Source organism: Vigna umbellata, chromosome 2, assembly GCF_029865625.1.
Source record: "Vigna umbellata cultivar VRB3 chromosome 2, Vumbellata_1.0, whole genome shotgun sequence".
NCBI lineage: Eukaryota > Viridiplantae > Streptophyta > Magnoliopsida > Fabales > Fabaceae > Vigna > Vigna umbellata.
Window position 1 is genome coordinate 48582973 of NC_142166.1, and position 112698 is coordinate 48695670.

Consider the following 112698-nt stretch of genomic DNA (forward strand, 5'->3'; position numbering starts at 1 on the left):
TGTTTGCCATGCGTATCAACTGCTGACGAAAGGTGGTCTGAAAGAAGAAAATATTGTGGTATTTATGTATGATGACATTGCTTTCAATGAAGAGAACCCACGGCCTGGAGTCATTATTAACAGCCCTCATGGAAATGATGTTTACAAGGGAGTCCCGAAGGTATGTTATCTTACTTTGGTATCCCATATCCTGTTCCCAATTTTAGTTTTAAAGATTCCTAACAAGGACCTTGTTGTGGCAGGATTACGTTGGTGAAGATGTCACTGTTAACAATTTTTTTGCTGCTATACTTGGAAATAAATCAGCTCTTACCGGTGGTAGCGGGAAGGTTGTCAATAGTGGTCCCAATGATCATATATTTATATACTATTCTGATCATGGCGGTCCAGGAGTGTTAGGTTGGTAGTTTTGAACCTTTCATGGAAGCTTTATTATGAAAATCATGGACTGTTTACGTTTTAATTTGAGCCTTTTTGTATTGCGACTTATTAATGGAAAATGTGTTTCCTGTGTTTTTTTGCTGGGTTGATTATATGGCGTTGCTTGATTTTGAATTGAATGTAACAGTCAAAGGAAAGTTTAGCACACCTATAATACCTCCCTTGCCAAAGTCTCTATAGCTGTCAAGCTAAGCACACTAAACTGAAAACTTTGAACTCTTAAATGTTGGTTTTTGTTATATGTAATATTTCAAAATTCATACCAGTTTTGTGGATATTTTCCGATTCTTAAGATTGTCTCAAGTGCTTAATTTGAATTTTTTTTAAAGAGGAGAAGTAGTATGATGCAGCATCGAGGAACAGTGCAACATGTTTGTGGGTTGATTTCAGTAAGACATATACACTCATCGTACATCTATACTAAACAATTTATCATGTCTGATGCAACTTTTTCCCCTTTTTCAAACAACAATAGCATTTCAAAATGTTCTGATTAAGTTCCACTTTCTGTTTTTTTCTTTGTTTATTTTTTCTTCCTTGTTTGGGTAACTTGAAGGGTAAAAATGAAACCAGAGGAAGCTGCATTCCGCGCCTGAAAAAAAAAGGCAAAAAAAAGAACTGGTTGGAAGTGTGAAGTGGAGTATATGGTCTTCAGTGTCAATGTCCTGTTATCCATTTTTGTCCGTGATCATTTTATTACATACTATTGTTTATTGGTCTTGATTCTTCTATTATCATTTTGTTTTGTGATTCTTCTTTACACATCGAAGTGTTTCTTCACGCTAAATACCTTCCCATTTCTATTTCTTATATGGTATTTTTCCTTGGGGGCGGGGTACTGGGGATGGATTTCAGGGATGCCTACTAGTCCATACATGTATGCCTCCGATCTGATTGAAGTCTTAAAGAAAAAACATGCTTCTGGAACGTATAAAAGCCTAGTAAGTTGCTACTAGTTATGTTTTACTTAATATTTGTATTAATCTTCATCTGGCTATTTACTTACTAATTCTTAGTATTTATGATTTATGCAATGTTGCTGCAGGTATTTTATCTAGAGGCATGTGAATCTGGGAGTATCTTTGAAGGTCTTCTTCCTGAAGGTCTGAATATCTATGCAACAACAGCAGCTAATGCAGAAGAAAGCAGTTGGGGAACATATTGTCCCGGGGAGTATCCTAGTCCCCCCCCTGAATATGAAACCTGCCTGGGTGACCTGTACAGTGTTGCTTGGATGGAAGACAGGTATGACTAGTGTTATTCATTTCTCCAAATCTTAAATGATTATTAAAATATATGGGATGCAATACCTTTTACGCGGGAAATTTCCAAGACCTTGTTGAAGGCCTATGACTGCTGTGATATAGACATGCTACTGCATATGTGTATTTGCCTCTTATTTTGTACTCTATCAAACCTTTTTTATATGAAAGAAGTTTTGTTCCATGTCCCTTGATAACTTTTTTTTCTTTCTGGAAGATTATGTTTTCTAATAACTAATGTTGTAAGGTCTTTTATTGACTGGTCTTTTTCCCTCCACCTTTTTGAACAGTGACATTCACAATTTGCGAACAGAAACTTTACATCAACAATTTGAATTGGTAAGATCCCGTTTCTTACTTAGTTCTGTCATGTAATCAACTTATACAAGCTGAAAGTTATTTGATACCTTTGTTGTTTGAATATATGACATGATTTGTCTAAAAAAATTTGATGGGTCGAAGAAGCTAGTAGATATGTTTCAGTTGTCTGACAGCTATGCTCACAGGTGAAACAAAGGACCATGAATGGAAATTCAGCCTATGGTTCCCACGTGATGCAGTATGGTGACGTAGGGCTTAGCAAGAACAATCTCTCCTTATATTTGGGTACAAATCCTGCTAATGATAATTTTCCTTTTCTGGAGAAAAACTCGTTGGTGCCACCTTCAAAAGCAGTCAACCAACGTGATGCAGATCTTGTCCATTTCTGGGATAAGGTATCATATGTTTGAAAACAAGTTTATTGTTATATATTTTGTTAGATAATTGCTTAACCATATCTTCATGATTTTTCCCCCAAAATTTAAATTTGAAGGGTTTTGTGAATCAGCACTATTATGTTCACTACCGTCTACCACGTAAACAGTATTTGATGACAGAATTAACCACAATAGAATTTCGTAGAAAGAGCTTGAAGGAGATAAAAGATCACACAAGGAAGATGAAGTATTAGCGAACTTCAACTTATATCCACAATAAAATTAACCATGAAAACATAAATTACAACTTGAAATTTTTTTCTTAGTGAACTCACTCTTTCGGTTAACAGTTTGTAACAACATTAACTAACTGACAGTAACATGTTGCAAATGATGACACAAGGTCCCTATTTATAGATAAAGTCAACCTAACTAACATTACCACCCACGCCTGGTCACAAGCATCAGCACACGACACTCACATCTGGTCACCAGTATAAGATTCTTCAGTCTTAGCAAACATCACAGAGTACTAGACATGCTATTAAGACTGGATGTTGTTAGACAATATAGGAATCTTTGAACAGATTTTATTGAGTCAATCCTCACACAGGGGTATACATATATTCATACTTGGCAGATATCATTAAATGGAGTTGTGATCCCATTTATTTCACTCCACATTCATTCATGTTCCAAACAATTGAGTGACATCCCATTCGTGATTGAAGCTGCCAAGCTTTAGACTAGTACTGGTTATTATTAGGCCAATGGCTATTAGCCCTTTCCTTGTACCAACTGTGCCATAGGAGTGGATATATTGATTTCCACCAACAAATATGTAGATGCACCAGAACTTTAACTAGCTAGATGAGAAATCTTTGAACTTGCTTTCTTGGATAAAATATGGAAAAATTATGTTAGACGAGTGAGTGGCTAGTAGTTTTCATTCCTTGAAATTTTGGTAATTTGGCTCTAATGATAAAACTACAAGAAAAGAAGATGGGAGAGGGAGGGGGTATATCTCTGATGTCATTTCCTATGGTAAGCCTTTATTTTTTCTAATTAAATTCTATCTTCTTTACTTCCTTTCTGTTTTTCCAGTTCCGCAAAGCTCCTTTGGGTTCTTCTAGGAAATCTGTAGCTCAGAAACAAATTCTAGAAGCAATGTCTCACAGAATGCATATAGACGACAGCGTGACACTTATTGGAAAGCTGTTATTTGGCATTGAAGAGGGTCCAGAACTGCTTAGCAGTGTTAGACCTGCTGGGCAACCACTTGTTGATGACTGGGACTGCCTTAAAACACTGGTACCGTTCCCTTGATTAACTTTGTTGAGTTTGCTTGTATTAGATTTTTCTAATAACATGCACCTTTATTCTGTAGCCATTGATTTGGCAAAAAAAAGGCATCAACGATGGGTGGTCCACCCCACCTACAATAACAAGTACAAAATCTAGGGGCAGGGGTTATCCAATTTAAGAAGTGTGCATGCTAGAATCCATCTATGATTGAATCATTGCTTTTCTGTTTGGTATTAATTATCCAGTTCACATAGTAACAGTATGAGATGGCAGCAGGGCATCCGGCAGTGTTTTGCCTTGGAATAATTGATGTTGAATTGGAACTATAAAGTATAAATCATCATTTGTTTGTTGATTGAACTAAAGTTTTGGGTTTCTGACAAAGCTGTGCCTTAATCTACTGTTGATTCAGGTTAGGACTTTTGAGACACATTGTGGATCCCTGTCTCAGTATGGGATGAAACATATGAGGTCCTTTGCAAACCTCTGCAATGCTGGAATACGGAAAGAGCAAATGGCCGAGGCCTCAGCACAAGCATGTGTCAGTATTCCTGCAACTCCCTGGAGCTCTCTGAGAAGCGGTTTCAGTGCATAATTCATACAATGTGCCCCATTGGAAACCAAGTATAATGGTTGTAGCCTTATGCTTTATCATTGCATCATGTACTGTCCTTTGGTCATGATTTCTTATTCCAACACTGTAAATACACATTGGATGCTGGGGAACCCTCTTCTTTACATTGTAATTGGGGGCAAAATAGATGCTGTAACCAAGCCATTTTACTTTTACTTTAGCAGAAACAGTGGAACCATAAGGACCCTTGCAACTTCTTCTAATGACAGTGCACGTTATCCTGTTTGTTAACCCATCCTTCATTTTTATTCTATGGCAGTAACTAGTAACCCTATCCTGATCGGTCTTAACATAATATATTTGGTAAATTATTAAAAAAAAAATCAAAAGATATAATAAAGTAACGCTCAAAGTTACCAGATTGAAGTATGAATCAGATTTATTTTTCTTTTCTATGATTTACGTAACTGCGGCGAGCTTTCTCAGTCACAATGACAATGAAATCAAATGAGCTGTTATCATTTGCCACTGGTAGCTAGCACATGGTTTGGTGTAACTAATCCTTGCTAAATATTAATTTAAGGCACAAAGATGGAGTGAATAAAGTGAGGGAAAGAAAGGAAAAAAATGTGTATATATATCACACATTTACTGGTTTTGTATTGTCCTAATATAAAATTTTATATAATCAATTAATTAAAAACTAATCGTTTAGAAACAGGGTTTTAATATAAAAAATAAATAATTATAAAATATGTGATTAAATTTATAAAATAAAGATTGTAAAAAATATATATAAATATAAATAAAATAAGAGGTATAAGTGTTAATTTTAACACAAAAATAAGCAAATGTCTACTGTAAATTTAGAAGAAAATGAATAAGATAAGTGACTTGTGTGTCACTTTATATTAAAATCTTTAATTTTTTCATAATTTCTGATTCAATTTTAACCAATATGTATTTCTAAAACTATACTACATGTAAATGTCTTTAAAAACTAAATAAAGTATGATTGCTATTTTATTAAAAACTCAACCAGCTCTGCATTTTGTTTCAAATTTATAGGATTAAATATAATTTAGCATTAACGTAAGAGAATATAAATATAATTTATTCTTATTTTAAATGTAAAATTAAATATTTAAGATAAAATAGCATGATATTCAAATAAAATATATATAATGAGACAATTTGATAACTTATAGAGTAATAAGTTAGTATCCATTATTATGTATGTAGTATAATACCTATTTTGGTCCTAATTTTGGTTGGAAATGTTCGAAATGGTGTCAAATTTTTTTTGCTGTTTAATGTTGTTCTAAAGAATGTAATTTGTGTTCAATTTGGTCAGTTTTGCAAACGTCGTTTAAATCGTTAATCGCCAGATGTTCAGATGTGCAATTATAGAATGAAATGTCATGTATTGACTTACATGAAGTCCTTTGTGACATTGTGAGTTGGATTTATTATTTTTGAAAATCATTTTGTGCCATTCTGAGTTGGATTAACCAATAAGTTGTTGTCACGTCACTACCTTTGACACATCATCATCTTCTCCATAGAAACCCTAGTTCCCTAACCTAGCCAATGTCATCGTCAGCCACGTTGTGCCGCCACCATGAAACTGTGTCGTCACTAGACGACCACCAAACCCCAGCATCGGACCACCACCCATCATCCTCACCAGCATCGCCGTCGGTAGCTACCACCGTCACCAATACAGAACGCGAACGCCAAAGTCGCGAGTCCTCCATCATTATCTTCAGCGTCTTCCTCGACTTGCATCTCCACCATGAAACCCTTAGCAGGCTGTCATTCTCCACCACCATCAAACTCACCTTCAGCCGTGAGATCCTCCACTAGATAGCGATTTCATCTTCTCCATCCACAATCACCGAACCTGCAATCAGAAAAACAACAAACCCAACAACCACCGCGTATCCTTCAATGACGCACAAACTCAGAACGCAAAAACGTGAACCAAAATCGCGTGTTCTGCATCAGTCTTCTCCACTCGCGCGCACTGTCTCCATTCACCCCCTACAAATCATTCCCAGAAATCATATTGAAATGGTCATTCTTGCAAGCACCATCGCGCCGCCATGAGCCGCTGCGAATAAAAGGGGCAAGATCCTATTTTTGTTTCTTCTCGCTGCGCATAAGCAAGCTTTCCCTTACACCTCCTTTGCATCAGAAACCCTGCAATCACAAGCACATATCTGCAACAGAAAAACTCTTTCTTCGTCTCTGATCGCGCAACACCAAGGAAGAAGAGCAACAAATGACTCCACAAAGGACTCCTCGTAAAAGAAATAGAATTTCAAAAATAATAAATCCAAACATGACCTTTCACTCTGTAATTGCATATCTGGACATATGCTCGTTAACGATTTAAACAACCTTTGTAAAAAAAATCAAATTGAACACAAATTACATTATTTAGAACTACATTAAACACAAAAAATTTGAAACTATTTCTAACGTTACCATTTGGTACCAAAATAGATATTATACCTTACTTTTTCACCGTTTTGTTCAAAGGTTACATTTTAGTACTTTTTTTCGATTAATTTATATAGACATTTTATTTTGTAATACTTTACCTAAGATTTTAGGTTGTTGAACAAAACCTCATTTAAATCTCAGTCCACTGTGACCATGTGAAACACCATTAATGGAAGAGATCAACAACTCTGAAATTGTGGGTGAGAGATTCACCATCTTCATCATCATTTTTTGTTCCCACCTTGTGTTCTTCAGTTCTACGCCCATCACAAACGCTTTTCCGATCCTTTCTCATTGTCACCCTGCTCTCCGTGGCCGCCACCAGGTCCTCCGATTACTCGATTACTCTCCGTAGCTTCCAGGTTCTTCCAAGCATATGGTGGCACCATGAAACCGATGATGGTAATATGTGGGTCCTTTTAATTGCGGGCTCCATTGGCTGCAGTAATCACAGGTATGTACTCATTCAACTTCTCACCCTTCTTTTATATATTTTGCCGTGAAAGTGAAGAAACACATATATTACCATTGCAAAACATACATATATATATATATATATATATATATATATATATATATATATATATATATATATATATATATATATATATATATATATATATATATATATATATAATGTGTGTGTTGAATTAAAGTACATATCATGCCCAATTTAGTTTGAAAAATAAATTATAACGTGCAAGAGAATAATTTAGTTTTCTTCAGTTATTATAGTATTTTTTTTAATTGATACTTGATTCAATACAAAAATTTTTAGTATATCATTAATTACACAATATATGAAATGACTATCTTTCATATACTTAGATGAGTGAATTAATATTTTTTTTTCTAGTATTTCCCATCTTTTTTCCTTTACCTTTTCAATCAATTCAATTATTATTTTTAAAAAAAAGTTCTCACTATTTATTTTCTCTCAATCTCAATTTTTATTCAAACAAAGCGTTGGACACTGGATTCGAAAGGCAAACTTGTTAACGGTGACCTGTGACCTTGAGTTTTGATATTTTAAAGTAAGTAATCATGGTATAAAAGCCTATAACAAGTGATCATTTGTAGAGTGAATTGTGTATGCACTCAAAGTATGGTAACTATCTTAAAATCATACTATCTCTGATTGGTTGATGATGTAAATTTGTTTAAGACAATGGGTAGAAATTATATTCCTTTTGTTTTTAATTCCATGTGCCATTTCAATGCTCCGTAGATTCCTAATATGGACCTTGTTGTGGTAGGATTGCACTGCTGAAGATGTTAGTGTTAACAAATTTTTGTCTGCTGTATTTGGAAATAAGTCAGCTCTTTGGAGTGTCAGCGGGAGGGTTATGGACAGTGGTCCCAATGATCAAATACTTATATTGTATTCTGGTCATCACCGTCCAGGAGTGCTAGGTTGGTAGTTTTAATCCTTTCATTGAAACTTTGTTATGAAAATCATAGATTTTATATGTTTTACAGCATAGTGTATTTTTTTTGTGGGTTGATTATGTGTGTTTTTGCTTGATGTTGAATAGAATGTATGTTACATTATGCAATGGTTATTGGAAATTTTAGCAACAACTATAATACAGTTTTATGATTTAAGGACGTAGAAAATTGTTTAATATAAAACTTAAAAATAAAAAAAAAGTTAAGTATTCAAACTCATCATTTATTTATAAATATTTATCTCTACCTTTTATCTAGATTTCTCATTTTCTTTTATCAGAATACACCATAGGAATTCCAATGGAGAAGAGAGTAAGTCTGTCCAATAAGAATTTTTTTTGAGTAAGTTCTTACCCCTTTTGTTGAGTTAGTTTTGGGAATTTTTGCATGCATGGAGATTAGGAAATCTTGCATGTTGACGTGTGTAGGGCAAAGATGAATTTATGTTAATTCAGGATAGGATATGTTTTGATCATTGATTATAGTATTCTGTCTACGTGTTTAACTTTTCCTTGAGAATAGTGGAATTTGGAAGCTTAAGCTTGAGCCAACAAGCCTTAATAGGTAAGGTTCAATTTTTTATATTACCCTACAGTAGATGATTTGAAGTTGGAAGTGACTTCGTCACTATTTTTTTTTTCTTTTTTGGTTTATGTAGGCTTTGTGAATATGCTTGATTGGTGTATATTTAGTGATTTGTGTTAGGTTGAGTAGTGAAAAGTCAAAATAAAATAAATCAACTGAGTCACATTCGTTCATGTTGATTTTATTTCAGAACCAAATATATCATGTTAGACATGAGAAATGAAGAGAAAAACTCATTCTAAACCATTCTGAACTTGGTATGTTTTGTTGATTTTCTGAATTATACATAGTCGTTGGGCAAGCCATTTCTTGTTGAACGAAATTCAATTAACGTCATATGGCCTAAACATTTACCCATCATATTGTTATACTATACAATTGATCATTTCAGATGCAGCATTTTTTTTTTCAGAGAACAATAGCATTTTAAAACGTTCTGATTAATATCTGCTTTCTGTTTATTTGATTGTTTCCTCTTCTTTACGTGGGTAACTTGAAGGGTAAACAAAGAAACCAGGGGAAGCGACGTCTCCCGCCTGAAAAAAAAAAGGAAAAGAAAAAAGGAGTGAGGAAGAGTGAAGTAGAGAGCGTCGGTATCACTATCCACATTTTAGTGCATACTACTGGTTATTGGTGATTCTTCTAGAGCCATTTGTTTTTTTACACGACAATGTTTCTTCACACCAAATATTTGCCCTTCTCAAGCATGCCTCTGAACTTCTAAAAGCCTAGTAAGTTACTAGTCGTTATGATTTGCGTCCTGTTTGTGCAATCTTCGCACTATCTATTCTATCTATTTACTTGTTAATTCTTAGTTTTATGAGTTATGCAATGAACCTGGGAGTATTTTTGAAAGTCTTCTTCCGGAATGTCTGATAATCTATGCAAAAACATCTCCAAAAGCAGAAGACAGCTGGGTATTGTCTTGGGGTACATTGTAGTCCTTCTCTCCCTGAAGATGAAACCTATATGGGTGACCAGTACAGTGTTGCTTGGATGGAAGACAGGTACGATTACGAGTGTATCAAATAAGCATATTAACATGCATTATTTTCACTGAAAACCTTAAATGATTATGAAAGTATATTGGGGATATAAATAAGATATATTAGATGCAATACTTTTACCCAGGCAATTTCCATGACCTCGATGAATTCCCATGAATGCTATGAGATGAACGGGCTACTATAAAACTGCATTTTCCTATTATTTTGTGTTTTACCAAGCCATTTTTTATATATAAAAGAAATTGTTTGATGCCCTTAATGACTTTTTTTCTAATGAGTGATGTTGTAAGGTCTTTTATGGACCGGTCTTTTTCCTTCTACACTCTTCAACTTTTGGTAAGATCACGTTTCAAACTAAATTTGATTTCCTATAAACCAATATAAACTGAATGCTATTTGATACCTGTGTTGCTTAAATACATGAGAAAAGGTGTCTGTTTGATTGAGTTTCTGAACTGATATTTGATGGGTTCAAGGAGGTAGTGGATATGTTTCAATTGTGTGAGATGTCTTCTTAATGCTATGCCCAGAGGTCAAAGAAAGGACTATGAATGGAAATTCAGACTATGGTTCCCACGCGTGCAGTATGGTTCCCACTCTTCTTATATTTGAGTACAAATCCTGCCAATGATACTTTCCTGGAGTAAAACTCACAGGGACCACCTTCAAAAACAGTCGACCAACGTGATGAAGATCTCATCCATTCCTGAGATAAGGTATCATACGGTTGAAGAATAGTTTTTTTATTATTTATTTGACAAAATTTAAATTTGAAGGGGTATATTCATAGTTGGGAGATATTAATAGATTTCATTCCACATTCGTTTCATGTACCAAACAATTCAGTGACATCCTATTTTTTATTGAAGCTGCCAAGGTTTAGTTGGGGAAGGGCTAATAGCCCATTCCTAATACCAAATGTGCCATAAGAGGTATATATACGTTTTCCTATAACCACCAGAACTTAACTATTGAGATAAGAAATCTCTGAAAACATTATAATAAACCTTGTTGATTTGATAAATACGGAAAAATTGTGTGAATCCCATGGCTTTGTCTAAACATGGGTCTGTGGCTGGTAGTTTCGTTTCTTGAAATGTTGGTAACTTGGCCTTAATGCTAAAACTACAAGAAAAAATTAGGAGGGGAGGGGTATCTCTGGTTTTATTTTCTACTGCAAACCTTTGATTTTGCTAATTATATTACATCTTCTTGACCTCCTCTTCACTGCTTTCCCAGTTCCACAAAGCTGTTGTGGGTTCTTGTAGGAAAATTGCTGCTCAGAAACAAATCCTGGAAGTAAGGTCTCGCAGAAACATAAACTTTTCCAGAAGCTCTCGTTTAGCATTGAAAGGGATCCAGAACTGCTTAGAACTACGATACCTGTTGGGCAACCACTTATTGATGACCGGGACTGCCTTAAAAACATTTGTACCGTTTCCCTTGATTCAATTTGTTTAGTTTGACTGTATTAGACCCTTTCTAATATGCACCTTCTTATTAGCCATTGATTTGGCCAAAAAGAGCATCAACTATAGATGGTCCACCTACAATAATAAGTAAAAAATCTAGGTGCACGGATGAATTTAAGAGTGTGCATGCTAGAATCCGTCTATGATTGAATCATTGCTTTTCTGTATGTTATTAATTATCCAGTTCACATAGTTACGGTATGAGATGGCAGCAGGGCCTCCACCATTGTATCCCCTTCCAATAAATCAACATTTTGTTTATTGATTGAACAAACATTACCATATAAGGTTGTGCCACCATGAATGCTGAAGATGAGAAAGATCCACTGCAGTAAAACAAAAGAGAAAGTAGTACAAAACGATGTGGAGAAGAGTGAAAGAGAAGAAACAAAGATAAGTGAGATGAGATGAAAGGAGACGAGAAACGAAACTGATATTATTGATTCGTAAAAGTCTTAAAAAGTAAAAGAGGGAAAGTTAAATATATATATATATATATATATATATATATATATATATATATATATATATATATATATATATATATATATATATATATATATAGGCATAAAAACAAACTGTTGGAGTGCGCTAAGCACAAACACGCTGAAGCGAAAAGTAAATAAAAACAGAGTTTATCAGCCCTCTTCTGGGTATATATGTTTTTCATTCCCAAGTTGAAATGTAAGTATTTGAAGGTTTGAGGAGGTACCGACTTACTGAAAACATCAACTGCTTGATCAGTAGATGAGATAGGAAGAAATTTGAGAAGACTACAAGTGATTTTCTCTCAAACAAAATGACAATTATCAATATGCTTTGTTTGCTCATAAAAGACAAGGTTTGAAGCAATTTGGACAGCAGAATTGTTGTCACAGGACAAGAGAGTCGGTTGAAAAAAATAATGCCAAGATATTGAAGAAGAAAAGTAATCCGTTGGATTTAGGAGGTAGTGGAAGTTAGAGTTTGGTATTATGTTTTTGAGGAGCTATGTGATAATTTGTGGCTTTTTAGATTTCTAGGAGACGAGGGAGTTGTCAAAGGAGACGAGGGAGTTGCCATGAAGGAAGACGTTATTAACATGTAATTGCTTGAAAATCCAATTGTTGGATGCAACAAGAACAAGAAGGAGGCGCAGGGTTATAAGTTTGGCAACAGAAATAAAAGTATCAAAGAAATCTAACCTTATAATCGAAACTAAATTATGATACGAAATTGACTTTCAGATTAATTCAACCTTATAAAAATTGTTTGTAAGAGGTGGTTTGCACTCATTCATGTACTATAAATTAGTCTTATTTTTAGTTCATGATGTTTGCACCTTACTCATGTACATTTCATGTATAAGACTAGACATTAATGAGTGATTCAATAACGATTTGATAGCAAGCAGAATAACATGTCCAACAAACACATTTTTTTTCTAAGGTTTTAATCTGATTTCGATATCATCTTACAAAAAACTTGTGTCGTTATGAATGTTGAAGATGAGAAAAATACACTGTAGTAAAACAAAAAAGAAAGTGGTACAAAACAATAGGAATAAGAGTGAAAGAGAAGAAAAGATAAGTGAGATAAGAGAATAGGAGACGAGAAACAAAACTGATATTATTGAAGAGAAAACCATATGTATAGGAATAAAAACATATTGTTGAAGTGCACTGATAAGTGTGAAAAAATATTCGTTATTCATGCTTATTAATACTTTGTTGTAATTATTATGAGTTATGTGTTTTTGTCATAAAAAAATGTAATAGTTGTTATAAAAGTTGTGTTAGATCATTGTACAAAAAAATTGATGCAATATGGAAGAATCTGTCATATTGTTCTCGCTAAGCCACTTATGATTTGTTCAACGAGCAGAGTGACTCACTCAAAAAGTGGGATCAGTTAACATAGAAACAATTGAAATTTTGCTCAGCACATGCACATTTGCTCGCTCAGTGAATAGTGTAATTCTGGGAGTGGTTATTTAGTCGAGAAAAAAATAAATGAGTTCAGTTCTGGTTAGAAAAAGAGGAAGAAACTTAGGGAAATTGGCAGAGGCTACTTGAAGGCATCAATATATTGTTCTTTCATGAAATTTCGTCAAACTTGTATGTTCTAGATGATTAGGAGTAGCTAATTTCACTTTTAATTGAAATTGAATGTAATGAACTCATTTTGATGTAAAATTCATATGCAATATATCTTTGTTCATATGCTCTTTCTTGAATTTACTGTCATTGTATGAAAATATAATGTTATCTGAACGTCTGTGCTTACTAAAAAGTAACTTTGAATATGAACATAGATAAAATACCTAAGTGATTTGGGATCTAGGATAGACCCGATAACTTTGTCATTCTAAGCATCTGACTTGATGCGAATTATATGTTAATTTAACTAAGGAATTAACATTTTGATGTATAAATTTAGAACTAGTTATTAAAGGATTATGACTAGTATATCTTGATGTGAATGTTTGAATGAAATAATGTTATGTTATATAAAATTTTATCGTCATATTATTCATGAAACTTAATTATAATGAAGTTTCATCTTAAATTTCAGTCATAATCTCTAAAATTATTGTTATTACAATCAATTTCCATAATTATAAATTCAATTATTATTTTATTTATGTTGAATTTGATGAACAGACAATATTAGATAAACAAATATAAATATAAATTCTTTGAGAAAAGGATATTTGAAACTTTCCTTTATTACTTGGAAAGATTTTGTACCTCTCCTAAAAATTATCATGCAAACAGGCCCAAGCGAAAACAGAGTTTATCAACAAAAGCTTTTGATTTCTGACAAAGCTGTGAGTTAATTTAGTGTTGATTCGGGTTAGGAGGTTTAAGACACATTGTGAATTCCTGTCTTGGTATGGGATGAAACATACGGGGTCCTTTGCCATCAACTGAAATACTGAAATACGGAAAGAGCAAATGGCTGAGGTCTCTGGAGTTCTCTGCACAGCAGTTTCAGTGCATAATTCATAGCAAGACCTCCATTGAAGATTAAATATAATCGTTGTTAACCTTATGCTATATCATTGTGTCATCTACTACACTTTGGTCATTATTTCTTAAACCAACTCTCTATTTTTGTGTATAATAGATGTTTAACCACATGTACCCATGTGTGTAATATGGTGAAACTAGTAATTCTATTCTGACAATTCAAAATAGAATAGAATATGTTTGATAAAATAAAGTTTAAATTATATAATCATTATAATGTAAATTAACACACAAAAGTCAAATGTAGATATCAATTAATACAGGGTAGCCACTAAAGGGTAATTTTATATTTTGAAAGTATAGTAACATTGGAAAGAAATTTTGAACCCTAAAAAAATATTAAACATCTTTAAAATTGCAAAATAATTTTTGGTCAATATATTTTATTTAAGAAATATGAAAGATTTAAGTTTTAATTTGAATGTTATACAAAAAGTTGATTTATGAAATTACTGGAAATTAAAATGAGAGTTGGAATTACACATAGATGGACAGCCAGGATTTGGTCAATACCTAGTTCCTAGATTGAAGTATGAATCAGATTTATCTCTCTTTTTATGATTCACGAAACAGCTGACATTCACAGACAAAACTGTCAAGAAACCAAATTCGTAGTTACTACTTGCCACGTTGTTGGAGATAACTGGAGTTGTGGTTCGGTGAATTATAAACATCCGGTTAACTAACCTAACCTTGGTTAAATATCAATTCAGGGCGCGGGAATGAAATGAACTTAAGTGGGCGAAATATGTTTTATTATGAATTTAATAATTATGTACTGTTAAAGAGTAAAATTTTAAAATATCAAATAATTTTTGCAAAAAAGTTCAATACATTTAACGCAAGAAATATCCAGCACTCTTTTTAAAATATTTGTATATGATAATTGGTGATAAATGAAAATATAAAATGCTGAAGTTATTTAAAATGTATGAAAATATAAAATTAATATTTAAAAAAGCATGATTAGATAAAAAGGATTAACATTGAAATAATAATTGGAATTTGGAATGTGAGGAGTGTAGAGATTCCGTTAACGTGGTGTGAAAGCATTAACGGCGTAAGGGTATGAGGGAGCGGCTTAAGGGATGTGTAAGGGTAAACCGTGAATGGTTAGAGGGAGAAAAGAGGAAAGCCGTGAGATTGTTGATCTACGGTGTGGTGCAAAGGAGTGTCTGTGTGTGTACTACAAGATGTATGTATATAACACAAACAGGTCCTTCTATGGAAACACCAACCCACACACACACACCCATTTTCGTTCTATCACAACATCAACCTGCTTCCTCTTCAACCCTTTTTTTTTCTTCTCTTCTCTTCCTTCACCTCTCACGCTTCCCCTCCAATTTACAACACTAATTCACATAGCCCAAACTTTCATCTTCAGGATCTGACTTTTTCAAACATACAATGGGGTTAGCCATTTAGACAGCATCAATATCTATCTCTTCTTCTTTTCTTCCTCCTTTTGCCCACCCACGACAACCAAACTTGTATTTATCTCCAATCCTTTTTTCTTTCTCCCAATTTTGTTGGCTCATTTATGTTTTCAGATGCATGTTCCAAGAGTGTTTTCATGAGTTTGTCCGAATTCCGTTTTAAATTTTCAACTGAAATCTGTTCTGGAGATTTCCTTTGATCATTGCGATTAATAAGTTGCAGAAGATTTCCAGTTTTGAAGGTTGGGAAATAAGACCCAAGTTTTGTTTTTGTCTTATTTCGTTCTTCTATTCTTTCCTTTGGTGTCTGTGCTAAGTTATTCCTGATTTTTTTTTGAGCCTCCGCAGATACATTTTTCGTGAGAAAAAAAGGGTTTTGAAGCTTTGAACTTTCTGCTTGCCTGTAATTAGAGAGACGATCGTTTCTTGCTTGGGTGTAAAGACTGAGTTTATATCCATCGTCGCTGATAGAAGCTTTGAAATGTCATTATTACTTGAATTTTCAACATAGATTTACATTTTCCATAGCTTCAGAACTGAAATCCCGGCACTTTTCCTTCAGCCGTACGAAGTTCTGGCCGGACCCGATTTAGGTGAGAGAAACTAATGTACTTAATCAAAATTATAACTGAATAAATTGATTCTGATCGCAACCTTGCACCGCAACAGTTAATTCAGTTTTGATGTTCGTATGTTTTTGCTATTGTTCTCTGATTTCTCTCTTCTTCATAATTTCCTGCAGGAAAACGAAAAATCCCCTTGGTTTCGTCGGAAGGAATTGATTCATGTTCTAGTTAGTGGTAATTTTGTAAGGTAAACATCCAGTTTTTCTGGATCTCTTTGGCCTAACTCGTGTTTTTGGTGCTCTTCGTAATCTCAACCGCTCACAATACAATCCTAGTGTGGCTTTTGAAGAGACGAGGCATTGAGCAGAACCGCCCAAGACCAGTTGAATTTAATCGATTGATGTCTCGTTTTCACATTATCCTAGCTGTCATGTGGAAATACTGAATTTGAACCTCTTTTTTCCTTGTGCACGGAACATTTCCACTGTCTTCCGGTTCCTCTTCCTCTTGTTATTGTCATCGTCCATTTTTGTCTTGACCCAGATATAGAAGATGCTCACAGTGCACAATTTTTTTGTTGTTGTTCATGGACCATTCGATGCACAAATCCTGTTAAACAGTGTAGTAACCTCAGTTATGTGAACGAGAGAGACGCTGTCTGTGTTTGTGAAGGAACACAAATCCAATTTCAATTTCAATTTAAAAATGTAGCAATTTGAAGGACTAACTCTTAATTTTAATTATTTTTATCGTAGCTAGTAGTTAAATTAACCTAGTATGGTGATGATGATGGCAGGGAAAGGTTGAAGAAATGGAGAAAGATTCAAGTATTCGAAGCAATAACACGGTGTCTGGTGCTAGAGATAAAAGCGGAGGGGAAGGGTCGTTGCTGTTGAGGGCGAGTTCCGATGGCGCTAGACAGGGAACGACGTCGGATTTGGTGTTGCAGTGGGGGAATCGGAAGCGGTTAAGGTGCATGAAGGTGCAGGTTAAGGACGATTCTTCAGGCCCGGTTCAGAGGACAACGGTTCGGGTGGATCGCCGGGTCGTTAGAACCGATAAGGATTCTTTAAATAAGCCCACCTTCGGTGTCAATAATAACACCCTTGGAGTTGGACACACTCATAATAATAACAACAATCATCATCATAATCAGAGTAACGGGTATCCAAATCTCCGTCAACGTCCTTCTTCTCCGCAGCAACGAATTCTCAGGTAACCCAATTTGTCATTCACTTTGTTACTTTATCTTTCCCCATAAATATGATTTAATCTTTATTTTTTTTAAAAAAATATGATTGAGCGAGACTGAAATAAGATCTGAGAATAGGTCAATTTGACAAAATTCGGGATTTTATACCGAAAAGAGGGAAAACTCAAGATTTGTGTGTTGTGATTCATAAAGTTAAAAATCGTTGCTTAAAATTACATATCTTGATAATTGTTTTTATTTTGCTTTTCTCTGGTTGAGTGTGTATCCATCCATACTTATCTTGAGGGCAAGGATGGTGTTGGTGGCGCAGTGGCGCGTGGGCCAGTGTTTTGTTTTGATCTGTTTTATTTTGTTGATTAAATAAAAGAAATAAGCTAGGGTTTGTGGTGGTGTACGTGTACTGTGAAGGTGTTTTTAGCGAAAGATATGTGTATAGTTTGAAAGGAAGCAGCACATGGATACGAGTGAAATAAATACCTATCTGAGGAACTGGTTAGAAGGGAACTGGAAACAAAAGTGGCAGAGAAAAAGCAGAGCGTGGGCATGGGAATGAGTTGAAAGTGTAGTGAGGAGTAGTGGGGGCAGAGAGTGGTTTTGAAATTGTTTAGTGGGATGTCTGCCACGAAATTTCGTTGGGCCGGCTATATGCGATGATGTGCAACTTGTAAATCACATTTCTCACCCAAAGAATCTTAAGCTTCAAATATTACCGTAAATAAGTTTAAAATTAAAAATTTGGGCCACTACTAAAATTATTATTATATTTTAATTCATCTCGGCTGAATACACAAAGGCTTATATTCTGTCGACTCTCCAATTGGTCAGGTCCTTGCAGTCTCATCCAAATTAAACAATGAAGAGGAACTCACGGTGAGTAAGTGCGTGAGATCCCCTTCTTTACTTCCGTCAAATTTTGTTTCCAGAAGCTAACCTCACTTTCTCTGATGTCTGCCTCACAACTAGATGATAGGGTATATTAATAATATCTGGTTCTGAATTTGGATTAACGCCATGATATTTAGGCACACAATAAAACAACACATATAGTTGGAGCGGATTCTTGCGTAATCGGTTTGAAACTTGGGGAATCCTTCGGGCATTGCTTTATTGATTTGGATGTTTCGTTTTTTAATCAAAATAGTTTGTGTCTGTTTCTTTACATTTTAACTTGGAATCATTGGTAGCGTCGGGCGAGTCTTATAATGAAAATCAGGTTAATAATCCAAGCCTTGCTGCTTTGCTTCTGACGTCTGACAGGGGGTTTGAGATTTCTTGGGAGGTTTAGGTTGGTGTGGTTGATTCTTTGCCTTTGACATTTTCTTTTCTAGATCTTGTTTCTATATTTTGATGAGTTTTCCATGGAAAAACCTAGAAGATCAGGGGATATTTATTTTGACTCTGTCAAATCTCAGGCCGGTATTTTATTTACTGTGAGATTTAATTCCGAGTTTCGTTACTGTTTACTACTGTTATGGAAATTATATAAAAAAGAAAAAAAAATGTTGAATTCTTGTCATAGAAAGAAAAGTAATGAAGGAGGATTGTGCGTTGTAGAAGATAGGATTAGGATTGGGATTAGATTAGAGGAGAGGGGGATTTGCAGGTTCTGGATCTACATGTAGGAGGCGGAAGCAGGAGTTGATTATTCACATGGAACCATGGAACGGAGGGTTTCCTTCCACGTGTTAACGAAACGTCCTTTTCCATTTTGGCCGTCGGATCGAAGGGACCAGGTCGCAGATCCGTCCCGTCTCCTTCATCATTCCACCACGTAGCAATCTTCATCTTGCCCAATAATAAAGCTCTCTAAATCCAACGGCTCCAAAGAAGCCGTGGAACCAGCTGTGCCCGTTATAGGGAATCACACACACTTTCTCTCTTAGGCTAGGCCCCTCGAGGCTCGACTCAAATATCCAATTCTCTTCCCTTCAACCAAAATAAATTAACTACCCAACTCTCCTTCAAACCAAAATACAAATACAAAGCCCCGCAACGAGCCAAAAACCACGCCTTTTTCTACGCTAAAAAATCTGTCTACATAGATTCCAGCCTCTCCCACCCTTGGATCTAGATCAATCACCCAAGGTTAATTTCGTAAACTCACCACTCCCTGGTTACTTTTCATACATAATATAATATAATAATATATACATATATGTTTATTAACTCTAAAATAACCTCTGAAATGCATCTTCGTTTGCCCTATTTATTATGTCGTGTTATGTGATGTGATTCACGTTCTTACGATTAAGAAAGACACATAGGATAATTACATGTGTGCTGTGGTTGCGTTTTAAATTTTTGGGTTGTAATTTAGGAACTCAGAAGGTTCAAGTGCCATGAGAGGAGGACAAAGCAACGGGGGCGTTAGGGGAATTGCCTCACCGGACAGGGGTGCGCACGATAAGAGGGGGACCCATAACAACCACCTTAATGACAACAACAAGTCCGCAGCCTCATCGGATACTGCGCACGATAGCAAGAAGGGAGGGTCGCCCTCTGGCAGCGGAGACGCGGCTCCGCCTGTGTGGCCCCCGAAGTTCGTGATTGCCTTGACCAACAAGGAGAAGGAAGAAGATTTTCTCGCCATTAAGGGCTCAAAGCTGCCTCAGAGACCCAAGAAGAGAGCTAAATTCATTCAGCGCACCCTTAATGTAAGCCTCACTTCCCCTTTTCTGCTTTTTCATTATTTTCTTCAACTTAATTATTATTGGTATTCATCACATCAACATGATCTTTTCTTGATGTCCAATATCTTAAATCATAGCAGCTCCCATCAATTTATTTTCTTGTAGTAATACAATGACAATAGTAAAAACAAATCTCAATGAAATTCATAATTTGGATGAAGTACTCTCTGACAGAGGTTCTCTGACTTTGTTTTGGTACTCACTCAACAAGAAAAAGGTGTTCTAATTATTTTGCTTAGTAAGGGCATAATAACAATATTAGAATGGGTGTGAAAACCAACTAAATCATATTTTAATTTTTTAAAAGCATATTATTATTAGTTTAAAGCTTAGCCCATCAGAAAATTTGACTAATAATTTTTAATAAGATTATCATTTTTTTTATTAAAAAGTTGAATTCTGGGACAGATTTATTTGTAGCATATTCTAATTTTAGTAGTTGATTTGTGGTGGTATTCTTTTAGGTGAGTGCCTTTTTTTTTTCCTTTGGTATTTTGCTTTTCCCTTTTCCTGAAAAAGCTATACACGGTTGGCAGCTGTGGAGTGCATTACACGCGTCAAAGGGAGCTTGGCTCATACCGAATAGTTAGTCACCAAAATAATTAAGTAGTCTAACATCACCACCATCTGTACGTGGTCATCACTATTTTTACGTGAAACATTTATTTTTTAATTTATTAAAATAATAATATTTAATCATATTTGTTTATTTGTTTTATTACTTATTTTCCATTATTACTTATTGGAAGTGTTCGCACAGATAAAGATTAGTCTACTCCTTCACATGGTCACCGATGAATCCTGAGAGCTGAATAAGCTTTTAATAAATTATAGTAAAATAATAATTCCAGAACTGGGAAGTGAATATTTTCTTGAATTTGATGCCTACACCTACCAATTAGTATAATAATCTGTGTGCAGCAGTACTTCAATTAAAAAAAATCTGTTTTCTTTTTTGTCCTAGGTGGCCCAAATATGTGGTTTCTTAAACCTGGTATTGAAAATCCTGTTATTTTTAATAAAGGGTGAAACTGTGATCTTGATCATAAAACTGGTATTGAAAATCAATAGTAAAACTGTGGTTTTAATGTTATTATTATTGATAATATTCTGTCACTTGATATTTATCTATTCAGTGCTACCTTAAATGGGTTCTGGTCCAGAAATAACAAATAATGAATTAAGTAAAAGAAATAATAAATAAATAAAAAGAGACTATCACACCTGTCTAGTGGAGTTTGGATTTATATATTAGAAAGTGGGAGCGACCATACTGGATTTCATCTTCTGTGTAATGAGTGGTGTCAGTTGCAGTGGACGTACCTGATTGAATATGAATAGTCATTAGACAGACTTATCAACAAAAGACCAAAACTCCTACTAACTAGCCGACAAATTTAGAAACTGGTTGACCTCTTCTTAGCTGGATGGAATACCAGAAGAAATTCTTGTATGCTCTCATCTAGCCAAAATATTACACTCATGGTATAGAAATAGTTCAAAGAAATAAATATATATCCGTGTAATAATATGTTACATCTATATCATTTTCATTTTTGTTTTAGAATTTCTTCTTTATAGCTTGTAAGCCATTTTTATTGCTAGGCTTTTGAATAATGAAAATGCGTGACACATTTTTCTGGTTGAGAAGAGAATTAAAAAAATTACAGTTAGCTTTTTCTAATGTTGCTTTTAGGTTTAAGTTTATGTTTTGGTCTATATAAGGTTTCATCTTCTTTTACATTTATAATATTATAATTTCATGTGCATTCAAATATTTTCTTTTATGCTCTTCTTTTCTTATCCTTGCATCTTTATAAACTTTGATGAAGTAAAGATGAAAATGTTTTTATTTATTTGTTTATTGGGTTCTTTTCTGTCTTATTAAGGTGTTATGTATTGAAACTCTGAATAAGTGCATGTTTGATTTGTGTTTGAATATTGTTTGGTTTTTTTGACAGCTCGTTAGTCCTGGTGCATGGTTGTGCGATCTTACCTTGGAACGATATGAGGTTAGGGAGAAGAAAATATCCAAAAAGGTAAATGGAATGGGAAAAAAGAGGAAGATCCCATTTCTGTAATTATGAGAAGACGATATTTTTGTGGCACATAAATAAAGAAATATAATTTATTTTGATGCAGAGACCAAGAGGTTTGAAAGCAATGGGAAACATGGAGTCTGACTCTGAGTAGAGAGAAAAGTTAATGAGACTATGAATGTTGAGAAGTGAAGATGCTAAGCTTTATGTTTGGTAAGGATGTAGGAAATGCATGGATTTTGTAAAGCATGGCATAACATCAAAGCTGGATGCCAACTCATCGAAATCAAAATATTAAATATTTTAGCTTTGCGCTCCTTGCCTTCGTTACCTTTCTTTCCTAGTCTGGAAAACTGCTTCGAAATTGCAAATGACTAGGTGTCCTCAAAGAGAGGCATTTTCACTAACACAATGTGTCTCACAACACCTTTGACAACATTTCCTATTATTCATTTTATCACACAAATTCTCATTTACGCTCTCATTTTTTATAACAATTTTAACTTAAAATAATATCACTCTTTTAGCCATGGGGTTCTCACAATACATTTGTTCGTGTTCTTTAGCAATGAACATTTTGAAAAAGAGCATCTTCTAGAAGGCTGTGATAATAAGTAAATGATTCTTAATCTTTTTAAATAATGGGATCATGTGTCAAAGGAATTTGTTTGGTCTTGGTATGATGATGTGTTATCTTTGTTTTTTCCTTTTAAGTTTTTAGTTTTCGAATTTGATTCACTATTCTTTTCTTTTCCCATGGTTTCTTTCTATCCGAAATCTCAAGCAATTGCTCTTAAAAAACTTTGTTGTGAAGATAGTTTTGCTTAAAGGCAAAATATGGGTATACAAATAAAAAGTGGAGTTAAAATCATCGATTGCCAATATTGATAAGTATTGATAGGCTAAACTATCACTTTAGGAATTGAAGGGGATTATTTTTTCATACATTTTTTGAAAGTTTCAAAATATTAGATTCAAATTCCCTTTTCCAAGCTGAAATTAAATATAAATCCTTATATTATTTTTTTGTACTTTAAAACTCATCTCTATAAATTTTGTATTTTATGTTTTGGTTACATTTTAAGTATTTTAGTAATTTTAATTAATTACTCTCTTTTAAAGTAATGTAATTAATAAATTATTTAACACTATTGAATTTCAATCTAAATTTTAACAAATGAAGTGCTGATATTTGCTATGGAAGATGTCTATGGGTGTAGGGTGTGGAGTGAGTCAATTTGGCTCTCAATTAAAAATGTATTAGTTCAATTCAATTTAATTTTTGGTGAATTAGAGATTTTATAATCTTATATTATGGTTGATAGTTTAGTGGATTGACTTAAGATTATTTTATTTTTCTAAATTATTTTATATATATTAAGAAAGACTATGAAAGTGATTGATCCAACTTTATTTATTTTATAATAATACAATTAACGTTCACCTATTCCATCAATTATAATAATAATAATTAAAAATTAAAGTGTTAATTTAATAAATAAATAATGTAAACATTATTATCAATATTATAATATATTTAAAAATATCAAATTATCACTACATAAATAATTATAATAAAAAAACTTATAAAAAATTAATAAAATATTAGTATGAGTTATGGACTAATCTATTTTTAATCTGACTCAAATTATTTAACCTCCAAATTAAGTAAATTTAATTTAATTTAATTTAATTGGTCATAAAAAAAATATAGTTACGTAAAACTGTAATAACTCAAATGTTAGAACGCGGAGTGTGAGGGTAATTACCTCATGTTGAGGTGGGAACCACTTTTGGAGTTATACCAATGTTGTTTAATTGTTTAATACCATTTTTATGGCAAAACTGTGCCATGTAGTTGTTGCGGGTCCAACCATCCTAACATATTTTTATTTGAAAATAAACGAGGATACAAAAGTTATAAACTAAAATAAGAATAAATTTGAAAAAAAATATATACAATATCAATCTCCCCAAAATTAATAATTAATAGAAGAATTAAAATTGTTTTAGAATAAACTCTCACATTTGAGGTTAAATATATTTTTGAAAATTTAAGAGAATAAAATAATTTAATTAAATTTGGAAGAGCAAATCCAAATTTATAATAAACCAAAAATGCAACTAAATTTAACTTTAATTTATATTTGGAGAATGTATTTTTGGACTATCTCAGTGGGAAGACTCTGATTTGCTTAACTTGAATTTTTATATGTTTTAAAATTCATGATAATTATTTAAAAAATAAATAAAATAACATAACTATGTTGTTATTTTTAAATAAAAAAATAGTCTGTTCTCTATAATATCTATAATAGAAAATTATTAAATATAATTTGATATTATTGAAACAAAATCTAATTATGATTTATGAACATCACAAATATTACTTATATATATTTTTCTCCTTAGAAAAAAAAAGTATTAATACGATAAGTAGATTTTCACCAAACATAAAATTTTAATAATGTTATTGTAGGAGTAACATGAGTTGGTATGACATTTAAAGCACTACTTAAATTTAGGTTATGTGTAAACACACGTGAACCAAGCATAACAACTTAATTGACAAACTTCTATTTTCTATAGAAATTATTATTCTTGGCCCCACAAACATATACTCTGTTTTCTTGAATTATAAGTTTCTAACTAGGACAACAAAAATGTCTTTATCAATCCTCCATGAAATTTCGTACCCTGAATTTGTGTCCAATCTCTCTTTTTCTCTGTTTCAAAACTATGACAACTTAATTTATAGTAAACTCAATTCCTATTCCAATTCAAAATGTATTATTTCTTTGTAAATTTTAATTTTTGAACTTAAAGGACCTTAAAATGGAAACCCAAATGGATGTCTAAATATAATTATTTTATATCTTCTTTTAATATCGGCATGCTGCTACCGAAGTCATTATCAAAATTAAAGAATGGCCTCAGACTATAGATAGCATCATCTATTGATATGATCACCTGAATTAACAGAAAAACTAAAAAAAAAACAGTATAATTAATAAAAAAAAAACACTAGAAAGAAGCACAACCTTGAAAAGAAAAGAAATTGATTATGTACCGAAACAAATATCACAAATAATAATACTCAAGAAATGGCAAAATAACTAAAGATACAGAAATGAACAGATGAAATCTCTGAACATCAACACATGGAGAGCTATATACTACTAGGCAAGCCTCGATCTCTGGTAAATCCACACAAAAAATAGAGAAATTGAAAATCTCAAGGAGGAAGCTCCGCATGTTCAGATCCTGTGAGAAGATCCGAAGACGAGAGCAACCGCGGCGGCTAGAAAACCCACGACGAAGGAGGGAGAGATGACGGAAGCGGGAGAGGTAGGACTAGGCGCCGGCGCATCAGCAGCGTAAGCGGCGGAGACGATGGCAAGAAGGACCGCCACTGTGGTGATGGTTAGAACTTGAGAAGAAGCCATTGTTTATCAGTGATTTAGGGTTTTGATAGAAGCAGTGTGGGAGAGAAAACAATGAGTATGAAGTGAAGAAGGTGAAGGAGTGTTTATATAGAAGGGAAATGAGAAGAGAAAAGAAGGGTATTTTGGGAATGCAGAGAAATTTACAGAGTGGCAATATAATTTGAGTGGGTGTTGTGCTGTTCCAGCTGGTTCTGCTGTCAAAGTTAGGCAAATCTGTTTTCTCTTCTTCTGTCTTTTTAACAATTTTCATTACTATATTATATTTTCTCCATTAATTAACTAATTAACCAATAAAAATAAACTAATAAAACATTAAGTGGATCCTGAAACTGCATGATTTCTGCAGGAGAATCTCTCCCCACCAAACACAACAATAATTCTTCTACCTAATAAAAATATTTTCTTCAAATCATTGTTATTATTTTAAAATATTAATAAATTAATTCTTCCAAATAGACTTACCATGGTTTACCATCGTAGAAATGAATACATAAATTTATTTTTATGTAGCATAGTGTTAGTCTAATCTTAATATGCATTATCATCAATTGTAATATACTTTTCTTTTTCATATATGCCTTCATGCCAAAAAAAAAACTCCATTTTTGTTATTAAGTACTTTGTGCAATACCTTGTATTGTTTTTTTTTAAAATGGACTTTTCTCCACAAATTCCAAAAAGACAATAGTAGAAAACATAATAATATCAAATGACATCTATGGCTATTTAAACATTAAACTCAAATATAACCGGGAAACACTTAAAATAGACATTGTTAATCTAATCTAAACACACATAATCGAGTACAAGGTATGGACAATGTATTACCTAATATAACATACATATAATATGTTCTTTATTACAGAAGATACATAATGTGTGATTGATTATTAAGACTTATAAAATATTTCATCAATATTTTAAAATTTATTTATTTATATATTATTAACCAAAACAATTTATTCAATATTTTTAAGTCAGTATGAAAGAAGAATATTGTTACCTCCAAGTTAAATATTTAATCTAAGACTAAAAAAAAATATCATTAACTTCTTAACAAAACTGTAAAGAGGAAAACAAAATATATTTATAAAGCGAGAAGAAAAACAAAATGTGAGTATTACCAAAAGGTTATTATGAATACCTAAATATAACATTGGTTCAAAAGTGAGAAGTAAATAAATTATACTTAAATAAAATTATTTCTTCGCATGAAACACAATTAATCTGTTTTACGAACTTGATCTGTGACAAAGCAATAAAATATACAATTAAAATGGGAACATCTTTACTTGAAATAAGTGAATTGTTAAAGTATGTTTAACGAATTGAAAACTTATAAAAAATTTGATAGGACATTCTTACATATATATATATATATATATATATATATATATATATATATATATATATACATATTTTTAATAATAAATAAATAGCTTAAATATTATTTTAATTTTTATTTTTGTTCACTTATGTATTAATATTTTATATTTAACTCAATCACAAATTTCTGTTAATTTTGTTTAATTTAGGTTCAATATTATTTTTTTTTTAATTTTCTTCAATTCAAGTTCAATTTTGTCACTATTTAAATTGAGATTAAATTTTTTTTTAAATTCATATTTTTATTAAATATTTGTTTCATTATTTTTAAACTAATTATCTATATTATTGGAATATAATTATTAAATGTATGCTTGATTTTTTATATATAAAAAGTAGGGTTATAATTGGTTTAAAAATAATGAAGAATTTTATTTTAAATTTAAAAAAATAAGAAATAATTTTCCTTCTAGCTTTAAAAGTAAATTGGAATTTTTCCTCAAATTTTAGAAATAAATTAGAATTTTTCTTGTAACTCTAAAATTAAGAATTTTCCTTATAATTTTTAAAATAATAAATAATTTTGCTTCTAATTCTAAAAACAATGAAAAAAATTTATTCTAATTTTAAAATTAATAAATAATTTTCCTTTTAATTTTAAAAATAAATTAAAAAATTTCTTCTAACTTTAATAGATAAGAAATTTTCTTCCAATTTAAAATTAACGAAGAATTTTCGTTCTAATTTTAAAAATAATGAAGAATTTTTCTTCTAATGAATAATTATTTTTTTTAATTTTAAAATTAATGAACAAATTTTCATCTAATTTTAAAATAATGAAAAATTTTTGTTTTAAAATTCAAAATTAAAACTGAATTAAACAAAGTTAGTTAAAATTTGAAACTAAATTAAAAATTAATACCAAATTAAATATAAACATTGAGATGTAACATTACTATTAAATTGACATTTACTGTTAAATTGACATGATTTAATATATAATACTGACATTATCACCTGGCATAATAATGATTTAACATATAGTTTTTTCTAAATTAAGAAAAATTTAAAAAATAATTAAATAATAAATTAAATAAAAATTGAAAAAACATGAACACATACCATTTATCTTTTTTTTATCAATTTAAACGAACGTTATGAAAAATAAATAAATCAAAAAATTTATTAAAATAAAAATCACATTGAATAACAAAAACATAAAAATCATATTGAATAACTGAAAATAAAAATCATATTAAAGGAAATAAAATAAAAATAAAGTCTAAAATAATATTTAAATATAAAAATAAAAAGAACCATAGGCAAATGGTATAAAAAGTCAAAAGAACTAATTTTGTAATAAATGCATGAATAAATGAGTGATTATATTTAAACATGACAGGCATGCAAGTTTAAGTTGTAGATGTCCAGCAGAGGTTAGCAGATAAGTACAGAGAACAAATCAGAGTGAAATGAGAGAGACAAAAGCTAAAATTTTGTTGTTTTGGGCATTCTTTGCATTGTGCATCGGATTCAACGTTCAAGCAAAGCAATCATCAACGCTAGAAACAGAAATTGAAGCCAAATTGAAACAACTCAACAAGCCTGCTGTCAAAACCATCAAGGTTTGCATTTACAACAAATAAGCTTTTTCCTTTCAGATTTTACTGTCTTTTCAATGTTTTCAAATTCTTTATTTTCATAAAACCAAATCATCAATGCTTCCAAAGGGCTAAATTTCTCATCCTATAGAGAAAATATATTAAACAGAACTTCTCAAGCTTTGGTTGAATATGCTGTAAAAAGGGTTGACTTTGTCATCATTAATCATAACAGAGGTTCTGTCAGAAGCCACTAGAGAAATTGTTTAATGCAGGATAATAAATATTAAAGTCAAGGAGACTTTGCTAATTTTAAAATAAATTTTCAAGTGAGTTGAATAACGTACAACAGAATAAATTTGTTTTTAACCTTCGTTTCAATTTTTTTTACATGATACTTCTTTTCTTCGTAACCAGCATTAAAAGTTTTTGTTTGGTTTTTCCGAGAGTTACAGTATCAATTAAATTATATATGAATGTAATTATATAAGAAATTAACATTTTTTTACTTAATATTTTAACACAATGAATTAATGAATTTTATTTTTATATTCTTTTTTATTCTTTTATTTCTATCTCAAATGAGATTTAGTTTTACATTTCAATTTTCATTAATTTGGTTACAAAAAAATTAATCAATAAAATTATCAATTTTCATAATTTTAAATCAATTTCATAATTTTATTTTTAATAATCTGTTTATTTTTTTTATACTTTTTTTCGTTTAAAAGTACTTGTCTACTTAATACCCCAGCTTTAGAAGTTTTGGTTACAAAATATTAATGAATAAAATTATTAATTTTCTTTATTTTAAATCAATTTGAATAATATATTTATCATTTCGATATTATTTCAACAAAAAAATCACTCAGAATAATATATTTTATATTTATGATAAAATTTTAATTTTCTTCTCTTACTACAAATAATCTATGTTCTCATTTTTAAATTTTTTTTCTCAAAAAAGAAATATGAAACATTTTAATTTTTGTTGAACTTTAAAAAAAATGGTAAAATTATAACTAATATAGTTTTGAGCTCTACAAACAGTAAAACTTAAATAAATAAAGAAAAACTAATAATCAATAGGAACCTAATACATATTTTTTAGAGCTTGGTTATTTTTATAGAGTTTAAAATATCTTGCTCATTTCTTGAAATAATTCATGAAAAACTTACAAGTGATTATTTGAACATTTTTACAAGATATATCCTTCCATTCCTGTTCACTTGAATGGATTTGAGAGTGAGTGATCGAATGAATTTGAGAAGATTTGAAGATAAACTTTTTGTTATTTATTTAAGTCGATTTTGGAGGTAAGTGAGAGTGAATTTGAAAGTAAAATTTATGAAAATTAGTGTATAATTTGATTAATGTGACAAATTCAAAAAATTTATTTCTAAATCTAGTCTCACCACTCTTTTCAAATCCATTTAAGTGAACTCAATGGACTGCTCCCAACATTTAAAAGTATATATTGGATTTTTAATTTAAAAAATAAAAACAAAATTAGAAAGGCTATAATTTTTATTTTATTTTTTTTGCAGAGTGAAGATGGAGATATTATTGATTGCGTCAACATCTACGATCAACCTGCTTTTGATCATCCGGCCTTAAAAAACCACACCATCAAGGTCTTATTTTTTTTTATATGATCATTTAATTTAAAATGAGTAGTTTTGACATTAAATTGAGTATGCATCTTAATTTAAAGAATGGATGTGGCAGATGATGCCTGATTATATGCTAAAATCTGAAGATTCAAGCACAGAAGATGATTCGGAGACAGAGATATTTCAGACATGGCAAGAGAGTGGAAGTTGCCCAAAAGGAACCATTCCGATACGCAGAATCCTAAGGGAAGACTTACTCAGAGCTGATTCTCTTCATAGCTTTGGTCGGAAATTTCCTCAGCCTCTTCAGAATTTAACAGCAAACCAAATAAAGGAATTTATTCCACAAAATCGCTCGGTATGTGTCGATTCATACATACAATTACGCATGTATTTTGAATTTGGTGAGGCTAACTTATAAGTTAATGCAGTCTGCATATCTTGTGACAATGGGATACAATTACATTGGTTCACAAGCAGACATCAACGTTTGGAATCCAAAGGTTCCCGAGTCAGGCGAGTTCACCACAGCTCAAATATGGCTTAAAAACAACAACAATCCCTATTTTGAAAGCGTGGAATCAGGGTGGATGGTTTGTCATTGTCACCTCGCAAAACTCAGCATCAACTACAATGTTCTACATTCACCGAATAACAAACACATCACTAATGCTTCCTTACTATTATGATTCAGGTGAATCCCAAGCTGTATCGTGATGGGGCAACCAGGTTTTTTGCGTATTGGACGGTGAGTTATTTTGTTCATTGATCTTGAAAGATCAAACATTGGTTTAATCGTGGTGTGTTGATTTGGTTGATTGTGATGCAGAGGGATTCGTATAGGTCCACAGGGTGCTTTGATCTTACTTGTTCAGGATTTGTGCAAACAGGGCAGGTGGTGCTTGGTGGTACCATAAAACCTATATCGTCACGTTGGGGTCAACAATATGACATTAATGTTGGAATGTTTCTGGTAAAAGAATGTTGAAATTATTAGTATTATTATGTTAGAATTGATGGTAAAAGATTAACGTGGTGTGTACGATGTAGGATGCACACACGGGAAATTGGTATCTGAAGGTGAATAAGAACACCCCTGTGGGTTATTGGCCGGCTGAGATATTGAGTTCTTTGAGGCACAGTGCGATATTGGTTGAATGGGGAGGACAAGTGGCAAGTAGCAACATAAGAAAGAAAACCCCTCACACGACAACACAGATGGGTAGTGGAGATTTTGCAGATGGTCGATTTAAGGATGCTTGCTTTATGCGGAACATAAGGATTATGGATTATTCGCTTCAACTCAAGTATCCTAGTTATGTAAGTGCAATGGCTGATGAACCCTATTGTTACAGTGCCCTCAATGAAGCCAAATATGGGGCTGAACCTATCTTTTATTTTGGAGGCCCTGGACGAAGGCCACCCTATTGTCCCTGATTCCTGTCCATTCCTTAAAATGTCTTTCTCAAATAACATTCATTAAGTAATGTATTAATTTCTCTTTCTTTTAAAGTTCCAGGTCGTTTTTACCATATATTATCATACATTCTTATTTATTAATTTCGACTGAAGGAATTCTTACCATGCCCTTCTAGTACTCAAGTAAATTAGTGAATAAAATAAATGGGGTTATAAATAATTAAAATTACTTTGGTGAAAAAGTTCTTAGTTTGAGTTTTGAATTTAAGACTCCATATTTCGTTAAAAAATGTTCATTCTGATTTTTTTCGCTCACGCCGTTAAAAATATAACGGTGCAAATGTCACGTCATCATCACCATCTCCAGACAAATCCTAATTTCTCTCCAAGAAACCCTAGCCGCCGCACTATCCAGCGCCGTCACCGTCATCCTCGCAGGCAGTCGTCCTCTCCAACAATCACGCGCCACCACCAAAGCGTCTTCTCCCTTCTGTTGCACCTCCATCACCTTCGCATCTCACCTTCGTTCTCGCGCCACCACCCAAAGTGATCCCTTGCTATGTCGCGACCACCAATCTTCACCATTTTCACCCTCACACCAGCCAAATCTTCATTGCACCAACAGCACTGCCGTCCAATCTCCACCACAGAATCGTCCACCACTAACCACCAGCCAAATCGCCAGCTGCTACAAATCGAAAATCGCCACTCTTCTCCATCACTAATTGCGTCGCTGCTTGCCTCCGCCTGCAACCACAATCAGACCTGCAAGTAGACCATGGGGACTTATGGTTTCTCGCGTTCTCGTCACATAGCTTTGGTGGTGACGTGTGATGCGTTGGAGAGGACGGCTGCCCGCGAGGATGGCGGTGACAACGCTGGATGGTGCGGTCGGCAGCTAGGGTTTCTTGAAAAAAAAAATTTGAGTTTGTCTGGAGATGGTGATGATGATGTGACAAAGACTTTTTTTAAATTAAAAAATCATTTAAGTCCACCTATTAGCGTGTGCCACGTGCTTATGAGAAGCCACGGTGGTATTTGCACCCTTATGTTTTTTAACGGCGATAGGGTAAAGGAACCGATTGAACATATTTTAACAAAATATGGAATCTTAGTGAACTTTTTTTAAAAGATATGATTACTTTAAACCAAACCCCTAAAAGTAGGAACCAAACGACGTATTAAACTTTTTTATATGTTTCTTCTATAATTTTATGTTGTCCCGTACTTCTTTGACAAGGTTTAATTTTAATGATTCATAACTTGATATTTATTGTGGTGTGAATTTCATATTTCAAGTTGATTCTCGTGTTATATTTTTTTAGATGTACAATCTTCAAATAGCTCCTCAATCAAAATTTCTCATCTTTTTCTCATGAATTCCAACAAAAAAAAATGAATATAATTGATAGTTTCATATTATATATATATATATATTCGTTTAAATAAAGTGCAATTCAATATTAGTTCAAGAAGTTTTTATAAATTATTCAAACATTGATGGATTATAATACACATTAATTGGATTTTAAATATCAGTGCAACGCAACTTTATCTCTAATTAATAATAGGTCATATTAAAAGTTGACAAAAATATGAATTCAACTTACAATTTGATTGGTTATAGATAATTGTTGAGTCATAGTTACAAATGTTTAAGTATTTTATATAAGGTTTTAAACCCCATTTAGATATAAATAAATGTGAATTGCAGAAAAACGTCATAATTAAAATGCATAGTTAATGGAAAGTGGAGTGCCAAATAAAAAATAATAATACAAAATTTAACAATTTCATAAAGTTCAAACTGATTTTACAAAAGTTTCAATAAAATTATGGAAGACAAATTTTAAACATATTTCTCACTATCTCTTGTGGAAAGTTAGTCCTTAATCATCATTATCTTATTCTTGAAACTACTTATTCAAATCAACTTTATATATATATATATATATATATATTTAATACATTTTTAAAATAAAATTTAAATAAAATTACAAAAAAATATATAATATAATATAATATAAATTAAATTTTAATTAAATTTAACCTAATAAAATATTTTTTTTTTAATTAAATTTAATTAAAAGATATATAAATGATTTTTTTTTAATTTTTTGCGGGTAACGAGTACCCGCGTGACGGATAGTATACTACCTGGATCCGACCCGCTTAGAAACGAATATTAAAATACCCGTTACTCACGGATAGTAAATACCCACGGATAGTAACTACCCACATAGATTTTACTCGTGGATACCCGTGCCTGCGGGTAAAATTGTCATTCCTACTTTTTTCATACTTTACCTTTTTTTTATTTGACTTTTAAGATATTCTCTTTTTTTTAATTAGATTCGAAAACGTCATTTTTAAATGAATCCACTTACACTCATAAAATGAGTGAAATGAATTATTCTATATCATATATAACATTTTATCTTATTTTACATGAGCATATAAATATAAAAGAATAATGTTATTTTAACATTACATTATATAATTGTCTGTCAATTACTGATTGGGTGATCTACAACAATATTAATGTTTGAATTAAAAAACCATTTGGTCAAACATCAAGGATAACTGAGTGGTCATAAATGTTTAAACATCTTGATTATCACCCATAATTAAGTTTATAAATAAAGTAAGCTTATTAGATATTGAATCATGATTAAGTTTATATTAAAGATAAACACATCTCGAACCTATAAATATAAATATAAAGTAAAAAAGCATGTAATTATATTTATTGCGAATTTAAGATTTTCCTGTACTAACCAAATAGTCTAAATACTGACTTGAATATAAAAGTAATTTTTTATACGTACAGCCCCACACGGTTTACAGATAAAATATCAAAGATTTGAAAGAACTTTGTAAATAAAACTCGTGATCTCCGAAATAGTAACATATTTAAATGATTTATAACAAAAAAATTTCTCATTTAACATGTATATTTCATATTCATGTATAACTTCCTCATATTTTAAAATTATAATATTTTAAACATATAATTATCTTATATAAGAGCATAAAACAAATATATAGGCAGTTTTAAGTATTAAATTTACTTTTCTTTATCTCTTGCTGTCAATGTTTATTTGTAAACTTATATATATTTTAATATACAATATTACTTTTGAAATCAAAATTTGTTTATTTTTCAAAATTTTAATATATTTTAGTTATTAAACTTAAAAAATAAATGAACATAACTATTTTAATTTAATTACATTAAATTTTTTATACTCTCAAAAATGTTTTTATATTAATATTTGAGTTGTTTTTATTTTTGAACATAATTTCACTTTAATATCGTTTAAACAAATTTTTTTGACACATTATACACATTTAACATAATTAAATTTAAATAATTATATTATTTATTTTAAAGACAAAAATATATCAATTTAGAAAAATAATCTTTCAAGGACATCCAATAAATTTAATTAATTAATAAATAAATAAAGTAAAAAAAGAAAGTTACATGTCAAACAACTACTTTATAAAAGTCAAATCTATTATTGATGTTATCATATCAAGTAGTCCGGCACAAGTTCCAAATCATTCACAGTTGTATTTTAATTATTTTTAAATAATTTTCGAAGATAATTATATAATAAGTAAAATAATAATTAATTTACTTTTAAACTTAAAAAAATTATAAAAAGTATAAATTTGAAAGAAAAAAATCTGGGAATGAAAAAAAGGAAAGATGAGCCGTAATTAATAATGTTTGCAGTCAGAAAATGACGATAATAAATAAATAAAATTACGGGAAAAAGAGGTATAAAAGTCAAAAGAACTGGTAATAAATAAATCAATAAATGAGTGATTGATATTTATTACTCACGCGTATATAAGTTTGAGTTATAAACATATGTTGCTTTGTAGATTAGCACAGAAACGGAGAATAGAAATCAGAGTGAAATGAAAGAAACAAAGGCTACAATTATGTTCCTTTGTGTATTTTTTGCATTGTGTATCAGATTCAACGTTCAAGCAAAGCCATTATCAACTGTAGAAACAGAAATTGAAGCCAAATTGAAGCAACTCAACAAGCCTGCTGTCAAAATCATCAAGGTTTGCAATTACATAATTTCTTTTTAGTACAATTTTTTTCTTCTAGATTTTAATTCTCTCAAATCCTTTATTTTCAGTCTATGTGTTCACCTTTTTCATATAATAAAATTATAATTATGAAAATAAATATAAAAATTATAATTTTATTATATATAGTTTTATGTATTTTATAAATAATACTTTATTAAAATGATTAAATTAAAAACAATTCACTTAATTAAAAAGTAAAATTAACAAATAATTACTTATTGAATGATAAAATTAGAATAATTATTTACGCAAGAAGATCGAATCTCTCTGTATAATTATAGAGATAAATCAAATAATTGATGCTTTCAAAAACCTACATTTCTCGTTTTAAATAAAATATATATTCAAGAGATCTTCTTAAGTTTGGTTGGATATCTAAGTGTAAAATTTGAATTTTTTACAAAGTCTTTTTATTATCATGTTTTATGTTTTAAAAATATATTAATATTTTAAAATATATTAAAAAAATAATATATTTAAAAAACACAATAAAAAAACAGTAAAAATTCGAAAAAAAAAATTTAAGAAACCGTGTCTCCTACCTGAGAAAGTATCAGGGTTCAATATGTCAACGTTAATCAAAGCTCATGTAACAAGCAAGTAGTGAAACTATTTAGAAGAATGGTAAGAGGATATACAATTACATTTTTCTAACATATATTATAGGAGTAAAATTTCATAAAAAAAATAAACTTTTATATTAAAAAATAATAATATCAAATAAATATAAAAAAATTATATGTGTCAAATATATTTTCTTAATTAATTAATGTAATATAAAAGGTATTAAAAGTCAAAGAGACTTTTTCTAATTTTAAAACAAATTTGGAAGTGAGTTGAGTAACGTATATCACATTAAAATTGTTTTTAATGTTCCTCTCAATTTTTTAGAAAGTATGTGTCTTCTTAATACCAAAGTTTAAAGTTTGATTACAAAAATAGTTAATAAATTATTAATTTTCATAATTTTTAATCAATTTCCTAATTTATTTTTGATATTTTTGGCATATAAAATTAGCCGGGATAGTATATTTTCGATTCGCAATAAAGTATTAATTTTTTCTTCTTTCCATAATATAATTTATATTCTCTTTTTAAAATAAAGTATTAATTTTGACGTATTTTTCCAAAAAGGAAATATGAGACGTTTTTATTTTTGTTAAAAAAATAATTTAATCAATAAAAAAGAGTTTTATGTGAATATTTTCGTAAAATTTTAGTCCTCGTTAATTTTGTAAAGGCGTGAAATGGACAAAAAAATAGAATTACACGAGCTACAAATAAAAAAAAATGTTTTAATAATGATTAGAATGCAAAAAATGTAAGTTCATATTAGAGACGAAATACTTGAGGAATTTTTCTTTCTTGAAATCTAATTTTATATAGAGGTATAAAGTATACGTGATTAATGTTTTAATATAGGTAGCTGTTAGTCTTTGAAAAAGATTAAGATTATTTGGAAAATTAATCAGCTATAGTTTAGTTGTATAGAGACTGAAATATCTTATTTATCATTTCATTTCTAAAAATCTAATTCATGAAACATTACGCTATTTAAATATTTTTACTATATGTTGTTAGAGATATCTTTCAAAGCAATATTTAAAAATAAATACAAATTCAGTATATGATATCTAATTTAAGCAATAAGAAATTAGAAAGGGTTTATTATATGTTATGTAATTATAAAAGTTATTATTATTATTATTGTCTTTTTTTGTTGCAGAGTGAAGATGGAGATATTATTGATTGTGTCAACATTTATGACCAACCTGCTTTTGATCATCCAGCCTTAAAAAACCACACTATCAAGGTCTTCTTATTCTTCTTCCTAGATATTTAATTCCTAAATATTTAATTATAATTCCTAATTTTTAGTAAGTATTTAATGATTGGATTTTGCAGGTGATGCCTGATTATATGCTACAATTGGAAAATTCAAGCACAGTAGAAGAAGATTCAGAGTCAGAGATATTTCAGACATGGCAGAAGAGTGGAAGTTGTCCACAAGGAACCATCCCCATTCGTAGAATTGTAAAGGAAGATTTACTCAGAGCTGCTTCTCTCGACAGCTTTGGCCAGAAATTCCCACAGCACTACGATAATTCAACAGGCCAAGAAGACGGATATGTTCCCCCAACTCGATCGGTAATTTTCTCAATCACAGTCTGCAATTATATATGTGACCATTTCTTATTTGGTTAGGGTAACTCGATTAATGCAACCTAAATTTTAGTAATAGATAGAACTGATGGTAAGGTAACACGGTGATGCAGTCAGCATTTCTTCTCACAGTGGGATTCAACTACATTGGAGCGCAAGCAGATATCAACGTTTGGAATCCAAAGGTTGCTCAGACAACCGAGTTCACCACAGCTCAAATTTGGCTCAAGAACAGCAACGGTCCCTATTTTTCAAGCGTTGAATCAGGGTGGACGGTCGGTTCCCCTCACAAACTACTGTATTCTACACCTCTATTGCATCACAACCCTTCACTTGGTAAATAACACAAACATCAATAATGCTTTCTCACTGCTATTGATTCAGGTGAATCCCAAGCTATATGGTGACTTTGCCACCCGACTTTTCGCCTACTGGACTGTAAGTGTGTGTGTGTCTTGGATGAAATATTAGTAATTATGCAAAGGAGAAAGTAAAAAATTGGTGTAATTTTTGGATTTTTGATTTGGTGTGTTGCAGAGGGATTCATACAGATCAACTGGATGCTTCGATCTTACATGTTCAGGATTTGTGCAAACAGGGCAAGTAGCGCTTGGTGCTAGCATAGGACCTGTATCATTATTTTATAGAGAACAGTATGACATTAACGTTGGAATATTCCTGGTGAGATAACGTTGAATTATTAGTATGTTAAAATTGATAGTAAAAGGATTAACGTGGTACATATGTTTTAGGAACCAAAGTCGGGAAATTGGTATCTGAAAGTGAAGAACAATATGGCAGTGGGTTATTGGCCAGCTGAAATAGTGGGGTTATTGAGCCACAGTGCGACATCGGTTGAGTGGGGGGGACAAGTATCGAGCACGAATATAAGAACGAAAAAGCCTCACACGGCAACACAAATGGGTAGTGGAGAGTTTGCAAATGGCCTGTATCAACAAGCATGCTACATGAAGAACATAAAGATTATGGATTATTCACTTCAGCTAAAGTATCCCAGAGATGTAACTCCAGTGGCTCAAGAGCCCTTTTGTTACAGTGCCCTGAATGATGCCAGGCCTGGGGTCGAACCTATGTTTTATTTTGGAGGCCCTGGTCAAGACCTACCCTACTGTTCCTGATCCATAAACAATATCAATTACTGTATCATCAATCTTTCAAACCACTCTTTCCTTTTCAGTAAGTTCCTGTACTGTGTTAACCCACAAATTACCAGGAACTTCTTTTCACAAGGGTCTTCCTTTTATATACTTCTCCACTTTTTCATTTATAAGATATTTGAATTTTCAACCATTTAGTTACAAAAGATTAATCAATAAAATTATTAATTTCCATAATTTTAAATTAAATTCATAATTTTATTTTTAATAATCTGTTTAACTTTTTTATTCTTTTTTTTTTGCGTAAAAGTACTTGTGTACTTAATACCCCAACTATATACAAAAAAATAATCAATAAAGTTATCAATTTTCTTTATTTTAAATCAATTTGAATAATATATTTATTATTTTAACAAAAAAATCAGTCAGAATAATATATTTTATATTTATACTTAAATTTTAATTTTCTTCTCTTGCTATAAAATAATCCATGTTCTCATTTTTATCAAACTTGAAAAATAAGGGAACATAATTATTTTAATCTAATTACAAAAAGAATTTTACACTATCAAAAATATTTTATATTAATATTTAAGTTGTTTTTATTGAACACATTTTTATTTTAATATTATTTAAAAAATGTGTTTGACATGACACGTTATACAAATTTAATATAATTAAATTAAGAAAATTTTATTTACTCGTTTAAAATTTAAAAAAAGTGTATATTAAAATTTAAATAAAAAAAATTTCAGTTTTACAAGTGCATCCAATAAATTTTATTAATAAATAAATAGATTAAAAACAGGAAGATACATGTCAAACAATTAATTTATAAAAGTCAAAAATGTAGTCAGACACAAGTTCCAATTCATTCACAATTGGAACTTGTAATATAATAATTATTTTAATTATTTTTCTACAATTTCAAAGATATAATAAATAAAGTAATAATTAATTTCTTTTTAATTTAAAAAAATTATGAAAGTGCCCGTGGGTTAGAATCTGCGTATCAATTCTGTTTACCACATATTCAAATCGGTTGGAATTAAATTTTTTTTTTATACAAGTCAATTCTTAATCTGATTTAATAATCTACTTAATTTAATTTAATTATTTTTTATTTTATATTTTAATTTGTTTTCTTATTAAATTATAAATATAAATAAAGAAAAAATGTTTTAAAAGAAAAAAATGTTTTAAAAGAAAAAAATGTTTTAAAAGAAAAGAAAAAAATATTATAAATTTATCCATTCAAAACTCTAATATTATAAATGGACAAGTGACACAAAAATTATCAATATTATAAATTTATTTATTCATTTTTTGAATTGTATGTTATTTTTTTTCTATTTTGAATTATCTTTGGGATTTAACATCATTTTAGAGTGAAATTTATTTAAATTTGAATAACAAAAAATTGTTATTTTTTATTTAAAAAAATTGAATTTAAAAAAAGTTATAATTGAGTGAGTCAACCCATATAATTCATTAACCCCTAATTATTAGATCAAATTTGAATTTTTTCGATTACTGATAAATGAATTGGGTTGAATTAACTTATTAAATAACCAATTCGTCCAGTCGTGTAGTCCATTTTGACATCACTGTAAACAATACAAATTTTTAAGAAAGAAATATGAAAAAGAAAAGGGTAAAAATAATAGTTATTAATAATTTTTGCAATCAGAAAATGATAATAATAAATAAATAGAATTAGGAGAAAAGAGGTATAAAAGTCAAAACAACTAACTTGGTAATAAATAAATCAATAAATGAGTGATTGATATTTATTACTCACGTCTATACAAGTTTAAGTCATAGACATACATTGATTTGTAGGTTAGCACAGAAATGGAGAATAGAACTCAGAGTGAAATGAAAGAAACAAAGGCTACAATTATGTACCTTTGTGTATTTTTTGCATTGTGTATCAGACTCAACGTTCAAGCAAATCCATTATCAACTGTAGAAACAGAAATTGAAGCCAAATTGAAGCAACTAAACAAGCCTGCTGTAAAAACCATCAAGGTTTGCAATTACATCATTTTTTTTTAGTACGATTTTTTTTTCTTTCACATTTTAATTCTCTTAAATCCTTTATTTTCAAGTTATGTGTTCACCTTTTTCATATAATAAAATTAATAAAATTGTAATTATAAAAATAAATATAAAATTGTATTTTATTATAGATAATTTTATTTATTTTATAAATAATACTTTATTAAAATGATTAAATAAAAACAATTCACTTAAAATGTAAAATTAACAAATAATTACTTATTGAAAGATAAAATTAGAATAATTATTTACGGGAGAAGATCGAATCTCTCTGTATCATTATATACATAAATCAAATAATTGATGCTTCCAAAAACCTAAATTTCTCGTCTTAATAAAAAATATATTTAAGAGAACTTCTTAAGTTTGGTTGGATATCTAAGTGTAAAATTTGAATTTTTTACTAAGTCTTTTTATTATCATGTTCTATGTTTTTAAAACATTAATGATTTAAAATATATTTAAAAAAATAATATATTTAAAAAATACAATAAAAAACAGTAAAAATTTGAAAAAAAAATAAAGTTGAAAAAATGTGTCTCTCACCATAAGTACAGGATAAAGTAGTAGGGTTGATTATTTTACGCGTTAATTAGAGTTCCTATAATAAGCAAGGAGTAAAATTTATTTAGTAGAATGGTAGGATGATACACATTATATTTTTCTAACATATATTATAAAAGTAAAATAATCATAAAATTAAACTTTTATATATAGAAAAAGAATATCAAATAAATATAAAAAATTTATATGTGTTAAATATCTTTTCTTAATTAATTAATGTAATATAAAAGCTATTAAAGTCAAAGAGACTGTTGCTAATTTTAAAACAAATTTATAAGTGAGTTGTTTTTAATGTTCCTTTCAATTTTTTTAGAAAGTATGTGTCTTCTTAATACCCGTTTAAAGTGTGATTACAAAAATAATTAATAAATTATTAATTTCATAGTTTTTAATCAATTTCCTAATCTAGTTTTGATATTTTTGGCATATAAAATTAGCCCGGATAGTATATTTTCCATTTGTAATAAATTATTAATTTTTTTCTTCTTACCATAAAATAATTTAATTCTCTTTTTAAAATAAAGTATTAATTTTGACGTATTTTCCCAGAAAAAGAAATATGAGACGTTTTTATTTTTGTTGGACTTTAAATAAAAGTTTAACTGATAAAAAAGAGTTTTATGTGAATATTTTCGTAAAATTTTAGTCCTAGTTAATTTTGTAGAGGCGTGAAATGCACACAAAATAGAATTATAAGAACTAAAAATAAAAGAAATGTTTTAATAATTATTAGAATGCAAAAAAAAAATGTAAGTTCATACTAGAGACGAAATACTTCAGCATTTTTTTTCTTAGGTAGCTGCTAGTCTTTGCAAAATATTACGATTATTTGGAAAATTAATCAGTTATAATTTTTAGTTGTATGGAGACTGGAATATCTCATTTATCATTTCATTTCTAAAGTTCTAATTCATGAAACATTTATGCTATTTAAATAATAATTTATTATTATTATTATTGTCTTTTTTTCTGCAGAGTGAAGATGGAGATATTATTGATTGCGTCAACATTTATGACCAACCTGCTTTTGATCATCCAGCCTTAAAAAACCACACTATCAAGGTCTTCTTACTCTTCTTCTTTTTAGTTGATTTTTATAATAAAAATAATAAAACTTAATTATAATTTCTAGATAAGAAATTGACACTTAAACTATATATTTAGTTATAAATTTCATAGCATTCATTAAAAATCATATAAAATTTACAAAATGAAATACACAATTTAAATAATAATATTTCAATTTTATGACTACAAGTTAACAAAAAATTATCATCTCTTATGGGAACTTTTATACTAAGAAATCGATGTGGTACACATCTACATGTTATTTTAAACACCAGACTTAAAATGAAACAATTGTTAGGTGCAGAAATAATGATAAAAAAATTACTGTTGTCTTTCTTGATATCATCGTCCTAATTTTTAGTAAGTAATAGCATTTAACGATTGGATTTTGCAGATGATGCCTGATTATATGCTACAATTGGAAAATTCAAGCACAGTAAAAGAAGATTCAGAGTCACAGATATTTCAGACATGGCAGAAAAGTGGAAGTTGTCCACAAGGAACCATCCCCATTCGTAGAATTGTAAAGGAAGATTTACTCAGAGCTGCTTCTCTCGACAGCTTTGGCCAGAAATTCCCACAGCACTACGATAACTCAACAGGCCAAGAAGACGGATATGTTATCCCAACTCGATCAGTAATTTTCTCAATCACAATCTTCAATTATATGTGACCATTTTTTATTTGGTTAGGGTAACTTGATTAATGCAACCTAAATTTTAGTAATAGATAGAACTAATGGTAAGGTTACATGGGGATGCAGTCAGCATTTCTTCTGACTCTTGGATTCAACTACATTGGAGCACAAGCAGACATCAACGTTTGGAATCCAAAGGTTGCTCAGACAAACGAGTTTACCACAGCTCAAATTTGGCTCAAGAACGGCAACGGTTCCTATTTTTCAAGCGTTGAATCAGGGTGGACGGTCGGTTCCCCTCACTAACTACTGTATTCTACACCTCTATTGCATCACAACCCATAACATAAACTTCAATAATGCTTTCTCACTGCTATTGATTCAGGTGAATCCCAAGCTATATGGTGACAGAGCCACCCGATTTTTCGCCTACTGGACTGTAAGTGTGTGAGTGTATATGTCTTGGATGAAATATTAGTAATTTTGCAAAGGAGAAAGTAAAAAATTGGTGTAATTTTGGGATTTTTGATTTGGTGTGTTGCAGAGGGATTCATACAGATCAACTGGATGCTTCGATCTTACATGTTCAGGATTTGTGCAAACAGGGCAAGTAGCGCTTGGTGCTAGCATAGGACCTACATCATCATTTTACAGAGAACAGTATGACATTAACGTTGGAATGTTCCTGGTGAGATAATGTTGAATTATTAGTATGTTAAAATTGATAGTAAAATGATTAACGTGGTACATTTGTTTTAGGAGCCAAACTCGGGAAATTGGTATCTGAAAGTGAAGAACAATGTGGCAGTGGGTTATTGGCCAGCTGAAATAGTGGGGTTATTGAGACACAGTGCGACATCGGTTGAGTGGGGGGGACAAGTATCGAGCACGAATATAAGAAAGAAAAGGCCTCACACCACAACACAAATGGGTAGTGGAGAGTTTGCAAATGGTCGATATCAGCAAGCATGCTTCATGCGGAACATAAAGATTATGGATTATTCACTTCAGCTTAAGTATCCCAGAGATGTAACTACAGTGTCTCAAGAGCCCTATTGTTACAATGCCCTCAATGATGCCAGGCCTGGGGTCGAACCTATGTTTTATTTTGGAGGCCCTGGTCGAGGCCTAGCCTACTGTCAGTGATCCATGAATAATATCAATTACTGCATCATCAATGTTTCAAGCCACTCTCTTTTTCCTTTTAAATAAGGTTCTTTACTGTGTTAACCCACAAATTACCAACAACTGTAACCTGGAAAACCACTTGAAGGAGAACCAATTCATTATAGTGTTTTGAACTTAATGTAAAATAAATAAAGAAAATACAGTGAAAACTGTGAATAAGAAATCAATCCCTAAAACTCTAATAGCAAAAAACAACCAAATTTTAACCAAAAATTTTAAAAATTACAAAATAAATGACAGCTGTGGGATTTGAACCCACGCCCTTTCGGACCAGAGCCTAAATCTGGCGCCTTAGACCACTCGGCCAAACTGTCATTTTTGTAAGTAATCACACAAGTTTATTTATAAACCAAGTTTGACTATAGCAAACCTATATAATCTTTTTATAATTTTAAAACCCAAACCATTTCAAATCAATTTGGTTCGAAAAATTGAGTGAGTTCCTCCTGTGTTCAAGACACAGGAAAAGAGAGAGATCCCCTGACAATTGGAATGGCGTGCATGGCTACCCATGAGAAGAAAATGGTCTCAAAGTTATCACATGCAAATCGAGTACCATTTCCACTGGCTGATCCATTAAACGAAAAAAAATCAAGTAGATTAACAAGTAATGTTTCTATGACAATTACCAGTTCCAAGAATGCAATATAAGGGTAAAAAACCTCCTCCGAAACAGAGAGGAAGAACAGCACTTATGTGTAGAACGAACATGTATGGAAACAAGATACAATAAATATTACATTTTGACCAGTTCTGAAATACCACATGTATCTACATACCAATGTGCTGTAACAAGGTCAAAACTACGATAAAAAGTATGAATTAAAACAGCTTGTTTCATGACATAATACTCAAGAAAGAACAGGAACTAGACAAACTTCTTCAACCATCACTAGACTGAGTCATACTGTTTTCTCTCTTCCTGAATTGATTGAAAAATTCTAGCTGCTGAAGCAGTTGCTGATATTCGGTTGTGCGGCACGACTTTGATTACTCGAGTTGGTTGTCCGGTTTCCAGAGAGCGAGGAATAGACTCAGGTTCTGCCGGAACCATAGGGAAAAGAGGAAGAACATCCCTTCCTTCTGCAACTTGCCCTGTGCTTAATCCCTGTGCCATTTCACCAGGACTACTTGCTGTACTCCCCTGCAACTCAAAATCCTTAGATGTCTGATATTTCAGGACATGTGAGAATGCTCCCTTTCTCGGAGTTGGCAAATTACAAGAACTTTGATTGTTTGTGATATGATCAGCTTCCCCTCCAGGTAAATGACCATTATACCTGTGAGAACCTAGTGAAGAGAACTGGTTCACCTGATCAACAGCTGACTCTGATATTGTTGCATTCATAACTGTCATCCCATGTGGAGGGAAGTAAGCAAGACTTCCTGGAGGTGTTTGTGGTGAAACCCCAACTCCTTGAAGAGAATTTGGGATTCCATAGGCTGGATTCATAAAATTACCACCAAAAGGAGCAGGCCCACATCCTCCACCATCTGTTTCTGTGAATCCAGGCCTAGGATATGGCTTGTAGACAAGCCCGTCGTAAGGAGTCATAACAGGAACTAACCATTGGTGCCCAGCTGACTGATGGAAACACCAAGGGTCCATTCCACTGTCAGCAGCCACATTTGCCTGTTGAGGATTTCTTGGAAAAGGGGTGTAGTTTGAAAGGTGGCTATCGTTTTTGACTGATGAGAGAGACGTCTTGCCAACTGCATTCTCCGCAGAACATTCCATTTTATGATTTAACTTTTCAGAATCATCTTTGCGTATAAGGTTTTGTTGCCAAGGTTTTACAACATATTCCAGTGAAAGTTTCTTCCGAGTAGATCCCTTTGGAGTAGACTTTCCCAGAAAAGTGCCATCTTCAAGCAAAACCTCTGGTGATCCAGCAATTAGTTGTTGGACCTGCTTAAACATAAAAAATACTTCATTAGTATGAAAAAACTTCAGGAGTGTGCGTGAAAGGGAAGCTAATAAGCTTCCCACCAACACATGATGCTGAACAGTAGCAGAGATATTTACCTTTATCAATCTGTGAAGCTCAAACACTTGGACAGCAAACACTCTCTGTTGACTGTAGAGAGGAACAAGACTTGGATCAAGAAAATTGCACAATACTCATCTAATAAGGATTTGAGACATATAGAATTGAAATAACATAGAAAATGAAGCTATTGAAGTATATGATCATGTCGGAACTAGGATGCACTGGCAAAGAACTAACTACCAAATCAAAGGATCTCCAATCACATTAGGTAACTGGTTAAGCAAAATATCTTCCGGTCAACAATTTATGTGTGTGTGTGGGTTGTGGGGGGCGGGTTCACATATTTACCATGCATATCGTAGTGTCATGAAAAAGCTTTCACATGGTTTAAGACAGTAAAGACTTGTATCTAAGGCCATTTAAAGTTACCATTGAAAAAACATTATATAATTCAAAATAAATATTTGAACAATTTCTTTTCTCTGTTCGGACTAAAGACTGGATAACAAGGAGCATTGGAGCATACAACAATTTGTGGGAACATTAGCATTCAACAGTCACAAAAAATCAATCACTCTACAAAAAATGTAAAACTTCACAGTAAACTTCTTTTCTGGGGCTGGAGATAAGCACATGCACATCAAATTCATGCAAAAAATATCTGTGATATGAAATTTATCCAAGCTCTAGATGGCAAGACGACCTGACTAACAAAAGTGTGTGTAAGTCCCAACCCAAAATTCTCGAAAGTAGAAAAAGAAGACACTGGATAAGTTACAGAAAAAGGGCAAAAATACCCTTATCATCAAAATCTCAATCATGAACTCTCCAAGTGTCCCTACCATACATCCAGGGTCATCCTGCCTTACTTGGTCCCCCTTCTTAGTTCAAGTCCTTCAGTGTAGTGTAAGGAAACTTGCCCCAGTGGTGACATGGAGAACCAAGCAAGAGGAAACGAAGACAGAAACATATCCAAAATCCAGTGGCTAGAAGACAGTGAATCATGAGATGATATGCTGTACAAGGGTGCCCTCCAACATAGTATAATATTAAGACTGCTCACTGCCCTGTTGTAACCAGCATCCACCATTAAAACACTATTAAGGACTTTGATTTTACAGCAACAACAATAACAATAGTCATGTCCCACTAAAGACTTTGAATCTATAAAAAATTCAAAATAGAAGGTGCCCAGGACTAGCAAATTTCCTTTCTTGAAAACAACATTTATAACTCCTTAATTGAAATGAAAATATCCAGCCCACATGCATAGAGTATATATAACTAAGGATGCATAATTGGAGAAAATGACAATCAGTGATGAACAGTTTCCTAAAATCAGTGGACATATTAAGCTTCCACCAAAGTATGGCTTTTGGGTTTTGTAATCTACATCTGCATATGGTTGTCCTTGTCCACAATAGTCAACAATTAAGATATTGTCAGGTCCAATCAATTAAAAGAGTTTACTATTTATATGACAAAAAAATATTTCACAAGGAAAATAGACTTCATTAAGACCATTAAGAACTGCCAATGCAACCAACAGGGAACATGACTTACTGGGAAATTGCTCTTCTAGCTTTCCAGAATTGCTTTTGACCTATTATTCCAACAACATCATCTGGAGAAATATTCACTGGTGACAGATTGTCTACCGAGGAGATCTTTGAAGCATTGTCACTTCCATTTAATTTTCCCCCCTGCATCAGACTGCCCATCCTGGTATCATGATGTCCAGTGTCATTGATTGCCTCAGCTGGATTGGTTTGGTTTGCTGTAGCGGCATTTCCATTACCAAGCTTCCTTGAAGACTGAACAAGAGAACCACTGTGTCCAATGTCATTGGATTGGGACCCCACTCCGCAGTCCTGCCGTAAGCAACCATCATCCTGTCTAAATCTGTTCCTTTTTGATACATGACAATCTTGAAACTCTTGATTCGGAGTCACCTTGGCTTGCCTTACTAAGGTGTCAATATTTTCTCTCGTGGATATGCTTCGGACAGACGTTAATGGCTGGTCTTTACTTGTACTTACTTGTGGAAGACCATCAGTCTCACATCGCGCATCTTTCCTGACATGTGAGGACCCAAATTGTTTGGGAACCCTTTCACAATCACTTTGCCCTGCAACTGAACAACCGAAATACCTAGTGCCTGTATGAGTGATCTTTTTCCTGTCGAAACTCTCAACACTTTTATGATTACACTGACCAACCCTTGAATGAACGTATACAGGAACCCTAAAGTCTTCTTCATATACCTTCTTTCTCTGTTCAAGAGAACAAGTCAAATTTGCCTCTTCCGATTGGCGAGAGTGACATTTTTCCACGGGACGAATAGGTTTCTGCGATGGCAAATGAACAGGAAAGACATGATTTCTCTCAGGGACAGTCCCCTGCAAATAGGTAAATCCAATTCCAAACATTCAGAAAGAAAGACAACCATCTCTTGCACAAAATAGTCAGAACATACACAAGAACAGAACCACTAATTGGCAAAATAAAATACTCTCATACTTAAAGAAACTACACGAAATCATATCAAGTAACAGAATCCAAATATTACCTGACTTGAGGATGTAGGAGGAGCAGTATTACTGGAAATATTTTGGTTGAGTGGCACAACACCTGAATTGAACCTTTGAGAGGGAATACTAAACTGCTCATAGAGGGCCATCTTATTCCTAGGTGGTGCTCTTGGTCCTCCCTTTTCTGTATCATTGACATGTAGCCTAGGGAACATTGGCCCCATCACCTTCTCATCATCCTTCCCTCTCTTCATTCTTATACCTCCAAACCTTAATCCTAACAGTACACAATACCTTACGTTTCTTTCTTGTCCTTTTATGTTAAATTTTGCAATACATGATTCTCTTATCCACAAATCCAAAACAATCTCTCACCGACAGCACACAATTAACGTCAGATTAACACTTAACCATGAAACTCCAAACAAGCTAGTAATTTGACGACGGTAGGGGCTGAACTTGTGGATATTGAATCTACCCACTTCTCGATATGAAGTCAAATCTCAACCTTTCTCAGTTGGGTATCCAGGGAACCTAGGCAAGAACTGAAAAATTTCAGAACCGAAATCGAAAGAAGGCGAAAAAGAAAAACAACGAAAATAAAATAGCCAATGATTACCGAAGAAGTTTGCAATTGTGCAAGGAGCGTTTGGGAAGGGAAGCGGGTCAGAGCAGAAGTAGTTGATGTGAGAAAAAGTAATGGCGCGAATTGGCAGAGAAGGCGAGAATTTAGGAACAAGAAGGAGTGATATTGGGAAGGGACAGAAGAGAGGGAACAAATTCGAGAAGGAGAAAAGGAGAAGGAATGGATCATCATCTTAGAAAGGGAAAAAGAAAGAAAAGTGCAAACAATGTGGACCCCCTTTTCTGGATAGAACTAGAACCTCCCTAATGCACTAAATTTTTTAACTGGATTTTCTTTTTCTAATCTTCTCTTTTCTTTCTGGATAACATTCATGGATATACTTACATGGCACTTACTTTCTAATACACACAACACTTTTCTGCTTTCTTTTCTTTTCTTCCTTTCCAAATTGGATAGTTTTCAGATATTCTTCCTAACAATGTAATAAAAGAAACATCGATAATAGTGTAAATCCACGTGTTGGGCTGTGATTGTTGCACGTCATTGTGAGTTTTGCCCTTTTGGCTGCATCGGAATCTTACAATGACAGACTGTGAAAAGCACCAAATAAGGCAGATTCCATGAAATCCGCATTCGTCACTGCAATGGATGTTATCTGCTCCTACAGAAAAGAATCCAAGTACGTGGAATTTAATCTACTTTTATTTTATTTAACTTGATTAAATCTATTTAAAAAAATAATTTTTCATTATAATTATAACCTTTTATCCAACATCATCCCAACGAGATTGCGTTGGCCATTTCCAATCATTTATATTCATTATACTAGTTAAATTGCAAGAAAACATATAGATTACATTCTTATATAGTCAAAGTATTATGTGACTTCATACAACTTAAAATTAATTCATGTATGTCAGCGTGTTTTAACTTTCAGTACTAGGTGATTGTTGATTAAAATAATAAACTTTTGTTTTCTTAAAATACTTGATAGTATATTTTCCATGTCATCGAAATGAATTTTTTCTAGTGGATGTTAGTTGCTTTTAAGAGAATGACACTAATTTATGAATTTGTTTTCTTTTTATTTCTAATAAGTTAATCTCTACAGTATATTATGTAATATCTATTGTCTTCGTTACTAATTAATTTGATTACAAAATTTAATTTATTGGAATATTCCTTCTTAATCATATTTCTAAAGGTAAATTTACATAAAAAAAATAATTTTTTTATAATTAAAAAATATTGTGTTCAAATAAAACAGTCTTATTGGATAACATAAATGAAGGCTTACTTTTTGTTAGATATTACTAACAGTATTTTATTTCACACAAATATATTTAAATAAAGTTATTATGACAATAAAATTATTATTTAAATATTTGTTCAGTACATGTTTAAAATTGAAATTAAAAAGCAGTGATTACTCAAGAACAATTTATCATGTTATATATCGGTCTACTGTGGTTCCCAGATTTTGGTATAATTGTTTGGGTGCACGTTTTAAAGCGTAAATAAAAACTTCACAGCAACAACATTTGCAGTATTCATAGACATGAGAAAACTTCATTACCGCTTTATTATTTTTGTAATTTTTTATTCATCAATAACTCTATTTCTTTAGAATTAACTTTATTCGTAATATTTCTTTTTGTGACAAAAGAATTGACATATGGATGAGCACAAGTAGATTGTGAATGACAACCAGATGAGAGTGACAGTATTCTTAGTTAATAATAATATATTTTATTAGCGACGAGACAATTCTATGGTTATATTCCGTTTGATGTCGTACACACATCCACTGTGTTGTTATTAAGGAATAAATTACGTGTAACGAACAAGACAACATAAATTGACATGAATAATACCCAAACTTAGTATTTAGACTCTGCTTTTATGATCACGTCTTTACTGCTATTTTTATTTATTTATTGAGATCTTTGGTATTCAAAAGCTGTGTTCAAAGTTGACTAATTGGATTTAAGTGAATTTATTTAAGAAAAATCTTCTAATGTAGTGAGATGTGGGAATCTTCTGCTCAAATCTGGGTTTGGTTTTAGTTTTTCTGGATTTAAATTGGGCTGGCCCTTGTACTTAAATTTGATTTGGGCCTTAAGGCTTTCTACTTCTCTTGGGCTAACTGGTTGGTTGGAAAGATGATATCTACCACCCCTTTAGTTTAATGGCAGGTTTCTCCTACACTTTTACATGTTTCTGCCTGTCCTTCCACATAAAAAAAATTGTCATTTTACTCTCTTTTTAAATTGTATAATTCAGAAGTGAACTTCAGTTACATACTGAAAGTTTTGTGGATTATATAATTCCAAAATCATATTTAACTTTCGAATAGTACAATTCATAAACTAAAAATGACTTTTTTTCAAAAGTCGAAAATATTTTTTTTATCCATTTAACATAAAAGTAGTGCATCACGAACCTACATAAATGGTGAATTACGCGTAGTTAGATATTTAAATGTGTTGTTTTAACTATATCAGTAAAAGAATCTTTATAAACAAAATAACCTTACTTAGGAAGAAAGTTTTCCAAAGAATTTTAAAGGAGCATTTCTTTACTAGTTAAAATAGTTTATATGATATTATTAACCGGCATAAAAAGTGATATTATTTTTCAATACACAGTTTATATGTGTTATCCACCTCATACAAACTTACATAAAATTTAATATCATAATACAGTCTAAATATATATAAAAGAAACAAAATAATCACTATATTTCTTACTATTTACACATCAAATAATAGTTCATATCTTAATTTATTATAAATAGATCTAATTTTTACCTAACATCGTATATAAACATTTAAAAGGAATGCAACACACTACTCCCGTACATCCTTTAGAATCTCTTATTCAATTGACGATGTGTTATCGAATATTTACACAATAAATAGTTTGAGTCAATGATGTTTACAAATATGATTTTCTACATGTGTCTCATGATGTAATATCATACTCAAAGTTTCCTTGTTGACGCGAGTACTGCAAGTTAAATTCATAATGTATCATAAACTGTACAATTGTATTTCAATAGTCTCAAAGATGAACTACTTACAGTTGGTGTAATAAATTGTAACTTCTTTTTAGAGGCAGTATATGTTTCTTGCAACCTCGAATAAGCCTCAAACACTCTATAAAAGTTAAATGTACACTGAAATGAGTGTCTAGTATGAAACTTAGTAAAATTAAATTACGTGTACAAAATAAATAGATTAATAAAAAACTTACACTATTAGTGCACTTTTAATTGCCAAAGTATAAGGTTTCTTATGTAATGAACATAAGATAATCACGAAAAGATTGTTGAGAAAAAATTACTAACAATTGTTATTGACCCCTAAAGATTCCAACAATAATAGTTTGAATAAGGTGTTAAGTAGACTTTTTTTTTCCCTTTTCAAATACTTCTAAGAGGTACTTTTGCACCTCTTCACCTTTATTCCTAACTTTTTTTTAATGATAATAGAGTCAATAAATCCATAAATGTGGTTATTCTTACTCTAAATGCTCAACGATGTAAATACCTTAAACATTGAAAATAATGAATAATGTTAGAATAACATATTGAATATATTCAAACTTCATAAAAGTAAAAATTTACTTACACCAACCAAAGTTGTAATACTAATATACATAACATATAAGTGTCAGAGAGAACTTTCAAGTTGTTCTAAAACTGTTTGTATATCTTGTTATACCAGCTCTAATGCATTACATCTTATAAAACCCATTAAATTATTTCTTTTTCCTTATTTCTTTATTTTCTTTTGTAATATGTGGGGATTATTATAAAACCTATGCTTTGATATAGATATTGCAAAAGTTTCACTTTTGACCAAGTGTATAGTTGTAGCGTGTTATTGGAAGTTGCTCCACAAATAACACTGAAGGTTGTTACTCCTCTTCCGCAAGATCGAGATTTCATCCTCTTTTTGAGTGTTGTTGATTCGGTCTCAACGAACCACAAAGTTTGGGATCTTCCACAAGGCATGGTCTTTTGGAGTGGTCACCTTTCGCATCCAAACTCTATAAATGGATATGTTCTAAATGGCACATAATATATTCTTGATTAGCTCTCTCTCTCTAGCATAGTAGTTTCTTATAAAGCTCTTCTTTTTTTCTTTTATAGAATTCATCTTGAGTTCTTTTTCTTTTGTCCCTTTGTTTTCCTTTTGTACTTGATCTTTTCCACAAATATCCTAGGTTTATTTATTAAATATATACTTGCTAGTTCTGATATCCTGAAATTTTTGAGAAGTTTCTTTTATATATGAAGAACTTACACAACACATTGTAGATAAGTCTTTAAAAACATTTAATTTACACGTATCATCGAGAAGTTTTGTTCGTGTCTTTTGTTAGTTTTTGCAACAATTATTTTGTGTGTGATTGACTTGTCTATGTTTGGAATTTTAAGATGAAAAATGCCGAGTGTAATTAAAGTTATTTTTTTACTAAATTTAATTGAAATTTGTTATTACTAATTTATATAATTTGTTTAGAAGAAATCTTAAATATGTTAACAGTGTATTTGATAGAGATAGAAATATATATTTTTTTTTCAAGCATTATTTATATAATATGATGAAAAGAAAAAAAATGATCTGTTTTCAACCACCAAACTATCCTAAAGATGGATCTTTAGGATGAGTGTGTGGATTGTGATTGTTGATGGATAATCACGATGGCATGGTTCCACGCAGCACGCCACAACAGCTTTTGTCGTTTCTCAAAAATTCAGAAAACGTGGTCGTTTTCGATGGAATTGTGAAACCACCGTCAATTTTGTCTTGTTTTTCATTTATACGATTGTTTACCCATAGGAATCAACGTACTTTGTTTTCTATTAATCTCTTATTACTTCAAACTGAAACAACCACATTTGCTTTGTTTGAACTTAAAGGGCCCCTCCTTTGCAAATGCTGCATCCTTGACCACATCTTGTCTCTTCCAACTCTTAGATTTTCACATGAGTGGATATTATCAACAACATTATTTTTCTCTTCTTCATGGGATACAATAAAGAAAGACAAGTAGCAACACCAAGTGGATAAACTTTAAGATTCGTCTTAGAATACAAGATAAGCTTTGCTTTGTCAGCATCACCATCCACATCCCCTATCTAATCTTGCTTAAGATCAATCCAATTGCCTTATTAGTTTAATCATTTCGTATTACTCATAACTCATAAACCTTTCATGTAGTTATTATTCTTGTAGGATAAATGTTTATATATAATATTCAAATACACTTGTTAACTATGTTATCGCTTTCATACTTTACTGAATTCTATAAGGAAAAAAATCTAAATGAAAATAGTAATAAAATAAGAGTGTCATTTTTTTAAAACAAAAAATTATTCGTTGCTAGCGTAAATTTTCTTAGTGTATCAGTTCATGAAATAATACTTTAAGTGTGAGTTAAAAAAATTACATAAAATTCAATACTTTTTAATAATAGAGCAATTTAGGATTTGATAGTATAATATATGGTATATATTCTACTCGTATTAAAAACGAAGTCAAATATAATTATACTTTGTTTATAATTAATGTTATTTAATTGTTTATAGTTACTTTAAAAGTCAATGATGATGGAGACATATATATCTGATAGAGTTATAGCTAATAATTATATATTTCATTTTTCATTTCTTATTAGTGCATGCCACCAAGAATGCATGTAACAAGCTTTATTTCATAAAAGAGGAGCAGTATAAAAGTATTCCCTGACGTACTATATTTTATTAATTAAAATTTATCATAGCTACAAAATTATAAATTAGGAAATGAAATTTACCCAGTTTTAAGATTTAGATATCCTACAAAATCAAACTTTCGTTCTCTCCCCTCTTCTAATTAAAGATTTTCGATATAATTTTTTTCTATATTAGAAGTGTATTTTACATTCTCACCCCCACAATGAACCAAATATTTCCTCATTCAATAACCTGTAATCAGCGTCTCTTAAATAGAAATAACTTTATATCAAATTTTATTACAAAGTTAAAACACGATTCGTGTAATCAAAATGCTTATTTATTATATTTTTTAATTATATAAAGCAATATTTATCAGGTACAATGCACGATACATATTTTAAACTGTGAGATACTATCATTTGTGTTGATATTCACCAAGAAGCTTCATAAATTTCAATCATTAAATCGAGTGCTCATCCAAAATCTTCCATAGTTGGACCCCAAGTTACCTCAACCAAACATTAATCTGTATTAGATAACAACGTGCAAATTGCTTACATTCGAATCGTAAAAACAATTCAATGTCACCATCATTGTCTCACGTCGTTTACTACGTACCTTCTGTAAACAAGAGAAGCCATTGCAACACACAGATTTCAAACACTGCAATAGCTGTATTATAGAAGAAGATAAACAATGTCTGCTTTTTACTTTGGTTTTTACTTTGCTCCTTTGTCTGCTAGCACAATCCGAATGATCCAAAATCAGAGAAAATGGAAAAGAGCATTGCAAACTATCCAGCAGAAGCTAGATATGAATGGAGAAAATGGAGAAGGGACCGCTTGAAGAATCAAACATATGAATGAATTACGTTAGATAACTGTTCTTGGCACATAAAAAAAAAAGACACCATTGTTCAATCTTCTGATTTCTGACATTCCTGAGACAAAGGTGGTGTGCTAACAGAAAACTACAGTCGAAAATAAACATTTGATATTATACAATCAATTGGTAGCGAAGCCATTCTGGGAAAGGCAGAGCTAAGGTAAAAAATGTTAGACAGGGAAGTACAAAGCAAAGACACCCAACAGTCTCTTCAGAACTCAACAACTATGTACATGAAATTTTATTTTATTTGACATGGCATCATACGAGGTTAACAGTAGAGAGAGAAATCAAAGGCCCCGGAATCCATTCACCGGTTCCGAGACCCATCCAACGTGAGGAGCAGAACCTGCAATGGAATTCTCCCTGCTAAGCTTCGCGTATATTCTCGCCCTAATATCTCTCCCAGATTCCACTCTCTCCATAGCAGGCTCTTCTTCCTCACACCCATTACCACTCAAAATACCGCCACTTGTTGACCCGAACACGCACCGGGTCAAACCCGAGAAAAGTCCATCCTCCAGTTGAACATTCCGCATTGAACTAACTATCTCTTGTATGTTGTGGACGTAAGGAGAAGAGGGTGGAGAATCGAAGAAGGAAGAGGTGATAACCGAAGTGGGAGAGGAAAGAGAGGACGAATCGGGTGCGAGGCGGAGCTGGTCGTTGGTGTGAGCGAAGAAGCAAACTCTGCGGCGGCAGTTAGTCCCGTCTTTACAGAGGTGGGTTCTGTAGCGAGAAGGGTGGAGCCAGCACTCGAACACGCCATGCGCAAACTGACACGTGTCACCCCTCTTGCAGTTCCCCTTCCGGTAATCAGGGCACGCCGTGGCGGAGTAGAGGAACTTGCGGGGGTCCCGGCGGCGAGCCTTCTCGGCGGGGTGGGCGTAGGGACACTCGGTCCAGTCGTGGGCCCTGCCACGTGGACAGGTGAGGACCTTGAAGTGGAACATCCGGAAATGATCGGTGGAGAAGGAGGCGGTGTCGGGCGCATTGGGAGAGAACGGGGAGACCGGTCCTCCGTCTGCGGCGGCGGAGTCCCAGAGGGGTATTTGAACATTGGGTGTCATGTGTTTATGATTTGGATTTTGTTTGTCTGTTTGGGTGAGAGTGAGTAAATATATAAGGCGGGGTTTTGCTTTGTTTGACAAAGGTTGAGTCAATAACAAGTAACATAGAAATATCTGTAGTTTTATGATGATGAGGTGTACAGCTTCCACATGGCTTTGTTACTGTAAGAGTTGGTGTTAACCTTTCTTCTCTTTCTCGTCATCCATCAGAAAAATTGAGTTAACCACCCAGAAATATATATATATATATATATATAATATATATATATATATATATATATTTATGATGTCTAGGATAAACAGCTATAACTTTATTAACTTAATTAAACCAATTTATTGTTAGAGTTCAGAAATTCAATTTTTGGAGAATCAAATTCTTATAGCTAATAATCCACGTCAGTGTCAAAGAACCGGTCCATGTTTGATTTTTGGCGAACTGAATTCTACTCGGTCTTTTACTTTTTCTTTTGAATTTAGAAAATAAAGAGTTTGAAGAATATGTAAACAAAATAAAAAGTTATAATTATATTTTGTGTGAATTCAATGTAGAATAATTTAAATGATAAATTAAAATCAATCTGATGAAAAAAATTGTAAAACTAATGAAATATGTTTAAAACTATATTGCATTACGATTGTTCGTTATACAAAATTTAAAATGAATTTATTATTTTGAAAAAAAAGAGTATATAAGTATTAAAAAAATTTAAGTAGTGGTTTAAAATTTAAAAAAAATAAGAATTATATTTATATTTTTTTAGTAATGTGATATGAAAACAACTTTATATAAGTAAATGCAATAAATAAAAAATGTTATATTGAAATATCAATTATAAAATAGTATTTTACCCATCGGGATCAACTAAGTTAGATGACAATAATACTTTAATGAATAAATTTTGTATGAATTAAAATGATTTAATAATGTTTAAATAAATATCTTGTTAATAAAATTTATAAAAAAGTATTCAAATAATGTTATAATCATTTTAAGTATTAAATTGTTGGGATAGAGAAAAACTAAGTATTATTCATTTTACTTGCAATAAGTAAAACTAAATCTAAAAAGAAATTACAAAATATGTTTTAAATTGATATAAAATATTTTAAAATGAAAGTTATATACAAATTAATATCTGGATAATTATTTATAGATATAATAAATTGATGTGGTGATAATTAATATTAGGTATTAATTCAAAATATGAAGCTTTTGTTAAATTTAATCTCCCGCAAATAAAATTTTAGGTGAACTGTAATAAAATATTTTTTTGAGCGAAAATGTATAATTTATTAGGTTTAAACCCTACTTATATTTGTTGAAAATTTTTAAGTAAATCCTCGTGTTTTCAATTATCAAGATTAGGTTTTTATTTTTGGAAAATGTCTCAATTGGGCCTTAAGAGGAAGGAGGAATGCTTTGCATGAAACGGTGCGATTTAGCGGTGGTGACAGACGAGAAAAAAAAGAAAGTAATGACATCTGTTATTCACAGGCTCTGCCCACAATCCACCAGCACCAACATGATTGATTTCCTGTAGAATCAAAATTTAGATACTTTAAAACTATTTCACCATAAAAAGATATCCATTTTAGTATTACATGTTCAGTATCATAATATATAACACACACACATATATATATATATATATATATATATATATATATATATATATATATATATATATATATATATATATATATCAACACAATCTGATTCCTTGATTTTTTTTTCCTAATAAAAATATTAAAATTAAAAATAAATTTATTTTACTAAAATAATTTTTTTACAATATTAAAATTAATTTTAAAAATTAATGTTAATTTTTTACTCTTTATAAACTCCTTTTACAATTAAATATAAGATTAACAATTATTATTTTATATTACATTAAAAATTACAGATATTTTGATAATCTTTAGTTTTTAAAAATTAAACAAATTTTTTAAATCTGTTACATGAATCAAATCTTACATTAACTCTTATCAACTTTATTTTCAAATCCATTCTCAATTACCTTCAAATTCACTTAAATTTACTCTCAAATCCACCTAAATCTACTATCAATTACTTCAGATTCACCTAAATAAACAATAAAAAATTTATTTTCAAATTCATTAAATTATTTTTTCAAATCATCTCCGGTAAACAAAGTCTTCCATGAAAAGGAAACTAAGGCTTAAATATTTAAGGAATTAGATGAAAAAATGAAGGTGCGAACATAATCGGTTTCTTTAAATAATTGTTGGAAAACTATTCTAAAAGAAAAATTATATTTTAGAGGCTGTTTTTGTTAATAATATTTGTTTTTATTGTTGTGGAGAGTAGAAAACATTCCCATAACAATCACAATCAAACAATCTAAGATGTAATAAAATCGTGTCTTTGCTGAGAGAAATCATGTCTTTCCTGCTCATATGCCATCGCAGAAACCTATTCGTCCCGTAGAAAAATGTCACTCTCGCCAATCGGAAGTGGCAAATTTGACTTGTTCTCTTGAACAGAGAAAGAAGGTATATGAAGAAGACTTTAGGGTTCCTGTATACGTTCATTCAAGGGTTGGTCAGTGTAATGATAAAAGTGTTGAGAGTTTCGACAGGAAAAAGATCACTCATACAGGCACTAGGTATTTCGGTTGTTCAGTTGCAGGGCAAAGTGATTGTGAAAGGGTTCCCAAACAATTTGGGTCCTCACATGTCAGGAAAGATGCGCGATGTGAGACTGATGGTCTTCCTCAAGTAAGTACAAGTAAAGACCAGCCAGTAACGTCTGTCCGAAACATATCAACGAGAGAAAATATTGACACCTTAGTAAGGCAAGCCAAGGTGACTCCGAATCAAGAGTTTCAAGATTGTCATGTATCAATAAGGAACAGATTTAGACAGGATGATGGTTGCTTACAGCAGGACTGCTTACAGCAGGACTGTGGAGTGGGGTCCCAATCCAATGACATTGGACACAGTGGTTCTCTTGTTCAGTCTTCAAGGAAGCTTGGTAATGGAAATGCCGCTACAGCAAACCAAACCAATCCAGCTGAGGCAATCAATGACACTGGACATCATGATACCGGGGACGGGCAGTCTGATACAGTAGGGGGGAATTAAATGGAAGTGACAATGCTTCGAAGATCTCCTCGGTAGACAATCTGTCACCATTGAAAATTTCTCCAGATGATGTTGTTGGAATAATTGGTCATAAGCAATTCTGGAAAGCTAGAAGAGCAATTGCCCTGTAAGTCATGTTCCCTGTCGGTTGCATTGGCAGTTCCTAATGGTCTTAATGAAGTCTATTTTCCTTGTGAAATATTTTTTTGTCATGTAAATAGTAAACTCTTTTAATTGATTGGACCTGACAATATCTTAATTGTTGACTATTGTGGACAAGGACAACCATATCTAGATTTAGATTACAAAACCCAAAAGCCATGTTTTTGGTGGAAGCTTGATATGTCCACTGATTTTAGGAAACTGTTCACCGCTGATTGTTGTTTTCTTCTATTATGCATCCTTAGTTATATATACTCTATGCATGTTGGCTGGATATTTTCATTTCAGTTAAGGAGTTATAAATGTTGTTTTCAAGAAAGGAAATTTGCTAGTCCTGGGGCACTTTCTATTTGAATTTTTTGTATAGATTCAAAGTCTTTAGTGGGACATGACTATTGTTATTGTTGTTGCTGTAAAATCAAAGTCCTTGATAGTGTTTTAATGGTGGATACTGGTTACAACAGGGCAGTGAGCAGTCTTAATATTATACTATGTTGGAGGGCACCCGTGTGACAGCATATCATCTCATAATTCACTGTCTTCTAGCCACTGGATTTTGGATATGTTTCTGTCCACGTTTCCTCTTGCTTGGTTCTCCATGTCACCACTGGGGCAAGTTTCCTTACACTACACTGAAGGACTTGAACTAAGAAGGGGGACCAAGTAAGGCAGGATGGCCCTGGATGTATGGTAGGGACACTTGGAGAGTTCATGACTGAGATTTTGATAATAAGGGGATTTTTGCCCTTTTTCTGTAACTTATCCAGTGTCTTCTTTTTCTACTTTCGAGAATTTTGGGTTGGGACTTATACACACTTTTGTTAGTCAGGTCGTCTTGCCATCTAGAGCTTGGATAAATTTCATATCACAGATATTTTTTGCATGAATTTGATGTATATGTGCTTATCCCCAGCCCCAGAAAAGAAGTTTACTGTGAAGTTTTACATTTTTTCTAGAGTGATTGATTGATTGTGACTGTTGAATGCTAATGTTCCCACAGTTTGTTGTATGCTCCAATGCTCCTTGTTATCCAGTCTTTATTCCGAATAGAGACAAAGAAATTGTTCAAATATTTATTTTGAATTATATAATGTTTTTTCTGTGGTAATTTTAAATGGCCTTAGATACAAGTCATTACTGTCTTAAACCATGTGAAAGCTTTTTCATGACACTACGATAGGCATGTTAAATTTGTGAACCGGGTATGGTTATCATATTTATGTCTTGTTAATAATATGTTTAGTCCTCCCCAAGAACCACGCTGAGACTTGTATGAATATATCATATAGATATTTTTTATATGATTTTGATGTACATGGTGCATATCCCACCACCGCCCCCCACAACCCACACACACACATAAATTGTTGACTGAAGTTATTTTACTTAACCAGTTACCTAATTTGATTGGAGATCCTTTGATTTTGTAGTTAGGTCTATGCCAGTGCATCCTAGTTCCGACATGATCATATACTTCATTAGCTTCATTTTCTATGTTATTTCAATTCTCTGTCTCAAATCCTTATTGGATGAGTATTGTGCAATTTTCTTGATCCAACTCTTGTTCCTCTCTACAGTCAACAGAGAGTGTTTACTGTCCAAGTGTTTGAGCTTCACAGATTGATTAAGTTAAATTATCTCTGCTACTGTTCAGCATCATGTGTTGGTCCAGAATGGGAAGCTTATTAGCTTCTCTTTCACGCACACTCCTGAAGTTTTTTCATACTAATGAAGTATTTTTTATGTTTAAGCAGGTCCAACAACTAATTGCTGGATCACCAGAGGTTTTGCTTGAAGATGGCACTTTTCTGGGAAAGTCTACTCCAAAGGGGTCTACTCGGAAGAAACTTTCACTGGAATATGTTGTAAAACCTTGGCAACAAAACCTTAAGCGCACAGATGATTCTGAAAAGTTAAATCATAAAATGGAATGTTCTGCGGAGAATGCAGTTGGCAAGACGTCTCTCTCATCAGTCAAAAACGATAGCCACCTGTCAAACTAAGCCCCTTTTCCAAGAAATCCTCAACGGGCAAATGTGGTTGCTGACAGTGGAACGGGCCCTTGGTGTTTCCATCAGTCAGCTGGGCACCAATGGTTAGTTCCTGTTATGACTCCTTACGAAGGGCTTGCCTACAAGCCATATCCTAGGCCTGGATTCACAGGAACAGATGGTGGAGGATGTGGGCCTGCTCCTTTTGGTGGTAATTTTATGAATCCAGCCTATGGAATCCCAACTTCTCATCAAGGTGTTGGGGTTTCACCTCAAACACCTCCAGGAAGTCTTGCTTACTTCCCTCCATATGGGATGACAGTTATGAATGCAACAATGTCAGAGTCAGCTGTTGATCAGGTGAACCGGTTCTCTTCACTAGGTTCTCACAGGTATAATGATCATTTACCTGGAGGGGAAGCTGATCATATCACAAACAATCAAAGCTCTTGTAATTTACCAACTCCGAGAAATGGAGCATTATCACATGTCCTGAAATATCAGACACCTAAGGATTTTGAATTGCAGGGGAGTACAGCAAGTAGTCCTGGTGTAATGGCACAGGGATTAAGCACAGGGCAAGTTGCAGAAGGAAGGGATGTTCTTCCTCTTTTCCCTATGGTTCCGGCAGAACCTGAGTCTATTCCTCGCTCTCTTGAAACCGGACAACCAACTCGAGTAATCAAAGTCGTGCCGCACAACCGAATATCAGCAACTGTTTCAGCAGCTAGAATTTTTCAATCAATTCAGGAAGAGAGAAAATAGTATGACTCAGTCTAGCGATGGTTCAAGAAGTTTGTCTAGTTCCTGTTCTTTCTTGAGTATTATGTCATGAAACAAGCTGTTTTGTTTCATACTTTTTTATCGTAGTTTTGACCTTGTTACAGCATTGGTATGTAGATACATGTGGTATTTCAGAACTGGTCAAAATGTAATATTTATCGTATCTTGTTTCCATACATGTTAGTTCTACACATAAGTGCTGTTCTTCTTCTCTGTTTCGGAGGAGGTTTTTTACCCTTATATTGCATTCTTGAAACTGGTAATTGTCATAGAAATATTACTTGTTAATCTACTTGATTTTTTTCGTTTAATGGATCAGCCAGTGGAAATGTTACTCGATTTGCATGTGATAACTTTGAGACCATTTTCTTCTCATGGAGCCATGCACGCCATTCCAATTGTCAGGGGGTCTCTCTCTTTTCCTGTGTCTTGAACACAGGAGGAACTGACTCAATTTTTCGAACCAAATTGATTTGAAATGGTTTGGGTTTTAAAATTATAATAAGATGATATTGGTTTGCTATTGGATTATCTAGTTCAAATTTTGTTAAATGATTTTGTTAACAGTCAAACTTGCTATTAGAAAAAGTTGTGATCACTTAAAGAAAAGACAGTTTGGCCGAGTGGTATAAGGCGCCAGATTTAGACTCTGGTCCGAAAGAACGTCGGTTCAACAGTGTAGTAATCTCTTAATTGGGATGTGGACGAGAGAGACGCTGTCTTTGTTTGTGAAGGAACACAAATCCAATTTCAATTTAAAAATGTAACCATGTGAAGGACTAAATCTTAATTTTAATTATTTTGATCGTAGCTAGCAGTTAAATTAACCTAGTATGGTGACGATGATGATGGCGTGGAAAGGTGGAAGAAATGGAGAAAGATTCAAGTATTCGAAGCAATAACACGGTGTCTGGTGGTAGAGATAAAAGCGGAGGGGAAGGGTCGTTGCTGTTGAGGGCGAGTTCCGATGGCGCTAGACAGGGAACGACGTCGGATTTGGTGTTGCAGTGGGGGAATCGGAAGCGGTTAAGGTGCATGAAGGTGCAGGTTAAGGACGATTCTTCAGGCCCGGTTCAGAGGACAACGGTACGGGTGGATCGCCGGGTCGTTGGAACCGATAAGGATTCTTTAAATAAGCCCACCTTCGGTGTCAATAATAACACCCTTGGAGTTGGACACACTCATAATAATAACAATAACAATCATCATCATAATCAGAGTAAAGGGTATCCAAATCTCCGTCAACGTCCTTCTTCTCCGCAGCAACGAATTCTCAGGTAACGCAATTTGTCATTCACTTTGTTACTTTATCTTTCCCCATAAATATGATTTAATCTTTATTTTTAAAAAAAAAATATGATTGAGCGAGACTGAAATAAGATCTGAGAATAGGTCAATTTGACAAAATTCGGGATTTTATACCGAAAAGAGGGAAAACTCAAGATTTGTGTGTTGTGATTCATAAAGTTAAAAATCGTTGCTTAAAATTACATATCTTGATAATTGTTTTTATTTTGCTTTTCTCTGGTTGAGTGTGTATCCATCCATACTTATCTTGTGGGCAAGGATGGTGTTGGTGGCGCAGTGGCGCGTGGGCCAGTGTTTTGTTTTGATCTGTTTTGTTTTGTTGATTAAATAAAATAAATAAGCTAGGGTTTGTGGTGGTGTACGTGTACTGTGAAGGTGTTTTTAGCGAAAGATATGTGTATAGTTTGAAAGGAAGCAGCACATGGGTACGAGTGAAATAAATACCTATCTGAGGAACTGGTTAGAAGGGAACTGGAAACAAAAGTGGCAGAGAAAAAGCACAGCGTGAGCATGGGAATGAGTTGAAAGTGTAGTGAGGAGTAGTGGGGGCAGAGAGTGGTTTTGAAATTGTTTAGTGGGATGTCTGCCACGAAATTTCGTTGGGCCGGCTATATGCGATGATGTGCAACTTGTAAATCACATTTCTCACCCAAAGAATCTTAAGCTTCAAATATTACCGTAAATAAGTTTAAAATTAAAAATTTGGGCCACTACTAAAATTATTATTATATTTTAATTCATCTCGGCTGAATACACAAAGGCTTATATTCTGTCGACTCTCCAGTTGGTCAGGTCCTTGCAGTCTCATCCAAATTAAACAATGAAGAGGAACTCACGGTGAGTAAGTGCGTGAGATCCCCTTCTTTACTTCCGTCAAATTTTGTTTCCAGAAGCTAACCTCACTTTCTCTGATGTCTGCCTCACAATTAGATGATAGGGTATATTAATAATATCTGGTTCTGAATTTGGATTAACGCCATGATATTTAGGCACACAAAAACAACACATATAGTTGGAGCGGATTCTTGCGTAATCGGTTTGAAACTTAGGGAATCCTTTCGGGCATTGCATTATTAATTTGGATGTTTCGTTTTTTAATCAAAATAGTTTGTGTCTGTTTCTTTACATTTTAACTTGGAATCATTGGTAGCGTCGGGCGAGTCTTATAATGAAAATCAGGTTAATAATCCAAGCCTTGCTGCTATGCTTCTGACGTCTGACAGGGGGTTTGAGATTTCTTGGGAGGTTTAGGTTGGTGTGGTTGATTCCGAGTTTTGTTACTGTTTACTACTGTTATGGAAATTATATAAAAAAGAAGAAATTTTGAATTCATGTCATAGAAAGAAAAGTAATGAAAAAGGTTTGTGCGATGTATAGGATTAGGATTAGATTAGAGGAGAGGGGGATTTGCAGGTTCTGGATCTATGTAGGAGGCTGAAGCAGGAGTTGATTATTCACATGGAACCATGGAGCGGAGGGTTTCCTTCCACGTGTTAACGAAACGTCCTTTTCCATTTTGGCCGTCGGATCGAAGGGACCAGGTCGCAGATCCGTCCCGTCTCCTTCCTCATTCCACCGCGTAGCAATCTTCATCTTCATTGCCCAATAATAAAGCTCTCTAAATCCAAAGGCTCCAAAGAAGCCGTGGAACCAGCTGTGCCCGTTATAGGGAATCACACACACTTTCTCTCTTAGGCTAGGCCCCTCGAGGCTCGACTCAAATATCCAATTCTCTTCTCTTCAACAAAAAAAAATTAACTACCCAACTCTCCTTCAAACTAAAATACAAATACAAAGCCCCGCAACGAGCCAAAAACCACCCCTTTTACTACGCTAAAAAATCTGTCTACATAGATTCCAGCCTCTCCCACCCTTGAATCTAGATCAATCACCCAAGGTTAATTTCGTAAACTCACCACTCCCTGGTTACTTTTCATACATAATATAATATAATAATATATACATATATTCAAATTTATTAAACTCTTAAAGAGTTTAATAACTCTAATTAAAAAGTTTGCTTAAAGATAAAATAAAGTTCTAAACATTTTACCCAGAAGAAACTTGACTCCTGGTTTGTTCATCTCAAGTGCAAAGGATCCAACTTACAGCGTGTTTTTTTTTCTTTTTTTAATTTAATCCAGTTGAAATTGAAATTGTTTTTCAGATTCTGTATCAAAGCTTCCGCATGAAATCCTAGAAATGAGTGTTGCAGGTATTTGTTTCCCTTTCACCTTTCATCCTCTGTTTGATAAATGAATTGTTTCCAAATTTTGTAGTGAAAATGCTATGCTCTATGGTTGTTTGAAATCTTTATGCTTCTTTCTGTTGTTTCTAAAACAAATACCCTTTGTTATTCCTATGTTGTAGAGTATGTTTCACTATGCTTTATTCTTTACCGGTTTCTGATTATTAATATTGTCTTTAACGGTTTTGTGTAGTATAGGTGGTGCGTTTGGTGGCAACAGGGGGCTCCGTCCAGTGCCTCCCGAAAAGGGAATATTCCCATTGGACCATTTGCATTTGTGTGACCTAGTATGTATGTTTCTTTTTCACTTGTTTATTCATTTTTGGTTTCTCAGCTCCATTTTGATTCATTCTTGTATCGCCCTCGTTACAGGAGAAGGTGGAATATTTAAATTGTTTGAAGACTGCTGGCCACCAGTCTGAAAAATGCAGGCAATTCTCAAAAAAATACTTACAGTGTCGTATGGAGAGGTGATTTGCTTTCAATGCATTGCATATAAGTTTTCAATGCACATGCTAGTCTAATTAAATAGGTTAGGCTTCTCTGTTGAGCTCAATTTTGTAGTTTGACATGATGACTAAGCAGCTTTATAAAGTGTTAATTATCTTTCGTGGATTTGAATTAGTCATTCTGAATTTTTGACTATGATATGTTTAATTGAGCAATGCAAGTTTTGGTGAGGAAAAAGTGAGCATTATTCATTTAAACCTAATTGTGATCTTGAGTATGGAACTAAACACAATAGAAAATATACATGCAACCATACTTTTACAAATTACCTAATTATAGGAACAAAATGCCTCTTTGAATAATCAAGAAAGAGAACAAGATTACTGGAGACAGGAAACAGTAATAGCATTTTAAGAGATAAAGTCTCTATATTTAGGATTAATTCTTGTTATTCAACTGGCATCCGTTATTAATCATTTCTCAGGCAGAAGTTTTGTCAATGATTTTTCTATAGATGTGTATTTAATGACACCATATGAGCTTGACAAGATCGTAGTCACAAGTAGAATGCTATTCTATCAAAATTTGTACCAATTTTGCAACGAAATCATGGAATATAATCTTAATCCAAATTATTCTCATGATGAAATATTAAGTATAGAAGTTAGTGATTTTAGTGGATATCTTTGATCTGTCTTGTTCTTTTCATTGTAAAATAGTTATATTATGTTGTAGATATTACTTTTGGTATATATGGTTCCTACCTTTGTTTTGACTAGATGTTTTTATAACTAATTACCATGAACTATGTAATTGGCTTCTTACAGGAACTTGATGGCAAAACAAGACTTGACTGAACTAGGTTTTAAGGAAAGTAATGTAGAAACTCCTGGAGGGAAAGTTACTGATAGGGTTGCCACTCAAGACCAATAAACCCAAAGAATTAAGAATGCATATTGATTTTGAGGTAGAGTTTTGGTAATGCCATTTTTGTCGTTATCTTCCCATTCGTTTGAAAAGTAATGTCTAAGCATGCTCTGAGAACAAAAGATGTCAGTGAACAGAAGATGGTGGATAATTTGTCCCATTCCCTGTGGTTATAATTATATGGACGTTGATTTTGTTCCTCCATTGCAATGATTAAAAAATAGTCAATTCAATCGAAAGATTGGTGAACAAGTTAGCTGTTGTGTTTGTTTCATTCTACCATATAATTTCAATTTATAATCGAAAGATATTATCATTAATTTCAACTCTGCCACCATCTTCTTCGGCGATACTTGAGGAGCTTCGACATTACTTGAGGATCTTCGTCATTTATTCTTCTTTCCCCGTGTAAAAGCCACACTGAATATCCTTTTGATTATCTTTCCCCTAACATCACTATTAGTGAACGCAAAGTCCAAGAAGATATTCAATTCTCTCGTATATTGACTTGTATTTCTAGGCATGTCTATCCATGATTGGTCCATTAAAACGACTTCTGTTCATGTCAAGAGGATTGAAATGTTAGAATAAGTGACGATATTCAACGAAACATTACATAAGATAAATTTACTAAACTGGTTATAAAACTAAGTCTTATACCAAATTAGTTATAAATTTGAAGACTGAAATAGTCTTACTTATTCTAATTAGTTATAAAACTAAGTAGAAGTTATGAATTGTTGTCTGGAAGGTGAATGAATAAAACGTTAAGTAGAGATCAATTAATTATGTTTCAAATATCTTGACCAGAATGAACCTATTATAAGAGTACTCTAATTTTTAATATGCAGCACTTTACTGTATCTTAGTTTGTTGGAGAGGAATAACTATTATTATTATTATTATTAAGGATCCATACATTGTTTATTGGTTGCAGACATAATGTTTTTGTGAAAGAAATTAACCTACACACACCCCTAAACATGTGATAGGTTTAACATTGTTAATTCTTTCTTTCTAAACTCTCTCTTACATGATACATGTATTGCATGCACATACCCTACATAATAAGATGAACTTTATCAGACTGATAAATGTTGTGGTTAGGTATGACATTTTAGTATGTAAAGGAAGATGAAAGGTTAGATGATGAAGTGGTGGTATGTTTAAGAGGCACAGAGAGATTGTATTTTAAGGTTGGAAAGCAAAAATGTGTTAAAAGAAAGATGAGAGTGTCATTTTCACTTTATTGGGAAGAGGAGGGACCTCCCACTCTCTATTGTTTACATCCTTTTCGAATCACCTTTCACAACTTAATTTCTTTCAAATCCCTGTTCTCATCAAAATAAAACAATGTTTCAAATATCGAGGAATAAACTCACACAAGGAAGAGATGAAAATATAGATATTAGTTTCAATGCATGAATAGAAAATGATAGGGAGAAAAAGAAGAAGAGATAAGTAATAAGAAAAATGAAGAAAAAAATGTACAATTAACTAGGTACACAACATAATATCATTAAGAATCATAAGTAATAATATTCTTCTAAAATTATCAAACAGTAACATCAAAGCCAGCACGGATGTGGAGATTAGGAACCTGGCCATACTCAATAGTCATTTCCGGTGGTTTCTACCAAACCACGATTATTTCCGACGATTTCTATAAAACCCTCGTTAGTTCCGACGGTTTTATCGAAACCCCACAAATACTGGTGGTTTGTCAAAATTCCGGAAAATTACGGTGGTTTTAGCCAAAAACCGTCAGTAATACTTAACGACGCTATTTTTTCCAACGATTTTTGCAACCGCAGATAACATATTTTCCAAAGATTAAAACCGATAGTAATACTAAAAATAACTCTTAAAAAAATTATATATTTTTTAATGCTACCCTTTTCTTTATAATTATTTTTATATCATTGTATATTATTGGTCTTCTTTCTATGAAAACTTACTTAAGATAGAATATCAATTATATAGAAATAATATATACAAAATTATGTCATTTTTTACTTAAAATATATATTTATTGATTCTAAAGATAATAAATTTATTGATTTTTTTTGCTTATATAGAACAAGATAAGTTGAATGTTAAGAGCTGCGGTCTTTAAATTATGAAGGCTGTTCTGGTTTTAATTGTCGACTAGTTACTTAATATCTTGTTATACTATATTTTGGCATCTACGTTATGAAAAAATTTCTTAATTTATATTGTAGAATCGTGACTTGTAAGTTTTTTTTTGTTTGTTATCATTAGTTTAATATATATTTTTTCTAGTTTACTTCCATGTCCACGCAATAAAACGATTAATTTCATCCTTCAACTATAAGTATATTTTATTTTTAATATTTATTGTATATTTATATAAAAAAATGTAAATACAATTATGAAATGTATCCTTATTCTTCATATATATGTATATAAATAAAATGTGGCAATCGTGGCAACATAAAATGGCATAACTGTGAGCATAAAATGTTATCATATCATATCGGTTTCACACTGAGTTTAAGCCTTTTTTAAATATGTTTTTCAGGATAATATTTTCTTAAATAAATGCAAATACAATATCAATATAGATAAACTGTGGATTGATTGATGTCAGCGATGAAGTGCAGGAAGAGAAAGGGGGAGTGCAGGAAGAAAGAAAGGCCCTTAATGTGGATGATTGGCCCATATCCCTCCTAACAAAGTTCAGAAAACGAGAACGCATGGTTTATCATATTCGTTGCCAGAAACCATGTTTACATCAAAAGAAAAATCACTTCATTATTCTTTCTCCTCCTCAATGATGTCAGTTTTGATTTTATTTCTTTCTACTTCTTCCACTCTAATATCTATATTGTTGAATCAAAAACAAAATCAGACATTTAGTGTGTGTTTTTATCATTATTCCTGTATATTTATGATTTAAATATCTTAATAATAATATTATAATTTAAGATGACTAAAATACGATGAGATGAAACTGAATAAGTGATAGAATTTGTTGCTAATAACCAATTACACAGATAATCAATTAGTAGCTAATTACTGCAATTTTCAAAGAAGGAAGAACCCTACAAGGAATCTTTTCTCACATTTCACATTGGATCAGTGTAGATAAACATAACACTCAAATTCAACATTTCATTTTCGTTTATCTCAATTGGATATTGTTGTTGATTGCAAGTTTAAAACAGAATGATAATTTGATAGGTTTCCCTTCCACAAGAATTTTGCGTACATTTATTTATTATTTCCCATTTTAAAATATTTTTTTTAAAATGTTTATCTTTTGAAAAGTTTATTTAAGTTTTCAGTGTATAATAAATTTATATATTTTTAATTGAATATTTATCAAAAAAAATTCAATTGAATATTTAAAACTTTTATATTTTTAATTCTATATTTTCATTTTTAATAAACATTCAAATAAGAATATTAAAATTTAAGAAGAACTTAAAAGTTTAATTAAATATATTTAAATATCACATCTTTTTCATATACAAAATATTTATAAAAGACACATAAATAATTAAAAAAGTTATGCATATTTTTTATTAACTTTATATTAATAGATTTAAATTTACTTTCGATCTCATAATTTCACGAATGCATATACTTTTGTTTCCCATAAATATTTTGATGAATACATCATTCAATTTTTCAAAATTAACAAATTCGTCATAATTAATATGAATATGTTTGAATAAGTTTTTCTATTACAAATTAGGTTATGTTTTTTCTCTTCTATACAGATTTCATGAGAAATATGGAGATATCATCTACCTTTTAACAAACAAAAAATATATATTATCACATACATTAAGATAATAATTATGTTAAATATTATATTAACAGCGTAATAAATAAACTATCTAAAATTACATTAAAAATAGGAAAAACAAAAACTTTCTGTAAAAAAAGTATTATAAAATAACAAAAGGCATATATGTTAGTCCTATAGTACTAGGAAATTTGACAGTGTATTGGAATATAATAAACCGATGCAACAGCCATGTCCACCAAACTGTGGGAAATCCTTGAAGTCTGGTGCGAATGAATGTGGTAATGTTAAATTAAGGAACTACAGCGTTGTTCCTCGATCTGGGCGCCTTAGGCTTCCATTCCAATTCAAGCATTGCTTGTCTGAACGACAAAGCAACAGGGAAAGAAAAATATAAGCAAAATCAGAAAGCTAACTCTTTTACTCTGTTTTCATTTCTCTCCCTTCTTTTGGGATTACTTCAGAGGATATTTAATGACAATCAGTTTTGTATTTCATTCAAGACGAAAATCTATCGCCATTCCCACAATGGGGTTCTTGTTGATGAGTTTCGCTGCTTGGCCCCACACTTTTCTTAGCCTTCACTCACAAATTTTTCTGAGTCACTCTGTTGTGTATATATATGGAAGATGTTATGACACTTTGCCTTCAGAACCAGAGATTCTCCAACTTTCGCTCTTACTGTAAGAAAAATGTCTTCACCATCACTGTTCATAGTGACTCAAAATTGTTTGATGATGAATTGATTTTGTTATTCTTTTTCTTTTTCCTAGTTGAAGGTCTTCTGGTTGATTTTTATTGGGTTAGAAGTCTGAAAAAGCTATGGGAGACTTACCAATGATCAATGAAGGAAACCACTCTGAGGCATGCATTTTTACTTCTCTATATTCAGCATGTTTTCAAATTGTTCTGTTGCTTTTTCTTTTTCGTTTGCTAAAAAGAAGAGCCATGTATTTACCACATTGAAATGTTAAGGTGTGTGAATAGGAAATTATAGCAAATAATAGCTTATATTTTATTTGAAAGGACCTTCAACTATGCCTGATCGAGTTATATTTTATTTGAAAGGACCTTCTCCCGGAGTTGATCTGCTTATAAAATCAGTGAACATCCAAGAACTTAAAGTAATAATGCATTTAATACTGTTAGATGTTTGTGAATTCTACTCTTGCTAAAATCTAATGTATTTAACATTGCTCATGCTTGCTGTGCTTCCGCCTTTCAAATGCTAGATTAAAATTACAATAAGTGTGATGTGCCATTTCATTTCTTTTTGGTTCCATGAAATCTTTATATTTTCACAAACACTAACATGTGATGCGTTTTTCCTTATTTCACAAGTTCGATGATGAAAACATCATAATAAATCCCCAGTTTGATGATGGCCTGAATAATTGGACTGGAAGAGGCTGCAAGATTGCCTTACATGACTCCATGGGAGATGGGAAGATTCTTCCGAAGTCTGGTAAATTCTTTGCATCTGCAACAGAACGTACCCAAAGCTGGAACGGAATTCAGCAGGAGATCACAGGAAGAGTGCAGCGCAAGCTTGCCTATGAGGTTACTGCATTAGTTCGGATATTTGGGAACAGTGTCACCACTTCTGATGTAAGGGCTACTTTGTGGGTTCAAGCACCGGATCTTCGCGAGCAGTATATAGGCATTGCCAAGTTAGTTCCATCTTAATGCTTTATTGCATCGTTTCGCATAGACTCTAAATGATATGACTTTTCTGGTTTATTATTCTTCTTATTACAAATATGAGAAAAGAATTTGGTGCAATATTATTTTATCAATATCAGAATGCTTCTTTAATTGGATTAAAAGTTCTGTGTATTTAAAGTGTGCAGGCAACAGATAAAGATTGGGTCCAAATGCAAGGAAAATTCCTCCTAAATGGTTCCCCATCAAAAGTAGTAGTTTATTTAGAAGGTCCTCCTGCGGGCACTGACATTCTTGTCAATACTTTGGTTATAAAACATGCAGCTAAAACACCACCTTCAACACCACCAGATTGTGAGGTTGGGCTTTGAAATTATTAACTCTAAATTACTTTCATATATCAAATTACCAATTGCCGAAATTTCTTAGCGCTCATTCCTTGTTTAAATAAAAAGTGACACTATAGTTTCTACGTATATTTGTACAGTTTTGTTGAATGATGAACCATGTATGTTTTAAGTACTTGAGATTAATTTTGCTTTTGCAGATTGCTGCTTTTGGTGTTAACATAATTGAAAACAGTAATCTGGGTGATGGCACCAATGGATGGTTTCCACTTGGGAGTTGTACTTTGAGTATTGAGAGTGGTTCGCCGCGTATAATTCCATCAATGGCAAGAGACTCTCTTGGGCCTCATGAATCCTTGAGCGGCCGCTACCTTCTTATAACCAATCGCACACAAACATGGATGGGTCCTGCTCAGATGATCACTGAGAAATTGAAACTCTTTCTAACTTATCAAGTATCTGCTTGGGTCAGGGTTGGTTCCGGATCAACTGGGCCTCAGAATGTTAATGTTGCCCTTAGCGTTGATGATCAGTGGGTCAATGGAGGTCAAATTGAGATTGCTGATGGCAGGTGGCACGAAATTGGTGGGTCTTTTAGAATTGAAAAGCAGGCATCTAAGGTTATGGTTTATATTCAAGGACCTTCTTCTGGTGTTGATTTAATGATTGCTGGACTTCAAATTTTTGCTGTTGATAGACAAGCAAGGTTTAAGTATCTGAGGAGGCAGACAGAAAAGGTCAAATATATGTGCATTTTATATCTTATCAGACTTAAATATGTTTCTAATAATGAAAATATGATTAAATTTTGTTATAATTCTAATAAAATCATTGATTTTAGTTTTTTAAGAATAGTTCCCCATATTTTAACAGTGACATGATATACATCTAAACATTATATGTTAGAGATCATTCTGAAGCAGTTGGTTACGTGACTTGTTTAGATTAATGTCTCAGGCCATTAGTAAATGGTGATAGGATTATCTACTTCCTCTTTTTTACCCCAGTGCGTTGTATGATCTGTCAAGTGACATAAATCATTCCTTTTTATGACAAAATAAAATGTTGCTTTTTCTTTTATAGATATCAGACTGTAATACTTAATCCTTTTCCATTATATGCATTATAGAATAAGTGATAATTTACATTCTTTGCGTTTCCCCCCGTTTCTCATTTCATTTATTTTGCACTTGCTACCATATGCAGATCCGTAAGCGTGATATTACTCTAAAATTCTCTGGGCTGGATTCAATTGGAAATCTTGGAACCTTGGTGAGAGTCAGACAAATACAAAATGATTTTCCCATGGGAACGTGCATTAGTAGAAGCAATATTGACAATGAAGATTTTGTGGACTTTTTTGTGAAACATTTTAACTGGGCAGTTTTTGGTAATGAGTTGAAGTGGTACTGGACTGAGCCACAACAAGGGAATCTGAATTACAAGGATGCCGATGAAATGCTAGACTTATGCCAGAAAAACAAGATAGACACTCGGGGCCATTGTATCTTCTGGGAAGTAGACGGCACTGTTCAGCAATGGGTCAAATCACTGAATAAAACTGATTTGATGAAAGCTGTCCAAAATCGCCTGAATGGCTTATTGACTCGCTACAAGGGTAAATTCAGACACTATGATGTCAACAACGAAATGTTGCACGGTTCGTTTTATCAGGACAAACTAGGTAAGGATATAAGGGCAAACATGTTCAAGACAGCACACCAACTGGATCCATCTGCTACTCTTTTTGTGAATGACTATCATGTTGAAGATGGATGTGACACCAGATCATCCCCAGAAAAGTACATTCAACATATTCTTGATTTGCAACAGCAAGGTGCCCCAGTTGGGGGAATAGGAATTCAAGGTCACATAGATAGTCCTGTGGGACCTATTGTCAGTTCTGCCCTTGATAAATTGGGCACTCTTGGTATACCAATCTGGTTTACTGAGCTTGATGTGTCTTCCACCAATGAATATGTCAGAGCTGATGATCTTGAAGTTATGCTGCGGGAAGCTATGGCACACCCTGCCATAGATGGTGTAATGCTCTGGGGTTTTTGGGAGTTGTTTATGAGCCGGGAAAATTCACACCTGGTGAATGCCGAAGGAGAACTCAACGAAGCTGGGAAAAGATTCCTTTCTCTCAAACAAGAGTGGTTATCTCACAGCCATGGTTATGCTGATGCGCAAGGGCAATTCAGCTTCAGAGGCTTCAGTGGAACATACAACGTCGAAGTTGTCACCTTAGCAAAGAAAGTTTCTAAGACATTCGTTGTTGACAAGGGTGACTCCTCAGTGCTGGTATCAATCGATTTATAAGCGTCTTCTTCACCATGGAATTTGTATTTCCTGGTTGTCTTATCTAGTATTCTGATTTTCAACATTTTTTTAACTCTTTGTGCGATTCGCTGAATACCAACTTGGTTATGCAATGTTTATGTTTGATTGTTGAAACTGCCATCGTCGAAAAAAAATACGATTTACTGATGTAAACCTTTGTTTGTGTTATGTCGCAACTAAACATTGAACCATCTTTATTTCAACTAAGTTGTTTCATTTATGTCTCTACTAGATTTCAATACATCATAGCTGCTACTATTCTTCTTCTTCTGCTGCTATTTTGGCTTTCTTTTTCAGCTTCATTCTTCCGTCTCTAAGATTAACTTGGAAGGAGATGTTTAATAATGGGATAGTAGGGATGTGAAGAATAAAAAAGAAAGATAAAATGAATATAGAATTAAGAAAAGTCCACTATTCGAATACATTATTAGATGATTAAGGATCTTTTGTTTCTGGTCTCAGAATTTATACCATGCGTGGCGTATCTATGTTTTCTATTTTTAAAATCATTCATAACACTTAATTACATGTTATATGAAATCAATATAAATAGTGATTTAAAATCATTTAATAATTGTGTTTTCATATAGAAGCATAACCAATTTAATTGTAATATTATAATGTAATAAAATAACATTTGTTACAAGAGTTTACACTAATTCAATTTATATACATGCTCACCCACACTTATTTATTTATTTTTTAAATCAACACTATATTATCTTCATGGTAAAATATATTCACAACTTAAAGAGCTTTTATGTTAATGGACTGTACATGCGTACACATTATTAGTTAATTTAAAATATATGGTTTTTAACTAAGGGGACCAAAAATATTTATATTGTTAATGGTTAAAAGTTAAAATCTATTTATACGTACTTAAGGCTTACTTTTTACATAGGGCCAAAATTGTTTAATGCCTTCTATTAATTTTGAACATTTATTTGAAAAATTGTTTAAAAGCTAGTTGTAATGTAACATTAGTTCTTAAATTTGAATTATTATGTTTAAAATATCCATCAACTTATAAAATACTGAATGATTTATGTTTTCTAAAAATAGTTTAACACAAATAATTTCATTTATTAATTGAAAAAATAATGAAAATATTTTAAAAAAATGAAATATGGGTCTTGATAAACTCTCTTAGTTCTACACTTTATGTTTTAAAAAATTATTTTTAAACTTATGACTAGGGATCCAAATGAACCATACTACTATTTCATATGATACATAAGAGTAAAACAAAAAAAAAAATAGAAATATTCGGTTTGTCATTGACTTACCAAAAAGGATTGGGCCAGATGACCCGCTATAATAAAACGGTCTAGAATTTATAATCTATTTTACTAATGGATGGATTGACTTGCATTTTTTTAAATTTTTTTAATTATATATATATATATATATATATATATATATATATAAAATAGAGGTTTGTTAACTTCTTATCAAATTTTATCATGAATACTAAATTTTAAGGTTAAGAGTATTTAAATAATTCCTAATTTTTTTATTTTTTATTTTAAATTAAAAATAAAAATTATTAAAATATTTCTATGTTTAAAACATGTTATTTTATGAATAAGAATATTTTTGTCAACTAAAATTTTGTATACTTGAAAAAGTTACATAAGTTAGTAAATTATATATATATATATATATATATATATATATATATATATATATATATATATATTAAAAAAATTAATTATATAAATATTGTTATGCTTTTAATTAATTAATTTAAAATTATTATTATATTTATATTTTAAATTATTTTATTACAACTAATAATTCTAATTTAATGTGTAAATGTTAATGATTTAAGTTACAATATTATTATATATATATGTCCTTAAAAGAAATTATATAAATAAGTTAAATTTTTAAACTATTTTTTATTTTAATTTGTAATTTAAAAATAATTGACAAGTTTGATGGGTGAAGCCAAAACAAATCTAACATCTGTTGATCGATCATTACTAGTTTACAATATCAGGATAAATTCCCATAAAAATAATTGCAGGAAGATTATATATACTGTGTATATCATTGGTAGAGGTGATATACATAAGGCACTAAACAAGAAACTAAAATTAGAAAAAATGATAAAAAGAAGAAAGTCTTCATCATAATTTTAAATGATTTTTAACAGTAAAAAAAGTTGAATTTATTTTAACTAAGTTGTATTGTTTGGCTAGCAAGCTGCTGATGATTGTGTGAATGTATAGTTATTTTTATAGAAGTGGTGATCGTGACGGGGCTTTGGTCCCACAAGCAAGGTGGTGGTGGTGGTAGGAGGGGAGGCACTGTTGGTGGTGGCGGCGCTGCCACCGGAAATTCTCTGACAGGAAGGGCATATTGTAAGGTTTGGCACTGGAAGCTGCATAAAAAGGGGTCCCTGCAATGCTGTTTTCATCGATTTAAGCTCTTCCAACTCTTTTTGCAGCATCTTGTTCTCTTCTGTTAGACTTTCACAGCACTTCTTCAGTATCTCACAGTTCACTTCCGTTTGCTTCAGTTTTGTCCTACCACACCACACATGTATATATATATATATATATAATATCATTGCCACCAGCCACTGATATTTCCACACACTCGATATCATTACTATACCTATGATGTATCATTATAACTTCATTCAATGCTTTCTTTTAAATCTTAAGAGCTTCTTACTATCATTTAAAAAATGTATACTTCTAATACTAAAACTATTAAAGTGCCTTTTTTGTTCTGTTTTAGTTCTTCTTCTGTTTCTTGACCTAAAAAACTGTATTTTTATTGATTTACATACTTACACAACATTGTTTATATAAACAATAGTAATTGAATAAGAAACATCTCGTCACATGCTTCAGCTAATCTATGAAAAGAAATAAATTATCTTGGTTAAATAATAAAAAGTGAAAGATTTATATGGTGAGTTATATAAGTTATTAAATAAAATACGATTGTGAAAAAGAACTAATGATTTTTTATAGTTAAAAAATAAAATAGAATATATATGTTGATTAATTATATTTTATTTATATATATATATATATATATATATATATATATATATATATATGTTAAAATGATAACTTGAAGAATAAAAATAAAAAAATTATGAACAACAAAAATGATAATTCCCTTTATATATATATATATATATATATATATATATATATATATATATATATATATATATATATATATAGACATAAATATAACAAGTGGAAATAAAAACCATTATTATAACCTTTATAAAAATAAAAAATTGTTAAAACTTATGTTAAAATTATGGAATAATGTAAAGATAAAGAAAATAGTTAGAAGCATAATTTTTTTTATTAATTATTATAATTACAGTGCTTATTATATTTTATCATGGTAATTCTTATGTGGATAATTTGTTAAAGGTTATGAAGTGAAAAAATTTGGCTGTTATAAATCAATCTACAATTTTTTTTAATGATTATTTATAATAGACGAGTACTTCATTGATAGTTTTACTAAAAATTTATTAAAAATTATAAAAAGGGAGTGAAATACAGACTGAACGTGGATTTGTATTTGGGGGAATATGCAGTTCAAATATCAGAGAAATTATAACTCACCTTGCTCTCCTATTCTGAAACCATACTTCCACTTGTCTCGCCCGCAGATTCAGTTTCTTTGCCAATCCTTGCTTCTGTGTCTGAATTAAAACATCAAGATATATATTAAGAATCAAAATAATCATGTATAAAATTAGTGTAAGATAAGATTATATACTCATTCATATATTCTAAATTCACCTTATTATTATTATTATTATTATTATTATTATTATTATTACGACACTTTTACCAATTCTGAAAACTTTTACTAAAATATTCTTATATTCTTTTCAATAAAACTTAAAATACTATATATATTTTTCTCCCACTTAGGTTATAATTTGTAATGTAACAATAGTTACTGAACCATAGTTTCTCTCTGGTTTATTTGATTCATGAAATTAGTCTTAATATTTATTTGGAATAAGATTAATATTCTTGTATTAGAAAAGAAGTAATTTAAAAATTCATAGAAAAACTTAAACTACACCTAAAGTGAAATGGATGAAATAGTACATCCACTAGAAATGACTGAGAACTGATAATAATTGTGAGATAAGTGCATTCAGAAAAGTCTAAGAACTTTAAAAGATTTACTATTTAAGGATCTGTAATAAGGGAGGAAGAGAAGTTTGATAAAATGAAAAAGTAGTAAAAATAAATATACCAGAGTGAGAGTAGAATGCTCTTTGAAGCTATCTTCCAAGACTGCAGATTGTTCTTTGCTGAGCCTCAGCTTCTTCTTGGAGTAACCATATTCATCGAGATCCACAACTCTTAAGTTTGAGGGAAACTTCTCTACCTCTAACTCAATTTCTTCTCCGGCCAACTCATCTCGCTCTCTCTTGATGATGCTTGATGAGTTGAGAAACGAAGACACTGCACTTGGAGGAGAAGCACGACGGTGAAAATCAAAACATTCATCGGAATCCTTCTTTTTCTGGCTTTGTCTTTGTCTTTGCCTTCGTTCATGGCTCTTCATGCATGTTTCTTGTGACTGATCTTGGAGGCCAAGACCAAGACCTAGGTGAAGGTTAGAGGTACCTAAGACCATGATATTCTGAGATAGATCTAATGAACAGAGTTCAATTGATGCAGTAATCTTATGAACAGTCTACAGCAATGCGCAAAGAGGAGTGAGAGGTAGAAGATGAACGAATGGAGAGAGCGAGAGAGATGTGGAATGGTCCAAAGAGAACAATTTATAGTGGAGAGGGTTTTTGGTGGGGACCCTTTTATTATTGTTCATCAAGAAACAAATGAAATAATTAATGCATTAAAGGAAAATACAACAAAGTCTTAAATTACTAATATTGCTATGATAGAAAGTTTTTATGGAAAGCAGTAATAAAAAAGCATCCAAAACAAACTAAAGTATACTTATTTTTTACTAAGCTTATTTTTATCTTTTGTAAAAGGATTTCTTTTAAAATTATGTTTAAGAGATATTTTTAATAAAAATATATTTTGAGCTGTCTGTATTTAAAAATTTTGTTATTTCCATAGGCAGTTTATAATAAATTGCAAAGCCGTGTCATAAGGATCATATGCTTTTCTATTTGCTGAAATCGAAATGTTTAAGTGCATTTTTATTGTAACTATATTTTTATGATGTATATCGTCATTTTCTTTAATAGAAGAAATCTACTTGATATTAAAATTTTTATTGAATTTTTATCTTCTATAAAATAATATTCCTTACAAAAAAATATTTTATTATTTTTAATTATAAATATGGAATTAATAATTTACTGCAAAAACATAATTAACTACAGATAAAAAAAATTATATAAATATTTTTTAACTTTTTTATCATTTAAATAAATTGACACATTAATTATTAAAATACAGAAACGTTTAAATTATTATTATTATTATTTTTGAAAACGTAAAGTATTTATAGTAAATATTAAAAAAACTCCACGATTTAATCTAATCTAAGTATATTGAATTGAGTTTTTTTCAGTCAAGTTAAATCTATCTAAACTCCAACTTAATCTTTTATGGATTGAATAACAAGTTTATTAAATCTATTAAACGATATTCATTAATAATGAGAATATAATTATTAGGTAATTTATTTTAAGTCTCTGGTAAGCGGACAAATCCTACAAAAGCTATGCGGCTGTGTCATTGTATGTGGTATATAGTATACGTGGAAAGTAGTCGCCACAATAGAAAAACTCCATCATGCACATGATATTTCACCCTTTTGCAGTTTAATTGTATTATGTTAAGGAAATAATGATTAGCATCCATGATTTTTCTTTCATTACGTTCTTTTAATTTAAATAATTATAATCAAGTTTGTTTTTTTCACGAAACACTAAATCGTCATTTTACTGAACATAATATATTATAATAGTTAATTTAGAATATTTAAAAGGTTAGAATTGTGAAGGTTTTTCTTTTCGATTTCTGTTAAGTATGGTGCTTTTATTAATTCATTGAATGGAATATAGTCTTTTTTTATCTTCTTGTAAGTAAAAGGAATATTATAAATTTAACGGGTCATCTCAATCGGTTGATTGAAGAATATGGGTGAATTATCGTAAACTTTAATGTGTTGACTTTTTACAAATAAAAAGAATAATATTGAGAGAGTTTGAGAGCATAGAGTAAAAGTGACGGAAAATTGAAAAGAAAAGAAGAGAAATCAAATTTGAACAAATTCTTATATGAAACTAAATTTTCATACTATTTAATTGTGGTTGTGGGAATTATTGAAGTGAGTGTTTCAAAAGCTTCAATTTTTCAATATATGAGTTTGATTGTTTCATTTATGTAGTGTTTTTTAGTTCGTTAACTAAAATGATTGTTATTATTATAATTATAAAGATGATTTAGTGGATAGAAAACTAAAATATATTTAAGGTTTCAATTGTTTTTATTTTTGTTGTTTTCTTAAGTTATAAAGTTGGTACATATAATTGAGAATAAATATATTAAGTATATGAATAATATTGTTTGTTATTTTTTTGTGTTGAAAATTTTCAATATTAAAACTTGTGATGATAGAATATAGTTTCATTTTATTTATGGATATTACAAAGCAGTTTCCATCTTTTAATTAGTTTAAGGTGAATATTAACGGTATAAATATGAATTATCCTAGTTCAATTACATGTATTGATGATGTTTTAAAGGAAGTTGAAGTGAATATATCAACAATTTTTCAATTTTCTTATTATTGTAGACTTTTGTTTAAGTTGAATTTATGAGATCATTATTCTTTAAAGCACTCTTCCAGAAAGAGTAGAAAATGGAATATTTTTGTAAAAATTATAAAATATCTGATGAAAAATATTTTCAAAATCTCTTACACACAGTCTTATGTTAAAAATTAGAGATTAATAAAATCAAAAGATCAAATAATTAATTACCCGACGAGGGAAAGTTTGAATTATATAACTAACTGAAAAAACTTCAGAAGTAAAAAAATAAAAATAAAATTTATTGAAATACTCTACCCATTGTTCTCCTGAAACAATTTTTTAAAAATAAAATATGTACAAATGAATATTAATTAATGTTTTAGGAACCACGGTCAGTAATTTAAATTTTTCGATTTTATATGTCAAAATTTGAGTTCCGGACACCTAATTGCGACATGTGATTGGTAAACAGGTTTAATTATATGTAAATACGTTTAAACAGCTTTATTTGTGTAATTTTTTATGAAAATAGATTTATTTGAGAAAAAAACTTGCACAATTATAATAATCAAGATAATTTATGCAAAAAAAATATTGAAATAATTCAATATCACAAATCTAATAAAGCCAATTAACTTGAATAATTCAATTACATGTATTTTAAATATTTTATTATAAAGAGTATTTAACAAGTATGAAAATTTATCTCCTATCAGTTTAATTATTAATATCTCATCTTTAAACTTAAAAAAAAACTATAATTAAAAAAACTTATCAAAAAGGACCAGTCAATTTTATTTTATTTTTATAAAAAAAAACTTTCAATTCAATTAAATAATCCATTAACTTTAAGTTATCAGCATCCAACCTTAGAGTTTAGTTTATATACCAAATTTATAAAAACACACCCATAAATATATCTGTTCTAGTATACCCAATCCAAATCATAAGAATTGATCCCAAGTCTCTAATCTAAATTATATATTATTTTGGTGTTCTAATTTTCTAGACGATTAAAATCAATATGGACTTCCATAAAAACAGTGAATTCGACAAACAAAAATCAAAATTTCATTATAATTTTATGGGTTTAATATCCTACTTTGTCCCCAGTTTCACTCAAAAATGTCAAATTAGTCCATCCTTTCAAAAATGCGTCAATTACGTCCTCACTTAATAAAATTTGCATCAATGAAATCCCTTCCGTTAAATCCGTACAAACGGCATTAATTATCTAAGTAGAAGAAAGAGAAAAATAATTAACGCCGTTTGTACGGATTTAACGGAAGGGATTTCATTGATGCAAATTTTATTAAGTGAGGACGTAATTGACGCATTTTTGAAAGAATGGGCTAATTTGACATTTTCGAGCGAAACTGGAGACAAAATAGGACATTAAGCCTAATTTTATGTCCTATAAAGTCTATGAAAATTTGTCAAGTCTCTTATTTTTTAAATGAAGCAAAAGCCATCAAATAAATGGCATAAAAAGAGAACTTATACGGTTTGGGATAAAAGAAATTTGAAGAAAATAAACATAACTTAAAATTAATAATTATTTTCATTAAATTATGTAAACATTTAAGACATCTAACACCACAACCACATCATTTCCGATCCTCATTCATTTTAACGGGACAACTTGTTTATCTAAATACCCTTTACTAAAAAAACACAAACACAAATAACATATTATTCTAACTATAACCTTTAATATTATTATTTATCGAAAACCTTAAAACAATAAATTAATGGATTTTTCATCTTTATATAGTTCTTTATTTTTTTATTTTTATCTACTATTGGACTTAGATTCACACTTGGATTTTCAAATCCTAGTGTCATATGCCAATGATTAATGAAGCAAAACACTACCAACCTTAGTTACAGCAAAACCTTTTGAACATGATTTTTTGTGTATTTGATGTTCCAATCTTTTTCAGTGAATGAATAGTGGGGTAATGGATCGAAAGAGAAAGAAGCAGATGCTAGGTGATGAACGACAATAACGCAGAAAGAGTACCGAAATGATTACGTAGATTGCAATCAAAACCAGAACTGTATCGATAGTGCAGACAAAGGTGATGGCTTTGCTGACATGAATCATTGGTAAGGAAGAAAAGAAAAAAAGAAAAGAAAAGAAACTACAAGCACAAATCCCATATCTCAGTGGTTGATGGGCCTTAAAGCCCGGAACATATCTCAAACCTTATCTCCAACATCCCATCTTCCTTGCAAAAATCAAACTTATAAAACATTCTTCAAGTTTCTTGGCATAGTTACTAACTGTCCATCTTAATATTTGTACGCCTGATAGGCATCATCAATTCATCATCATAATCCTACTTTAGAATCAAATACCCAATCATGTGAAATTATTGGTTGGTCCACCCACTCCATCCTTTGCACCGCTATTTCATTTCCATCTATCCTTCATTTTTAAGCTATCTATCTTTTTCTTTTCTCTCTTTCGTCTCTATTCTAGTACATTTTTACTATCAAACTGCTTTTTCTTCCTTTGCTTTAATTCATCATTTTCATTCTCCCCACTCTGGTTAAGTCATCAATATCTATCTAATTTCACCACACCCCTCTTGTTTTAGGGACTATTAATATATGGATGATGCGAATAGTACTATTTTTTTTTCTTAAAAGTCTACAAAACTTATTTATAAAATTTTAATTCCATACACAACTATTAAAGGTGAAGAAAATTCAAATAATTAAGGCTAAACTCATCTTTTCCATTTCAATCTCTCTATCATCATCCCTTGAATTAATTGATTCGTCGGTGATTCATATCAATCATCACCTTCCAATCATATTTTTTTAACCCCTATTGTCTTATTTCAACTAAAATATATGTACATTACTTCTCGTTAAATCATCATTTCAGCTCCCTTTTATTAAGCATTAAATGTTGTTATTAACATCTATTTTTTATCAACAAAAATTAATATATGAAATATAGATAATTGAATTATCTTAACCTATAATAAATTAATATGTAAAAAAAAGTAAAAATATAATTCGTCTCCTTTAAGTGACATTGCAAAACAAAATGTTTTTATCATGACATTAAACATCGATTTTATTCAAAATTAGGACATCATGCATTTAAGATAGTGTCTGTCACGATTTTATTTGTAAAAGGTGTTTCAAACTATGGGAATTGGTCATCTCTAATGGGTGAAGGTTGAAAAGTGAGGAAAAATCCCTCTATCGAGTGACATGGTTAAATTTCATCATCATACATCTAACATATTATCCATTTCGAATTTTTGTTTATCACAGTTTTATTTTTAAAAATATTCTGAAAAAAAAATATATTTAAATTTTCTTTGGTTTTAATTTCTATGACTATTAAATATGCTAGTAACAATCTTTAAATTATAATTTACATTGATCTCATTTATGCTTCTAAATGATATCCTACATCAATGAAATAGAAAGAAAACTAACTATAGGTTTATTATAAATTGATTTTATTTTAAATTATAAAATTTCTAATATTATATATCTCATATATAATATACTATACTCATATATAATGTACCATATATTTTGTAGGTGGTTTTATAAGGATAACATGCTTAGTTAATAAAATATTTTCATCTCAATAATATTCGTATACTGATCATAAACCATTTCTTCACATTGAATAATTATAATTTGTTTCATATATTCACGAACCATAAACACGAACAGGTTTGATGGCTCAGTCTTTGCTGATTTTTTACTTCAAATTCTGATTCACACCACTAGGAAACAAAATACTTTTAACACCCCTTCACGTCTCTTTTCTATATATATAATTTTGGTCCGTGACATTGAGACTTACCAAATAACCCATTATTAGATGTGAAGTTCTGATGATCTCAAAATTTCCTGTAATGGCAGTCATTTTCCAATCCTATGAAAACAAATCACTAATCCAAAGTTGACTTTAATCTCACTCACAAGCAACTTAGCCTTGGTAGGAAATGCATATAGAGAAGCGATTTTGGTAAGAAAACATAAATTAAAAAAAATTGTATTTGATTTTCATGAATCAGAAAATTAGTTAAACTAGAGTTAAAATAAGGCTCCTCCAAAATAATGAAATCTTGATGATGGTTCCGAACAATAGGATTCAAAGATTAAGAGTGAGAAAAAAAAAACGAGTAATTAAAATGTTATATGAAAGCTTGAGAAACATGTTTGATAGTGGATGTTGCTTTCGTTTTTCACTTGTCATTACTTGCTTCCTTGATGGGTGCGTAGCATCTTTCAACTCTAACCACAACTCTTTGTCTTTTTTTCTTCCTGGCCAATCTTGTTTTCTCCATTATTTTTCATAAATGAAACTTATGTAAATAATAGTTAAAAATCATATATAAAGCTAATTAAGAATTTTTATAATTAACTGAACCAATCAGCCTAAATAATCTAATTAGCATTAACACAAAATTGACTTTTAAAGTATGTTATTTTAGGCTTTTAACGTCTGTTAAATGTCTGACGTCATAGCAGGAGACGTAAATTGACGTCTGTTGTCTTTGAACAGACATCAATTCACGTCTGTTGCATTTATAACAGACGTTAATTGACGTATGTTGTAAGAACAACATATGTCAATTTATGGGTTTTTTTTAAAAAAAAATTGTCGCCGTTAAGGTGAGGGAGTATATAGGTACCGCTGTGAGGATCAGGAGAAAAACGCGCACAATAACGGTTCGAAAAGTGATTAAAATGAGATATTTTCGAATCTTTTTTACGTCTGATCTTGGACCCGACGTCTAAAGGAGGATTTGACGTCTGACCCTCGAGGAACCGACTTCTATAATGAAGTTTTATTTATAAAAATGTAACCGATCAATTTTTACGTTGAATTTTCGACGTTATACGTGTAACGTTAAAGGCCTGCACTAGTATAGAAATGATACTAGAATAATAAAAGAATATTAGTAGAGTCATTATAAGATAATCAGTGATAAGTGTGTGATAAGCGTGATTAAACTATGATTGGACCAATTATATAAACATATGTAGTTGTAGTAACCAAATGTGAGCTTTTTTAAGTACTCCTACTGTTATTTTATTGAAAACATTATAAATTCTTTTCACTTTTGTTTGACAAATATTTTTGGATGACTGCATTAAATATTTAATGTGTATGTTAAGTTTTTTTAATAAATAATTTTAGGTGTTAGTATTTGGTTAGGGAAGAGTTAAACTAGTAAATCTTATAAACTCTTAATATGTATGCTAAGTTAAAAAATTAAACAATTTGGATAAAAATAGTTATAAATAAAAATGTAATTCATCAGAGATGTCATAAGCCTCTAACACTATCGTTTGGATGAAAATATTGGGTGTAAAGCTGTGAAGATAATAACAAATTTCGAGCTTATAAAATTATAAGTTGACTATTTTAATTTTTTTCCTTCAAAAGTGATTGATTTAATTCTTAATTATTTGAAAAATGTTTGTTTTACATATTTGAAAATTATGCCATACATATTGGTACATTCGCTTTTGTGTAGTGGAGAAGGAGGTAATAGGATTCTATATCTTATGCGTTAAGCAATTTAATAGAAAAGCTTGAAGTGAATCAAAAATACACTTTTGGTGGTGACCTAATTGGAACACGTGTCCTCCTGGTAATATTCCACTTTTTTTTTTCTTTATTTGTCTTGATGATGATACTCCAATCTAAACATGTACAGAATTGACGAAGAAACATAGGAGTATTTTTTATCTTCTCTTTCAGTTCTGCAACGGTAGTTTATGTCGTTTTGGGTATATTGCAGTATACAGCTCCTATGAGCCATCAGTTTTATTTCGAAATGTATTTTATGTATTTCAGAAAATTCTCTCTGAACAACATTTCATGTAATAATGTTATAGAAAACTCATTTTTTTTAAAAGCATTATATGTGTTTGGAAGAGTTTATTTAAGAAATCTTATTCCGCAAAAAAAAATTTTTGAAATGTATTTCATGCTTTGTAGATTTATTCTAAAAATATCATTTTGGATTTTTTTTTTAAATTCTGAAAAACTTATTCTGAAAAGTTTTCAAAATGTGTAATCAGAAGTACAATTTGAGTAGTGGACAAAGAAATTGGAGGAGTGCAGGAAGTAAGAGTCTGAGTTTACATGGGCTCACAAGTCTAACCTTTTATAATTAAGGGGGTTTCTTATTGCATCCCATATTTTTCTTTCTGCAGCTCTAATATTTTCAAAATGTCACTACTAACCTTTTGACTTTGATTAAGGTAAAACTTTTAAATTACTTTATAAATTTTACTTATAGATTCATTACTAATGAATATTTTTGTCCATAATAAAAATCTAATTTACCAATTGCTAACAAAGATATCTATTAATAATTAAAATTATTAAATTTGTCAATAAAATATGTTTAATTGTCGAATTTTTTTTCATTGCTAACATTTTGTGACTAAGTTAACATTTTTGAGTTTAAACAAAAGAATAATTGTGTTCATGTTTAAGGAATTAAGACTATGCAAAGCAAATAACATTTTTTTTATAGATTTTATCAAACATTTAAATTTTGTAAAAGATTAGAAATGATATGATATGTTACTTCTGGTTAGACTTTATTGAACTCCAGTCTCATTTATATAATTAATTACTTTCTTTCCAATTTAAAGTTAATGTCAATTTAAAGTTAATGTCAACTTACATATTTACTCAAAACATAATTTATTAGAAAAATGAACTTAAATGTCTTTATTAAGATTTTATTTCTTGAGTACTTAATAAGCAAATCTACTCTCATAACAAATATTTAAGATAACTAACGAGTCAAACTATATTCTTAAATACAAGTTTAATTAAATATTTTGTTTTAGTTTTAAATCACAAAAAAAATATTTTTCATTATCTAATGAATCAAATATTAAACTATGGATGATAAAACTACAAAACGCATTAAATATAGAAATAAAATACTAACATTGAATAGAAAGATATATGTGTATAATTAAAATAACCATGATGAAGATCTTCCAAAAAACTCTAACAATCCTAAAAGTCTTCCACATGTGATGTCTCTTCAAAATTAAAAAAAAAAATCTCATCAACAAAAAAAGTGCCTAGTGTCAACCACATAGCACTAGGCACCTCAATATAAATGTAGTTCCTATACAAAGTGACATTCACTGTAAATTATCTCACATTGAGTTTGTCTAGTTTCTATATTTAAATTGACGATTAATAAACTATTTTCTTAAATACTACGAAATTATATAGAATGTTGTTAAAAACATTGAATTAAATCACAATTTCAATTGTATAGAAATTATTAATTTAATTTATATTTATTGACCAATATAAATGAAATAATAAATGTTTGAAGGGTATATAGTGCATATTAATTTCATATTTCTATAAAATATATGTATAAACATATGAAACAGTAATTTGATAAAGTAAAGAAGTAATTTAAACTTGAAAAAGTTTTTCTAATTAAATTGTTTAGATAAAAAGATTGTTTGCATTTTTTCAATAATTAATTAGTAATTTATTTTTATATTTATTTTGGTTTTTATATATTTTTATAACAGTTTCAAAAGGTCCATGTGTCATTTCTATAATTTTGATACATCATCATTTCTAAAATAGAACATATCACATAAATTTTGACATGTGCAGTATTTCAAAGAAATATGAATTCAATTAGGTAAAAAGAATATAATAACTAATAATATAAAAAAATTATTAATTAAAGCTTTTAAAATCAAACATAAGATTGAAGAGTATTAGATTTTTTTTCTCCACTTTACCAGATATTTCTGAATAATTAATTTGCACGATGGATGAGAGAGGATATGGATATACGTGGATATGTGTAGTGGGTAATGGGCAATGGATTTTGGATATGTACAGCCACCTCGATCGGTGCTGGCCTTCCAGGATTCATCCTTTTAACTTTTACACCAGAAGATCAGATGGTAAACTTTTCATTATCCTTATCTTCAAATTTTCAATTATTTTAACTACTGCATAAAGATATTAACTTTTTATATAATATATAGGAAATAATTAAGGGAGTAAATTACAGTTGAAAAATAATTATGCTCAAATTTAACGTTTAAATATGTTTTCCACGTGCAATGTTAACCAAAAACAGAGTATATAAATATAAATAATGGTATTCATGGTATAGAGCAGGCTGTATCTCTTATCTCTCTTCCCTCTTCCTCCTCCAATTTTTCCTTCTCAAGCATTTTGCGTTTCGGATCCTAATTCCCTCACCATTGCAGCCAGCACAATGATTCGAAGCTCCTTTCCCAGTTTCAGGAGATTGCTTCTTCAGAATGTTTCGCCTTCTGCGTCCTCCAAGGTCTGTCTTACTTTCCTACGTTTTCTTTTCCATCCTCTTCTTATGAATGCGCTTCATCGTACACTGTTTCAGATAATGGCACTAAAATTAATGTATATGTGTAGTTCATATAATCTTTTCAGATAATTCTTATGAAAAGAAAATGTTCAACACCTTCTATTTAAAATATTTACACTATTAACTTGTGTAATTTAGGGAAATCAAAATGTCTGAAAGAATATTAACTATCATGTTCGCGATAAATATTTCATATATTTTTGGCATTTTTTTCCAAGATAACATAAAATGTATGCGTAATGATCTAAAGTATCACTTAAGTTAATAATAAATCAAAATAAACATTTGAACTCAAATCCACCTTAGTGTATCTGAGTAGTAAAGAAGAGATCAAATTTTCTTATAGTACAGAACTACTATTTGATGGACCATTATGCCCTCTGCAGCCACGAGAGTACAAATTCTCGAGGATGCTCATGTGACAAAGACAGATAACTACTGTGTATCATCTTCATGTGCACCTAAAAACTCGTTGTCGTTTTGAACTCTAGGTTTGAATTTTGTTTTTATATTTTGAATGAATCTTATAGGATAAAAACCCCATTTAGCCTGGAAAATAAGAATTAAAAATTAAATAATATAAAGATTTAATAATTATGTTATTCTTATTTACATTAAAAAGATAATATGTTGTTTTTTTTATGTTATGAAAATTCAGTTAAATAAACTATAATTTAATATTCTTTATTTAATTTTGGGTGCTTTAGAGATTCAATCAAACGATAATTAACATTTCACTTTCTTTTACTTATTTTTTTCCAGCTCTTTCTTACTTGATAAATAAAAGATATAGAAGCATAAATGAAAAAAACTCATCTCTTTTATTATAATAACAATTAGGGATTGTAGGACTACATTTTTCACCGAAACAAGTTCATGTAACATTTATGGAAACAAGTTTATTTATTATATCTAATAATAACTATTTTTTCTTATTCATTTAATTATAATTTTATCTTTTATTATTAATTTAATAATTTATTTAATTTTCTTTTAATTTCCAACTTAGATGATGGCTCATGTACAATAAATAATATATTAAGAAATTTTTGTATTACTCCATGTATTTATAAATTATTATATACACTAAGATTTTACTTTTAATTTTTATAATAATTATTTAAAAGTCATTTTAAAGATAATGTTTGGTTAATACTGTAAAATTTGTATAATAAATATTTATGATTTATATTTCTCATGCAATAAGTTTCACTAGATAATTTAACATTAATAATTAAAGTTTGATATAATATATATATATATATATATATATATATATATATATATATATATATATATATATATAGTTTTTGAACTTTGATTTGTTTTATTTAAATCATTATTCTAAAAACTTTGTCTCCAAAGCCTATGCGGTTTTTTATTTAACGAAACCTAAGTATTTTTTGTATTGAGTTAATTTGTGTTTCACTAAAATTTCTATACAAGAATTTAAAAAAGAAAAAAGGATCATAGTTCAATTATTCGTTTTAATTTCTGTCGAGATGATTAATCTAGTTAACAATATAAAAATATTAAATGAAAGTTTATTATTATCATGAACAAATGAAATTGAAGATAATGTTGTTAATTCTAGTAGGCTCCTTAACATTGCGATGCCCATGAGGACGTGTTTCCACCTTCCTTATCCTCATCTTCGGAGAAGATGTTTCTCGTGGTTTTCTTTTCTCACTTTTTAGTGTCCTCAAATTATACGTTTCTGCCACGTTTTCTATTTTTATATTCAACAAATTGGAGTGTTCATCAAATTGAATTCATCCGCATTCTAAATTGATAATTTAAGTAATCTATTAGTTTTTTTTTTTAATTGCTTTACCTAACTAATTTTATTTAAAATCTAAATCTGTTTATTATATACAAACTTAGTTAGTTCATATTTAGATTTAACTTTCTCTATTAATAAAAGAATAGTTGATATCTAATTTTATACCCATCCGAGTTATTCCATTCGCAGTTGAAGTAAAAAGTTATATACTAAATCTATCCATTAAATTAGCTTATTATATTTTACTGTTTAATTTTTAATCCTATGATACAAGTTTGTGCTTGTTTTATATAGATACCCAATTTTAAAGAATAAAATATTACTGTGTTACGTTATTTTCAACCATTTTAATAATATTTTTTTGTCTTAATATTTTATTATTTTATGTACTTTACTTTTCATATCCATACAAATGAATGGTATGCAAAAACCTTTACTATATTTTTATTCATTATTGAACAAAATTTAATATAACAGCAAATATATAAAAATCAGGAGAACTGAACAATAACAACGAAGAAAATTAAAATTACACGAAATCAAGTTAAAAAAATAATAAATAGAAGTGCAATTAAATAAGAAAAACGTGGAAATTTTGTTTAAAAATGGAAAATTGGACAGCAACGTTGTACTCTCGCAACCTAAATAAGAAAAAAAATGAAGAGTATTGGTAGAACATTTTATTTGAATTGTTATCTGAACACAGACTTATGCTGTAACAGATCGGAATGCACAATTGGTTTACTTCTCAGCCGTACCCTCTTGAGAGCCCCAACCCTACTTACAGGTACAATGGATATATCATCTATTACTCGATATTTTGACAATATTTAACAGTAATTATGTGATTTATCTAAAATTATTCTATAATCAATAATAATAATCATAAATATTATTATGAACCAATCACCAATCACGTAATAATATATAATATATAAATAATATTAAAATATTGTTAAAATATCGTTATCCTACGTATTTATACCTATTTTAATGTTTATTAAGTAAGTGTTTGTTGTTATTTTTAAAAACAAAACAAACACAGTGATGAGGAGTATGCTGTTGTGGATTGGGACAGCCTTGGATTTGGATTGATGGCTACTGATTATATGTACATTACTAAATGTTGTGAGGGCCAACATTTTGAAGAAGGCCAACTCAGTCGATATGGGAACATTAAACTCAGTCCAGCTGCCGGAGTCCTAAATTATGGTCAGGTCTGTGTCATTTCAAATTCTCTTCTTAGGAAACTTACGTTTTAACTTTACGTTTTAACTTTATATATGTCTACCTCATAAAACCTTCCTGTCTTTCATAATCTCATTCTTAAAGTTTATAGCTCAGTTCCAGCTGTTTGTAAACCAAGCTATGATTTACAAGTATGTGGTGTAATTAGTTTTCAAATTGACTGATACATATAAAATTAGATAAACGATCATATTTAGTTATTTAAAAAGAAATTACAAAGTACTGAAAAAATTAAATACAATTTTAGCCTAACGCAGAATTAAATTTATCTAAAAAAATTATATTTATTTATTTTTAAAGTTTGATGATAAAATTGTATCAAAATTAATTTAAAATAGGAGTGAATTTTAATTGTGTCTAAGTTTAATATTTAGTCAAAAATAAAAAATTTTGAAAAATTCAAGGGAAAAAAAGCCTAGGAACAAAAATAAGAAAAGTAGGAATAAAAATAAGTGATTTTTGTTTGTACGAGAAATCTGAAGAGTAAGTTTAGTACGTTATTTGGTTTGTTTTTAGGTCAAGCTTCATTTTTTTAAAGATTAATTGAATATTAAAGTTTTTGAGATAGAATTAATATATCTCTAAATAAAATTATGAGGTAATAAGTCAATGAAAAAAAATTATATATTAAAAAAATCATGAAATATAAAATAAGTATATATTACTCAAAAACATAAAACAAACTAAAACTAAGTAGGCTACATTTATTAGAGTTAAATATAATTTATTACTAAAATATAAACATTCACTTAGGTTGTAATTTAACTGTTATTTATGAGTCTACTTGCAGTAAAATTTTAAATAATATAGGTATCTCTCAATAAGTGTTTTAACATGTTTTATATGTGGGTGAACAATTTAATATAACAATAGTATTTTAAAAGTAAATTTTATATTTATTTAAATAAGATAGCTTGTTAAACTTTAAAGACTCTGTAATTATCTTTCCTTTATTAAATACACCTGAAATAAAGGTTTCACCAAACTTTAAGTTTGGTCATAGACCTCAAGTTGGGCCACAAACACGTGTACCATAGCCTTCTTATCTGTAACCAATCTACAGCCTGGGCGATATTATGAATTATCACATTTGAATTTCAACAAATTTTATAATGAATTATGAACAAGTGTCTAATAAATTGTTTTAAATTTTCTTACGTTATTCTCTTTTAAAGATAAGAAATGAATATGTTGATAAATATTGTTTTTACAAAACACAAGTATAAATATGAATATGTGATTTTTTAAATTAGGCATGAGAATGTAGATAAATATGTATATATCTATATTAATATACATTTTTGTTTTATTTTAAATTAATAAAATACCTTTAATTTTTTTAAAAATATAAAAATTTATAAAAATTCTTTTTTTAATTTTTAGTTATCTTATATAAAAAAATTTAAGATAATATTTTATATTTTTTCATAATTATATAATTTTTATTTAACTGTTATTTGATTATTTAATATTTATATATATTTTTATATATTTGATATTGAGAAAATAAAATATGTAATTATTTTATTTATTGTGACTTTTTTTTCTGTAAAATAATTATTTGATGAATATTTAGAATAATAAATATGTCAGTACGAGCATAAGGTACAAACATATCTATTCGCTAATGAAACAAGAAGAAATTTTAGCATTTTATAGAAAAAAGATGCATTTTTTACTTAGAAATTGGATGAGATAATCAACCATACTTGTCATAATCCTTAGTTTCTTTTATTGTTTTTTTTATTAATTATAAAATATATTGAATATCTTTATGATTCCTATTGCATATGTATGTTTCATTTAGTAGTTCCTTTATTAAGATTCATGAGAAGACTTACAAGAAGAAAAACATCACTTCCTTGCAGAATGTCATAAAATAAGGAGGACGGACTTTGGAGAGCATATACTCTTTCTTGAAGTTAAATTTGTTTGTTATTTCTTTGTAATTATGAAGTAATTTTCATACTTAGAAACACACAATGATAACAAAATAAAAAAGTTATGTAATAGCAGGAGAATCATGTTTTTAGCGTAACCTTGAAAGAAAAACGATATTTGATAAATGAAAAGTGATAAGATGCAATAAGAAGTTGATAAAAAGGAGTATGAATTTAATATTTGATTATGTTGGAATGGTGGAATTGTTGTTGAAATACGAAAACAGGGATTATTCGAAGGCACAAAAGCATACAGAAAAGAAAATGGGCGCGTGCTACTCTTCCGTCCGGAACAAAATGCCATTAGAATGAAGATTGGTGCAGAAAGAATGTGCATGGCATCCCCTTCCATAGAACATTTCGTTCATGCTTTGAAACAAACTGTCTTGGCTAATAAACGTTGGGTACGACAACTAATTATTCAACTATTAATTGCTTCGACTTTCAATTCTACAAATAGATGGCATGCAATGTGTAATTGAACTGATAATTGTAAAAGCTAAACAGATTCCTCCACCGGGAAAAGGGTCCTTGTATCTTAGGCCTCTGCTCTTGGGAACGGGTCCAGTTTTGGGTTTGGCTCCCGCACCAGAATACACATTCCTCATATACGCTTCCCCTGTTCGCAACTATTTCAAGGTCTCTCAAATTTCATTTTCTTTATCTGTGCTACGCATAACAATTACTTCAATTTTTTTGCTTAAACATTTGGAGTGCTTTATTCCCACCACAGGAGGGTTCGGCGCCGCTCAACTTGCACGTAGAGGAGAACTTTGACCGTGCTTCTCGCCGCGGCACTGGAAACGTTAAAACCATTTCCAATTATGCACCGGTATGTCTTTCACGTCTTTCACTAAAAAAACTCAATCAATTCGTGTATATCACAGAGGCTTAATTTTTCTCTAGCAGTAGATCCTGATTAATTTAACTAGGAAACGCGTCACAAACTAAATGGATCATACGTGACCTTCAAGGAGTTCAGATCTTGTAATAGAGTGCTCAATCTTGCATTTCGTGTAGGTTTTGATGGCACAAACTACAGCTAAGAAAAGAGGATTTTCAGACGTGTTGTACCTTGATTCAGCCACCAAGAAAAATCTGGAGGAGGTCTCTTCTTGTAACATTTTTATTGCCAAGGTATTCTTCGAACTGTTTTTCTTCCCCTTCAATGTAAAGTGTTACTTTCTCAGTTGTGCACATTTTAAAAGATTACTCTAAAGACAAATCTTCAGCCATATTCGTTTATAACAGGCTGATTTAACTAGTTGCTTCCACTTCACAGGGAAAATGCATAGCTACTCCTGCTACCAATGGAACTATTCTTTCCGGAATTACCCGAAAAAGTGTCATTGAAATTGCGGGTGATCTTGGCTATCAGGTCTTATATAACTACATATATGTTGTTTTTGTCACTTTCTGTTTGAAGTACGTTGTTACATTGACCAATTTGGTTCAGGTAGAAGAGCGTGCTGTTGGTGTGGATGAATTGATTGAAGCTGATGAAGTTTTCTGCACAGGAACTGCTGTAGGTGTTGCCCCTGTAGGGAGTATCACATATCAGGATAAAAGGTAAAATAATGGCCTTATTCGTAACACCAAGCCATTAACTAAGAAAAAAAATATAAATACAGGGTAGTGAGAGAGTGTTTATAGCGTCAAAGTATTTATAATAATTATAGATAAAAAAAAGGAATGATATTTTTTTTCTTAATTATTCTTAATTTAAACATGGGAAAATTATATTTATCTATTCAAACAATATTAAATAATATTTATTTTCTTTTATTTTTAAAATAAAAATATAACTTTCTTGTATTTTTAATAAAATAATATTTATAAAAACTTTAAATACATATTCATGTGAAAGTAAATGACATTCAACTATCTCATATCTCTCTAATTTTTATATTTAAAATATTAATTTTGAATTTTGTAATTTTATTTATGTTTTAGTTAATATTTAAAAAAAATACGGGAGGTGGATTTAATTTTATTAGAAATGAAAAAAAATCATCATTAATTTATTAAACATGTAAGAAAAATTATTGTTATACTATATTAAAATATAAGAAAGATGAATGCTGCTTTGCTAAAAATATAAGGAAGACAAATGTTATTTATTCAAAATATACGAAGCGTTAATGTCTATTTAAAAAATAAATTAAGTATGAGTCTTATTTTCTTAAGAAAACAAAATAAGTTTCTTATTTAAAAAAAAAAATCATTCTACATATTAAGTGGATATTTTCATGGTTAATAGTTATTTCAATCTTCATTATAAGTTATATATGATTTATCTTATTAGAATTGAAATATTTTTTACTCATTTCAAATACTATTTCTTGAAATTATTTTTATTTCAATTTTTTGGATGCAGTATTTTGGATAAATTAAGTTCTAAAACTATTTTGCAACCTCAATAAATTCGAATTTAAATTTTATTTTACAGTTTGAATGTTGGCATACCGGATATATAAAAATTATACATCTTAATTTTAATAATTTACTAAAGTTTTCCGTAAAGTTTAAAAGATACTATTGTTTTAAATTAATAAAATAATAATTATTAATACTAAAAAAAGTTCATTATTCCTTTTAGATTGGATGAAACATTAATTAAGTTGAATACATGCAGGATGGAATATATAACGGGCTCTGGAACCATTTGTCAAGAGTTGAACGATACCATTTCAGGAATTCAAACTGGTACTATTCAAGATAAGAAGGGATGGATCATTGAAGTAGATTAAGCAAGACCTTTCACAATTGTTTTCTTTTAATTCTGTGAAAAATGACAGAAATAATGACGTTCCTTTTATAAAAGGATATTATATATGTATATGCGCATTATCCAATATTGTATATTCCTGTATTCATAAAAACTTATATCATTGTCTTTTTGCTAAGAAAGTCGTTATCAATTTTAAACATATGAATGGCGCTCTTGATTTACTTTATTTTATAAATAATAACATATTTTTATCACTTTTTTTAAATTAAACAAAAAATTCAAATGTAGTTCTAGCCAAAAACATGCATTAAATCTTTGAAAGCGAACATGTTAATTATATTTGTGTGTCTTAAAAGGAAGAGTTTTTTTGTTTTTTCTTTTTAATTTTTTTTTTGTCTTAAAAGGAAGAGCTTTCTTTTTATATTTTTTTACGATACAAAATAAAATTTTGAAAATCTATTTAGCTTCTAGCTAAAAGGTGAAGAAAAATTAAGAAGAATACAAAATAAACAATATTTGATAAGTTTTTAACTTTTTGTTTTTGGTGTTTCTTCTTAATATCAATTACATTATATATATATATATATATATATATATATATATAATAATAATAATAATAATAATAATAAAACGGAATATTTAAACATTTACACAGATCATATACAAAAGAATTTTTAGAAAGACTAGAAGTAATTAAGAGTTGATATTTACCGTAAGAAACTTATGTTAAGTTAAAGTTAATATATTCCACCGCCCATATTTAAGTCGGAAGAGAGGGAAAAAAAGAAGATTAAGAGAGAAATAGAGTTTAAATATAAATTGTTTATTAGAGGTATACTCTGTTATATAAAAAAGAAGATAGTTTAAGGAATTATTAAATAATTTTATTTTTTATATGAAAAGGTATACACGAATGCCTATAGATATCCACTTGTACTAACAAAAATAGTAGATATCCTTCGCGTAAATAAATGGTAATGAATAGATATTTAGGTGGGACGAGTGAAGAAGCTAATAAGCCAAACAGGACCTAGATGCAGATCTATATTCAAAGCCGTCACGTAGCATAGTAGTAGGTGTTCAATGCACCAATCCAATAATATAATGAAAAAGTCAAGTTGTAGGACTATTGAAACCCTTCGTTTTCGTTTTTCACTGGAAACAAGTTTTCAACGAGTAAAACTTACGTGAAGTTTATACTTTACTGAAGGAAAATGATACTGAACAATCATTTTTGATAACATTTAGACACACGCACACGTGTCTAAATTTGAGTGGTCCAGTTGGAAAAATTAAATGAAAATGGACCACTCAAATTTAGACACGTGTGCGCGTGTCTAAATGTTGTCAAAAATGGTTGTTCAAGTGTCATTTTCCTTTACTGAATAGAATGTTGACTTAAAATTTATTAGAATAAGCTTTAATGTGGATTTAAGTTTAATTCAACCCTTACAAAACCGATTTCTAAAGTGAGATTTATACTTCACTTATATATATATATATATATATATATATATATATATATATATATATATATATATATATATATATATATATATATATATATATATATGTTTTGGTTTTATTTATAGTCGATGTGGAACTTCCAACAATGTTCAATATGACCCTATCAACCAAACCTATCTTCTTTATTTAACTTCAATTCTTTGTTTTTCGTTATATAGTGTAATCCCTATGTCTTGTGATTTATTCAGAAAATTATAATTACCATAATTTTTTTAAAATCAATGTTTTTATTTCAACTCCCATAAAATATATTACTACAATCAACCATTATATTATAAATATTTTTCGTTTTAGAGTTTAAACTTCTTTTATGGTTTTGATTTTAGAAAACGTTTTAGAAATTTGAATATAAGAAATTATAATTATAAGTTTTTGATAAAATCTTCATGATAAAAATTCTAATTATCATCGAATGAGAAAGGATTAATACAAAGGTTTTAGCAGAACAATATTTATATACATAGCTTAAAAAGCTAAAAAAGAAAAGCTAACTATAATGTCAAAATTGAAAAATAATATCTATCATATCTTTACGATTACTTAAACTTCTTTTATTTTAATTTTGAAATGATACAAGATTATTTAAATATTAAAACAAACCTTTCAAATAAAGATAAAGAAAGTTTTTTATTTCACGTATAATACTAATATTTCGACCTTAAGTTTCTTAAAAGAACATGCACTTAATATATTGTTTGCTTTAAAACTAAAATTTTAATCATAGTTTTATCTTAAAAAAAAAAACATGTAAACTATTAATAATTTCAACTTTTTAAGCTATTAAACTATTTGAATACCCAAACAAATTCAGGATACAATTTTATTTGATCTAGGATGATTACAGTAATAAAATTTTCAATATTTAATATAAGTATATACTCAAAATTCAAATTTGATAATAATATCACTAATTAACCTAAAACAATTTCACGTGAACTGACCTGTGCATTTAAACTTCACATACACGGTAAGAAAAAACTATGCACATATGATTGTCTATGTACCTTTTGTTACTATTTTAGAGTACTTTCTATTCTGGAATATTTTATGGCCTTAATGTAAGATAAATAAATTATTCTTATATGTAATATTTTAGTTTTAAAATAAAAAAATTTATATCATGAAATTTTGATAATATACTTTTCGGTGTATTTCTTTTTATCTCTAACCTTATTATATAAGTTGCTCGAACCCATTATTTTATTATGAATGTTTCTTTTAACAACAATTACTTTTTTCTTCTTCTCTTATTTCCTTTGATAACATTTTTTGGTGACATGAAATTATTTTTCTAGTAAAAAGGAAAATAGTTGCATTCGGATAACTCCTTAACTATTAAATCTTTTATTTTAATAATTTAAATTTTGAATTATTTATTAAACAACTATTATATTTTTAATGGAATGAAAAGAGAGAAAATTAATTTTTATATCTTTAAAATAATTCTCATTATTTTAATAAAGGCTTATTAAATTTATAGTTATCACTAAATTTGAATGTTTTCAATTTACTTTTTATTAATATATTTATCTAAGTATTTAAATCTTTTATATTTTTCAATTGAATTTCTAACGTTTACTTTTTTTATTAATTTTTTTAATTGAAAGACATAACTATTATTTTAGTGTATCCTTTTGATATTTGTCTTCCTGTTAAGTTCTAATTAACATAAAATAATACTATGATTAATATAAAATGATAAGTGGTTTTTATTGTTTTTAAAAACAATACAAATCACTTTATCGTTTACAATATTCTTTTATTTATAGAACTTGACACTAAACAATGACATAAAATACTTAATGAAAAAAATAACTTGCAAGTACATTGAGAAACAAAAAATTTCAGTCATCAATAGATAAAGAAATTTAAAAAGCACTCGATTAAAAATATTCAAAAATTTTAAACTTAAATAAATCTATAATATATATATTTAAAATAAAAATAATTAAATTTAAAAATTATAAGCTTATCCTGATTCGAAAATATAATATCCTAATCTCATATCTAAATTTCATAGACTTTGATTCATATTGACTTGTGGAACAATCTTCTTGGATATATTTTCATTTTCCCATGTAAACACGAAAGATTGTCATTGAAAGTTTTACTTATTCACCACGTGTTTGGTAAGAGAGAATTAAAGAAGAAAATAATAAATAAAAGTAAGTTGGAGTATTTAGAAGACAAAAATAAAATAAAATTAAAATTAATAGAATTCATTATACTTATTTTTCACGTATTTTCACCAACCTCTTGCTTTATTTTCTCATATTTTATATTTCCTCTATAAAATATTTATAAATTTTTACTTGAGCTTTTCGTAATTTTTATTATTCCATTCTTTCTATTTTTCTCTTTTGTATGAAACAAGACAGAAAGTCCACTTCAGATGTAAAGTAACCTTGAGGTAAGTGGTCATCTCTTTTTCTTCATCATAATACATTAATTAAACCAATAAGATTACTTTTGTTTTATCGAAATATTACAAACTATAACTAAAGTTGGCTTCAGCTGTACTACTTACCACTAAAGAACGAGATTGTCAAAACAATGTTTGATTTTTCAAACTTGCATGTCAAATCAAGCATGGAAATTATTACAACATTATATGATCCAACTCAGCAACTGAGACCTCTGTCGTTACACTTCAATTGTTTCTTTACCATTATACATTACAGCTTTCTTCTACTTTCCCCAAAACTAAACTATGTTTGCCCTTCAACATTTTTGTTTTATGTTTCAAAACATGTTTTAGGTCTATCCTTATATGTAACTATATCTTAATTATTTTCTATGGTCTTCGTTGACTCTGTAATTCGTGGGCAGGTTAGTTAAAGTTTCATTTGAAAATAAACAATCCAATGAATGTCAGTCATGGCTGTTGCTGTAACTTCTCAGACTTAAATACAATGAGTCCTGATGGAATTCATTAATCAAACTTTCGGTTGAAAATAAACAAGATTTATTGTTAAAATCTTTAGCAATGCTGAGGAAAAAAGGATAAAACTATATGATAAGTAATGTGATAGAAAAAATAGCAAGAGATATGAAGTAAAGAAACAAAATGTTGAATCTGTCCTTATATTTTATTTGTTCAAAATCAAAAAGATGTGAAGAAATGATTTTTTTTTGTTAATTAACTAATTTATATTTAAAAAATATTTACATAATTTTATATATAAATACATTTTCAAAAAAATTTCTCGTACCAAACAATATAAATAATAATATTTGTGTTATTTTTTCATTTATTTTTTTCACACTTTTCCTCTTAACAAACATAACCCTTGCTAAATTTTATATAGAAAATGAAATAAGAAAGAGACTTTATATTTTGAATTAAAAATTGATTTTTTCTTTAACTGTTTTTATAAGTCAATCCTTCTCTCAGGTGATACAAACCTTTTTAGATGTGGTAAAAAATGATTTATGCCAAGTCTTATATTAGGATAAATGACTTACATTAAACTGTTAAATTTCAATCCTACCATAATGTATGTTTAGTTAAATTTTCTCACAATACTTTTAAAAGAAAAAAATAATACCAAAAATGAAAAAAAAAATAGTTTCTTTTTTAAACTTAAAATTATAATTTATTCACAAGGTAAGAAATTAGAAAAAGTTCTATATTTTTTAGTTTAATCGTTGCATGTTTAACCGTGAAGTGGGGACGCTGTGTTGGTCTTCTCTTGTTGCTTTGTTGGTCATTTGTTCACCAACCAAAACCAACAAAATCCTACAATTTCTCCATACATTTTCAATGCTGTTATAAGGCCTCATTTATTTCCTTCTAGAAACTATAACCTTTCAATTATAAAATGCACATGGATTTGATACTTCATCATAATTTTCAACTTTTTGGTTTTCTTTTTCTCCTTTGGGAGAAGTTTAGTGGATTAAAGACCCTACAAAAATTTATTACTATTGGTGAATGTGAACCTAAAGTTCCGTATAGTACATATAATCAACTAATAAGTGAAAAAAAATTACAAATGTAAGATGAATTAAGTGTGATTTATATATATATATATATATATATATATATATATATATATATATATATATATAAAAGTTTATACTATAACTCTATTTTTACTATTGGTCCAAAGTTGATTAATGATTTTTTTTACTCTCTTTCTTATAATATGATCTTATTTCTCTTTCTCAATTTTATAGTATTTATAATTTTTTAAGTGGGATTGAGTAATAATGAGACTTGAACAAAATATATAAGAGACTTATACCTTCTTTAACTCAAAATTTTTAAAGAATAAATTTATAAATCTTATTTCATACATATTACTTAACTTTCTCTACTTTTACTAAATGTTGAACTTGTCCTTCCTTATTTCTGTATAAATATTTAATTTTTGATAAGTACATGTTACTCTCTCACTTATTTTCTAAATAAATTTGCTTTGTAATTACACTTAGTTTTCATTCTCATTTGTTAGAATAAACATATATAATACAATTATTTAACTAAAATTGTATTCATTTAGTTAAATATTTAGCTAATATACATGTGCACATAACATTTTTATATAGAGTTATTTTTTAAAATCAGGGTTCTTTTCAGAATATTTGCTACTAAACATGAAATAAAAATAATTAAAAAAAAGCTAAGAAGTTTAATAGAACACTTATATGATTTATAACTATAATGATCTTGATTATTTTCTTATAAATTAAAATATAAATCATGTCATAGAAATTAGTCATAGTCCTAAGCATATGATAGTCTTGGGTATTGATTATCTAATAATATCACTCCCCTTTACCCTCCAAAACAGTATCCTTTTACAAGCACTTTCACTTCAAAATTAGTTAACACTATTTATAAATATTAGGTCCTAAAAAAGATAACTAAAATTATTTCAACTCAACTATGCTAGACTCAAATTCAATTTTCCCATAAAAAATGTGAAAAATCTTCTAAAACATGTTAGCTATGTTTCCATTAAATTCTATATAATCTAGACCAAATACCTAAATTTTAGAAAAAGAAAATATGTATTCTTGTTGAAATAAAAAGATGATAACATGTTATAAGAATATTTTAGTTGTGGTTAAAAAATAAATTTTATGTTTAATTCAATTTTATAAAATTATTTTTTCGTGATATATTTGTGTCGTGACATATCTATATTTTGAATGTAAAATTAAATCCAATAATAAATTAAACAATAGACTTAAGATACACGATAAGTTCTAATTTATAACTTTGATATTATGGTAAAAAAAGAATTTTATCCTACAAAATTTATTTACAAAATTAAGTTTGCATTGTTTATATATAATAAATTAATTGTTTTTTACTGAACGATGTAGTTTCAATAATTATTAATGACATAAACTATGGTAGTGCATTGTATTAATTTTGTATAAAAAGAGGGAAACAGTGAGCAAAAGGAAGAGGTATGGTAGTATATAGTTGGACAGCGAGGGTCAGAGTGGAGTGGACTTTAAAAAGTTGGAAGAAAATTTGATTCCAGTTTAAGAAAGACAAGAAGAACCACCCTCGTTCTCGTATTCTACCAATACTAAATAGCTGGAATTTTCTACATAAACATCTTTCTTTTCTGCCACACTCTTATATAAAATTTGTACGATTGGATGTTCAATTGGAATCATGTTTATCCGCTCCTACTTTTATAATTAAATAACTTTCTCTCTCTCAATTATTCACACCCTAAATAGAACCCTTGTCCCAATAATCAATGAAAGTTTTCTCAGAGCAACAACATCACCATGGGAAGAGCACCTTGCTGTGACAAAGCAAACGTGAAGAAAGGTCCTTGGTCGCCAGAAGAAGATGCCAAACTCAAATCCTACATCGAACAGCACGGAACCGGAGGCAACTGGATCGCTTTGCCACAGAAGATTGGTATCATACACATACTATATACTCAGATATATAACCCTAGCTACACTTTTCCATCAACTTCTCTTTCTTTCTTATTATTTCTCTTCATTTCTGAGTCAGGCCTCAAACGATGTGGCAAGAGTTGCCGTCTCAGGTGGCTAAACTACCTCCGCCCTAACATCAAGCACGGTGGCTTCTCTGAAGAAGAAGATAACATCATTTGCAGCCTCTACGTTAGCATTGGAAGCAGGTAACTACTATTGTTTCTGAAACAGGATACAGTCTTATTTTTCTTAAATAAACATGGGAGTTTCATTTTCCGTTGAACGATTAATGAATCGTTTTGTGTGATGTAACGCAGGTGGTCGGTGATTGCGGCACAATTGCCAGGAAGAACTGATAACGACATAAAGAACTACTGGAACACGAGGCTGAAGAAGAAGCTTTTAGGGAAGCACCGCAAGGAACTGCAGGCACGTAGCAAAGAAAACGGTGTCGTTAAGCAGGAGAACAATTCTTCACTCTTGCTTCAGGAAAACATTGTTCAACAACAGCCTTGTTGGCCACAGATTCCGGCGCCGCCACTTTCGCCGTACACAAGTCAAAATCCAAGTTTCAACGACCAAGACTCTATTAGAAAACTTCTAATCAAGCTTGGAGGGAGATTCTCCGATGATTATCAACCCATAGGGGTGAATGTTCAGTTTCCACAGGGTTCTCTCACATCAACACAACAAATTCAAGAGGAGCAAGTCCATGTTAGCTCTTCTGGGTGCATGAACTCTATTGGCAACGGCCAATTACAATTTGGTCAGAGTAATGAGTACTGTTCTGAGTTGGTGCAAGGAGAAGTGAGTTTCAGTTCCGCAGCTATTGGGGAAATGGTTTCTACTAATGATTATTCTCAAAGGTTATTAGGAGGGTTGGAGTTCTTGTATGGAGAGGAAATGATTAGCGATAAGATAATGGGTGGTTGTGCATCTTCATGTTGTGGGCAAAGTACTAATTGGGGCGAGACAAGTTCTTTGATTTATCCTCCTCTTGTTGCTTCGAGTTTCGAGGGTGTGAGGGAAGAGATGCCACGAGAAAATGCTTTTCAAGAGTTGAGCTACCCATAGCATCATATCGTGTACATTATTTGTTATTTCTATTGATGGAAAGTTGGAATTATATGTATCAATTGAAGTTAGCAAAAGGGAAGCTAGTGCTCCCATATAGATAATAAAATCGGCTAGATCTCAGACTTTCTCATGTGCTGATCAATCAGTGGCAGTTCAGTTTATCTCATTTGTTTGTATTATTTGGTTGTAATTTTAAGAGTCGTTTGAATATATGCTCTAACTACATATTTTGCAGTACTGAATGCAATTCTTAAGCTGACAAACAAAGGAATCATTTCCTTTTCAGTTACTGCGATTGCAGCAGAAGATAAGCATTTTGTCAGAAAAACTTTACTATTACTGGCATGAACGTAATGCTTTATTTTTACATTTTTCTTTATTTATTTACTTATTTATTCGTAGGCATGCCTGCAGAAGATAAAATTAAATTCGAAGGAGCACTAGGGACGGTTGCAGCATCCCATGATAACATGGTAGGTGAAGACATATGTGACTCTTAAATGCAAGGTGTTCTTTGGTCAAACGACTCATGCTGAAAAGTTCATTTCTGTTTAGCATAATATATTGTGCTATGGATAAGTAACTTATACACATACTAACTCACATGTTCTATTATCTATGTTTATGTTAGAATTTCACATGTTATATTATCTATGTTATTGTTAGAATTTCACTGTATTAGAATTTCACTATATATTAAGAGAAATGTAAAACAACTATATAAAGTTGAAGATTCTTTGAATCGTTAATTTATTATTTTAAAATTTTAGATTAAGAGTGATGTGAATTTTTTGTATAGTTAAACTTAGATTCTATATAAACATAATAGTTATGTGCAAGGTCATATTAGAATTTATTTTTTATTACTCTTCATTTTCATTTTCTTTAAAAATACAAAATTATCTTTTGTTAAAATCATTTTACTTTTATAAAAATTATCAAATGATAGTAAAATAATACTAAAGAATCTTTTTCCTATGGACAATGTTGTCAAATTCAGAATGTCTAATAAAATAAAATGCTAAACCTAAAAAAATAAGTAATTAAGTAGGGTTGTACAAGAAGTGTAGAAAGTTAATTGTTAATTTCACTCATGTAAATTTGAATTTAAGCAGAATATATACGTGAGTTATTGGTGTTGTTGCTGTGAAAATAATGTGTTAGACCATCATCAAAATGATAATTAAAATGCACAACATACTCCAATCATAAATAGTAAGGATTATGTAGACTAAAGGACTGAACGAGAAGCTATTACTTTGGAAATTAAAATTGTTTCAACTTATAAACAAAAGCATGGAGATTAAAGGGAAGGGATGAAGCTAACACCTTGAACAAAAGGCAGAAGTTAAAAGCGTGTAAAAAGAAGGAAGAAATGAAGAAAAAGAATCAGGGAGAGCTGCAAGAAAATTAGTCAGTCTTCAAACATCCAACTTCAACATATACTCAAGTCATAGTCAGCAAGGAAATTGAACGAAGAAGGTGAAAGACAAGGTCGAAGGTGGTCGGAAGGTCCTTGTGACAAGAGGAAGAAGATGGAAGCAAAATAGGAAGGCTATGTCAAACCCTATTTGCTTTCTAGAATTCCCTTTCTCTGTATAATCATAACCCAAACATGACTTTGGTGCTGTCATTTTGATTATAAAAATCCAATCAAAAGCTTACTCGCTGACTCTAGCAGAACCTGTGAGTTTACTTCATGCCATTTTATAGAAATAAATTGTTGAAAGATTGATAACTATGCTTGTGTGAGTGAAACTTTGGTGAGTAGTCTCAAGCTGTTGCTGTTGCTGTAACTTGAATCTTTGTGTCACTGAACAAATAATTAATTGGTTGTGCATAGAAGTTAACCTATTATCGTCATTCTGCTTCTATCAGTAATAATATTCTTTTCGAAATGAATACCTATCTAGCAGCAAAAAGTTCAGCCTATCATGTAACAAGGCAAAGTTTACCAAAATATCTTCTAATTAATATTTTGGATAAGTTTCTTAACATCCATAATTTTAGAAGAAAAGATAAAGAAATTAACTTAAGTTACAAGTTAAAAAAAATGTAAAAAACTGTTTGAAAGAGTTCTTATCAAATAATTCAGAATTTGATTTTAATTTTTTGAAAATTTTATTTCATTTTTTTTTCTTACTTTTCTAAAAACTTATAAGAAAGATTTGTTCAAATAAGTATTTTCTAATACTCCATACTAGTTTAAAACAACAAATACTTATTTATATATATATATATATACTGGTTTTATTATAAACAATAAAAAGTGAGTTATAGTCAAGATTTGGACATTTGATATGGTTGTTAACCACAAAAACATATATAATAAGTTTCAATATCTTATATTTTCACCAAGAAGTGGCGTTGTATAATTATATGTGGATGTAGAAGAATGCAGCAAGTTTCAGAAGATTAGTCAAATAATCATAGTTTGAAAGATTGAAATGCATGTATATGCCAAAATCAAAATAGTTATTACATGTTGTACAAAACAGGTGAAAAAACAAAACTAAAATAACATCTTAGAATAATATATTAATGTGTGACTTATTATTATGTTCTACCAATATACTGTTTTAATTTTAATGCTTTTGAGTTCTTATTACTAAATTTCAAAAGTTATTTTAAGAAGGGAGAATTCATATCTAAGAAAAACCTTTATATAAATATTCAACCGATGTGGGATTTTGACATTCTTCCAAAAGATTGAAAAAAGTCGTTTGTTTTGATCACAGCATCGATCTTGACGCAGAATATTGTAGACCTCCTGTAGGTGACTTTCACATATATTCTGGCTACTCACAATCTTTTGAGCTAAGTGTGAAAAACAAAGAAAAGATGAAACATAGAGATGATAGTGGTTATCATCACATCCAATACAAAATATTTAGTGTATGGACCAACCGCTATACCATTTTTTACTCAAAAGTTCAAAGCAGTCATTGTCATGTAGTAGCTCATATTTGTCTTGGCCACTGCGTGTGCATAAATATGTAGTTGTTTACAGTTGTAATGACTATGGATACTGTCTGCTAAGTAATGGTCATCATTTGTTAGAATTGGTTGACATGAAACTGGCTACCAAATGATTTTGTCAACCATTTCAAACTTAGGTCCCATTTACTTATCCATTAATATAGATTCCTTCAATAATCACGTAATATTTCTAAATTTCGAAAAATCATCATTATCTATGCAACAAAGTTTAACGAAAGTAGTTATGGTGATTCTAGAAATAAGGTACAAAAAACACATGCTTTTAATAGCTATATTATATGAAATGAGTAATAATTATTTAAAGAAAGTTCATAAATATGAATAATTATGCTCTGTAAAGTAAAAAGGAATATCCCAAAGGCAGAAGAAACAGGAAAGAACAATCCCAGAACATAAAAACAAGGAATTAAAAACTTGAGTATTGAGTTAGCTGATACTTTACAGAAATATAATAATTAAGAATTGAAGAAGAAAACAAAAGTAATTAGCAAAGATCCGTGATTGAGGCCATATAGGAAGGGCATGCCCTAACCCTGACAAGAGCCAAACGACGACTTCTCTTATATCATAATTCATCTGTCATCGTTTTTATAATAACAAGTCCCCTTCTATCTGGATTCTGAATCCTAAGCAAATTTAAATCCTATCATATAATCAATTCGAATTTGGAATACCCTTCTTTCTTTATTCTCTGATAATGACACTCACTAACATGTATACTTCTCAAATTTCAGTCCCGCCCTTCGACCAGACAAACATGTTTTGTTCGTTAATTGCATTTCTTACAACGTTGCATCAGAATCGCTGCAGACATTTTTTAATACCGTTTCCGAGAAAATCATAGCCGACATTGGCCCACTGTATTTGTGTGTCAAATGAGCCAAAAATAATATATCTTATCTTAGAATCCCCATTCATTCTTTTCCACCTTGAGTCATGTGTTGATATTTAGTTCTTTCTTTCTTTTTTTCTTTTAGTTTATGTAACGTATATTATCTGTGTAAAAATATTTTTATGACATGACTCGATCACTAGATATGATGAAACTTTTTAAATCAAAAACATCATATGATTGGATAACATGTTATTCTCTTTCTTCTTTTCTGCAAATTTCATACCAGTGCACAATTTTATACAGTACTCTCTCCACGAAGTGTGATAATTGTTGTTGGAAAGCATTGATTTTCCTACTCTGATAATTGTTGTTGGGCTTTTTGGTTCTTTTACTCTCAAAGCTTCCAAATGATAACATTAACTCCTTCTCTTTTATAACAATGGTGAAGATTTATTGTTTTTCTTTGGTTTGTAGCTGTTAGCGTTTGGAGAGTACAAGGTCTCAATTTAAATGTGTCGTGAGTGTTAAGAGTTAATTTGGAAAATGTTTAGTGAAAAAAAAAAGGAGTTTTCTGATACTCTTCGTAATATCTTTTTATGTTGCAATTAGTCTACAGTGACTATGTTAAGGAGATATTGGTACAAATAGCAATTATAGACATGCAGAAGTTCCTTTTAGCCTTGGTAGTGTGATATAAGGATATTTGTAAAGACACAATACTCTCTACATATCACAAGTTAGAGAATGTCAATAAAAAGTTATGGTACTCTCGTAAAGTTTTGACAAATGATGACTTTAAAGCTTGCAACTTTCAACTGTTTTTCTTATTCCTATATAAGGAAAACATCAACATGAAAAAATTCTATTAGATATTACCAAAATTACATATGGATGTTAAAAAGTGATAGTTAGCCTTAAGTGTTACAGCATATAAAAAAGATGAGTAAAATAAAATAAAAATCTTATTCGTAAATCATTGTTAGTTTGAATTTATTCTCAAAATTAAAATACTGGTTAAAATA

The 112698-nt window shown here is 30.4% G+C and overlaps 11 protein-coding genes, 1 long non-coding RNA gene, 1 other non-coding gene and 2 pseudogenes across 29 annotated transcripts in view; 11 read left to right on the forward strand and 4 right to left on the reverse strand.

Moving 5' to 3' along the window:
* The window catches only part of LOC124840200 (vacuolar-processing enzyme-like), a 5821-nt gene extending 1250 nt beyond the window's left edge, over positions 1–4571 (forward strand). Inside the window, exons 2-9 of the mRNA XM_047316214.2 lie at positions 1–160; positions 243–399; positions 1297–1382; positions 1487–1686; positions 1994–2042; positions 2210–2419; positions 3506–3712; positions 4119–4571. The exon at positions 1–160 is cut by the window's left edge and continues 5 nt beyond it. Of these exons, the coding sequence (XP_047172170.2) occupies positions 1–160; positions 243–399; positions 1297–1382; positions 1487–1686; positions 1994–2042; positions 2210–2419; positions 3506–3712; positions 4119–4301 (1252 nt within the window). The 3' untranslated portion in view covers positions 4302–4571. The remainder of the gene's footprint in view (positions 161–242; positions 400–1296; positions 1383–1486; positions 1687–1993; positions 2043–2209; positions 2420–3505; positions 3713–4118) is intronic.
* A 1128-nt stretch (positions 4572–5699) lies between these two features.
* On the forward strand, positions 5700–11655 carry LOC124840201 (uncharacterized). 3 transcript variants are annotated; one of them, XR_015784443.1, is made up of 6 exons: positions 5700–7242; positions 8045–8201; positions 9322–9553; positions 9638–9829; positions 10360–10545; positions 11069–11642. It is a non-coding gene; the product is annotated as an uncharacterized LOC124840201 (long non-coding RNA). The 3 variants fall into 3 exon arrangements; XR_015784444.1 differs by having other exon boundaries at positions 8518–9829; positions 11069–11655; XR_007029015.2 differs by having other exon boundaries at positions 9322–9829; positions 11069–11644.
* Positions 11656–15538: 3883 nt separating this feature from the next.
* On the forward strand, positions 15539–22572 carry LOC124840198 (uncharacterized). 3 transcript variants are annotated; one of them, XM_088107244.1, is made up of 7 exons: positions 15541–15993; positions 16100–16344; positions 16494–16564; positions 17114–17532; positions 19848–20184; positions 22182–22259; positions 22363–22572. In XM_088107244.1, the coding sequence occupies exons 4-7, from the start codon at positions 17129–17131 to the stop codon at positions 22411–22413; spliced, it is 870 nt and encodes a 289-aa protein (XP_087963370.1). In that variant the 5' UTR covers positions 15541–15993; positions 16100–16344; positions 16494–16564; positions 17114–17128; the 3' UTR covers positions 22414–22572. The 3 variants fall into 3 exon arrangements, with proteins under 3 accessions (XP_087963372.1, XP_087963370.1, XP_087963371.1); XM_088107246.1 differs by lacking the exons at positions 22182–22259; positions 22363–22572 and adding an exon at positions 20757–20929 and having other exon boundaries at positions 15539–15993; XM_088107245.1 differs by lacking the exons at positions 15541–15993; positions 16100–16344; positions 16494–16564 and adding an exon at positions 16902–17024.
* A 5896-nt stretch (positions 22573–28468) lies between these two features.
* On the forward strand, positions 28469–31830 carry LOC124845249 (protein neprosin-like). The gene is made up of 7 exons (XM_047322315.2): positions 28469–28656; positions 30181–30267; positions 30362–30604; positions 30678–30839; positions 30941–30994; positions 31076–31219; positions 31297–31830. Exons 1-7 carry the CDS (start codon positions 28504–28506, stop codon positions 31681–31683), a joined length of 1230 nt encoding a protein of 409 aa, XP_047178271.1. The 5' UTR covers positions 28469–28503; the 3' UTR covers positions 31684–31830.
* A 3750-nt stretch (positions 31831–35580) lies between these two features.
* Positions 35581–39293, forward strand: LOC124845250 (protein neprosin-like). The gene is made up of 7 exons (XM_047322316.2): positions 35581–35748; positions 37505–37591; positions 37684–37926; positions 38055–38216; positions 38326–38379; positions 38479–38622; positions 38694–39293. Exons 1-7 carry the CDS (start codon positions 35596–35598, stop codon positions 39078–39080), a joined length of 1230 nt encoding a protein of 409 aa, XP_047178272.2. The 5' UTR covers positions 35581–35595; the 3' UTR covers positions 39081–39293.
* Positions 39294–40890: 1597 nt separating this feature from the next.
* On the forward strand, positions 40891–44560 carry LOC124845252 (protein neprosin-like). Its single transcript, XM_088108035.1, has 7 exons — positions 40891–41090; positions 42660–42746; positions 43147–43389; positions 43516–43677; positions 43775–43828; positions 43934–44077; positions 44149–44560. The coding sequence occupies exons 1-7, from the start codon at positions 40914–40916 to the stop codon at positions 44533–44535; spliced, it is 1254 nt and encodes a 417-aa protein (XP_087964161.1). The 5' UTR covers positions 40891–40913; the 3' UTR covers positions 44536–44560.
* Positions 44561–44811: 251 nt separating this feature from the next.
* On the reverse strand, positions 44812–44891 carry TRNAL-UAG (transfer RNA leucine (anticodon UAG)). The gene has a single exon. It is a non-coding gene; the product is annotated as a tRNA-Leu (tRNA).
* A 334-nt stretch (positions 44892–45225) lies between these two features.
* Positions 45226–50116, reverse strand: LOC124845247 (protein EARLY FLOWERING 3-like). Its single transcript, XM_047322314.2, has 5 exons — positions 49719–50116; positions 49138–49633; positions 48132–48967; positions 46604–46655; positions 45226–46486 (listed from the first exon to the last, which is right to left on the reverse strand). The coding sequence occupies exons 2-5, from the start codon at positions 49351–49353 to the stop codon at positions 45470–45472; spliced, it is 2121 nt and encodes a 706-aa protein (XP_047178270.2). The 5' UTR covers positions 49354–49633; positions 49719–50116; the 3' UTR covers positions 45226–45469.
* A 6139-nt stretch (positions 50117–56255) lies between these two features.
* Positions 56256–57406, reverse strand: LOC124845245 (zinc finger CCCH domain-containing protein 23 pseudogene; annotated as a pseudogene).
* Positions 57407–59744: 2338 nt separating this feature from the next.
* Positions 59745–63649, forward strand: LOC124845251 (protein EARLY FLOWERING 3-like; annotated as a pseudogene).
* Positions 63650–64077: 428 nt separating this feature from the next.
* On the forward strand, positions 64078–68662 carry LOC124843465 (uncharacterized). 13 transcript variants are annotated; one of them, XM_088107251.1, is made up of 6 exons: positions 64613–64686; positions 65502–65554; positions 66885–66932; positions 67164–67252; positions 67338–67435; positions 68243–68594. In XM_088107251.1, exons 3-6 carry the CDS (start codon positions 66920–66922, stop codon positions 68346–68348), a joined length of 306 nt encoding a protein of 101 aa, XP_087963377.1. In that variant the 5' UTR covers positions 64613–64686; positions 65502–65554; positions 66885–66919; the 3' UTR covers positions 68349–68594. The 13 variants fall into 13 exon arrangements, 8 of the variants coding, with proteins under 8 accessions (XP_087963374.1, XP_087963373.1, XP_047176169.1 ...); XR_015784448.1 differs by lacking the exon at positions 65502–65554 and having other exon boundaries at positions 64082–64686; positions 67159–67256; positions 68243–68287; XM_047320213.2 differs by lacking the exon at positions 65502–65554 and having other exon boundaries at positions 64557–64686.
* A 4011-nt stretch (positions 68663–72673) lies between these two features.
* On the forward strand, positions 72674–76672 carry LOC124843466 (endo-1,4-beta-xylanase 1-like). The gene is made up of 6 exons (XM_047320217.2): positions 72674–72800; positions 72891–72981; positions 73459–73787; positions 73961–74138; positions 74327–74863; positions 75333–76672. Exons 2-6 carry the CDS (start codon positions 72940–72942, stop codon positions 76446–76448), a joined length of 2202 nt encoding a protein of 733 aa, XP_047176173.1. The 5' UTR covers positions 72674–72800; positions 72891–72939; the 3' UTR covers positions 76449–76672.
* A 1745-nt stretch (positions 76673–78417) lies between these two features.
* On the reverse strand, positions 78418–81229 carry LOC124843467 (homeobox-leucine zipper protein HAT22-like). Its single transcript, XM_047320218.2, has 3 exons — positions 80727–81229; positions 80078–80157; positions 78418–79003 (listed from the first exon to the last, which is right to left on the reverse strand). Exons 1-3 carry the CDS (start codon positions 81111–81113, stop codon positions 78673–78675), a joined length of 798 nt encoding a protein of 265 aa, XP_047176174.1. The 5' UTR covers positions 81114–81229; the 3' UTR covers positions 78418–78672.
* A 10143-nt stretch (positions 81230–91372) lies between these two features.
* Positions 91373–99519, forward strand: LOC124843468 (branched-chain-amino-acid aminotransferase 2, chloroplastic-like). Its single transcript, XM_047320219.2, has 10 exons — positions 91373–91565; positions 94128–94192; positions 94451–94622; positions 96821–96997; positions 97101–97232; positions 97327–97425; positions 97614–97730; positions 97876–97971; positions 98050–98162; positions 99229–99519. The coding sequence occupies exons 1-10, from the start codon at positions 91494–91496 to the stop codon at positions 99341–99343; spliced, it is 1158 nt and encodes a 385-aa protein (XP_047176175.2). The 5' UTR covers positions 91373–91493; the 3' UTR covers positions 99344–99519.
* A 6959-nt stretch (positions 99520–106478) lies between these two features.
* Positions 106479–107983, forward strand: LOC124846093 (transcription factor RAX3-like). Its single transcript, XM_047323310.2, has 3 exons — positions 106479–106741; positions 106841–106970; positions 107082–107983. Exons 1-3 carry the CDS (start codon positions 106606–106608, stop codon positions 107836–107838), a joined length of 1023 nt encoding a protein of 340 aa, XP_047179266.2. The 5' UTR covers positions 106479–106605; the 3' UTR covers positions 107839–107983.
* The last annotated feature ends 4715 nt before the right edge of the window (positions 107984–112698 follow it).

What these genes read in the sequence shown, in the direction of transcription:
- LOC124843465 (XM_088107247.1), top strand. Translation starts at nt 64,280, where the DNA reads ATGGAGAAAGATTCAAGTATTCGAAGCAATAACACGGTGTCTGGTGGT. An exon ending in ATTTGCATTTGTGTGACCTA is followed by an intron (nt 67,253 to 67,337) that starts GTATGTATGTTT and finishes CCCTCGTTACAG; the next exon opens with GAGAAGGTGGAATATTTAAA. An exon ending in TTACAGTGTCGTATGGAGAG is followed by an intron (nt 67,436 to 68,242) that starts GTGATTTGCTTT and finishes GGCTTCTTACAG; the next exon opens with GAACTTGATGGCAAAACAAG.
- LOC124843467 (XM_047320218.2), bottom strand. Translation starts at nt 81,113, where the DNA reads ATGGTCTTAGGTACCTCTAACCTTCACCTAGGTCTTGGTCTTGGCCTC. An exon ending in AGCATTCTACTCTCACTCTG is followed by an intron (nt 80,158 to 80,726) that starts GTATATTTATTT and finishes GTTTTAATTCAG; the next exon opens with ACACAGAAGCAAGGATTGGC. An exon ending in TTTCAGAATAGGAGAGCAAG is followed by an intron (nt 79,004 to 80,077) that starts GTGAGTTATAAT and finishes GTGGTGTGGTAG; the next exon opens with GACAAAACTGAAGCAAACGG.
- LOC124846093 (XM_047323310.2), top strand. Translation starts at nt 106,606, where the DNA reads ATGGGAAGAGCACCTTGCTGTGACAAAGCAAACGTGAAGAAAGGTCCT. An exon ending in CGCTTTGCCACAGAAGATTG is followed by an intron (nt 106,742 to 106,840) that starts GTATCATACACA and finishes TTTCTGAGTCAG; the next exon opens with GCCTCAAACGATGTGGCAAG. An exon ending in TACGTTAGCATTGGAAGCAG is followed by an intron (nt 106,971 to 107,081) that starts GTAACTACTATT and finishes GATGTAACGCAG; the next exon opens with GTGGTCGGTGATTGCGGCAC.
- LOC124845250 (XM_047322316.2), top strand. Translation starts at nt 35,596, where the DNA reads ATGAAAGAAACAAAGGCTACAATTATGTTCCTTTGTGTATTTTTTGCA. An exon ending in TAAAAAACCACACTATCAAG is followed by an intron (nt 37,592 to 37,683) that starts GTCTTCTTATTC and finishes TGGATTTTGCAG; the next exon opens with GTGATGCCTGATTATATGCT. An exon ending in TTAACGTTGGAATATTCCTG is followed by an intron (nt 38,623 to 38,693) that starts GTGAGATAACGT and finishes CATATGTTTTAG; the next exon opens with GAACCAAAGTCGGGAAATTG.
- LOC124840198 (XM_088107244.1), top strand. Translation starts at nt 17,129, where the DNA reads ATGGAGAAAGATTCAAGTATTCGAAGCAATAACACGGTGTCTGGTGCT. An exon ending in CCGCAGCAACGAATTCTCAG is followed by an intron (nt 17,533 to 19,847) that starts GTAACCCAATTT and finishes GTTGTAATTTAG; the next exon opens with GAACTCAGAAGGTTCAAGTG. An exon ending in AGAAGAAAATATCCAAAAAG is followed by an intron (nt 22,260 to 22,362) that starts GTAAATGGAATG and finishes ATTTTGATGCAG; the next exon opens with AGACCAAGAGGTTTGAAAGC.
- LOC124845252 (XM_088108035.1), top strand. Translation starts at nt 40,914, where the DNA reads ATGGAGAATAGAACTCAGAGTGAAATGAAAGAAACAAAGGCTACAATT. An exon ending in ATGTTATCCCAACTCGATCA is followed by an intron (nt 43,390 to 43,515) that starts GTAATTTTCTCA and finishes ATGGGGATGCAG; the next exon opens with TCAGCATTTCTTCTGACTCT. An exon ending in GCGTTGAATCAGGGTGGACG is followed by an intron (nt 43,678 to 43,774) that starts GTCGGTTCCCCT and finishes CTATTGATTCAG; the next exon opens with GTGAATCCCAAGCTATATGG.
- LOC124843466 (XM_047320217.2), top strand. Translation starts at nt 72,940, where the DNA reads ATGGGAGACTTACCAATGATCAATGAAGGAAACCACTCTGAG. An exon ending in CAGTATATAGGCATTGCCAA is followed by an intron (nt 73,788 to 73,960) that starts GTTAGTTCCATC and finishes GTGTATTTAAAG; the next exon opens with TGTGCAGGCAACAGATAAAG. An exon ending in TGAGGAGGCAGACAGAAAAG is followed by an intron (nt 74,864 to 75,332) that starts GTCAAATATATG and finishes TACCATATGCAG; the next exon opens with ATCCGTAAGCGTGATATTAC.
- LOC124845247 (XM_047322314.2), bottom strand. Translation starts at nt 49,353, where the DNA reads ATGAAGAGAGGGAAGGATGATGAGAAGGTGATGGGGCCAATGTTCCCT. An exon ending in CTCCTACATCCTCAAGTCAG is followed by an intron (nt 48,968 to 49,137) that starts GTAATATTTGGA and finishes ACCTATTTGCAG; the next exon opens with GGGACTGTCCCTGAGAGAAA. An exon ending in GCTAGAAGAGCAATTTCCCA is followed by an intron (nt 46,656 to 48,131) that starts GTAAGTCATGTT and finishes TCCTCTCTACAG; the next exon opens with TCAACAGAGAGTGTTTGCTG.
- LOC124845249 (XM_047322315.2), top strand. Translation starts at nt 28,504, where the DNA reads ATGAGAGAGACAAAAGCTAAAATTTTGTTGTTTTGGGCATTCTTTGCA. An exon ending in TAAAAAACCACACCATCAAG is followed by an intron (nt 30,268 to 30,361) that starts GTCTTATTTTTT and finishes TGGATGTGGCAG; the next exon opens with ATGATGCCTGATTATATGCT. An exon ending in TTATTCCACAAAATCGCTCG is followed by an intron (nt 30,605 to 30,677) that starts GTATGTGTCGAT and finishes AAGTTAATGCAG; the next exon opens with TCTGCATATCTTGTGACAAT.
- LOC124843468 (XM_047320219.2), top strand. Translation starts at nt 91,494, where the DNA reads ATGATTCGAAGCTCCTTTCCCAGTTTCAGGAGATTGCTTCTTCAGAAT. An exon ending in CGCCTTCTGCGTCCTCCAAG is followed by an intron (nt 91,566 to 94,127) that starts GTCTGTCTTACT and finishes ATGCTGTAACAG; the next exon opens with ATCGGAATGCACAATTGGTT. An exon ending in TCTTGGCTAATAAACGTTGG is followed by an intron (nt 96,998 to 97,100) that starts GTACGACAACTA and finishes AAAGCTAAACAG; the next exon opens with ATTCCTCCACCGGGAAAAGG.